This window comes from Paramormyrops kingsleyae, chromosome 13, assembly GCF_048594095.1.
Source record: "Paramormyrops kingsleyae isolate MSU_618 chromosome 13, PKINGS_0.4, whole genome shotgun sequence".
In the NCBI taxonomy this organism is placed as follows: Eukaryota; Metazoa; Chordata; class Actinopteri; order Osteoglossiformes; family Mormyridae; genus Paramormyrops; species Paramormyrops kingsleyae.
The window spans coordinates 16,794,667-16,937,103 of NC_132809.1; the positions used below are offsets into that span (position 1 = coordinate 16,794,667).

Genomic DNA, 142,437 nt, shown 5'->3' on the forward strand with positions numbered 1-142,437 from the left:
TTTCTGATGTGTGCCATTTGGGATCACTGGGACCTCATACTGGAGAAGTGGTTGATGGATGGATGGATGGATATGAAGAGAATGAATGCCTACCCCAGTCAGAGGTGCTATTTGGATGAACCAGGTTTTCCCAGCTGAGATGCTGTCATTTTACTTACTCCACTGGACTATATTTTGAAATCACTCTTTATTTGTTATTATTTTTAATTTCCTTAGTATATATTTCTTTATCTATCAAAATGGGTGTTCAAGTAACATACTGAATTTTAATGAAATCATTGATGTTAATATTAACTGTTAGCAGAACTGAGTTAGCGACGGTGATTAAATCGTTACCAGAACTCCAAAGGCATGATCCAGGTCATTTATTAATCATTTAATTTTCAAGAGATGGTCTGGTGTGGCACCTGGTTTTAGGTTGAGGGACAGATTTCACATCACATATAACAAGCCTGGCTTTCTTATGATTGAGAAGTGCCATGTTTGTGACTGACAGTGGACTGGTGGTGAACTTTCTTGTTCCTTTGGACACAACATGCAAACAGCCAGTGGGAGAGAGCAAACTCAGCATGCTTACCTACTATAGCAGTGTTTCCCAATCCGGTCCTTGGGGACCCGCAGACAGTCCACGTTTTGGAGCAAAAATGTGAACTGTCTGGCAGGAAGCTGGGAGTGAGCAAAAACATGGACCCTGCCAACCAGCTTGTGAACTGTGCACTCTAGTGTAAATTTTGTCTCTGGATAAATATATAGTAAGATTCAACCTTGGATGGCTTCCAGACCTGGGGAGTCACAAATGAACAGAAGACTTCAAATCTGAACATGCTGTGTGGATGATCATAATTCCTGTTTGGTGATGCAAATGTCCACAGCATTGAATTCATCTTTCACACACAATCTCCATCAGCTCAGCCTCTCCAGATCCCACCGTCTCCCTTTTTGATTTTGAGAACCAGTTCCAAAGACACTGCATGCTGGCCATTACCTCTTGTGTAGTGAAGAAATGGAACAAAACGCCTCATTTTAGGAATCATCAACCGATGTCATTCCCTCTGCTTGAAAGGTCAAGAAAGGTCAGTCTCCTTAATCTTGTTTGACACACTCATTATTGCCTGCTCCCACGTGATCTTCATGAATATGTAAACGCATACCTGCGTTAGGCTCGTTAGATGTTGCCTTTGTACTAAAGCATTAGGCATTCCGCCGTTTACCCAGCAGAATTGTTTGCTTGAAAGGAAGACAAATTGATGTGACCGCGCTGAAAGGCCAGGCTGTTCCAAAATATGAATAACCACACACATCAAGGAAATACCCACTAATGAATTTGATTCCCTCAAAGTTCCCTTCAGATGCAAACATGAGCAATGACGTTAATTTCACACATTTGTTGTTGCCACGTCTCTGCAATGGGCAGAAGCATTTTTTCATCTGGTTGTGGCATTTTGAAGATGCGCAAGTTATTAAACGAAAGACAAATAGTTGCTTGTGGCATCCAGGCTCATTGGGGGCTAACTTGCCCGGGCTGCAGTGTCGACCTGCTTTATCTCCTTATGCATGCAGGCATCCCAGTGCCCATGGAAATCCTTCCCGGGGAGCAGACACATCCGCAAATGGGATGAGCTTCCAGGGGAATAGGAATTGACAGGAGCGGAAGAGTCGCAGGATCAATGTTTTTTAAAATCTGCTGATAGCATTTATCAGTTGCTCTAAACTGTCTGTCCCCTGACACGGGGGATTTTCCTCTGCAGCATGGTTGGCCCGTAGGGCCTCGTCCAGGCAGATGGCTGTCAGGTCCGTCCCGTAAAGGTAATGACATCTGTCTTCGCTTGTCTCAGGAGGCACCTACTCAGATGATGTCAGCAAAATGCGAGGAGAGGAGGACATGAGTCCTGACAGCACCTAAGGTCCGACAGGGCTGGAAGGTTCACTGTTTTCTACATGAGCCTCATTCCCACTGAGAGCCTGGCGATCAGAATCAAACTCATTTCTAACCATGTCCCTGATGGAACCTTTGTCCACAAGCAGTGAATGTGGTGGTAGACAAAGACTGGGCGTTTGATTAAAGTGAGGCTGTTACATTGGAAGAGCCAGGAGGACAAGCCCCTTTCAGATGTTCAGGCCTGCACTTCACACCACACCATGAAACATCCATCTTGGTATCCTTTGCTTTGTACTAATTTCACACCACTTTCAGTAAAATACATTTCCAGAGAAGTCCCTTCTTCCAGTCCCTGTATTCTGAGAATCTTTCTGATCTTTTGATAGACATAAACCTTGCCCAGGTTCAGGAGGACATCTTACTGTAGATGTCCACAGCTCCTCCTTGTCATCCTGAGAAGTTGCATCATGGTTGTTTTATTTAGGTGCCTCTTTGCTCCAGAATCCCTCTATTAACAGAGTGAATTAAGGAGGAGCTAAATTTAAAACAGAGTCAGTCTCATTTTAAGATGTTTCAGGCCCATGAATAATTGAATGAGCTGCTGTCCTTGACATCAGTTATTTATGAGACAAAATGACTCACTTCATCTGGTTCTTGGCTTGCAGAGTTCTGCATGTGACCAGAAAGCAAGACACCAACATGATTTATCAGAAGTCTGGTGTCTACCTGACGTCTCAGAGAGATTACAGCAGAACAGCCACAGTGTGTTTAAAGTCACCTTCCACAGGACACTGTACCCCAATGACACTGAGTGTCCTTAGGCTTTGTCTGCTTGTCACATGCTGATATTTTAATTTACTTTTGTATCAGCAGTCTCCAAACACTGAAGACTCAGTGGACATCTGAGGGGCACTATCTGAAGAATTATCTGTCACTTTCTGTCAAGGAGGATGACGCTAGTGTTTCTCTCAGGGGCTGCCAGAGGAAGCCCAACCCTAATCAGACCCAAAGGGGGAGCCTGTCCTCCAGGGGGCAGTAGAGGAAGACCAAACCCTAACCAGACTCAAAGGGGGAGCCCGTCCTCCAGGGGGCAGTAGAGGAAGACCAAACCCTAACCAGACTCAAAGGGGGATCTCATCCTCCAGGGGGCAGCAGAGGAAGAACAAAATAGCAAAATCCCAGGTAATGAAGTAAAATTGTGGTTAGTCCAGGTATAAATGCAGAAGGTCCAGCTGAGGTCAGGATGGAGGGGGGGTGCAGTCCAGCAGCAGGCAGGTGAGGACGGCAGATGTGTAGTCAGGCTGGGTGGGCAGGCAGGGAACTGCCCAACATCAGGATGCCTTCCTAAGTACCACTGATAAACAGGCATCCAGGCAAAATGCTTCTCGTGGTTTGAGTTTCAAAGTGAGTTCTAATCTCAGCATACTGACTAACTAGAGTCCTGTAGTTGACCAAGGTCACCATTATGACCTTGGAAGACCTCATTGAGCCTGAATTCCCATTTCCTGCTCACTGCCAGCAGCCCTAGTGGCAGCTAAACCAGTCCAGCTGTTCATATGCCACCATTTGATCCCTGTTGACAATTCTACCACAGATCCAGGCCTGTTTTTTCGGGTCTCTGCTGAGTAAGGGATGGGGGATTCTGGGAAACAGGAAACGGTTGTGGGTCGCCAAGCAGTATGGGGGCGAACCCACAACTGGACTGTGCCATAATTGGGGTTGCTGTTTTTTCAGAAGAATTTCTAGGGCGTTGTCAACCTCATGGGATATGTGAGTGAAATATGGCCTTTGTCACGCCGGAGCCTCTTAGAGTGCCTTGCCAAAGCCGAATGTGTCACCTCCCACCCTAAAGCAGAATGAGTGGCCTCTGCCTTTCATACCTGAAAAGGCCTCGGTGGTCTGGCAGAAGATGGTTTGAGGTTTTCCTTTGTGGGAGCTAAAAGGAACACTAATACTATGATATACTACGTATTTGTAAAACTAGCTTTGTTGAAAGAGATTTTGTGATTTTATGAAGGAAAGAGACTGGAGTGGAATGTCAAAAGTAATAAGAAATGCCAAGTTACTTTGGCACCCTCTAGCGGCCATGCAGAGTTATGCACTGAGTGTATACTTGCTGCAGTTCAGGTTAGAGCTGGGCTTAGAAATTTGCTATGGGGGAGGAGAAAGCATTGTGCAGCAAAACTGCATAAAAAACAATTTAAAAAAGTGAGTAGGAAAGCTAATAAGTATAATTGGCATGGCCCCCATGTGAGGTGTATGGTGAGGGTACTTGTATCCCACTTTTCATGTTATGTAAATGATTAAATTTTGCGATTAATGGGGTTAGTGTTGACATTATTATTATGGTTAAGGTTATGGAGCACGTTTTGGGTAGGGGCAGTGTTAGGGTTTGAGTTAGCGTCAGGTGTATGGTGGACGTGAGGGTTAGGGTCATGGTTCTATTAGCATTACAGTTGTATTGCTGCGGAACCTGTGGTTTTGTCTGTAGGACGTTTTACATTCATCCCTATGAGACACATGCACGGCTGAGCAGAGACTTTTTAAGGGCCAGGTGCTTGACCTGTAAAATTTGCCAACGGGGGGGTGGGGGGGAGGTGCCGCCGGTGATTGAAAACAGGCGGTCGGTAAAATTTGCCAAATGTAGGGGGGTGTTCCCTTGGTAAAACCGATAAGAGGCACTCAGGACTCATAAGGAAGGCACTGTTAATCGTTTATGCAAAAGTGGCAGGTGCTCAGACCCCCCTTCGCCCCCACCCGACCCCCCAGCACGTTCCTGGACACACTCAGCATGCTCACGTAGATACACACGTTTTTGCACATTGCCATGCAGTCACTTTCACATGATCACTGGGCTAAACACACTAACAGAGTCAGTCGCACGCTGACTTGCACACTCACTCTCTCACTCACTCACACACACACACACACACACACACGCTCATTTCATCCCTATCCTTTGGTATCCCTGGAGCAGCTGAAGACCACTGCAGACACCCCTGGTTTCCATGTGAATGGAGGCATTACTGCTAATTATTTGCCGCTCTAAAGACCTTTTCATTTCCCACTTGGACTGCCTCATTTACTGCCAGTCAGAATAGCAGCACATCTTGGACAAAGACCCTCTAAGATCAAGGAAGGAATGGATTGTGTGCCTGTCGAGATTGTGAGCACTCTCTGGGATTCGCTAATTACTCGATTCACTCAGTGCACTATTTAATGTATTCTCAGTCCGACCCAAATTTGTCAGATGGCACATGCAGTGGGTTCAGCATCCAGAAGCAGCCTCTATGTTATAAAAGTTTCCTTGCCAAAGACGTACGTGTGACGCCGCGCAATTTACTGCTAATGTTGTCCCTGAACGCAGCAACTGGTTGCTACATCTTTCTTCTAACATATAATCCGCCTTGAAATGTCCACTCCTCTGAACTTCACTAGATTTACTGATGTTTATAGATCAAGCAGCTTTTATTTAAAGCAAATTTGAGTCCATTTTAAAGATGCGATTCTTTGCTTTGTAATGGGTGACAGTGGAGGGGAATTAACACCAGAGCAGTGTTAGACACATTGAAATCCATGCTCACTGCGAAGTAAATGAGTGAGTGAAGCCCTCCTCCAACCAGCTGAAGCACAGGAAGGACATGAATATGGGGGGGGGGGTCACCAGGTACACTTTGTCCTGTGCAAAGACCCTTTAAAAAACCCATTACATTCTTTCCACTCAAGAAACACTTCATCCCACCATTATACTGTATAGTGTTGTTTAAGGAAAGGGTCACTGGGCAAATATCAAACGGTCATTCACCCAATGCATTTGAAGAAAAGGTCCGTGGCAGTACAATTAATACACAAGAAATGTAACATGGAAATGCACACGTGTGTAATGGAGAGTGAAAGCCATGAATCCATATCGTTCATTTGCAACCTCGTTCATGGTCGTCTTGTCCAGATCTCATTAAATTGTTACAAGGCTCTATGCCTAAATTGGTCCAATTAGCAAAATAATTAGTTCAGTCAAATGCTTAAGTACTTCTGTAGACTGAAAAGCCTACATTCTCTTAGGTTTGACACTAGCAGGACTGCACAATAAGGGCATACTTTGGACCTGGGGTCCCTGGGTGTCGTATCTGCTGCTACCACACGGTGGGGCCACTGTGCTTCTCATTCTCTTGCTTTTTACCCCCCTATCATGAAGTGTTGTATAGTATAAGCAGCTAGTTTTCCATGGTTGTCCTATTGTGCAATGGTGCTGCTGCGCATGGAAATAAAAATAAAGATGAATATGCCGACAAGTTTTTAAGTTTTTGTTATGTAGGTTATAGTCAGTTTTTATATTGTAAGTTGAAGTACAGAGTCATTTAGGATCATTCTAATTTAATGTAATTTAATTCAGTTTTCAATTTTTTATTTTTCACAAAACATTATACTATAATACCTAATTCCTGAACTTGCAACTGGTGGACTCCTACCCCCCCCCCCCCCCCCCCCCATGATTGAAATAAAAACTTACTAAAGGTGCCTTCTGTACTGGCAAAAATGCTGCTATTGGCTGCCCTTCATGTGACAAAAAATGCTTGAGTGCCCTTAAGGTGCCCCCTTCATGTTAGATAGTATGATGATGATAAAGTGTCTTAATGAGTGCCCTTTAGTGGAGAAAATGCGATGCAGTCCCCTATAAGGTGCCCGGCACATCCATTGACAGTTTCACTATTTAAAGTTCTTTCAGATCTGAACAGAACATATAAACATGACGTTTGACAAAACATTGAAAATTATCTTTACTGGGTGCTCCAATTCCTAAGCGGTGAGAAAACATGATGAAATGCCCAAATAGGTGCCCTTCCAATGCATCAAATGCGATGCAGCACCATATAGGATGTCCTTCCAAGTGTGAGAATGTGGGTAATTGTCCTAAAGGATGGAGAAAATGTGATGTAGTGTCATATAAAGTGCCCTTACACATGGATACTTGAAGTGCTTTATGGGTGAATTTCCTGTGGGATAAACTAATGAAGTGCCCTTTGGGATACCCATACCAAGTGAGCAAGCATGATGAAGTGCCTTTTGGTGTGCCCTTCCAAGTGAGCAAGCATGATGAAGTGCCCTTTGGTGTGCCCTTCCAAGTGAGCAAGCACGATGAAGTGCCTTTTGGTGTACCCTTCCAAGTGAGCAAGCATGATGAAGTGCCCTTTGGTGTACCCTTCCAAGTGAGCAAGCATGATGAAGTGCCTTTTGGTGTGCCCTTCCAAGTGAGCAAACATGATGAAGTGCCTTTTGGTGTGCCCTTCCAAGTGAGCAAACATGATGAAGTGCCTTTTGGTGTGCCCTTCCAAGTGAGCAAGCATGATGAAGTGCCTTTTGGTGTGCCCTTCCAAGTGAGCAAGCATGATGAAGTGCCCTTTGGTGTGCCCTTCCAAGTGAGCAAGCATGATGAAATTGAAAAATATCTCTGATAGGTGGCCATCCTGTGAAGAAAATGACGTACATTGCCCCACTGAGAGGTGCAGTTTCCCTTGCATTTCTAGACTATTTCACCATGCGACTAGTGGCTGGGGGGCACGTCATGCAATAGGTGCCGTTTTTTTACTCTTTTGCCCCTGGCCTTCAGACCGCCCAAGTTTGTCAGTAATTGATATTGGCAAGAACTTGATGCCAAAACTGAAAAAAAGGTAATAAACCGCCCCCCCCCAAGCCTCAAGCATGTGACCGCTACATAATCTGTCACTCCTAACTCAGTGCATCATTGGATGCCTGTCATCCCACATTCAGTTCACACTGCCTGAAATTTGCTGACTAATAGGTTATTTTTATTTTCTTCAATTTATTTTTATGTAGAATGAAAGTAAACTCTTGAGTTCGATTACAGTATTACAGTATTACTTTTAATATCTTCCAAGAGGGAACAATAGATGTGGATGATGATGACGATGATAATGATATCAACGACGATGATGATGATGGCAACGACGATGATGATGATGACGATGATAATGATAACGACGATGATGATGATGGCAACGACGACGATGATGATAACGATGATAATGATAACAACGATGATGATGATGATGATGATAATGATATCAATGGCGATGATGATGATGGCAACGACGATGATGATGACAACGATGATAATGATAACAACGACGATGATGATGATGGCAACGACGATGATGATGATAATGATGATAATGATAACGACGACGATGATGATGGCAACGACGATGATGATGATAACGATGATAATGATAACAACGACGACGATGATGATGGCAACGACGATGATGATGATAATGATGATAATGATAACGACGACGATGATGATGGTAACGACGATGATGATGATAACGATGATAATGATAACAACGACGACGATGATGATGGCAACAATGATTATGATTACTATGATGATGATGATGATAAATAATTATGATGGACAACTTTTGGTACCTCACCCCCTTACGCCTCATAAACCACAGGTCACTGAATTACCTCACTTTGGGAGGGGGCAGCGGGCAGACTGTGCAATTAGCTCAGAGATGCAGGCCAGGCGAACTATAAGAGCCCTCAGGGTGGGTGTGTTAGCTTGTGAACCTTCCCTCTGCCCCAAGCCTTGTGGTTGCATTAGCTGCAGGCGTCTGTTGTCCCACAGGCATCGGAGCAGTGTGTGTGGCAGGTCACATGACAGAGATGCTCACCTGGCAGTCTACATCACTGCAGGTAGATTAGAGACACACCAGAAGGTCTTAGTGAATACATTCCAGATTCGTTACAGTATGCAGTCATCTATGTAGTCAGTGCTTTTGTATAAAGAAGCTATATCTTTCAGATTTATCCATTTGTAGTGTCACTGTTCAGATTAAGTACCTCTTATAATCACACTGCTACATCAGTCCTGATGATTAAAAAGGCAATCTTTTCTTCACGAGTCAAGTTTCTTAAGCACTACATCATCCATAGCGCAAAGTCCCAGTCCAGGCTGCAAGACAATACGGAATCTGAACTTCTGTGTTCCTGCCGAAAGTGAAAAGTGTTGATTTTGGCTTCACTCTTATCCCCTGAATCAATGTGTGCAGCACCGTCCAGATCCATTCATTCAAAAAGAATAACATGATGCAGGGAAGGGAAGAAGAAAACCGACGTACGAATATTTACTGCCAGTTCAGCTCGTACATTCATAGGTCAGCCTGAATATAGATGAGAAATTTTCTTTCAAAGGTGGAAGGGGAGCGTGGAGGCCGGCACCCCAGCAGCAAAGGCACGGAGCAGCCCCACCGCTGGACACTGCCCACCTCGACATGCCCCAGGGGCTCCGTGGAAGAGCTCTGCTTTCTCTCCACTCTTTGATTCTCTGTTGAGTCCCTGGCTCCTCAAACCATTTCACGCTGTTGACCAAAAATCTGTGTTTTCTGTGGCTAATCTGAGCGAGTAAAGTGTTATGATGGCTTCTTGGCCAGAGCAGGACCATAAAACACAGAAAAAGAATAAAATTGCATCAGGTTTCATTGATGATAAGCAATTATTCAAGTGCATGGAGAAACAAATGCAGGTGCAGTTGATCATTTTTTGGCAGACTAAGGCCATGCTTTCCTGTGTGTTTATTGTGCATGATTTAGGAAATTCCAGCTTTTGTCGCCAGTAAAAGTCATTATGAGAGAGAGGAGGGGCGCAGTTATCTTGGGAGGTAACTAAGGCTTGCTTTGGCTCATGGGAGTTTTACTTGCACAAGAATGTTCTGAGGGCAGAACAAAAATGATTGGTTCAGAGAGATAACCAATCAGATTACAGAGGAGATGGATCCAAGCAGCTAGAGGAGGCTGGTCCAACCAATCAGATGTCTTAGTCCCGCCTCCTCTATTTGCTTGTAGCCATTTCCTCTACAATCTCATTGGTTATCTCTCTGAACTAATTTTTTGTTCTACCCTCAGACATTTTTGTGTAACGTAAAACTCCCACAAGCCTTGCTTTGGCATGACGATTAATTTCACGTGTTCCACTGTTAAGTGGTGTGTTCCAATTTATAGCCCATAGTAAAACTTAGTCAGCCAACCTATCAAAAGGGCAATTTTATATTCATGTTTAATTATTTTGTACTCTCCAGCTTATCACTACCAACCCCATTTCTCCTGAAAAGGGCGTAGAAATCCTATTCTCTGCACAGCCTGCAGTCACATGCTTCCATTTACCATTCTGACCACAGACTGTTTCACAGCCCTGACTACAGTGAGACAAAGCGTGAGGCAAAAGTCATATCTCTGCCATAAACTTGCAAAATGAGATCTTTCACACAAAAGACTCTGAGTTGCCTCAGAAAATGATCTGGAAATAAAGTTGGCTATAAGTTGTGTAAATTGCCTTGAGTAAAAATACCTGCAAAGCAATCAGAGCTATTCATGTAATAGCCTGCATTTCTTTCATAAAATATTTGCCTGAATAAATAGCAAACAGACTAAAATAAAATGCTGGCCCAGTTGCTCTGAGCCTCGTGGCGGTCTGACCCCAGCTACCCAGCTACTAAGTTCAACATGTTATTTACAGGCATTAGGCAATGAGTAACCTAGGAGTAAGAATTGCTGGAACGTGAAATTCATACCTTTGTTTTCTTCTCCGCAGGGAGTAATGGCAAGAAAGTTATGGAGGATCAAAGTGACAATCTGTCATGGTAGCCCAGAGAGACGTTTGTTTATTAATGTGATAATTAGATTTTACATCAGCTAACGAGTCATTGTTTGTAAGACCACAGAAGCCACTATCTCCCCATCGCATCTCGTCTGCCTATGGATTTAATAAATATCTGGTGGATGACGTGGTCTGGCTCAAATGTGTCCATTGTCTGGAACTGTGGGTGCGATTTGTGTCAGCTGGAAGAAGCCAGCCTTCTTTGTCATATGTTTTCTTTTTTCCCATAAAACGGGGTATGGTGGATTTAACGTTTTAAAAGGATATAAGCTTTTGTTTTGACAAAGCAAGTCTGCATGTGCTTAGAGACCATGGTGTTTATATGATTTTGTGAATGAGAATCAATAATCACCCACCGGCTTTGAACTGGCAGACCTTCAGAACAGCCAAACATAAGCTTTGCTCTGTTTTTCTAGGGTAGAATACATGCAGGAAAACCTGGCAGGCAGAGGCTTTTCCAGCAGCCCCTGGAGGATGAGGTGCTGTCTGTATCTGTGCGAACTGTGCATGTTACAGCTTCACCAAGCATGCATGTGGCGGACGTCTCTCTGAGCACGGAGAGGGATCCTCACCCCTTTGCTCCTGCACCTGAGGGCAGGTATGTTCCGCGTCCTGATTCCTGATACCCAAACCCAACAATGCCACGGAGTGTCCCATGCTTCCATTTCCAGCCCACTCCACACTGGGGACATGTGCGGAGGTGAGGGGGCGGGGGTGCGTTGAGCGATTGAAAGGGCTGAGGGATGATGTAACAGGGAAGCTGCTGGTGCAGCTTGTCTCGTGATGCTGGGGAATCTGACGGGTTAAGAGCTGAGCTGCGGCTCCAGCATTGTGTCTCGCATAATTGCAATTAGCACTTGCACAACACTCTAAGGAAATAACCTGCTTCTCTCTGAGCATTCGAAGCACCGTCACGGAAACCCTATGGGCAGGGAATCTGGAAAAATGTGTAATAATCAGGGCCTATTGAGCAGGATGCTAAGAAAAGAGGCTTTCTTCCACTTCTTATGTGGAGAGTGTGAACACTGCATTAGACAATGTGGATGTTCTCCACAGGCAGCAGACCAATTAGGGACGTGAATGAGTGTCTGCCTTTGTCACGGGAGCTGGGAGAGAGGTCCTGGCGGCAGGGAGATGCGAGGTGAGAGATCATGGGTCTCGTTTCTGGCTTGTCATTCAGCCAGGTCAGGCAGACAAGGGACAGACACCCTAATCAAAATATCAGAAGGAACAGCCATGGACTGGTTTTGCCACATATATTGGGATTTTTTAAATATGAAAAAGCTGTGGGTCTAAGCACTGCAGACTATTAAGAAATGTACTGGCCACCTGCTCTACTGTAATAAAGTTTGACACATATGTTAAATATATCATGTATGTTTGTAGAATAGGACCGCTAATGTCCTAATGTCCGGCCACACTCTGACCCTGGTCCCACTGGCTTCCAAAAAAATTCTGATGCTCTCAGCCACAAACTACTCGCAGTTTGTTCAGGTACATAATCTTCCATTTGGATAAAGAATAAAGAATAAAGAGACTTCGAAGTCGGAGCACAAAAGCTAAAGTGGGATTTGATTTAGGGCTGGTTAGTACTGGGAAAAGAAGGTCCCTGCCTTCTGAACATATGCTCTTGATTGCCAGCGAATGGTTTTTCATGCTATACAAGCAATTTAGTGGTGGTACAACCAATTTTGGTCAAGAAAACTGACGGTTTGGCAGCTTCATTGTTGCTGCATAGGCCTATTTAATTGCAAGGGCAATCATGTATTTTAAACTAATAAGTATACTCGAGATAATTTATTCTCTGAGGTCAGGCGCTGATTCTGATCCACTTAAATCATCTGATCGCCCCCCAAACCTCATCTGCATAATGGAGCAGTTCCCAGAACTCATTTCACATATAATAAGTGACCACATGAGCCATGCTGTACAAAATGTGTTTCGAGACTGTAACCGAGGCCTAAAATAAAATGCAAAATTTAATAAGCAGTCCTAAAAAATTGCAGTCAAAATGTTTTCAGACATTTTGTTTAATGTTTAATATTCCATATCGCCGTTTTGGCCAAGTCTCTTTGGATTTAGCGCCATCTTGTGGAAATCAAAAGAATTCCTCGTAGGCGCATAAGCATTCTGTATTCCTGTAATGTACTACTAGCCGCATAATGTCAATAAACGACAAAAAAAAAAACAAATAAATTGTTTGTGTCTAAATAGAATACTTTTGATTAAATTTTCCTGAATGTCTCCCATGACAGCTGTGTACTTTGAGTAAGCGAAACGTATAACAATTTGGTGGATTTAGGTGCCCTGTTGTATCAGCAAGGTGATTGGTCATGTAATGTCACGCAGCTGTCTCTGATTGGCTAATTACTGAGTTATGGCGACACATCACCTTAGTGGGCGTTACTGCATTGCTTCGCTTTGCTTTACGTACAGTATGAGTAAGGGCTTTTTAAATTTGGGTCTCTTTTAAAGTTTAGTTATTTTATCTTCTTGACATGTGCCGCCTTTTCTTTTAGGTTCTGGTTTTGAATGCTGTAATATCACAGAAAATTTCTTTCTTACAGATGGATGGTGAAAATGAGTGTTTGACATTAATAGGCATCTGAAAATTTGCTCAGGTCAAACTTTTTTTTTTAACCTGTAGGCTCATGTGTCGAGAGTGATTATATACAGAAATATACATTTAAAATTTAAGGCAAGTATGTCTAAATGAAACTGACTATACAATATTTGCAATGAAGGCAGTCATTCTCCAGTAATCTGGTTACTGCCTGGATATATGGGTGAACTGGAAAAAAAGAGTTTTTCCCATATAGATGAATAGAGACCCCACAAAGATATGAATACAAATGTGTGTGTGTGCATGCGTGTGAGCCTGCCTATCTGTGTGTGTGTACATGCGTGTGAGCCTGCCTATCTATGTGTGTGTGCATGCATGTGAGCCTGCCTATCTGTGTGTGTGTGTGTGTGTGTGTGTGTGTGCGTGTGAGTGTTTGTGTTACTGTATATAATTGTTGTAGATGAGAAACCTCAGGCCTTATGACTATGGAACAGAATGTTCCCATATGAATGGGATTCCTCTGTGAGCAGCAAATTGACTCCCTCCTCCACAGTTACAGCTAGTGAAGGGTGCCCCAGCTCTCCCCCCAAAATGGTTCTGGCCCTGTTTTTTGAAACAGAAGCTCTTTCAGGATCCCTTTCAGCTTTGGTTGTGCCCTGATAAAATTATTCCAATCACCTCCTGTTAAATTACCGTGCGGAAGGCATTATCTATTTTTATGGCAAAAAAATTCTCCAGTTGAATTCCTCATGTACATTTCTGAATAATAAACACTAACGCTTCACTGGTTCCACAACACTCTGTTTTGGCAAGTATCAGATCTGTTAATGAGATTATGATAATATCATATCATGATAAAATGTTGCTTTGGATTGAAGCGTCTACTAAATAAATGGCATGTAAAGAATATTGTAATATGCTTCCCTATGAAAAGGCATTTGCTAATAAGAAACTTTTTATTTGAAGTAAAACTTTGGCCTAGAAACTTTTTGTGCAGCAACATTTTTCTGAGAAGGAGCCCACACTATCAGCAGTTTGCCATTCAGGTTTGAGTATTTGGACTAAAATTTGTACTTCATTTATGGGTAACCTGTGTATTTCCACTGTACTTTGAAAGTGCTTCCCAATGACGCTCTTAATTTGCATTTGTATTCAGATCATGACCTGCTTTGTCAGTGAGGCTGAAATGACTAGTTGCGAGTCATAAGGTCTAATATCTGCATGTGGAGAACCTCGTATGTTGTATTCAGTATGCTAAGGCAGTGTTTCCCAAGCCAGTCCTTGGGCACCCACAGATGGTCCCTCCCTGCTCCCTGACGAACAGTCCACATTTCTGGAAAAACGAGAACCGGAGAGCTTAAGGTGTAAAGCTCAGAAGCTCAGAAGGTCCTCAGGGGCCAAAATAGCATGATGCCCCAATGACTGAACATGCAGTTTAATCCATCTGCAACAGAACAGACACACTTTAGTTCCTTATGATCAGTAATGTTGAGTGTTATTGGGGGGGATTTGTTACGGAGGTGCTGAAAATGTCCTCACGTTAAACTAGTGGTGGGCACTGCAAACATGGTTCATCTCCAGGTGAGTGAGTCCTGTGATATCTGTGCTTGTAGGGTTGTGTTGGGTGGCATTGTGTTGGGTGGGGTTGCGTTGGGTGGCATTGCGTTGGGTGGGGTTGCGTTGGGTGGGGTTGCGTTGGGTGGGGTTGCGTTGGGTGGCATTGCGTCAGGTGGGGTTGCGTTGGGTGGCATTGCGTTGGGTGGGGTTGCGTTGGGTGGGGTTGCGTTGGGTGGCATTGCGTTGGGTGGGGTTGTGTAGAGTGGCATTGCGTTGGGTGGGGTTGTGTAGAGTGGCATTGTGTTGGGTGGGGTTGCATTGGGTGGGGTTTTGCATTGGGTGAAACTTTGTCTCTGGAAGTGAGAGCTGAAAATGAGGAACCTATTAGGCTCTAGCTCCAGCTGAGGCTTTCAGTCATAATTTCTATGGGTTTGACTTCATGTCCTGCTCAACACATAATGGTCAATATGGAACATAGAACATGTTCTATTTATGTGTCATGGGCACCCAAATATGTCTAGATGAGCATTACGAGTAATTAATGACAAAGTTAAGACTATGCTGAAATTTTTGTGTAATGATGAACAAATATGGAGACAGTACTAAAAATTTGAATGTGGTGTATTCTGCAATGACTCTTTTTAACAATAAGTTAGTATTGCCGTAAGATTACTGCTGAGATTAATGTTAGGATTGGTGTTAGCGGTGTGAAGTTAAGGTTAGTTTTAGAGTTTGGGTTGCCATCAGGGTTAGGATTAGCATTAAGGCTGTCTTGAGGGTTAAGGTTAGGCTTAGGGGTTTGGGTCAGAGCTAGGGTTAGGGTTACCTTACAGTTTACATCATGCAATATGCTTAACTGAAGTCACTCCATTTTTCCTGTATAAATGGCTGTATTGTATCCTTTAACCATTGCTGCCAACAGACTTACATTGTCTGTTAACAGTAATATATGTATTCTGTTTATTATATTTTTCATATTCTTTATTACAGTAATGTAACGGGCAAATATTTCACATATAAACTTGGCCAGAAAGTTATTATAGGAAACTAAGCAAAAGATTCTGGCCCTGAAAGAGCAGGTTTCCCGCAGAGCTGGGCTCACGGGATCATGGAATGCTAGCCTAAACCTCGGTGATAGTGTGTTACGTAAGCGCCAGCTTTACGCTCCCCCCCCGCACGCAGTCACAACAGCAGATACCACCCAGAAGAAGCAGCCCAGGGCACCTGCCGCTGCAGGCTGGGGGAATTATCATCCCCCCTTAGCTTAAGGCACTGGTGTAGACGGCCTCCCATGGGTCACATGACTGGTCAGGTGCAAGCTAGACAGCAGAAGCAAGTGCAAGAACTGGTTCCCCTTATTCAGAATCAGAATCAGAAAACTTCATTAATCCCAGAGGAAACTGCTCCTCTACTTGCGAATGAGATACGTTGAGAACGGCCGTTCGTAACTTGAAATGTTCGTAAGTCGTTATTCAACATCATTTTAAGGGTATACGCAAGTACAAAGAGCTAGGATGCTGGGAGTACGCACGTTACGCTGCTGCGCGGTGGGAGTAGCGGCCAGAAGCCGCACTAGGCGGGACTGGCACGCAGAAAAAAAAAAATTGATGTTGTGGACAGGAAACGGGAGCCCAAGGAACACAATTTGGACTGAAGATCTGGCGTGCATTCGTCTGACCATACTGTATACGTATGATCACTTACCAGATGCACAGCTTATGCGCTAAGAGTTTGAAGCAAGATGAGTCTGAACCAAATCCGGGCTGAATGTTGTTCAGAAATCGCTACAGATCCGTAAACTGGATCTGGCCTGTATCTGCACCACATTCACAGGTTAAGATTCAGATATTGCCCAAATGGGGCAGTGAGAGGCTCAGTGACGTGAAGTGAAGTGTCTGTGCTTATGACCTGAAGGTTGCTGGTTTGAACCCTGCCCTCAGTAATGGGCACTGCCTGTTAGCTGGCCCTGCACTGTGACCTGCTCCCCCCCCCCCTCCCCAAGCTATGGAGAGTGAGATGGGGTCAATAAAAGGGAAGCATTCTAATGTATGTGTCCTTGTGCAAATAAAACATTTTTGTTTGTTAAATGTGGCTCCAACTCAGTTTTTTCTAGACTGACTGCCGGCTAGTTCTGCCCCAGGATCCTCCCTTAACATATGTGGGTGGTGAGTGGCTCAGCGTGCTCAGTCTCTGTGCTTGTGAGCAGAGGGTCGCTGGTTAGAGCCCCAGCCCTGGTGGACTGGTCACATGTCTGCGGGCCCTTGAACAAGGCCTTTAACCCCCATCTCTGGGGATATGTCCTGACCTCCAAGCTGTGTAGTTTGTGAAGCAGATGCATTCAAGTGTAGCTGGAGGGGAGAAATAAATAAAACTTTTTTTATTAAAGAGTGTATACCAGGACCCTAACTCAGGGTCCTGGAGTAGACCTTAAGCTTTTATTTGCACAGTTATATTCCTCTTCACCCTCCCCATGTTGTTCCCCATAGCTTGGCATTCAGACAGCATGCAGCATCCCCAGAGATGGGGGTTAAAGGCCTTGCTCAAGGGCCCACAGATATGCAAGCAACCTACGAGGGCCAGGACTCGAACCAGCAACCCTCTGCTCACAAGCACATAGACTGAGCACACTCAGCCACTCAGTGCCCACATGTGTCAAGGTAGGATTCTGGGGCAGAACTAGTCGGCAGTCAGTCTGGGAAAAAATTAGTTGGAGCCACACTTCATACAAGTACATTGGGATGCTTCCCTTCACTGACCCCATCTTACTCCCCATAGCTTGGGGAGGTCACGGTGCAGGGCTAGCTAACATGTGGAGTCCTCTGTTGAGGCTTGAACCAGCAACCTTCTGATCACAGGCAGAGAGACTTAGCCCACCTAGCCACTCGCTGCTTCTGTTGGAGCCTGATCTGAATTTAACTTTTGACTCTGGTGCAAATGCAGTCCAGATTTGGTAACATTGAATGTAAATCTGACCCATATATGGCCCTGTTTCCAATCCAGAAAGCGGATTTGTACCAGTATTGGTCCATTGTCCAAAATAACACTGGGCCAGATCCGGTTTACACATCTGCAGCATTTCCTGAACAACATTTGGCCCAGATCTGGTTCAGATTCATCTTGCCATTTGGGAGTAACAGAGCTGGTCGCTGAGTGCTGAGGCGCATAGTATGTAAAACTCACCAACGCTCAGCTGACTCAGTAACTGCTGATTTCCAAACTTCCTCTTGCATGAACTCCAGCATAAAAACTGTGTGCTGGGACCTTCATGGAAAGGGCTTCCATGGCTGAGCAGCTGCATGCAAGCCTCACATCACCAAGCACAATGCAAAGCGTCAGATGGAGTGGTGTAAAGCACACTGCCACTGGACTCTGGAGCAGTAGGAACATATTCTGTGGAGTGATGAATCATGCATCTCTGTCTAGCGGTCTGATGGACGGATCTGGGTTCAGCGGATGCTGGGAGAACGTTACCTGCCTGACTGCATTGTGCCAACTGTAAAGTTTGGTGGTGGAGGGATAATGGTATGGGGCTGTTTTTAAGGGGTTAGGCTAAGCAGCGAAGGGAACTCTTAATGCTTCAGCATGCCAAGACATTTTGGACAATTCTATGCTTCCATCTTTGTGGTAATAGTTTGGGGAAGGCCCTTTTCTGTTCCAGCATGACTGTGCCCCAGTGCATAAAGCAAGGTCCATAAAGATATGGTTGATCACCTTTGATATGAACTAGAATGGAGATTGTGAGCCAGGCCTTCACATCCAACATCAGTATCTGATCTCACAAATGCTCTTCTGGATGAATGGGCAAAAATTCCCACAGACACATTCCACAATCTTGTGGAAAGCCTCCCCAGAAGAGTGGCAGCTGTTATAGCTGCAGAGGGGGGACCAACCCTGTACTGATGCCTATGGATTTATAATGGGACGTCATAAAAGTTCCTGTAGGTGTAATGGGCAGGTGCCCCAATACTTTTGTCCATATAGTGTATGTACAGTACTGCAGTAAGTCAGATTTTCTACAGCGAAATGTTGGATGTTACATCGGATTTTCAACAATTTTTGATTTTCAAATTTGAATCCTGCAAGTTAATTTTAGGTAGTACTTTCATGTCACAGATATGTAAAATATTGCAGCATTGCCGCTAAGATCCTTATTATAGGATTTAATTTTTATCGTAATAATACAAACAATATTTCCTCGACAAAACACACTCCAGTCTCTTTCCATGATGATTACCAAGGCCTTTCTTTTTATATGTAAGATAACGGTAAGAAAACCAAAAGATAATTCATGGTACTAAAGTTGTCCCAAGGAGCATTACTACGTCACATTAGGATGTAATGTGTCTGAAGAACAGGAGATAAACTGTGATTTTGAGCACCACCAGCCAAAGCTATAGGAATGCACTGTTCAGCACTGGTCTGGAGAGCCGTCATGCCCAAGATGGATGTTTATGTTAGGATGAAGTGTCCTATGATAAAGATTAAAGTAATTAGAAGATCAGTGATGGGTGCAGGTCTGAAAGCCTCCAGAGTATTTGCTAACACTGTCTATGTTCCTGGATAAGCTGTGAAAGTCTTAGGTTGTCAAATAAAATGTTTATATTTTTATATTGGAATATATGCAAATGAACAGTAACAATAAAAAATTAACAGGGATTTCTTCTGTTCGCCAAACAGTTACCGATATCTTGTTGGACGGCTAGATGAACACCGCTTCAGTTCTCAATCCTCTCCTCAGGGGCACCTCAGCCATTCCATGCATTTGTTACATTTCACCAATAGTTCACTTAATAAATAAATTTAATTAAATAACTTTATGAGGTATCGATTGGCGTAACATGGTGTGCTAGCGGTCGAGTCAACAAATTCATGGGTGTATCGGATGGTCGCTGCAAATACAAGGTTGCCTTTGGGAGAGGTTTTGGAATGGCTAAGCTAACACATTTTGACAGACATAAAATCACAGTTTTACACCAACTTGAAGATCATTTAAACACAATTCCCTTGACTTTGGCACAGTATTGTTTGTTGGGGAAAAGCAGAATGAGGGTCATGAGGGAACAAGGCATTCAGACAAGAGGTACCCCCCCCCCCCCGAAAATCTTGGGTCCAACTGTCAGAGTTGTTCTGGTGCTAATGCTGGGGAAATGTTCCCAGTCAGGATGAATGTGTGCGTCCCTTGTTTAGAGAACAGTCAATGAAGGGTGTATAATTCGGTCTATGGACAATTTAACATTGTTAACTGCCTTGTGTTTAGACTGATCGTGTTACGAATGTCCCACCAATCTGTCTCAGAGGCTCCCCAGTTTTTATCTGCTCGTATTTCTTTCCCATATTTTTGACTAAAATTGTACTTTAATAAACGTTTTACCAAAAAAAAAAAAAAAAAAACTTTTTTCTGGTTCAAACTAACATTTGGCAGGGATGCTTTTCGAGGGAAATGATAAAATGAAATACATTTACTCAAATTGTGTGAGAGTACTGACTGATTTCACTGGTCTGAGAAAAAATGCACTTGGTACACTCTCACGTAGCCACTGTCCCAAACATACAGATGCCGATTCTTCGGACTGTAGGACATCATAGCCAGGACGCCGCTCGATGATCTGAATTCAAGGCTCACATTTACCGGCTTCCCTTTCAGCAAATCAAAGGCGAAGATGACCTTGGTGTCCTTAGCATCTGTGATGTAGAGAACACCACAAGCTACGAATGCATTACCAGCCTTGGCCCTGGGGTAGGACGTGTTCACAGACATACTGACAGAGAAGCTCTTCTCATCCAGTTGGGCCACCACTATGTTTTCATCAGTACTTGAAGCAAATATAAGCCACAGTCCATTTTCATCAACTGCCAGCTTGAAGTAGGTCTTAGAGTTGGAAAGGAGATAGGTTAGGCTGTGGTAGAGGGCATTCTCTATGGTTAGGGTGTGTAATATCTTGGTTTGAATGTGAAACCTGTTAAAAAATGCAGAGTGAAGAAATAAGCTCTAAATATGTTCAAGATTATATGATATGCACGATATTTAGTTTAGAAATTTAATTTGTAAACTCAAAAAGCCCAGTTCTCAGGATACATTATTCCACACGCAGCTCCGGCACTTACTTGGCGATTTTGGAGGTCCCAGCAACATGGTAGTAGATAGAACCATTGTGTAAGACGTGGCCACAGCCCTGGAAATACTTCTTGAGATCTACAGGGTTGCTGGTGTTGTTCTGGAGAGCTGCTATGCTCTTGTACTCCTTTACCATCCGACCTGACGTGAACCAAGCAACAAGCCACAACACACAGGAGGTACCGCACATGGTTTGACATACATGCAAACATCATGGAGAGAACATTAATGAGTGTAGAAATGTACCTGAGAAATGCTCTGCAACCCAGATGTGCTCATCATCTTGCAGTGCTGTGTCCTGCATCCATGTCCCGAAGGTGTTTGCCATTTTGGTGATGTTTCTGGGGTTGCTTATGGATTTAATGATGCATTCTATCAGGTGAAAACAGAGCTTTCAGAAAGAAGGCCAGTGCATAACTGTGACTGAAACCACACTTAAAATAATGGACATTTTACCTGCTTTCCTGAAAGCTGCCTCTGTAAGACTTTGAGCCACTTTTCCAGAGAGGGTATCGTCATTTGGGGCAGAGTGAGACAAACCTGAGGCCATAACATTGCTGTAATCTCAGTCATTGTGGCTTTAGATGGCTTAAAAGAACAGTGGGGAGCCCTGGTCCATTGATGCTCATAGAGTGTGGTGGTTTTTGTTCTATCTGAGAGCATTTCTATAAGCTTTGTTCTAAGCTCTTGATTGCATAGTGAAGGTATTATTAAATTAGAATCAAGGTTCACCTTTCAACTCCAGCTTTAAATCAGTAACTAAGAGCAACATAGCAAAAAAACAAGGCAGGTATTGTACTATTCCATGAAACAGAGCTTGCCAGCCCTAGTGCAAAGCCTTTGCATTAATATTCCTCTCTACATCGCTGAGTTCAAAAGAGAAAGAAACTTATTTATCTTATTTCTTATTGAGACCTGCCTCAGTCATACAGCAGTATTGTTAGTTTTACTCTTGTTCAGCTATCAGTTTCAGAAACAGTTGTTGTCTTGCTCATCAGAGCTCAATACCCTGTTGCAACTTGTGCCTGCTGCTCCGGATTCGGGGTTGGCCAGGTGGGCCGGGGGGTCCTGGGGGACCGATAGGACCGGGAGCTCCAGGTGGACCGACCGGACCTGGGAGGCCTTTCGGGGGGCAAGCAGAGGTTAGTTGATTACACAGCATTGCTCCTCATTCTAGCTTAGCGATTTCATGCCGCATGCTCTTTTTGACCTGACCTTCTATGATGACATCGTTTGAGATCTCTCCCTTTGCTCCTGGAGGCCCACGATCACCCAAGTCTCCCTTTTCTCCTGGGTCTCCCTTCTCACCCACAGGCCCTGAAGAAGAAGGTACCATCCAATAGATCTGTGCATGGGGCCATGTACATTTATGACATTCTGATAATGAAGATCCTAATCAGACCCACTGGTTTGATCTTGCTTCTGTTACCATGGACCGTTTGCACCCCATATTTAGAAAACGGCAGGGGTGTTTGTCAATATGCATACTTGACTGTACTTGTGTTCTTGCATACCCGTTTTACATCATCTTCCATTGCCAAAGACCAGTTCCAAAACTCAAAAACAAAAGTACAGAGGATGGTAAAAATGCTTGGATGTCATTCTTGCCCCGTCCCAAATATCAAGGATACATCAGTTGCATCCTCGCCAAATGAGACCAATCCCATGATTCATTGCACCCCACATTCTTGGAAGGCAAGTTAGCAAGACTGGTCTTGCCAGGTCCTTAAGTGCCATCTTTGCGTTCTTGGTATCGAGGAACAGTCATTGTAATTCTCACTACCATTATGGACAATGCAACATAAAGCTGGAAGGCTTTTGAGAAGAAACTGGTCAGAAAGTGCAGCCATGAAAGATGTAATAGACAAAAAGCAAAATTTTATTTGTAAGTCTACCCCAACGCTGTCACTCTTCTGAAAACTAGTCCATAACTTCAATAAGAAACATGATCATTTGATGGTTAAACAACTAAGTTCAGGCTCAATCTTGTCAAAGTGCTTTCTTTAATGGTCTACCATGCCTTCAGAGGTCCCATTCTTTTCACCGTTCTTTTGCTAATGAATCGAATGCGCCAACCTCCTGAAGAATGTGCGTGGGCTGTTGGGTGCTGAGGTCATCGACAGAGGAATGTCCACTCATGCACTCGTGAGCGGTTCTCCTGCCGAGCGACGCCTGCCAGCAATCTACCATCACACAGCAGCCCACGTCTGGCAGAATGTAGACGGAACGTGGGGTGAGGGCCAGAAGGGCCTGGGAACATCACAGCTCGCCACCTTCTCATCAGCTCTGCGAGTCACCAGGCAAAGAGCACAGCCTGACTTATCCTGCGTAAATGCTTTGCTGGAGCCATCTGGACAATAATGGCACCCAGTTACACCCTGTACATCCAGGAAAAGTTTGTTTATCTTTTCTGAGTATTCAAGATAAACATAGGGCACTCATCCTACCATACCTGGTGGGTGACCCAGGCCAGCTTCATTTTGGCATTGTTGTCCAATGTCTTTGTTATTGCTAGGCTCAGCGAGCGGGGTGGCCAGGAAAGAGCCCAGTTGGGAGAAATTAATGCATGCATTATGGGTTATTACCGATTAATGCATGGGGTATGGATTAGTAAGAATTATAAAATTTGGCACCCCGCCTCCAGCGTACTTCACCACCGGCACCCTGCCCCCTTTCATACTTCACCACCGGCACCCTGCCCCCTTCATACTTCACCACTGGCACCCCGCCCCCTTTCATACTTCACCACCGGCACCCCGCCCCCTTTCATACTTCACCACCGGCACCCGCCCCTTTCATACTTCACCACCGGCACCCCGCCCCCTTTCATACTTCACCACCGGCACCCCGCCCCCTTCATACTTCACCACCGGCACCCTGCCCCTTTCATACTTCACCACCAGCACCCTGCCCCCTTCATACTTCACCACCAGCACTCTGCCCCTTTCATACTTCACCACCAGCACCCTGCCCCCTACATACTTCACCACCAGCACCCTGCCCCTTTCATACTTCACCACCGGCACCCCGCCCCCTTTCATACTTCACCACCGGCACCCTGCCCCCTTTCGTACTTCACCACCGGCACCCTGCCCCCTTCATACTTCACCACCGGCACCCTGCCCCTTCATACTTCACCAGCAGCACCCTGCCCCCTACATACTTCACCACCGGCACCCCACCCCCAGCGTACTTCACCAGCAGCACCCTGCATACTACTAACTTAGTTATTCCGCCTGGCTGTGCATCATCTGGTCCCAGTTCAGGGATTATGCACAGTGGTTATTGCTGCTATGGCTTGAATAGCCACCTTATCTACCTGGTTAATGGCATTTACTGAAGCAGTGAGTGGATGAATGAGCCCGTAAAGCCAGATGCTGCTCCATAACCCACCTCTCCGCCCACGTCTGCCCTCAGCTCCAGGTTCCCCTTTTGGACCTGGTGGCCCCAGGTGTCCAGGCAATCCATCAGCTCCACGAGGTCCTGCAGTCCACACACACATACATACAACCACAGCTATGGCACACACTTTGGGGGTGAAAAACAAACACACACCCCCACACCAAAGTATGACTTTCTGAATGTGGGGCAGCATGTGAGCCCCACCCTCTCATCCAACACTCTCTATATTTGTTAGTGACAGTTGAGGTTCTCTTTTCCAAATATATCACTTACCTATTGATCCAGGGGGGCCTGAAACGGAGGAGAATAATGTCAGAAAAGGACTTGTATTTCTATCCGTGAAGGCATCCACACTCACCATCCACCTTCCTTTCTTTTAAGTCAAATATTTTAACACTAATTAAGAGTAATTATTGAGAAGAAAGGGGTAAAACTTCACTTGACGGGGCACAAGTAACTTAGCGACTCAGTCACTACTCAAATACAAATTAACAAATATAGTAACTGTAGGAAAAACATGAACAATTATGATTAATTAATGATGAACAAATGTGGGATCAGTACTTAACTAACATTTAGTTTCTGGTTAATTAATACATTTAGTAATAGTGTACTACTACATTATTTGTGCACCCTCAATAAGTGTAAACAAGAAAGGGAACAAATGCTGTACCTGTCAGACAGATTCCATGTGTACTGTTACACAGATCCACCAGCACTTTGACCTACAAGAAGGGCAGTGAGGGGTAAGTCTGTAATGCACTCATCTGAGTAATCAAACATCTGTATTAACCTTCTGTTATTTGCATAGATGGGTATTAAGGTGAGGGGTGGCACAGCGGTTAGCACTGTTGCCTCACACCTCTGGGACCAGGCTCCGTGTGTGGAGTTTGCATGTTCTCCCTATGTCATTGTGGGGTTCCCCTGGGTATTCTGGTTCCCATACACACAGTCTATAAACATGCAGAGGTGAACTGCAGTTTCCAAATTGTCTGTAGGTGTGTGAGTGAGCCCTGCATTGGGTTGGTGCCCCAACTTGGGCTGTTCTCTGCCTTGTGCCTGTAGGCTGTGGACCACCTAGAGGACAAATGGATGGATGGGAATCAAATTTGGTGTGTATTTACTCATTAATTTGTGTACTTTTAGCATGGCATGATTCACAAGCATCCAAGTCGTCGCTAGGATCCTTACATTAGCTAGCGGAAGCGTGTTAAAAGTCTGCTCAACAACTGAGCACAGTCACTGTTACAGGATCAGCTCCCAGTGCAGCAGATCGGATCTCCTTCACTGCTGCACCCGTGACCTCTGGGTTCACAAGTGGACATACGGCTACTGAGATATATGCCAGACTCGCCCGATCCTTCTGCAGTGCCAACTAAGACCACCTCTTATCTTGTTTATCCAAAGCCGCGGGGTGCAATGCGACAGTATTTCCCGGTACACTGACTGATTTTGCCAGCCTGTGTTAACGCCAGATGCTGATCACAAAAACTAAGATAAGTCTGCGCCTGTGTTAATATCACAGCTTCATAACACTGTTGGCCTGTGATCTCTTTGATGTCAAACAAACAAATGTAATACAGGTTAAAAGGTTCTTATATATATATCCTTCAAATTCATATATCCAACATACAACCGTAGAACACTTCAACTTTCTTGAATTCCGACACCCCCCCCAAAAAAAATATAAAAATAAAAAAAATCTGATGAGGTAGTCTTGTATCAAGATAAGAGACAACTGATTAAAGCCAGCGAATAGGTAATCTCCATATAATACACGCTAAATATACGGTACATATAAAAACGCGTTTGCATGAATTTACCGGAACCATGGAGTAAGTCATCATCATCATCATGTCCTGATTCTCCGTCCTGTGAAGTCCGCTCGAACTGCGCCGCTCGTGGCTCCGTTTGTCACGGGAGTACTGGTGTCGCTCTGCCTGCTGGTCGGTGTGGTGGCGGGTCACCTCCGTGCGGAACTCCACCACCGCCCTCTCCAAGAGCTCCTGCATCCGCGCGTCCAGCTGGGAGACTTCGGCGGAGAACCGCGTGTTCCGGTGGAGCACGAAAAGCAGCCCAGCGGTGTGAGCCGCTATCAGGACACACATCGCGAGCAGCAGGGCTCGTAACTTCCATGACAGTCCACTATTACTTTTGTCATCTTTACTGCCCAGCAGCATTTTATCGCTCGTTCACCTAAGCAAATAAATAAAACTTTTAATATAAGCTTATATTAACCGAAATATCTACTTTAAACAAGGCAGATTTTTATTTAAAAGGTAAATCAAAGTTTATTTTGTGGTTATATGGTTTCTAATCGAATGGAAAGGCACTTTCAGGCTTGCTGTCGTCTGATTTATATGCGGTGGTGCCCATTTTCCAGAGTGAGATGTGGGCTGTTTTTGCATAATGCACATTCATATAACGAGCGGTGAAGGGGAAGAGGTTGAATAGGACACGGTCTTGGGGCAAAATTCGAAATTACTTCCAGAACAATGGTTTTGTTATGGTATTTTAAAATTAGTGAATTGATGTAACGTTTAATGATCAGGTCTTTTTAAGGTTACCGTAATAAGAAAGCAAGCACATCGCAGCATTAAATCCTGAATAATTCACAAATAAAATATTTGAAATACAGCGCACTCGTATCCAATAATAAAGCTTTCACGTACTTAATTCAAATATTTTCTAATTGAAACGCTGGCTTGTGAAATATTTACTTATTAGGAACAAACCGGTGGGCTTGATTTAATCTATAGTTGCCCATGAAACAAAATCGGGCACATAAATATTATGCAATTCATTTAATTTTACATCATGGCTTCACAAGAGTGTTTTGAATTAATAATCAGGAAAAGAACTGTGTTAATTTGAAAGATAATATAATAATATAACTATAGCACTTTATGTAAAAGACCTATAAAAGACCTATTTTATTTTTTAAATATAATACGATAATGATAATATCTCGTTTCGGTATTTTGAGCATATTCATTTTTGTGTTTATACATTTTTCCTGGTGTACTGCCAACTAAAATATTATCACAAACTCTTGAAATGGACTTTAATCATAATGGTAGGAACAGTGACGAATAATCATAGAAATCAAACTCCCTCGGTTTTTTCCCACCTATACTTTACCCGAATATGTGCATAAAAAACATGCATGCATTGCTGTTTTTCCCCCAAATAATATATAGCCCTATAGAATTCCATACTGTAAAATTACTGTAGATGTAGGGTGTAGTTTTAACAGATTTGTAATTCGTGGTAACAAGCCATTAACATCTAAAGAAAAGTGAATGTATTAATGTCAAGGCGTAATTCTGCTTTGTTTTAGTAGTCTATACGTGCATACGCCTTGTTTTCGCAGCAGCACATCCCCAAACGCAACCTCTAACAATAAAGGTCAGATGAAATAGACCGTTTTATATCTGCGCGTTCTTCCCCTCGACACTGTCCGGGTCGCGCGGTAATTCCGGACCTGATCTCCCGAATCATTTTGACACGGCTCCGCTCGAATTAGCGCTTTGCGCGGACGTGTGTCGGAAAGCGAGACCCTGGTAGGCAACCTGCCCCGAGGATGTAGGTCATTAGCACTCAATGCATCGGCAAACGTCTGAATTTTCATTTAATGAGGGATGGCTGGATTAGCACATACTGTGCCGTCCTTCCAGCGCTGTATGTCAAGGAATGACGCTTATGTGCCTTAGTACTTTATGCACGTGTGGAGGATAACACATACCATGAGCCCCAGTAAAATCTCACATTAAGCTTTCAAAAATCATATTGGTAATGGGGGGTGGGGGGCCTGTGCCCCAGTACAGCTGTATGTCCAGCAACACGCCTGGAACAGACAAAAGTATGAAATGGGCAAATTCACGATATCATTGTCTATAGATGAAATACACTTTTGCCTAAGGAACTTTTTAACATTAAACGTCCCTTATAAATGATGAATAAAGTGTAGAATTCTATGGTAACTTGGATCTGAGAATGTATTTAGTAAAGCGAGGGTGAGGGAGTGCTACAATATCTACTTGTCCGATGAAAACACAGACAGAATTGAGAGGGAATGAATCCTGAAAGTGATGAAATGGCAGGAAAGTGCCTCAGTGCACATGCTCAGATAGCACAGGCCCAGGCCGCCAGACGCACTGAGAGCCTGAAAGGGAGCCCTGCTTCCACTGTTTACTCACGTCAGCAGCCATACAGTGAACAGGTGCCACTGAACACCGACCTTAATGAACAAAGGCAATTTAACTCCGTCTGTAACATTAAACTCATCTGTAAAAAGGAAATCGCGGTGATACCTCCATCTGTCAATGTTTTGGTATATTCCAAGAGAAAAAAAAGAAACATGAGTTTAGTCCAAGTTCACTCCTTGTATTGTCTATGACGTGTGACAAAAGGAACCAAACTGAAAGAACACACAGACTCACCCTTATCTTTATCAGAGCCCAGTGGCTGCTTGGGGGGGAATACAGCACAGTCTCGGAAAAAAACACATGGGGGTTAAAGTAAGAATGAGTTGATAAGTAACTAAGCAGCAATCCGACACTGAGCAGTTAGCGGGTGTGGCAGTGGGTACTGCAGTGCTTAGGGATGGTTCACTGCTCATGTGGCAGCAGTAATGCCTAATCCCCACAGAGACAGGTGTAGGGTGAGAAGAGGGGAAACATCATTTGCACAAAGTTTTGTAATAAAATGTGGATTTGAGCTGCTGGGGCAGTGGACATACACTAAACTCCATGAAAATCATAATTTGAAAGTTCAATTTAAAATGTAATTCAAATTTATTTATACAGTCCATTTTCACAACATTACATCGTCTCAAAGTGCTTTACAGTATCCCTGCCCAAAACTCCCAGAGGGCAAGCCAGAGGGGACAGTGGCAAGGAAAAACTCCCTAGAAGGAAGAAACCTTGGGAGGAACCAAACTCAAAGGGGGAACCCATTCTCCTGGGGCTGGCAGAGGAAGCCCAAACCCTAACCAGACCAAAAGGGGGAGCCCATCCTCCAGGGGGCAGCAGAGGAAGCCCAAACCCTAACCAGACCCAAAGGGGGAGCCCATCCTCCAGGGGGCAGCAGAGGAAGCCCAAACCCTAACCAGACCAAAAGGGGGAGCCCGTCCTTCAGGGGGCAGCAGAGGAAGCCCAAACCCTAACCAGACCCAAAGGGGGAGCCCGTCCTCCAGGGGGCAGTAGAGGAAGCCCAAACCCTAACCAGACCAAAAGGGGGAGCCCATCCTCCAGGGGGCAGCAGAGGAAGCCCAAACCCTAACCAGACCCAAAGGGGGAGCCCATCCTCCAGGGGGCAGCAGAGGAAGCCCAACCCATAACCAGACCCAAAGAGGAAGCCCTAACCCTAACCAGACCCAAAGGGGGAGCCCGTCCTCCAGGGGGCAGTAGAGGAAGCCCAAACCCTAACCAGACCAAAAGGGGGAGCCCGTCCTCCAGGGGGCAGCAGAGGAAGCCCAAACCCTAACCAGACCCAAAGGGGGAGCCCATCCTCCAGGGGGCAGCAGAGGAAGCCCAAACCCTAACCAGACCCAAAGGGGGAGCCCATCCTCCAGGGGGCAGCAGAGGAAGCCCAAACCCTAACCGGACCAAAAGGGGGAGCCTGTCCTTCAGGGGGCAGCAGAGGAAGCCCTAACCCTAACCAGACCCAAAGGGGGAGCCCGTCCTCCAGGGGGCAGCAGAGGAAGCCCTAACCCTAACCAGACCCAAAGGGGGAGCCCATCCTCCAGGGGGCAGCAGAGGAAGCCCAACCCATAACCAGACCCAAAGAGGAAGCCCTAACCCTAACCAGAGCCAAAGGGGGAGCCCATCCTCCAGGGGGCAGTAGAGGAAGCCCAAACCCTAACCAGACCAAAAGGGGGAACCCGTCCTCCAGGGGGCAGCAGAGGAAGCCCAAACCCTAACTAGACCAAAAGGGGGATCCCATCCTCCGGGGGCAGCAGAGGAAAGTGAGTGTTCAGTGTTTATTTTTCAATATTAAGATGACTTATGGTGATTTTACTTATGTCCTCAGTTCATTACAAAGGATCACACCTTATACAGTATAAATAGCTGAGACCAAAGAGGGTCATACAATTTAGGAAGAGATCTAAGTACCCGGTATCAGAACTAAAAAACTCATCTAACATAATCTATTCAGCCAGCTTATGTTGAATTATTATAAAGTTGATATTACTAAAGTTAACATGAAGCGTGTCCTATTGTTAGTGTTAAGTTAATTGCAAACAATTAACAGCATTAATGTACTCAGTGCAGCGCCCCAGGGAATCGCTCGGCATCACATTTATGTCAGCCAGTCGTGTGGCGCTGCATTTATGTCAGCCAATCGTGTGGCGCTGCATTTATGTCAGCCAATCGTGTGGCGCTGCATTTATGTCAGCCAGTCACGGACAGTGGAACAAAAGAAAAAGACCACCTCGGGGACCTTGCGCAGGTGGTGTGCCGGAATGGTGATCACTGTGGTGACTACAGCTCATATTACATCCAATTTCTATGACATCAGTTCTGATGATTCTGTTTGAAGGCTTCAGATTTTGTGCTACTTGTTAGCACAAGGAGATTTGGGATGAGCAACAAATGTTATTTTAATCCTACAGTACCAGTCAAAAGTTTGGACACACCCACCGATAAAAAGGTATATTGGTACTCTACATTTTAGAATAATTATAAAGACATCAATATTATAAAATAACATATATGGAATCATTCACTGACTAAAAAAGTCTTAAACAAAAAAAAGTAATAATTTGTTGGGGGGGCAGCTCTGTAGGTTGGGAAGGTTGCTGGTTCAAATCCCATGGTCGGCAGAATGATCCCAGCATTGGGGCCTTGAGCAAGGCCCTTAACCCCAATCACTGGCTGACCGTACTGTCTCCTCTACGCCAGTTTCGTGAGGTGGCCTCCTGGGATGCTTTTCCAGCCCTCCTGAAGAAGGTCCCACATATATGCTGAGCTATCATTGGCCGCTTTTCCTTCGCCTTCTGGCCAAAACCATTCCTACGGTGTTTATGTCAGGTGGCCAGGTCATATGATGTGGTACTCAATCACTCTCTTTCACAGGGAGAAACATGGGCCTCTGTGGGGAAGGCCTCTATGCCAGGGATCAAAAGGTTGCTGGTTCAAATCCCATAGAAGCCAGAATGGTCCCATCACTGAACCGTAACCCGATTACTCCAAGGACTGGCTGGCCCTGCTCTCTTGATTTGATGTTGCTTTGAATAAAAGTGTCAGCCAAAATAAATAAATACCATGTTAGACTCGGGGACTGTACTTGATAATGTAATGGCTTCCGTCAACAATGATTGTTTCTGAATTAAACTTCTGAACCGAAATGCCCACATCGCCTAAGGCAAAGCCTGGTAGTTAAAGCCACTAAAGGTTCCCAATGCAAATCAAACGAAAGGGACACGTTAGGTAGAACAGAGCTAGATAAGATTTTAACAACTCTGAGCTATTAGTTAAGTTCTCCCCAAGCGAGCTCGATGGGCCGAATGGCCTCCTCTCGTTTGTATAGTTCTTATGTTCTTAACATAAAGGAGCACTAGGGGTTCCCCTGGTGAAAGGTTCCCTTCAGAAAAGTGTTGTCGGAACAAAGAATAACAATATAAATGCAAGTTGAATTGATGACTTAAAAAACTGAACGAGTACGGCAATAGCAGCTGTTCTGTACGTGACAGCGTAATGCCTAACCCTTGCGGTGCTGAGTTGTGTGATTTTCAGATGAAAGGGTCTTCACAAGCATAACAATTTTGTGGTTCTAGGGGAAGGACAAGATGGGAGGCCCGTTCCAGTTCCATTACAGAATGTTTGGGATCAAAAAAAAAAAGTTCCAGAACAAAACAAATCTTTAATTCATTGCCTTCTTTGCATTGTGCCTACAAAGCTGTGTGAATTGGATCATTGTGTGCTGCTCCGTCTGTTTTTGTACAGTTACTGTTATGCAACTAATTTTCCAGCATGACGGAAGTAAAGAAACACTAAATGAAATACAGAATGATGATTTGTCACAGCATAGAATCGTTCAGTGACGCTAGAGATGGTCGTCCCTGCAGTGAATGGAGCGCCATTATATCCAAAACACATGGATTCTTCATCCCTTCTTTACACTTCCTGTATCATCTTCATGTAATGACAGGAACATTCAGATTAACTGGCAGAAAAGAGTAACTCTCGACATGCATCACATTTAATTAAGTGAACGATTTCACATAGTAAAAACAATAAACGTAAAAACTAAAAGAAACAGAAGCTGCTTATTTCCAAATTATCCAACGCAAGTTAGGTCATCTCCGTCATGCTAGCTGCAGTACAACACAGCAGCACAATGGTATGTAAAAGTCAAATGTAACTACAGCACCGCTACATCTATAGCGTTTACAAATTAAGCACAACACAGATACAAACGATGCTCTGTATAGCACAGCTAAACATAGATTGCTTTAAATAGTGGAATTGGCTTAGTGTTTTTCTTTTGAGCATCTGTTACCCTTATGTAACTAGTTACTTGCTACAGGTGCATGACGCTGAACATGGTCCTTTGAATGGCAGGCTGCTATTGCTACAGAGACTCAGTGTCATTATCAATATGGTTAGCCAGACAACCCAAAAGAGGCTACATTAATGCACATTAGCTGACGGCAAACATGACAGCTAGACAGGATAGAGCACTCAAGGCCCGTGATGGGTGCATGTCTTACTGCTCGTTCATACACACGACGTCTGGGCCACACCAGCCGTTATCAGGGTCACGGTTTGCGCACGGATGCCCGCTTGAGCCCTCTGGATTCCTTCCCCGGGCGTGTGGGCGTCGAGTGAATTTGCAAGTTCTTTTACTCTGATAAAATAAAACAAAGGTCTTATGGTCAGACAAAAGACTTCTGTGGCAGACAGTTTTAATACATGAAACCAATAAGAATAATGTTACAGTATGACGGCTATATTAATGTGGTGAAATGTATGAGGGATAAACAAGCTCGTGCTGTCCACCAGGCGACTTATGTGAGCGCGACGATTCACATTTCACAGCACTGCTTTAAAATGTGCCTTTTGTTAAAGAATCATTCAGAATGAAGTTTCTCAATGAATTCCACTTATGTTCACTCAACAACTGTTTCTTGCTGGGGGAATGAAAGCAAGTCAAAGTGAGTCAGAAGGTTTGAAAATTAACCCTGAACATTAAACTCGAGGTTTCCTCATTTCCTCTATTTTTGAAAGGAACACTTAATATAAAACATAAACTTGTAACCATGCAGTGGAGACCAAGCGAGAAATGCGGCTGATGTAATTAAAGTCTTCAGTACTGAAACTATAAAACATTAATTTATATACTTAAGTTAATGATATTTGTGTCCTTTTGTTAGCTGGGTCTCCTTTGCCCTGATAACAGTGATTGACACTCTGGCCTCAACTGTGACACTTTTATCTCCTTCTCCCTCTTTTGATCATCATTATAAAATCTAGAGCATCGTCACTGTGGCAGCCCTATTAGCACCCGGCCAGTGTGATTTGGGGGGAGCCATGACCCATAGAGGCCACCCACTACTGGGTCTCTCACTGGTGGACTGGATCTTTGCCGACTTGGCAAATAGGGGGCGCTGTGTTTGTGCAATTCTTCCACAAGTTTAAATGTAATTTACGCAACACACACCCCTCGCTCCCCCAGGAGATAGAGAGGCAGGTCAGCAGAGGGATACATCCAACACAACACTTTTATGTGTTTTATGCTGTTGGCTGCAGCTGCTGTGTGGCAGTATGGTCTGGTTCTTTATTCTTAAGAAGACGCCATTCATGATTACTTGGGTCAAACTGACCCAGGCGTATTGTACGCTTCACAGAGCCCTGTTCAGCCAGCAAACATAATGGGGAGGTACCCCCCCCCCAAAAAAAAAAACGAAGGAAGCACTGCTTTTACGCTCCCGAAGATTTGGCTGGGTACAAGTCGGCTGGCAGGGTAGCGCTTTATTCTGGGGGTGTTTGCTTGTTAGACTGCCCCTCCCACAGAAGGAGTCCTGCATTATTGTCCCATTGTCTTGCCTGGGGAGGCCATGATGAAAAAAGATTAGGACATTTGATGGTACTTGAAACCTAAACTGTAGGTGTTTCCTAGCAACCGCTAAATTAACATCTTACAGCAGTTGTTTTTTTTTTTTTTTGTGTAATCCAGAACTAGAAGAATGCCGATTCACAAGGGGGAACAGCCCTGATGTCTCACATTGAAGACCAAGACTTAAATATTCAGAAGGCAGATTTGTTTTTTAGTTCTTGGTAGCCCCCAGCTCTGAGTGACAGCAGACAACTACAGGGTAAGAACCTTAACTTCCATAAATACATCCATCCATCCTCCAGCTGATTATCCAAAACTGGGTCATGAAAAACACCTTAACTTGATCATCATTGTTTTGCAACAATGTTTTACAGAGATCATAAAATGTGCCTCATTTCTGTAACTTGTTTTTCAAAATATATATTTCAGGGTGCTGGTTAAATTTTATAACCTTCTTTAGTAGCCTATATTGTTACAGCTGAGCACATAAATGAGGCATGCATTAAACATACTCAGGCTTCTAACCGAGTAGGTTTAAGTTGGAGTCCCAGATGTGGAGAAGGACAACATCTGAACCGAATGTGGTATGGTGGTTATTTATAACCGAATACAGGGGCCAAGTGTTGTATCTTCCAGATAAACGCGCGGAAAATTGACTTTCACATTCTTTGAAGAATAAATTAAAAGCGCCGTTTGACAGATGAAGACGCGCCAAGTCAGGGGTCAAACTGAAAAACTTTTAATGCAAGCGTGTTTTGGTTACACATGTCACAATATGTCCTAACTTTATTTTACTGTAGTATTTTCAAGGACAGCGTTTGTTGGAAGGTTCTTCATAAATCAAGGTTACTTCGGGTTTGTTTAAAACTCCGCTTTTTGTTTTGACTTTTGAATTACCCTGACCCGTCTATTAACCAAACTTGGCTGGATATAAGACTGCGATGCTAGCGAACCGGACAGGTGACACGGCTAAATCGGAAGACGCGACATACACTGTCAGTATGGTAGCGAATGTGCCCTCGCCGCATGTTGGACCTTTGAATCAGATACACCTGAGAGAGGCGACGATGGAGCTTCTGGTCCCGCTTCCACGCAACGCTACTCACGCAACTGCGGAGGTCATGACCGGAGCCACCGCCACGCTGCTAGTCCTGCTGTGCCTGCTGCTTGCCGCTCGGAATCGTGCACACAAATCCTCTGTGCCAGGCGAGTGATACGGATCACAACTGTTCAAGCTCATTGCTGGACGACAGAAGTGCAATAGTTTCACGCACCCATTCATCTGCATTTTATTTGCTATTTTCTTATTGCAGTATTAATATTTGGTTATTTTCTGTCACGCAGAACCGCTAAAATCACGTTTACACAGGTGTATCTCTCTTTGTATGCTTTCATAAATGGGAAGACATTTTATTACAAAGTGCTTCCACTTCTCAAAATTGTTTCACCGCTTCGCATTTCTGCTCTTCATATATTTCTTTTAAATCCTTCAATTTCAAGTTCCCGTCGAGAAGGTGAAAATCCTAATCTGAAATCTGCAGTCATTTAGGCTATGACCTACATTAGGCACCGCAGATAAATGTTTCTGAGGTCCGAAAAAGATGATGCACTAACTAGACTGACCCGCATTTCGTCCCGGCGTCTCTGTAGGTCCTTCCTTCTGCATGGGGATCGGCCCCCTTCTTACCTATTGCAGGTTCATTTGGACTGGAATAGGCACCGCTTGCAACTACTACAACGAAAAGTATGGAGATATTGTTAGGGTCTGGATAAACGGCGAAGAGACGCTTATTATAAGCAGGCAAGTACATATACATTTTTTCCACCTGCATCTCATGTAGCCTAATTAAATATTGCAACTTAATACAAATGCGAAGAATTACCATGAATCGGGGAAATCACAAAACCGAAAAAAAATGTTAACAAGCAAATATGGAACAATCTACTAAATACTCAGTAACTGAAGTCAAATTTGTCTTGCATTTAATTCTACGTGAAATCAATATATTACGGCAAGTCGCGGCAGATGAATATTGCGAATAGATAGGACGGGTAAGGTTAATGTAGGTGCGCATTTATTTGCGCAGGTCCTCGGCTGTGTATCAGGTTTTGAGGAGCGCCCAGTACACCTCCAGATTCGCCAGTAAACAGGGTCTGCAGTGTATTGGCATGGACGAAAGAGGCATCATCTTTAACTGCAACGTTACTCACTGGAAAAAATGTCGTGCATACTTTGCCAAAGGTACTTTTCCATTTTTCCTTAAATAAGTAGTGTTACAAAGTAACTAGGAGGACGAGGATGAAGAGAACCTGAACTTCCTTTTTATACGTTCTACTTAATTCACACCCCCATTCTTCGGTAGCCACTGTTAAACGCGGTCTCCGTGTAACAGCCTTGACAGGTCCCGGACTGCAGCAAACCACGGACATCTGTGTCGCGGCTACAAACAGGCATCTGGACCAGCTGCAGGATTTCACCGATGCGCAGGGTCAGGTGGACACTCTGCACCTGCTGCGCTGCATCGTGGTGGACATCTCCAACAACCTCTTCCTGAGGGTTCCGCTCGACGGTGAGCAAATTGATATCCACCCGTTAATTATGCGGTATATTTACAGAAAACTTTACCTGTTGCGAATTCATCCTTCAGGATTCCATAGGATGAAACTGTAAAAAAATTTGACAGAACTCTGATTAAATTAATTTTCTGACATTTACGCTTCAGTGGTACGTCAGTCGCTTGTCCTTATCTATTAAGTTCTACATTTAACTACTGCAGCATTGTGTAAACAACCCACACATTTGTACATTAGGATTTAAGAAATATTGTTGCTATGCAATTCCTAGTTATTAATATCTACTGAAGGGCTGACCCAGGGTCAAACTGAGGTAATAATCCAGATTTTCTGAACCCCATTGCCAGTGTAATCATTCCCGTATTGTATCGACTGCAGGGTTGCCAACTCTCATGCATCTGGCCATGGGCATAAATTACAGGGGGTTGGGGTTGTAACCCCCCCCCCCCCAATAATCGAAACCGGCTGAAACAAGCCTCCCCCTAAATGTTCAAACAAAAGTTACACCCTTGATCTGGCGTAACACTCACGCTTTCAGACTCTCACGCTCGTGCAAGAAATCTTCCAGCAAATGTATATTATTCCACTATAAATCTAAAGTTGGCTACATCAAAAGCGTTGGGGTAGTTTGCAAACCCTATGAACTATTTACAAGGTAATAAAACTGTTACATACGTATAAATGCATGTGCATATGTGTGCAGACTTGTCTCAAATTGAAAATCTCACGCCAGCCAGCTGATTGAAGTTGGCGATGCTGCTCGGACTGCAGATGTTGCTCACATCTATGCTGGATCCAACCAGGAAGTTCTGCTTTGTGCTTCCTTTGCTCTCAGGAAAGGAGCTGCTGTTGAAGATTCAGAAATACTTTGACACCTGGCAGACTGTGCTGATTAAGCCTGCCATTTTCTTCAAGTTTGAGTGGATCTATAAAAAATATAAGAACTCAGCGTAAGTTGCCCAATGTTCTCATTTTTCATTTCGGCAAGTGCTGTAATTCCTGTTTAATTTAGTGGTGCAACACTCTCCCAAAAACGCTCTAGCGCGGGATGATGATGAGGTCTGTTTCCAATGAATTTTTCTCGTCTTGTGTAACTGAATTTTGCTTTTCTTTTAATCACAGACAGGAGCTCCAGGATGCCATGGAGATCCTCATCGAGAAGAAGCGCACGGCTCTCCTCCAGGCAGAGAAACTGGACGAACTGGATTTCGCGGCTGACTTGATATTTGCACAGGTCAGTTGGTGTCCCCCGGCTCGGGCGTCCGCTGTACGATGCAGCCCGAGCTAATGTGGCGCCGTGCGTCCGGCACAGGGTCACGGCGAGCTGTCGGCGGACGACGTCAGACAGTGTATCCTGGAGATGGTCATTGCAGCCCCTGACACCTTGTCAATCAGCCTGTTCTTCATGTTAATGCTGCTGAAGCAGAACCCTGCCGAGGAGCAGAAGGTGCTGGAGGAGGTAGATAAAGTCGTGGGTAAGAGTCTTCATTCAACACGCCCGTCAGAGTAACATTAATGTTTACATGACAACAGTCAAATATGCTGTCAGATGGTTTGGGAGAAATGGGGCTTCAGTACTCAGGGTGGGCAGGAACATTGCTGAGTTATTAACTAGTTTAATCCATTTCTCATTGGTTACTTTAGCAGTGAGGTAATGTAAGACAGGTTTCCTGACCTCACTGACCTTACAGTCCTCATTACAGACTGACTAACCTGAGCTTTTCTGGGTAACCTGACCTCATGAGCCACATTCCTCTGAGCCAAAATGGAAAACCCACCCAGAGACGGTGCAGCTCCTCAGTGTTTCGAGTGTGATCCCTCTTGTCGTTAATCAACAGGAGAAAAGGCCTTGGAGAATGCGGACCTGCAAAGGTTGACAGTGCTGGAGAGCTGCATCAACGAATCGCTGCGCTTCCATCCCGTCGTGGACTTCACGATGCGCAGAGCTCTGACAGACGACATCATCGAGGGCTACAAGGTGGCCAAGGGAACCAACATCGTCCTCAACGTCGGCCGCATGCACAAGACGGAGTTCTTCCCCAAACCAAATGAATTCAGCTTGGAAAACTTTGAGAAAACTGTAAGTGGCATCCACAGGACTCCCACAAAAATCCAGAAAACAGTATAGAACCTTATTACTGTTCCACAGTAAAGCAGTATAATTATAAGACTTTGGAACAAGGTTTTAAAGTGTATCACTCATTATTCCATTTGTTCATCTTCCAACCACTTGGTTAGGGTCCCGGTAGGGGGGCTGGTCTGGAGCCTATCCCAGGCAGCACAGGGCAGGGGTAAACTCAGGCTTCCACAGCACATACAGGCTAACTTTCTATGGGTATTTTAGAGATGCCAGAAAGCCTAACTGCATGTCTTTGGGGTGGAGGAGTCCGCTATGACACGGGACTCAAATACAGCAGAGAGGCGAATGGAACCCCAGTCGCCATGAATATAATGGACATGGATAAAGGCATTAAACTGACTGCCTGAGCTGTTCTGTCTTTACCACACCTGGCCCTAAAGCATTGCACCCGCGTCACCCCCCAGGTGCCCAAGCGCTTCTTCCAACCCTTCGGCTCAGGGCCGCGCTCCTGTGTGGGGAAGCACATTGCCATGGTGATGATGAAGGCCATCCTGGGGACGCTGCTGGCGCGATACACGGTGTGTCCGCGTACAGGCTGCACGCTCAGCAGCATCCGGCAGACCAACAACATCTCCCAGCAGCCCGTGGAGGAGGAGCACGACGACAGCCTCAGCATGCGCTTCGTACCGCGCACCAAGTAGCGTCCCCGCGTCCCCGCTTTCAGTGTAAGGCTTCCTCTCAGCCCCTGCTTGGACTTTTATTCACCTTTTATATTGTACAGTGAGTTTTTTAAACATGTTTTGTAAAAATTATCATGTATTTTTTTCTGTTTTATTGGACATATCTCAGAACGACTTTCATAGGAGCAGAATCACGTGTAGAAGCATAAATACACAGCCAGCCCTCTGTACAGATGTTACAATGCTTCTCATTTTTACTTTAAAATCCACTGTTTTAGTACTTTGCCCTCTTTTCTACTTCACTAAATCAATGCACAATAAAGATAAGAATCCTGACATTTTTTTCTTTCAACCTTGTTTCTAACTTCTTTCACTGTATACGCCAGATGTAGTAATGTGTAGTTCATAGATTCACCAGCAGGTGGTAGTCTAACATGAGGCACGTTACGGCAGGAGCCTCAAATAAAATGAGACGGCTAAGCTAAATGCAGCATTTTTAAAACTGAATAACTTTTTTTTTTAATCAACACAGATAATGTGAATGAGCATGCCATGTGGTGAATACTAGCAAAGTATGAAAGACTTGTTACCCTGGAAATTTCAGCATCAGCATAGACATAAGGGGCCAGGAAGTAATGATTTTAATCTATTTGTGCACTTAAACAGTTCCACTCTCCTGCTAGCTGCTGGTAGGGTGGTCCCATGACTTCCTTCCATGCTGTTGGCATGAGGGAAAAGATTTGTTTGGAACAGACGAATCGTGAACTAAAAGGTAACGTGGAAACCTACATTAACAAATACTCTGCATAATGTTAGCAAATGGTCCAGACACTGATTAACAAATAAACTATTCTACTTGCATTGAGATCTGTCAGTTTTTAATGTGTTGTTTATTGTTTCTATTGTAGAATGTCTAGCTAACCATAAATGCATATATTGAATATATATATACCATTCAAGGTATGGTGATGCAATGGTTAGCACTGTTGTCTCATACCTCTGGGACCTGGGTTCGAGTTTCCACCTGCGTTCCATGTGTGTGGAGTTTGCATGTATTTCTCATGTTGTCGTGGGTTTTCCTCTGGGTGCTCTGGTTTCCCTCCAACAGTCCAAAAACATGGAGTTACCTATGCATCCATTAATTTTCAACAGTGTTAAATATGGTATTTAAGTGACAGAAATTTGGCTATGATTATATCTATGATCAGTACCCAACAAACAGGTTCCTTGCCAATTATTATCACTGCTTCATGACTCCCTTTAGCCAGTGCCTAAAGTTTCCTGCTAGCACACTGCCCGACACCTACAGGTTGGAAGGAATCACTGCATCTCACTGTCATTTGCACGCCTTGGCACTGTACTGTTAGGCACACTATGTACATATAAGCCAGCTGACATACACAGTTAACATCAAATATATCCTTATCAAAAAATCCAGTTGATGAGAACACCAATTTCACAATTTTGCATAAATATAAAGGTATTTAAGTCAATGAAGTGGGAATGTGTGATTTCCAGCATTAAACAAGTTGAATGATAAGCAGTTTGAGATCTATATGCGTTATTAAATGTGTCTCATTTAAAGGGTTCTGATGTTTTTGACTGAAATTAAACCATCTAATTGTTTTGCAAATGCAAGGCATATTCTGAAATTTCAAGACTGTCATGCTGCTTCAGGGCCAGTTTGGAGACATACTGTAAGGAGGTGGTACTAAAAATACAGCCATATTTCCTAAGAAACTGGAAAACTACCATCTATTTTCTTGCCTCTCAATGACCCAGTTGTATGGGTCCTAAATATACTGAAGGCATGTTAATTACTTTAACTGACAGACTAACTTCAATGCTGACGTTCAGCAGAAGCGTGCTACTGAACACCACTGTTCTGCATCTGTGAAGTCCAGTGCGGAGCCTAACATCAGCCATTGGTGACCTTCAGCTGACCCAAAGCCAGAGTCATTAACAGGCATTATGATCAGCATGAGCTGAAGCCCAGCCGCTCCAGGCAGGCTGACACCGCAGCGGAGGAAAGCCGTCCACAGGCGACCCAGCGATCACGGTTCCACACACCAGTCAGGGTCACACTTTTGATCCATTGTGTGATTTGCCAATCCTGAGCATCTTGACATCTTCTGTAAAAATGTCTAGCTTAAAAAAGAATAAAAGAACTCCTGTATGTGACTCAGAGAACAGCATTGTGTGCTGAAGCAAATGCATATTAAAATAATAACTCTTGTCCTCTTTATTTTCATATTTCTTGCCTGCCCCAGCTCTGCTCAGAGCTGGTCACAGAAAATATGTGCATTTATTTTCAAATTCCCACCTGGATACCAGGATGAATGTAATTGAATAATGTGGCACTGATACTGGTTCCAAACAGACTATCCAAAGATATAACAGAAGACTGTGTTTAAAGGTGTGAATTGTGATCCTTCTAAATTAAAAAAAAAAAATCTTTTCTTTCTGCCTAAAATGCAGCAAAGCTTTTTCGTGAGAAAAGGTCACTTTCAAATTAAAAATAAGCCCTACAAATGAGTCTCACCTTATAAATGAGGCACCCGCATGCTACCTGCTCTCCGCTCTCCTCCACAGCCATTGACCTGAACCACAAACTTGATCAAACTGTTTTCCATAAAACACACTTTGGTAAAACAGCCATATGCTGCACTAAAATTATTTATTTAGCAGATGCTTTCATTCAAAGCAATAGAGAATGAAGCAGCTGTGCTGAAGGGCCTCGCTCAAGGGCCTCATGGTGACATCACTCTGCCAACCAGAGGATTCAAACCAGCAACCTTCCAGCTGTGGGCACAAAGTGCAAACCTGCACAGCCACACCCCGCCCCATCTAAAGTCACTCAGTTGTAAATTGTGTATTAAAAAATGTACTGTGTGAACATACACTACCAGTCAAAAATGTTTGCACACACTGAGATTTTCTACATTTGCATGTCACTCACTTAACATTTAGTAAAAATATATTCAATATTGTTTAACAAATAAATGTACAATATGTTCACTATTTGAGTACCTCTATTAGCAAGAAAATGTCATACCTTTGATTCAAAGTAAGCTCCTCTAACAGTTATAACAGCAGAAAAATTGGAGGCATTCATTGTAAAAGGGATATTAAATACTGCTCCGTTTCATGGGATGAAAGTTAAATAGTGCATTTAAAGTTAAAGGACAGCCTAGAATTTGACTCTGCCATCACCACACAACCAGTTAATAGAATGTCAGACATGCACTGTTACATACTCCTTCCATGTTATAAAGGAAACGTTTTATTTGACTTAAATTTTCATTTATAATTGTTCACCCAACTTTCCAGTGCTTAACAGGAATAAAAAATCTGCAGTTATGAAATAAACATAAAAGTGGTAAAAACCTGTGGTGTACAAAGACTTTTGACTGGTATTGTATCTCTGCTTAGCTTGAGAGAAATATACATGCAAATACACACTGCCCATGCAAATACACACTGCCCGTGCAAATACACACTGCCCATGCAAATACACACTGCCCGTGCAAAAAAAAAGTTGCTATTTTAATTTTTCGTGGGGCCTCCTTTAGCTTTGATTATGGTGCACATTTGTCATGACATTGTTTCCACAAGCTTCTGCAACATCTCATCCTTTATTTTCATCCAGATTTGCATTCATTTCTCACCAAGATCCTGTATTGACAAATGAGTTGAACCTCCATAAAGCCTCCTTCATCACATCCCAAAGACCTTCAATGAGGTCAAGGTCGCAACTCTGTGGTGACCAAGTCATGCGTGAAAATGATTCCTCATGCTTCCTGAACCACTCTTTGACAGTTCAAACCCATTGAATCTTGGCATTCTTGTCCTGGAATATGCCCATGCCAACAGGGAAGAAAAAATCCATTTATGATGGATGGAGGTGTAACCTGGCCATTCAGTAGATTCAGGTACTCAGCTGACTTCACTTTATTGCTGCATAACGTTGCAGGATTGTAATAATGATCTAGTCATTGGCTTTTAAGTATTTGCTGATATAAATTCAAATGGCGACTTTTTTTTTGGACAGGCAGTGTATATATGGATCTAATAGGCACAGGACAGAGCAGAAGCTAACCTGACCTTCATTTGCAGGGATGTGCTGCTAACTCTGCCATCTTACCTCATCATCATCCCACACCACAGCGTTTTTGTTAGAGTGCTGCAAATCCCCAATTATCACCTGTATGTATTTAAAATCTTGTCTTCTTCTGTTAGATCTGTAAGTCTAATTATCATATCCTTCTGCCTGAAACCATCAACAGAAAAAAAATTGGTAATGTTTTCTTTAATTTAACAAGGAACATAATTATCACACATAGAGATTGTTACCAGGAGAGCTGCTTGACCTGCAGGGAGGAATAACAGCGTTCATAAATCCAAACACGCTCACTTGAGTGGCAGATGCTCTGAATGGGCGCTTTCGTTGGGGGAGCATTGCACCCCCAAAAACATAATGAAAACCCCGGAATTAGGAATGCTGGTGAAATGGTAGCTGCTGCATAGCAACATGTTACAAAAAAAGGACAGCATTTCCCATAATGCACTGAACACGGAGCCTACCCTTCATTAAGGTGAAGCTGTTGCTTTATTATTACTATTCACCCCACTTATCTTACCACCATGGCCATGGAATCAAAAGCTGATTCAAAGGTTTTAGTTAAATACATCATAGTTTATATCAAAACTTTTACTTAAAAAAAAAAGAAATACATTTGCCAGTTAAATATCATTGCTGCCATTTTGTTTTTTAGATTCAACAGACCCAAAGCAATTCAAGGATCTCATATATTTGATAAATGTATATAGAATATTACAAAATGCTAAAATACACTCACCTAAAGGATTATTAGGAACACCATATGTCCTGTGGGAGAAAATGCCTTGTTGATGCTAGAGGTCAGAGGAGAATGGGCCGACTGATTCAAGCTGATAGAAGAGCAACGTTGACTGAAATAACCACTCGTTACAACCGAGGTATGCAGCAAAGCATTTGTGAAGCCACAACACGCACAACCTTGAGGCGGATGGGCTACAACAGCAGAAGACCCCACCAGGTACCACTCATCTCCACTACAAATAGGAAAAAGAGGCTACAATTTGCACAAGCTCACCAAAATTGGACAGTTGAAGACTGGAAAAATGTTGCCTGGTCTGATGAGTCTCGATTTCTGTTGAGACATTCAAATGGTAGAGTCAGAATTTGGCGTAAACAGAATGAGAACATGGATCCATCATGCCTTGTTACCACTGTGCAGGCTGGTGGTGGTGGTGTAATGGTGTGGGGGATGTTTTCTTGGCACACTTTAGGCCCCTTAGTGCCAATTAGGCATCGTTTAAATGCCACGGCCTAACTGAGCATTGTTTCTGACCATGTCCATCCCTTTATGACCACCATGTACCCATCCTCTGATGGCTACTTCCAGCAGGATAATGCACCATGTCACAAAGCTCGAATCATTTCAAATTGGTTTCTTGAACATGACAATGAGTTCACTGTACTAAAATGGCCTCCACAGTCACCAGATCTCAACCCAATAGAGCATCTTTGGGATGTGGTGGAACGGGAGCTTCGTGCCCTGGATGTGCATCCCACAAATCTCCATCAACTGCAAGATGCTATCCTATCAATATGGGCCAACATTTCTAAAGAATGCTTTCAGCACCTTGTTGAATCAATGGCACGTAGAATTAAGGCAGTTCTGAAGGCGAAAGGGGGTCAAACACCGTATTAGTATGGTGTTCCTAATAATCCTTTAGTGAGTGTATATAGAAAATGTATTGTATAATATAAATATATTTATATTTATGTATAAAACTATGGATTATTCTTTATTATTATGTATAATAATAATAATTATTATTATTATTATCATTTATAATAATAATAATAATAATAATAATAATTATTATTATTATTCTTATTATTAATTTCCTTTTGGGATACATAAAGTATATATATTTGAATTGAACTGGGATTTTAGTTCCTTCACCTTTCTATTTCTCAGCTTGCTTTTCGGGGGGAAGTTAATGTCGTAGTTTTTATGAACAGTCTGAAAATGCCGCTCCACATTTCCCTTCTTCGGAATAGCAACGGTAGACTGTCAGATAAGGCAAACGTACTTCGAATATGACATGGTGAAAAAAAGTCCTCCTCCCATTCCGTATGGAAGTGACAGGTTTTTGGCTTCTTACTTGGTCCAGCTCCCCCATTCATTTTTATACCCTTTCTTAAGTTTAGTAGAAATAAATTGGAGGTTAACTAGGGGACTCGGTAGCTTGCAGCAGCTGGCGCGGTTGAACGCGTCATCCATCCTCTATGTTTTATGCCATATGATCTACCCAGACTACCTTTGCAATCGACCAGTAGATTGCGATCGACGTATTGGGCACCCCTGCCTTAGGAGATCCAAGATAACTACCAATACCAACAGTCGCTCCTCCATGGAGGATAAGAGAGCAGAAAAAGACAATCTAAGACAAGCAATTAGGAGATGCAGTTATTTTTCACTTTGCCTGTCACGCCATGGTCACGCCCGCCTGAACTTTGAGCAGGACACTCATCTGCGTGACAGACCCCTCTGCAGGCCCCACCACTGAGCTATCACCGTTGGCCTATCACCACTGAGCTATCACCGTTGGCCTATCACCACTGAGCTATCACCGTTGGCCTATCACCACTGAGCTATCACCGTTGGCCTATCACCACTGAGCTATCTCCGTTGGCCTATCACCACTGAGCTATCGCCGTTGGCCTATCACCACTGAGCTATCGCCGTTGGCCTATCACCACTGAGCTATCGCCGTTGGCCTATCACCACTGAGCTATCGCCGTTGGCCTATCACCACTGAGCTATCGCCGTTGGTCTATCACCACTGAGCTATCACCACTGGCCTATCACCACTGAACTACCACCAGTGGCCTAACACTGTTGGTCAACAGCACTGTTACACAGAGCTTGGCTTGTGGCACCGAACTGGGACGATGAGAGCACAGGGGAATTTACATTACATTTATCATAATGAAGACCCTAATTTTAAAGACTTATTTTCAGCCTGATATCATTTTTAGATCCCTGAGCTCTTTCCCTACATAACAAACATCCTTCTTAAGTATTTAGAATGTTCTGTCATGATTAAAATAATTTTTCCCTTAAGTTCCCCTTTTCCAAAAAAAAAACCATCAGTCATTTCTCCTCCAGGACTACAGACTACATTTTTATTACATTTATTATTGTACCTATAAAACTGAAACAAAACAGTTATGAAAATAACAACAGTAGTATAACCACTACTTTTACAACAACAACAAAGATTAAATCTGTCAATACATTTCTGTCTTGAAGATGAAAAAAGCTGTAAAATGAGCCTGTCTCTCTGTAAGTGTGTGTCTGTGTGTGTGTGTGTGTGTCTGTGTGTGTGTTTAACTCCAGACATTCAAAGCAGACTGTTTCAGTGGGTTTCAGCTAAAGATCATGACAAATAGCTGAGCAAGCATTTACCTTCCACTAAGCTGTGATTGGGACATTCGCTCCAGCCAAGCAAAAGGAGGGGAGGGAAAGTGTGCTTGTGGTCGAGTTAAAAAATACATGGGTGCTGCAATTACTGGGGTGATTTTGGGAGAAGTTTGGAATTGGCTAAGCAAACACAATTCGACAGACATAATATCATACTTTTACACCAATAAGAAGATCATTTAAACATCATTTCTTAGGCTGCCTAAGACTTTTTCACAGTATTGTATGCAAGTGCACATAGAGCTCCAGCATTTTCCATTTTACATGGACGCAGCACACATCAGTGGCAAACAGGCATGCACCTTAAGCTCTTACTGTTCTCAGGTGCCTCCTCCTTGAGAGTGAAGTCCATGCTGACCTGAGGCACTGCTTCATGATACTGCTCAGGTGACAGGCAGGACGCTTCTGCCTTCACTTCAGGATATCTGCAGCACAAGCTGCCTCAGGAAGGCTGCTAACATCATTATGGACTCCAGTCACCCTGCACACTCATATTTTACTCTGTATCCCTCCCACCAGACAATACAGAAACATCAGCACTCAAACCATGAGGTTATTACAGAATTTCTACCCACAAGAAATTCTTACTTAACAGCTGCTGTTTATAATATATAAAGCCAGTATAGCTTACTTGCCGGCTGTTTTTGTTACGATTCTTGTTTTATTTACTGTACAGTGTTATTGTTACTTATTGTTTGTTATGGTTCCTGTCCTCATTGCCGTTTCATGCTACTACTTACTGTTGACTAACCATTAAGTGTTTTCCCTGTATTTTCGTATACATTTCACCCCCCCCCCCAACTGGGCATTTTATCATGGGGGACCCAGGTTGACTAACATCTTGCTTGAAAACAGACAACTGATTGTAGTCGGTACATATGGAAATGAGCTACATTTACAGAATGTCAAACCTACCAGTATGTAAAACCAGTACAAAGCTGTTGCCAGGTGCATCGATATTTACATTACTGTGAGCTAGAGGAGCCAACAGCCTCCATGGAGAAGTGAACCTGGTACTACCTTCTATAAAACACTCGGACCACCTCAGTTATCAGCGATTAATAACGTCCCAAAGGCTGCTCCATAGTTTCTCAATGGTATTCAAATGAGAAAACTACTTTCTCAAATAACTTAAGCAGAACTGAAAACTTTATTACATAAGGCTTCTAAACAGCTGGACACCAGCTGTGTCTGAATATTTAAACAGACCAGGGACAAAAATAGCACATACTGTAGCTAAAACTTTACTGCTAGGTTAACCCTGAGTAGCTTGGCGATTGTTTGGTGGCTGTTTCCTGGAGCCAGAGACACTCAATACCACTACCCCCCCCCCCCCCCCCCCCTCCCCGGCAATATTCAGAACAGGCTGGGTGAAGTCAAAGGAGAAAGAGAGAGAGAGAGAGAGAAAGAGAGGTGGGGAACTCAAAAATGAAGGAGTCGTAGAACAGGAGCCCAGAGAGAGAGAGTGAGAGAGAGAGACAGAGAGAGAAGAGAGAGAGCGAGGGGGGAGGAAGGGGGATACTCTGAAAGACAGGGAAAGAGAGAGAGCAGAGGAAGCCTTCTGAACAGCAGACAGCCACAGTCTGAGTCTTTTATAAAAAAAACCAAAAAGGACAAAAAAAAAAAAAAACTTCACATCGTGGCTGAAGAGGATCTCTCTGGAAAGCAAAGCACTTGGAACAATGGATTCAGACTCAGGAGAACTCAGCGAGGGAGAGCTCTTTCCAGGTAAGAGGGTTTTCATTATGAGGAAACTTATGGAACCTGGGCCTTTACCTTTCTGTGCTTTTGCTGCTGATCTGATCTGGGGGGGAGGTCTTATCTGTGAGCTCTGGCATGTTCCGGCAGGTTCTGATGTATGTCATATTTTGCCCTTAAGCATGGCACCCAGTTATCTAACAGCAACCCCTGGCTTACTGTCACACACGTTCAGTTCCAGACACACGCGGTTACCAAGCCAGAACACCAGAAAGGAAATATTTATAATCACGATAATAAAAGCACATAGTGTGATCAAGATTGGCACATCTGCATCAGAAGTTCAAGATACCGTAGATCCTGATGTATTTTAACAATGTGCACAGGGTGTTACAGAATGGTGACAAAGGGGTCACTTAAAAATGGCACAGCTGTTAGACCAATACAGGATATACCTGCAAAGAATTTGCTAAATGTGTGCAGAACAAATCCCTCCCCGCGGTTTGATTCATGGGGTTATGAGTTGGAGATATAAATATCACTCAGGACTGTGAATTTACCCATAAGATTTGTGCCCAATAGCAAAATGTGCAGTGTTTCCAACAACCAACGAGTGTTTTTGTCGAGAGGTTCATTGTAGTGACCTTGTGTGAATCATGACATCACAATGCTGAACCTCAGATAAAGAAATATATACAGGCTGTTAGTCCTACATTTTGGTGTTGAGTTGTTGCCAAAATAATAAAGGGGATGGATAAGCAGTCAGCCTGCTGGCTCCAGGCTCAAAGATGATTGCCTAGTCCACAGATGGGTTTGTCATCAGTTCAAAGCGATTGTGCAGGACCAAGATCAACACACTCTTTTGTTTATGAGAGATGTAGAGCGGCAAAGCAGAACTGCTGCAATTTCTCAAGGAAGAAATGGGATTGATTGTGGGGGGCAGGGGGGGGGGGAGTAAAATCAGTGGCAGGGACCTCAGCAGTGAGCTGTGTCCCTCCTGCAGGCAGGCTAAGATTGAGATTCAACTTTATTGTCATTACACGACACAAGTTAAAGTATAATGAAATGCGGTTTTGCATCTAACCAGAAGTGCAAATAGCAATATGAGGTGCTTATATTTACAAGAGTGGATATAAATACACGAGTAAGTAAATAAGGTTACATAAATGTGAAATACATACAGACTGGCTGGCATGACAACATTTACAAACAATTATAATGCAAAATAGAAAAAAATGTTGCTGCGCCAATATGTAGGAGTGTATAGGGTGATATCCGGTTTTTTGTAACGTGAAGTATGTACAGAGAATAAAAAATATTTACTGTTCAGCACTACTTACAGGATAAAGGGTGAAAGACTAAGGCATGCATGAGTTAAATGCAGTTGGATTGCTCCTTGCAGTGTGTGCATGGTCTTTGTCGCAATGTGATGCGCAGCCATTGGCTTGCGATTGAGTCATCAGGATGCACATTCACTGCCCATATGGTGCTGGAGAAGCAGGTACGAGCCAACACTTCCAGCAACAAAACAGAAAATGCTATTTGAATGCTACTTGACCTAAATGGTTTGTTTGGGCATTTGCCTTAAGCCAAGCAAATCCTCCAAATGAAACCAAAACAGAACCGGTTTCAGCAGCAAAACATTATGAATACTGCAAGAGACAGGCCAGAAGGCTTAGTCACCCTCAGGAATAAGGATGTTTGCAAAACATCCATAAAACCTTTCCAGTTGACTTTAGCACTGGTGATTTAAATAGGTTTATATAGGTTAATATATTCATATTAACAATGAAATTATGCACTTGGCTATTAATACTACATAGACTGTGAAAGTTCTCTAGTGTAAATGGTTGGAATATCTTTTCAGGAAACCCTTAGCCGGTGAAAAATGTAGTCTATATTTAGTCTAGGTGGTGTGTCTGCCTGCACTGATACTCTTGCACTCATCTTTTCATTTAAAAAAAATGACTGTTTTGCTGGAAGCATACAAAGGAAATTGTGCATCCAAAACTGTCCCTTTAGCATCCGTTACCTCACGGCTCCAGCAAAGCGACCCGCTTTGTCCCTCTTCTATACGCGTGTGCTACAGTTCTCAAGGAAAAGGTATACTGTATTTTTAGCAAGATGTGGCCATTTTTCCCAAGGCTGACAGAATGCGATTAAAGGGACCCTCGATCACATCCACTGAGGGTATTGAATGATTCTGTTATTACATATTTTCCTTTGTTCTGCATCAATGTGCCTCCCAGCCCTTCATAGGTATGTCTGATGGACAAAAACTGAGAATACTGAAGAATTTATTCTTATAATATTTTCAAGAACATTACGGACACTATGGACGCCTCGTTGTAATTAATCCTAATGACACGTCATACAAGTCTAGCTAAAATCCATGACAGTTCCCCCTATTGCATTTAAGACGTGTGGTGTGGTGCATATCCTGAAATGGATCTTCCAAACATCCATTTGACATGATGGAGAACACCAAAATCCTACGTTAAACATATCAATGAATAAAAAATCACGAGAAGACAGTTGAGAGTCATTTTGTTGTTGTTGTCCTGGCTAATACCTGAAGAATGAGGGTTTGATAAGTCAGATGCACCATAAACTCCCCCCCCCTAGTTTTATTCTGGTCTGCAGATGTATACTTGCGTTCTGGTGACTGGGTTAGACGCCAACACTCAAGACTGGAAAATCTGTCAAACTCCGAAAGGGAATGGGGGCATCTTTCACTGGAAAAGTTGATGCAGGGGGATGAAGAAGGTTCATTTATTTAGCCACAGTGGAATTCGGCGTTATGTTCTGCCCATAAAGCCCAGCATGGTCCTCCTTGAGAAACTCAGCAGTGTGCAGGCTCCGTTTGGCAGCCCGTAGCCGTGGCATCAGTGCCCTCCTGGCATCCACAGAGGCTTGTTGGAGGAACAGAAGAACATTGCTTGCAGCTTAAAGAGACACTCTATGTGTGACGGAGGCAGAGCTGTTTTTCCGGAGGGGACGGCGAGCCAGATTTCATCTGAGTGGAGTCGGGAAACACAGACCCCAGCCTCAGCACTAACACAGGCTGTAATCAACTCAGTATTTTGTTGAGCCTATTTTGGGCTAAGTGTTCAGAAACCACAGTTATTTCCCCCAGAATGTGGACAAGCATGAAGGGTGAAATATGGTAATTCCCAAAAAGAGACAATTGGACATTAAGTTGGCATTGTCCAGCACTACAGGACAGAGCAAAGGAGAACTTTGATGAACAACTATCCGCCTTTTCTGAGGTACAGCGCTAAACAGAGGCACAGTAAACTCTATACTTTCCATGTGAGTATTTAAGATGCAGTAAAGGTATTATCAACAGAGGCTACTTGGCTCGGAGGTTCAGTTGCCGTGGTAACAGCAGTCACTTCGCCCCTATGGATGGTAGGGGTCAATATCCCAGAATCCCAAATGCTACTCTGCAAAAGAACTATTTTTTTCTTTCTGCTTTGAATGGGAGGACAGCCCAGCGAGATGGTCGTACACCACATGCTGAAAAGCAAGGTGCAGGAAGTGATTCCTCCATGCAGTTGGCCAAACCCCCTCACCACTCCCACTGTGGCTGTACAGCGGGGATTCCCTCCGGGGTCTCCGGCCACTCACACTGGCTGACGGCCCATCCTTCATCGGTCACTCATCGGCATCACAGGGAAAATAACCAAGCCGCAATCGGACCAGCAAGCACGGGAGGTGCTCCTGGGCTGTTAACCCTCTACCGCTGTTTGCCAGCACTCAGCTGATCATTATTATATTATTCCTCCTTAGGAGCCACTTTTTCCAGTAACTTTGCAAACGATGTAAAACAGGGTGGCCAAGGACTTTGTTCATTTTCAAAGCCAGATGAAGAATCTCTAAAACAGTGTTTTTCCCAATCTGGTCCTCAGGGACCCATGGACAATCCCAAGAACCGGGCTGAGAAACACTGCTCTAAAGGCTTGTTGGATTTTTCCATTCGGATTCCCAGAGAATTCCTGGTGGGGGTTGTGGCCAGACAGAAGCCTGCAGGATATGTCAGCAGCCCATTGTGAGTCAGAAAGCAAAGTGGAAGCCCCCACACTGCAGCCCCACCACGTGCTTCCACTAGTGAAGCCACTGGCTCCCCCCCCCCCCCCACAGCAGAGCCTCCCTGTCAGATTCTGTCAGCTATTTACGGATTCTCGGCAAATAGGATGCCACCCTTAGCTTTTCAGAGAGGATAAACACCCAGACTGTATAAAAGGGGAGCTTTTCTGTTTTTTTTCCCATTTTTCTGTTTTCGTTACATGGTGGCCCCTGGAGGGGAACAATTCATGCCCATCAGCCTGTTCTCGGACTCAGGAGGCTGTACCTTCCAAAACTCGGCCCAAAGGCAGTCACATGACGGGCATCAGGTGATTAGCAGCCCCCAGGTGGGTGCGAAGGACTCCCCCCAAATTGCTCACAGACGCTGACAGCCAGGCAGAGGGAAGGTTGTTATTCCTGGAACGGCAGAGGTTGGCCCCAGCGAGTCTAATTCTCTTACACGAGTGTCTCCTGGGAAGCCACGTCAGCCGCATACTCATGAGGACTACGGGCAAACCCTCACAGAATGATCACCGGCCCAGTTAGAGCCCAGTTAGAGCACAGCACACTTACAGAGCGGCGCCATGTCCCATCGAGGCACACTTAGATGGGCATCACAGCCACGGGAGCACGCTGGCCAGGCTGTGGCCTAGTTCCTCTCAGCTGGTACACTGCGTCTCCTTTGATAACTAAGGTGGCTCCCATAACAGACCACCTGGCCTGTGTGTGCCATGTCCTTCCCGCCGTGTCCATCTGCCAGGCCCAGTTTCCACGGAGGGGGTAGCACACGATGGCTTGGCACAGGGTGACAGGACAATACCACCTTGGAGTCCAGCTCCCAGCGGAAACCCACTGATGATGCACGAAAAAGAGAAGAAAAAAATCAGTAGGGAGGTAAAGAAACAGGAAGTAATAGTGTAACAGTGTAACCATAGCACCTCTTGTGTACTAACTATCTCAGCCATGAAATGACATTACTGATTAAAAATGGGTGTTTGTTACAGCCCAGCCTTAAGGAGGCTGCATACTTCAAACTAAATCAATGGAATCGACATCCTTTTGGCAATGGATGTCGTATGATGCATAATCGCCGCGGTCATCCCTGTTCAGGCACGCTGCTGACTGACATCAATGTGACGCCACAAGGCTGGTCAGCAGGAGTAATTATGCCCTTACCAGCATGATTTGCACACAGTTTAAATAGTGAAAATTAATATGTATATTCATGTATTTCTGTAAAGAGTAAATATACCAGTATCGTGTTTGCCATGGAATGCATATGTTTTGTTAGCATGTCCCGGTGAGTGTGGTGTAAATTGCTGGCTTCCCTGTCTTTGCCGTTGCTAGTTCTAAACCGATGGTGGTGGTTAATAAAGACAGTAACTTTCATTTTAAAAGAGTTGTCATCACCTTTATTAAAATGACTCACTCTCCGGGATACGTTTAAATGTATTCTGTATATGGGTCTGCTGCTTCAAAAACATTCTGCACCCTCTAGGGCATTTGCCAATGCAGTCCTGCGGACCCACAGGCAGGGAGCTGGGAGGGAGCAAAAACATGGACCGTCTGTGGGTCCCCAAGGACTGGATTGGGAAGCACTAATGTAGGGGTGTGGTGTGACACAATACGAACAAAGCGTTTGAAGTACGCAACAGATTGTTCTCACCAACGTGTTCGGTTTCATTTAGCCCAGATGCCATTTGAAGTGTGCGGCCACCATTAGACAGCCTGACCTTTTGACACAAGCTTCTTTAATGTGACTGGGGTGAGCAGTATCCCCATGGCGAGGGGGCTGGGTGTGGTGAGAGGCCACTGGGCAGGGCCTTGTTAGGCCAGGGGCAGCAGGCCGGTCACAGAGGGAAGGCTTTACTAGACATAAACTCACAGAAAGGTCTTCCCTGAGCAAGGCTCCAGGGACTGGCTGACTCTGCTTTCTCAACTTTATGTTGCCTTGGACAAAAGAGAGATCCAAAAAAATTTAAATGCCATATGAATCTGCATATTTCTGTGAAAGGTATTTGCATATTTTTTGGGCCGCTTTGCATCATGCTGTTTTCTCACTGCTGCTTGTGTTTCCGAGAATAACAAGCAGTCATAAAAGAAAATGACACCTAAAACAGTTTTAGTTTCTTGAATTACAGACTGAAATCACATGTAAGCTCATTACTAGCTTGAAACAGTCACGACCCATGAGATATAAGTAATGACAAAAAGCTAAGTAATGACAACAAGGCTTTGAAACCTCACAGCAGGGGAAATTACTGTGCACTTACTGTCCACCCATGTTTACACTGTTGGCTCCCCCTGGGTCACAGGAGCAATCAACAGTGCCAGTCACCCTAGTCACAGTGGATTTCAAAGCCTCATTTTTCCAATTAAAGGACACAAACACCTATGGCAGGGGTAGGCAGCCCGGATCCTGCCGGTATAGTTTGAAAGGTGAACTGGGGGAAAGTGTAAATTTAATATAAGTTTTCATTGACTGCTGCTAGTTATTACCATAGTGTAGGAGTAGGGAGCCCTGATCCTGGAGTGCCAGTGTCCTGCAGGTTCTCCATCCTACCTGGTCTTTGATGAACCTCAGCTGATCTCAGGCAGATAGGAATCCTCAGGTAGGATAGAAAACGTATTCGGTATCCGGCCGGGTTCAAACTATACAGGGAAAAATATCTGAAGTATTGTAAAATTCTGTCAGTACAGTTAAAAGTCAATATGGTGAGTTACCAGATATTTTGAAACATCCTGAAGAAAACAGGGCAAGGCATTCTCAGCACTAACGGACCTGCACATGGTGAGGTTCCTAAGGTATATTCCATATGTTACTTCTGGAAAGCCCACATCATCGGGACAGGCTCCCACCAAAGCCATAAGGCAGAAGCTTCCAGCCTAGCAGAGGCTGCAAGGAGACCCACTGGGACCGCTAGCTCCTTTGTGCTACGCTAAGCTATTAAACGGAAAAATGTATCTATGGGCTATCTGCTGACCTGGAACCGAGGAACAAGAAGTTCCTCATCTCAGCACATGTTCCTAACCCATTGAGTAAAAGAAGCATGAGAAAGCTTCCAATAAATCTTTGGAAATAGTCTATAGCTGTATCAATAGGATTATATAACCCCATTATCACATCAGATAATGTCCCCTGAGGTATAACATAAACTTTTTCTTACCACACTGGAAACTTCCTTAAGGGTACAGAATGACCCTTCCCAGTACATTAAATTCAGCTCAGCGGAGATGTAAGCCACAAGCTCTCTTTAATTGCTCGACAGAGACACCAGTGATGGGGATTTAATGCAACAGCTGTACCTGGTTGCATATGCATCCTTGCATAAGTTTACACTCATGCCCATAGTGACATACAGTTGTGGCAGACAGTGCATTACATGCATATGGCTGTCAAGGATTCCAGTGAAGTTTCCACTGAGTTTCACCCCACAGAGAGCTGCTTTTCAGTGCAGAGGAGAACACTACACATCATCATACATCCATGTTTCAGATTATGGAAACAGGCCCTCAGAAGGCTAGAAAGTTCCTTGATGGGGTTCAGCTTTGTAACATATCAGAAAAGGGATTCTAAAAAGGGCATGCCTGAATTAACCTAAGCAGCATCAGTTCATATCTTATTGTAAACCAGTTAAGAGCTGTAAAACACTCTGAATTACCCTGCTGGCTGAGCGATTATGTCACATACATGATGACGCTGTCAAAAATGCGTTTAAGAAATTATTTACAAATAAAAATTATTATCACTTAAAAAGTTAAAGTAGTTCTGATACTTGCATTGCACCATATTTGGGACTTGGACCAGCGGACGAATCTGGGCATAGCTCAGTATAGTTATAGGGGAGCGAAGTATTAAGTAACAGAGTGAATTTCCACTTGTGGGGACTGAAAAAATGGTCCCCAGAACATCAAAATAACAGGATTTTATCACACTGGTGGACATTTAGTCCCCAAGATGTAATATAGATAAAACCCACACACACATGCACACACTCACATGCGCAAACACATGCACACACACCACAGGCTGTATCAGCCATAAGCTGTTTGAGTCGCTCTATGGCTTCACGTGCCAAGAGCTCAGTAATACTTCAGTGTGCGCCTATTCCATCCAGCTGGATAAAGGCCCATTTTGAGGTGATAACATTGGCATATAAAGCGACAGACCGTGTTGCTTTGGCCCTCTCATCTGACATAGATAAGACACCTATACTGCCTTCACTGTTTTAAACACGTTTGTCTCCTTGACCGATCTAAAATTATCACCAAAAGCAACATTATCTGTATGCAAAAACTCGTTTCTTGTGTAGTGCAACAGGAAACAGAAGCACTGTATAAATTAGCACAGGGGCAAAAAAAAAACAAATAATTGTTGTTTGTTATCAGGAGAGCAGTGTCACCTGGCATTCCAGTTTGCCTAATAAAATTGGAGAGGGTGATGAAGGCCGCCCCACCCCCAGCCAGCCAGGTTTCATGGCTCTAAGGCAGCCTACCTAAGGTTGCTGTAAACAGGCAGCTTGTTGGCCTTTCCTGTATTTACAGGGACAATATCCTGGAAGGCAAATGAACAAGCAATGGGAGATGGACGGCCAACCTCGCAGCCGAGGGGGCGGACCTTCCGTGCGGAGGCTGATTATTTGCTGATGGAGACACAGGCAGACCACTTCCCCTCCTCTCCTCACACTCAGCAGGTGAAAGCGATCTAAAGTGACCTTCACCATGTCGGATAACACAGGGGGCTGACAGCCCCCTCTATTTGGGCTGACCTCTGGGAAAGTCTTGTGCCCACGGTAAATGCACCTGGCGGCAATGAGCTCGCAGGTGATGCTCACTTAACAGCTGCCGGGGGGCTCTCGGTTGGCCGGGCAGATGTCTGCCTACGGTCGGCCTTCAGACAGCTGAGGGAGAACAATCTCTGATGGCAGCAGGCTCGGCAAGGACGGTGAACACGTGCCGAGGACAAGAAAGCAAATGTTCACTTATTACGACTCTCTGGCTGACATTAAATGATATTCACACTGCATGCAATATCCCAAATGAACGAAACTGATTATAACTCTGGAAAAGGATCATTAGCATCTTGCAATATTACAGAATTATAGTATTAAGAGTAACATAGTAAGTTAATAAGCAGTAAGCATCTGATAATGCTTAATACAATTAATTACCCTGGTTCAAAAACGCAAATACATTCAATAAATTGTAAGAATTCTATACGTGACAGTATTCTTAGCTTTCTTTATTGCTGAATGTTTCCTTCCAGCCCAACGATAACAACTGTCAAAGCACTGATATACTAATGACCCAAAGATGTGGGCTATTTTTGTGGACCAGCATCGGTGAAGATGGCATCTAATTAAATAGGAGCATAAGACATTTCAAGCACCATTAAATAAGTTGTCAGACTCGCAAACCCACAGTGACTGGTACACTTATGGGGAGGGGGGGAATGCAGCCACCATCACTGCTGCTTTGAATGGACCAAAACAAACATCCTGACAAGGCATTTAATACTAAACTTACTAAATAGTGGGGCAGCTAATCTTGTGCTAATGACCTCAAATTTCAGTTACTCTGGAGGATCTCCAAGGCAACATCTCCTCCTGGATGGAACAACTTACTAAAATTGGTCAGTCCATCCATGCTATAAAAATCATAGAAAATTCATCCAAGAGATTCACTCTAAATAACAACAAAAGTTTCATCCAAGATTCAATGTTTCTGCTTTTTGTCCAGGAAAAAACAATGGAATACTATTAGAAACTAAGCCCTTTTCATAACCATTTACCCTCTCTCAGGAAGCACATGGCACAAGGCAGGGGACATCCTGAATGGGATCTTAGCCCATCACAGCAGATTAGGTTACACCCATTGATCTTCCAGCTCGTTTGTCTGGTCAGGGTCACGTGGGAAGATGGAGTTTATCCCAAGCAGCACAGGACACAAGGCTGGGATGCCAATACATCGCCGCTGATTAAGCCATATGTTCATTCATTATCCATCCATGTATCTTTCAACTGCTTATCCTGTATAGGGTCTCACATTTTATCATTTTTAATAAAAGGACACAAATACTTAGTAGTAACACAGTTATTACTGAAGTACAAAATCATGAACAAATATAGTACCTACTTGAGATAAAAAGATGTGTCATGATTCGTTAATGATGAACAAACATGAGATCAGTATATTTCACTTGGGTTATTCATGACTTGTTCCTTCAGTAGTTCATAAAGATTTACAGAAATTGACAGATTAAGCAACAAATATGATAACTGCCTGTGATAAAAGATACATCACAATTCATTAGTGATGAACAAACATGAGATCAGTATATTTCACTTGGGTTATTCATGACTTGTTCCTTCAGTAGTTCATAAAGATTTACAGAAATTGACAGATTAAGCAACAAATATGATAACTGCTTGTGATAGAAGATACATCACAATTCATTATTGATGAACAAACATGAGATCACTATTTCACTTGTGTTATTCATTACTGGTTCCTTCAGGAGTTCAAAGGTTTACAGAATATAGTAACAAATATAATAACTGCTTGGGATGAAATATGCATCATGATGAACAAACATGAGATCAGTATTTTACTTGTATTATTCATGACTTTTTCCTTCAGTAGTTCCTTCAGTAGTTCACAAAGGTTTACAAAACTGAGTAACAAATGCAATTACTGCATTACAAATATAGAAACTGCTTCAGATAAAACATATGTCACAATTTATGAGTGATGAACAAACATGAGATCAGTATGTAACTATGATTTAGTTTGTGGTTAATTAATACGTAAGTAATAGTATAATACAATAGTATAATACAATATTATTTTTAAGTGTTACCAAAACATATAATAAATTACACACACATTTTCTGTCTATTTGTAGTTAATGTTAAAAATAACATGTTTTCCCCAATATACCCTGAAGGGACAGTTCTGTAAAGTGAAAGTTCTTTGTCTTCTGAAAGTACAAAAGCAGGGTTTTGCAAAATACACCTACGTATTTTTGCCAGTAATACAGTCATTCGCACTGAGGATCCTGCAGACGTAATGGTGATTTTCACAGCTATGATTCAGGAATTTTAGATGTTTTTTCTCCTGCAGTCTTAAGACAACTGTGTAAGCACTGTATGAAATGGTCACTCTCCCATCCATTCATTTTCCATAACTGCTTGTCCTATTAAGGGTCGCGGAGGTCTGGAGCCTATCCTGAAGGCTACAGACGCAAGGCGGGCTACAACCCAAGATGGGATGCTAACCCTTTGCAGGGCACACTCACACACCATTTTCTCACACACCTATGGACAATGTGGCAACTCCAATTAGCCTCAGCATGCTTTTGGACTCTGGGGGGAAACTGGAGTACCCGGAGGAAACAACAACACAGGGAGAACATGCAAACTCTACTGTCTGGCAGGGAGCTGGGAGGGAGCAAAAATGTGAACTGTCTGGCAGGGAGCTGGGAGGGAGCAAAAATGTGAACTGTCTGGCAGGGAGCTGGGAGGGAGCAAAAATGTGAACTGTCTGGCAGGGAGCTGGGAGGGAGCAAAAATGTGAACTGTCTGGCAGGGAGCTGGGAGGGAGCAAAAATGTGAACTGTCTGGCAGGGAGCTGGGAGGGAGCAAAAATGTGAACTGTCTGGCAGGGAGCTGGGACAACATGGACCGACTGTGGGTCTCTGAGGACCACGTGGGGAAACACTGCCTTAGAGTATTATTCCAACGCTGCTGATGGTGCGTTCCTGCAGCATCTATGGGGCATCTATGGGGCATCTATCCATGGTTGACAGCGTCAAGATTGGCAGGGATTTGCCATCAGCGCTGTCTGGGCCCCCTTCCATCTCCATTAACAGACCCTCTCAATTAATGGCAAACAGTGTGACTGACAGCCTGTGTCACACCCAGGATGCTGTGGCAGCAGGAACAGCTTCAGCACCACATGGCATCAATGTGTCTAAACCAGCTGATTAAGGGTGTCACAGATATAGCAGGGAAGGGGGGGGGGGACAAGCCTTTTTTTTGAGGCTTTTGCAGTTTTTTTTTTTTAGAAAGAAAACACATCCATGCAGCATTGGGTCCCTACATAACATTGCTGCACTGACAGCAAAAGGAGAACAACTAGTTACACACACCTAACCTAAAGGCTGGTCCACACTCCTCCACAGAAGCACAACAGTCGCATATCCACTCTGTGCAAACACAGAAACGTTCCTACTTGTCCGGTCAAGCCTCGTACTTTACACGTGTTGTATTTACATTTTTAAATTATTATAATTATTAATAACAATAATAATTATTGAAATTATTATTCTGATATTCCCTGCACACGTACTACAGCAGTGAGGTTTGTGCCAGTTTCTCTATGTTTTACAAATTCAGAGGCAGTTCACAGGGTCGCCAATTTTGGTCAGCTGGCTGGCGTGAGATTTTCATTTCAAGACAAGTCTGCACTCGCACACACACACATTTACATGTATGTAACTGTTTTATTACCTTGTAAATAGTCTGTAGGGTTTGCAACCTACCCTAATGCTCGTCAAAAGCATCCATGTTGGTATTTAAAGTGGACACTAGCGAATCGATCATGCTTATTGTGTCCAGAGTGGCGCAGACACTGCTCCACAGACACAGATTTGGTGTGTAGCAGGCGTCCATCTGCAGAGGCGCACAATGACGTCAAACATGTTATAGACATTCAAGCGGACACGTCCAGGACAGGGTGCCAACCCATCGCAGGACACACTCACACACCATTCACTCAAACATGCACACCTATGGACAACTTGGTAACTCCAATTAACCTCAGCATGTTTGTGGACCATCCTCATCTTGTAGTACCCAGAGGGAACCCCACAATGACACAGGGAGAACATGCAAATTCCACACACATCGAGCCATGGCATAGACGCCAACCCTAGCCCAAGCGATGCGAGGTAACAGTGCTAACCACTGTGCCACCAAACCCAAAAGATGCATTCATAAATATTTATTTTAAATTAACCTGAAGCAAGTGATGACTTTGTTGGCCAGCAGCTGACTTCACCAAAATGGTTCCAGTTTGAGGAGAATTTTGCTACGGCAATTTTGAGAAAGGTACTTTAAAAAAAAATATCTTTATGATGAACACACTATGATAAGGAATACCGCCTCGTCTTTCCTCTTGCCTATTTAAACAAAACCAAGGTCCAGAAGAAAAGATGATTAATGGAAAACGTGCCCTGAGATGATTGCCTGTTTACAACACAATTGCCCCATTAACTGGAAATAAGCTTTTTTTTTCCCAGAGACAGCTGATATATGACCACTAGACACAAGAGAAATCAGAGATTCCTCTGGTCACAGCAAGTGTGCCAGAAAACAGCAACACATGGCTTTCAAACCATTATAAAGCAAATCCTCAATTTGTTCTTCTCGTAAAATCAAGTAGAATAACTTATTAGAATGCTGCGGTCACTGCATTCAGACCTTTCTAAATACATTTCATTACTAAAACTCAGAGTCCCATTTATAGTTATGAACACACATGGACCACACTTGGTCACATCAGGATCTCACTCAGTCTCGGCTCATCCTGCCAGCCAAGCCATGTCTAAAACAGCCAATCACCTTTGATGAAGACCTCAGTAAACTCATGCCCGGCGCTCATTAGCTCCTCTGTTTATATCCCTACCACAGTTCTTTTCACAGAAGGACAAACACTGCAAATGCTACTTGGCTTTATGCAGCCTCAGAGAAGCCAATGGCCAGAGGCCGCACCCAGAACATGCCAAAAGGTCTTTGATCCCCAGAAACTGTCGCTAACACTCCACCCTTTTGCGATATCAGACGGTTAACTAGCAGTACGCCGACTTTCAGTAGCACTCCTTTCATCTCTTAAATGTTCAAGAAACCACCATCAACCACGGCCTACTACACAGCTGGAAGACTGTCTCATCTAACCACGATCTTAAGCAGCAATCCAGAACTCTTTCAGATGTTCTGCTTTGGGGTGGGACTTTAGATTTGTGACATTAGATTTGTATTTTTTGTGGCTCAGAGATAAATCAAAAGGATCTCAATTAGATACAGCAGACAAACCCTAGGGGAGCTACTCAGGGACAACATATATGGCTTGGAGAATCACAGGCGATATTGTAAACGATGATGGAAGGTTAACAGAAAGAAGAGACACCTCAAAACAGCAGCCACATGGCCAACTTGCCCTCACAGAGCAAGCACTTGAAAGCAGCCTTTATTGTACTCTTGAGGCAAAAGGGATCAAGCTGTACATATTTAAAGATTTTAATGACTTCCATAGCCATTCCAACAGAAACAAGGGCATGATTAAGAGCATCACTGCAGGCTGGGGAGGATTCATTTCTGCCAGCGTGTCTCTGCTACAAGCCAATTTGGAGGCCCACCCAGAGGCACCCAAGCCTCATGGCGGCAGCTCATTTGTCGCCATAAGTCCATGTGCTTTTCCTGCAAAGATACCAGTTTGTGTAAGTAGTTATGAGCTTGAGAAAGCCTGTGAAATTCCACAGTCTCAGCAACTGTGGGTCTGGATGCTAGTAATCAGAAAAAGGCTTCAGTTACTCAGGACTATCAAATTGGGATAAGTAGCATGAGTTTAGGCCTCACTGAGCCCCCGACAAATGGAGTCCTGGTGCCTAGCCATCTCTGTGAGCTATCAGACTGACTGTACCTCTCTGTTTCATGTGCCAGTGTCCCCTACAGCAACTGTATGTATTTAAAGCATATTACGTAAAACCACCCTGTGCCATCTCAAAATGGCTCACAAATGCGGCACTAAGGAAAATGAAAGTGAAAGAACAACCCTTGTTTTACCGCAAAGAGCAAACACGAGAACCCAGCATTTAATCTTCTGCATTATTCTTATGTCAATTACACGCCAATTAAAAACTCTACTCATCACAATTCCCTGGGCATCTATAAGCCCAAAACACAGTTGGCCAAACAGCAGAAAGCCTTTGGCAAACTGGTTTAAATAACACAATTTATGTAAGAATGACTGCCAGGCCTTTAGAAATGTCCTGGATTAACTCGTCCTCTTTTTACTGTAGAATGTACACGTCAAAGAGCCAAAGGAGAAGAGACTACAATGGAGCTGACAGACCAAACAGAGCTGAATGATAACAAGCGATGGGCTTGTTGTTTGACCTATGCTTCGATGTTGCTTGCTAGAACCCCCACCTACTTAGTTTGGGGGGGGGGGGGGCATTATTGCCATTTACCCACCCCTCCAAAGACTCAAACTGAGGGTTATGACAAATGCCAGGCTTCTACAAAAGTTAGTTCTTTTCATTGCACCCCTCCCACCAACACCAAACGGGCTAATTGTTATTGCCATGGTTCATGTTCTAGTCGGCTAGCACGTGCTCTCATCCAGAGCAGCACTCGATGATTAGCTACAAAATCAAAATGTCACTTCAAAGCCCCAGAATTCAAAGGTAAACCTGGACAGAATTCCACGCAGAATTTTTAAATGGAGTCACAATTAACATGCAATGAATTTAAAACAGAATGGAATAATGGGTGCCAAGGGAACACACTGTGGGTTATTAGGGAGATGAAAGCAGCAAGTAATTTAAAAGCATTAAACGAGACCTAGAGTAGATCTGGCAGATTGAAGTAGCAGGTATTGTTTAAAAAAAATACACTCAGGTTCATTATGTTTCTGTAGCTGTGGGGGGGAAGAGGTTCAGATTTTTTCCCCCCAGAAACTGTACTGTCAATTTTACTCTCATAATGTGTTTCTCTGTTTACAAACTATCATACTCAGCCTGGCACTTCTGGCCTGTGTTTACAGTGTGGGTTTATTATTATTATCATTTTAACAGTTTTACCTCCAGCTGTCTCCACACAGTCATCATACAAATTAAGACATTCTTACCTTTCCTACTTGGCAGGTTTGGGTGACCATGTTGTTGCACAGATCCAAAGGGGCTGACTCATCTCTGTCTTTCACCCTCAGGTCCTGAGAGCTTCAACTCCAGGAATTTGACTCTGCAAGCCCAGAAGAAAATCCTGAGCAAAATGGCCACTATGGTGGTGGCCAACTTACTGACAGATGACACCAGCAGCGAGATCCTGGACGAGCTGTACAAGGCAACCCGCGAGTACACCCAGAGTAAGAAGGAGGCGCACAAGATCATCAAGGATGTCATCAAGATTGCTCTGAAGGTCGGCATCCTCTACCGCAACAACCAGTTCAGCCCAGATGAGATGGAGACGGCGGAGCGATTCAAGAAGAAGATGAATCAGGCGGCCATGACGGCGGTCAGCTTCTATGAGGTGGACTACACCTTTGACCGGAACATTCTCTCAGAGCTGCTGCTGGAGTGCCGGGACCTTCTGCATGAGCTGGTGGAGACCCACCTGACAGCTCGCTCCCATAGTCGCATTGACCACGTCTTCAACCACTTTGCAGACGTGGAGTTCCTGTCTGTGCTTTATGGCTCCTCCGAGGAGTACGGACTTTGCTTGAAGAACATCTGCCAGGGGATTAACAAACTTCTCGAGGAGGGTGTGCTTTAACTCATGAGCTTCTCTCATACATTTGCCTCTATTTTCTTTCCCGTTGCCTTGTGTGTTATAAATTTTGACTGGATGGAGATGTCTTCATGGATTTATTATATATACATATATTTTCCCTGGTTTCTCTGGTGTAAGTCTTCTTATTGTTGTATATTTCAGAGTTAGAAAAGCCTTACTAATTATGATTATGAATATTTTATAGACATTGCGCCGGTCATGCCCTGCTCCATTTTTAACAGCACATTAGAAAAACATGCAGCACCGTTCCACATTTATTGCTGTGGTTCCAGTCACACCTACGCCCACTTAAAAATACCTACCCACTGCAGCTTTTTTTAATCCAACCGCTTAACTCGGGATGGAATGCGATGTGTCACCTTTCCTACATGGATCACAAGCGACCGTTGACAGCCTCCGCTTCACTTTCTGCAAATCTTTTATTTATATATTTATTATCTTTTTTAAACAGGGCAGCTCTCCAGGGTCAGAGATTCGAATAGCACCCCTACTCTGCGCTTCAACATCGCCTGCCCTCCCTGTGTCATGCAGATCTCCTCCCATTGTCCAAAGATGTCCAGTTGGGCTAATTAGTGTCTCTAAATTGCCTGTAGTGTGGATGTGTATGTGTGGTCCGGGGTGTAGCCCCAGCATGCCTGGGATAGGCTCCAGGTCCTTCTGCGACCATGACAAAGATAAACAGTGAGAAGATCTTTGTAAGCATAACACACTACATCTCCTTGCTGACTGCCTGGTGACTCCAAATTAGCTAAACAGTCCTGATTCTCCAGAAGCCATGTGAATGTGTGGATGCAGTTATTTCATACTCCCTCCTTGGTAAAGAGTATAATATAAGAAAACGTCTTTTATTAAAGGTTACTTATGAAATTAACCTGGAATATTGCCATCTTTTTTCTTTATTTGCTTTGATTTCCTAACAGAAGCATCAAACAAAGTGATGAAAGTTCTGTCATATGCAGTATCAAGTCCCATTGTAATATCTGTCTCTCTGTGACAGAGACTTTGAGTTGTGTTAAGAAGAGGTGCAGTATTCTCAGTGCGGGCAAAACTATCCAGAGTCACCTCATCTGAATGCCACTCTGAGGCCCCACCAGCCTGAGGGCTTCTGCTCAAGCATGCTTCTTTTTTTGGTCTCTGGGGAGCGGGGACTGTTTCTGGCCAAAGTTCTGATTGTTCGTATCCTAGTTTTTTTTCCCCCGGATAGAAGACAAAGAATCAGCCAGTGCTTGTTAGGTGTAGTGAAAACCCAGTCAACGACACAGAAAATGGACCATGCGTGAAAAAAAAGGCAGCGTTACGTTAAGGCAACAGACACAAAACTCAGCAGGGTGAGTATAAGACAGAAGGAGGTGTCATCACACCCTAGGGGAACAATCTGGAGTGGACACAAGGGTAAAAGCCTAAACCTAATGAGCAGGACATCAAGCTAAATGTCTTCTTCCCTTCTAGGACTGGGTAATACATTCTGAGAATAATGACCACAACAGCAAAGACATGGCAGATGTCTGAAAAGTCAATTACAAGGAGTTGTGGGCTCACGCTCCCCATACAGTTTGCTGAAGGATGCATTTTAGTGAGAATTTTCAATGAAACGCTGCACTGACTCACATCTGCCCCATCACAGTAGGCCTCCCGGTCCCTCTGCTTCAGGTTTTTAAGGGGACCTCAAAAGGGCAAAACATACCCAGGGGCACAACCCCTCCAAAGACCAGATAAACCTCTGCGCATGTACACAACCAGACTTTTTCCCATGGTGCTGTAACAGCAGGCTAACTGCACTGTTTTGTGTGTATCGTCGGTTACCAAGCTCTTGATGATCTCCACCCACTAATGGTTATTACCAGGAACAATTCTAGGATTTTAAAATTAGGGGGACTCAGCTTCCTGAAAAAATATAACATTGTAATTATATTTTGCAGTGGGTTCATTTAGATAAATATTAATGGAAAAAAATAGTTTTTTATAATTTACAATGACAAAGTAACGCAGTTCAGCCAAATTCGATTTTTACCAGCAACGAAAAGACGCGCGACGAACTACAGCTCGCCAGTCGCACTTTTAAAGCAGGTGAAAAAGGCGGGAAGCAGTCTGAGGTAAAATTCAACGGTAAAATTCTCAACTTTTGGTTTTAAAACTACAGGGAAATGTTCTTAAAAGGTATATATTTATTAAATTGTTTTGTTCAATTCGAAATAAGTGTTTAGAGAGATACAAAACCTTCCATTAAATTAGCTGCTGAAATTAGTAAATACATCCTTTCAGTCTTGCACAGATATAATGATTGTTATTATGATTATAATGATTTAGGTTATTTCGGTAAAATTTGGATTATGTTTCAGTGTCATTTTTCAAAAGATATTTTTAGACATCCTGAGGTAGCTAATATAAGCTATTATTGGCCATACGTATTCAGTATAATGTTACTGCATTAGCTACTTAAAAATATAGTTTTCTTTTTCATATTACCAAGTTTTGTAAAACTTTATAGATGTCCCACTTTGGCTAAAACGTTATCTCGACATATACATTCGTTCTCCTTTTACGCTCATCTTCAGAAGTCCCGCCCGCTGCCACGTGTGCCGAACCCACACCGTCTGGGAACCAACTGAAATACCGGTTTAGTGCATCCTGCCCCCTAAACATAGCCGGCAACGTGAATTCGGAGAAGCTTTGTTACATTTGGATTGATTATCGTACATGCTGTTTACGATACTATTACAGAAAATACCAAAGGCTATTCAGGACTTAAGCCAATAAATACACCTACACAATGAGCTCCTGGTTATTACGATTAGTTTGTTACCATTTTATATGCTCAATGACAAATTGATAGATGTTCAATTCATTAATCCGTTACAATGCACCCTTTTTTTGGAACGCCAAATGCTGAATCAAGAATTGCGTTCTTAAATGAATCAGTAAAAAATGAACTTATCTGCTGTCCTTCCTCCACATTTTAAACGACTTGGGTACAAAATGGCACCGATTCCAGCCGGAGTGGCAGTAGAGATGATTTCTAAGTAGACGTTTTAAAGAACCTCACCAGAAAAACAAGCTGGTAAGGCCTAGAGAGCCAACAGACATGGGGTGTGGCACTGGAAATGACCTTTCCGTATTTCCAAGGAAGATCCCAGGATCTCACACAGCATAAGCGAGGCAGGTTCCAAGCCACATGTAAGGGTTCAAACCCTCATTCACATTTGTACAGTTGTAGTAGAAAACACTAGCGCCCCCTTGTGGATTGGAAACCAATTAAAATGGTCAATTCCACACACAAACCTATAAGTTGACAAATTATAAATACTAATTACAAGGCAGACAAAAACAGTGTGTGTGTGGGGGCGGGGGTAGGGGGAATTAAAAAGATACAAATGCTCATGATTACCGTGTGAGGGTTGGGAGACAAGTTAGCAACAGAGTGTGAGACAGCAGAAAGATCGAGCAGAACAGTGACAGGGACATTTAATCAAAGCTGTGTGACAGGAAGCAAAGTACCAGTGACCCTAATGAACACACCGCCTGAGTGTGTTAGACATAAGGCATTCGGTCACCTTTATTCCCATCTGTGCACGCAACCCAGGCTGTTACAGAAATAAGGTACAGGGACCAGCGACATCCACACAAAACCTGAGCAAACACCCCAAAACTTCTGCTTTGACCACAGTTTAAGACACACACCAGTGAAAAAGGCAAATAATCATTAAGATGAGGAGAGGTGTTGGGGGACATTGTGGCCGTCTTTAGTAGCATGCATGTATGTTTTTTCCCCCCAGCAGATACAACTGGTTTCAGTGACCACACAAAGCCGAATTTGGGGACAGGTGACCAGGGTGATAAATAAGCTGATAATTCAAACAATGTCCCCCCATGCACTGAATTAAGAGCCAAAGGAAGAGGTGAAACCCACTGGAAACATACAGTAACTGCTGTACCCAAGTCTTTACCTAAGAACTGCCCATCTGGATAATCGCACACACACTTCACCCCAAACTTCTTTAAATAAAGAAAATCAGACAAGTCACTATTAGTATACTTTGAAACACGTTAACTAGCTTTAGTAATCACTAGTTAACTGATAATTTCATGAAATGAGAATCCATTGAGATACCTGGACTGGAGATGCCTGGTCAGGTCCAGACATCGGTGCTACATGGAGTTAGAAAATATGCGCATGACTGCAGTACAGTAGTTTGAAGTGACATGACATGCAACCACAGAGCAACAGATAGACACATACAGTATGATGACGACACTCAGCCAATGAAATCCTGCTGCCCTCTTGTGGTCGAAAATGGAAACCATCGTTAAGAGCCTGTGGGTGTAGGACCAGCATGTCTCATACTGCAACTGCACGTCACATACCATATCAAACCCAGACTGCGAGATTAGTTGAGAGTTTTGACTGCTAACAGCACCTTAAACCTGGGTATATTTAAGGTTAGATAGTAACACTAACCCTAACCCCCTCCATCGCCCCCCCCCCCCTTGGTGGATGACACCAGTTTAATGCTGTAACCAGGCAACATGGGGGATCAAGCACAGCTGCTCATACTCCCACAGTCAGCAGCTGAAGTGAAACGGAACACGGCAGGAGCTACTGAAGGACCATGGGAGGCAGGAAGGCTGCGCTAACGGGGGACTAATTAGTGTCAGCTTTCATTCAGAAGGAAGCCACCGTGGAAGCAAAAGACTGCGGGGGGCAGCCTGGGGACATCCAGAGGCAGTATGACCAGCAACAGACGGAGCTTGGCTATTCTCCAGTGTACCAGTTCTTTCGGAAGATATCACACTTGCGCTGCTAGATCTGATGCATCTCCTTTGATCTTTTCTGGAGCTTTACTCTACAAAACTGGATCCTGGGAGACTTCATAGGAACACATTCATCACTCACGTGAAAAAATAATTCATCTTTGGCATCACTATAGTAGTCAGGAGGCTAGATTAGTGTTAATGGGTTATACTGCAATTCCTTTTAGCACGGCCCCACACACGCTCACACCCCTGCTGCTAATCGAGAGACCGCTGGGGCAGCGATCGACCCTGACATCACCCTAGAGCTTCATTCCCGGGCTGGAAATAATGGTCGTCCAATGTGGGGGGGTGGCGGTCTGAGCGGGACAATTTGGCAGACGGGGCAAGTAACTGAAAGGGCATCTCCTTCTGTGCCTTGGGGTCACAGGTATTAATACAATAACATTTTCACCCCCCCCCACCCCTACAAAACAAGAACACCTAAAAAAAAAAAAAAAAAACTCATAAAAAAACTGTCCAACAGTAAAAACAATAAATACAGCTTTTAAAATAAGTGAGAATTGCAGGGTGGATGAGGCCTTGTAGTCTCATAAGGAGTGAATGCTGAGCAGCACGTTTGAGAAGGCTGTTCTGAAGCGTGTACACACACACACACACACACACACACACACACGTACGCGCGCACACTCAGGCATACACACTGGTACACACACACACGCACACACACAGCTGCTAACCAGCAGCCCCACATTTCAGCATTGGCCCCGCCTCCCAGGGACTCTCCACACCGCAACCCAAGTCCATCCCCTCCTCACAGCCTGTCCCTCCTTCTCCGGCCAGCCCTCCCACTCAGCTTTCCTCAATGGCCTTCTGGCAGTGGTAGAGCAGGCAGTCCGGGAGGGTGGGCAGGGGCGAGCGCAGCCAGGCCGTCAGCGTGCCGCCATGGGCATGGCAGTGAAGCAGACACGGCTGCCCTGGGACCAGCTGGCACGCCACGATGCCCTCAGCACCTGCAGGGGGGCAGGGTGCCCGTGTTCAGCACACACCACCATCAGATAAACTGGGCACTATGCCGGCACCATCCTGTCGCACTTACCTATGATGTCCACTATGTGGAGCCGCAGTTTGTCCTTCAGAGCGGCCAGTGTGGCCGCAAGCGGGTCCTCGCTGTCTGCCAGCAGCCTCAGGTTCTGCTTCACATCGTTGGAGAAGGAGAGCCACAACCTGCCGTACTCCTCCGTGGACACAGGCAGGGGCCTGTGGGCATCAGCAGACTGCTTGTAACGGGCACTGGAGGCTGGCTTACACTCCCCTGCTCGGCTATGGCCTTGGCGGTGTACAGGGCCAGCGGGGGTCGCCTGCACCACCCAAGCCACGATGCAGTCCGGCGCCGTACCTGATGAAGTCAGCCAGAGAGAGGCTCAGGGAGACGGCCTGCTGTGTGGGCGCCCCAGCCCCGGGCCGGTACGACACTCTGACCGCCACTACGGCCTGGCTGCTGGGAAGCTCCATCACCAGATGGTGGAGCACCACTGCCACGCCACGGCCGGCCAGGAGGGAGATGGAGGCTGCGGTGGTGTATCCGTCTGTGACCTAAAGGAGGAGAGCGAGCGAGATCAGACGGCGAGTCACGCAGGCGCCATCCCGGCTCAGAGAGAAGTACGCGCACGGCACCTTCGCTTCCTCTGAGGTCACGTCACATGACAGCTCTTCCAGGGGCAAATCGCAGGCATTGGACAGGAAGAGGGCGAGAAGCAGGGCATCTCGCTGGTAGACTTTGCAGGCGCAGACAGAGAGGGTCCCGTCCGAGCAGAGCGCCTCCATGTCCGAGCGCGGCAATGCCAACAGCGCCGGCGGCAAAAGGGAGCCGGGCGCGTCGCCAGGGCTCAGCGCGAGCGCCGGTTCCATGCCAGCATCCAGAGACCCCCCCGCCGCTTCACCTCCACCGTCCAAGCAGCTCTGGGGAACAGAGGGTCCATCCAGTGAATACAGCAGAGCGGAATCAGGGACGGCGTCGTCGAAGAGGCCGTCCAGTGTATCGTCCACGGAGGAAACGGGCGGCCGGCTCCCGCCGTCAAGGGCCTCCTGGTCAGGCCTCTGCCGGCGCCAGATACGCTTGGGTGCTGCGTCCGGCTTCCCCATCTGTAGGACAAGAGGACATCTGCACAATCAGAGCTGAGGAGGGGGGGTCACTGCTTGGACACCTGCTGTCTTCCTTCATAGATCGTCCCCATACTCAGCGAGCCCAACACACATGCCTGCTTAAGACCAACACCTGCCACTGGTGGTAAGTTACTCCATGTCCCGTTACTCTGAGTCACATGATCAAAGTTCTGGCGTAGCGATGAGGACCCCGCCCAGCTAAGCACACAATCCCCCATGAATATAAACACCCCAGGTGCTCATGGGATACGCGGGGCAGCTAAATCCAGTGTCCATTCAGGGCCATACAGATGCCTGCCTTATATTGACCATCACCCAAAGAGGAGATGGGGAGAGCAGTGGCTGGCATGCATCAGCAGGAGGCGCTGTACACTGGTGAGGTGAATTAGTCACAGTAAACAGTATGGAGTGCTTACAGTGGCACCAGAAATACTGCAGACATTTAGGGATAGATGTACAAGAAACCATCACTTAGTGGTACAAAAACAGCTTTATGGAATTATATCTGTACACGTTCTATGGCTACAGAAACCACCTGCACATACACAGGCATCCAGTAGCACCTCGGAGTTAGATAGCGGGTGGAACCACAAAAACATACATCTTACCAGACACAATGAATTCTGGGACCCCAGACCCACAAAGAGTGTGGCAGCCAGCTGCCGCTTCTCCTGTTCTTCTTCCCCAGCAGATGAGACAGCCAGCTGAGTGTGCTCAGCGCCGCCCTGCTGGCAGGAGGGAGTCGGGGCACTGGAGGCTACTGGGGGAGGAGCTTCTTCTGTGGCTTCCTTCTGGGGAAGGTAACCCTCTTTCCCCCACACCTTCTTCACTCCGTCCAGCTTCAGTGTATTAGAGCTTCAAGGCAAAGCGAGCAAGAGGAATTATGGGACTGTGGAGGGGCATCGGATCGCAGCATTCACAAAAGAACAAACCATATAGACAGGTGCCTGCAGTGATGAAGCTTCTAGAAACTCCGGTGTAGTGCTGGGTGGCCTGACCCACCTGGCCTTCTGCATCTGTTCAGTGCTGTTTCCCGAGATCCCAGAGCTGAGGGACATGGCGGTGGGGGACTGCCGGTCGGTGAGGCTGCAGGCGGACAGGCTAGCAGGCAGCGACGGGCCGTACGGCTCGAAGTTCAGTGCTGCGGGGGGCGAGAAGCTTAGCGAGGCGACCGCACAAATTGAGACCCACAGGGCGATCTTCAAAGCCATCTAGAGCCACCTTAACATTATACAGTATTTCTCTGTTTCCCAGCAAAATCGATAACAGCAACCCCTCTTGGCAGTAACTAGCCGGAGCGCATCCAGAATGCACCTGGCCCAGCCCCCACCTTTGTGCTGGGAGAGCTCCTCCTGTCTCTGGTGAGGAGGTTTGTATGGAGCCGCTCCCAGCGCCAAGGCCTCCGACACAAAGCCATCCAGGAAGGACAAGGAGGAGTCGACCTGCGGACACAAGGGCCACAGTCACTAGAGCCTTGAGTCAGACGCACGGCAGCTTGGGAGGGGACATCTCCCTAGATCTCTGCAACACAAGTCACCAGATCTCTGATACAGTCTCTGGTGGATAAAGTCACACTACAAAAATCAATTACTAATATAATATGAAACTTTTTAAAAATCAGGGCTTCGTATATAAATATGTATAGGTTGCTTCCTTTGCTGTGAGCATCATGGGCTCGAGAGAGAGCAGCAATTAGCATCAGGGGATATCAGCAGTGGTCTTTAGGCTCCCCTGCCCCAATTTTAGTCCATTTTTGTCTAAAGTTAAACCGACAGGCACACTGGTACCTCCAGGTCCTCACAGCTGGCATCATGTGGCAGGACCCTGTGCCTCAGCGGGGCATCCTGGCCCAGCAGCTCCAGCTCCATCGCCTGCTGCCTCAGTGCTGTGTCCAGGCAGGCGCTGTATTGGTGCGCCACCTCCCTCGCCCTCCGGAGGGCGCCGTCTGTGGTGCACAGTTTGCCCATGGCTGCCAGGACCCAGCACCGTGTCTCCGTGGTGATGTCATGCCGCTCCAGGAGCGCCCCCAGTCGTGCCAGAACATCTGTGGGGTCCTGACCCACTTTTAGGTAGGAGTACTCCCCTAAGACCTGGGGGGGGGGGTTAGGAGGGGCACACTCACTGCTGAAGCATGTGCATCACACAGAAGGTTACATTCCCATCATTACAGGCTGCACTTCAGCACATGCTATTTCCGCCCAGCAGGGGGCAGCACGCAGCTTCCTCACCCAGCTGATGATCTGCAGGAAAGGCTGGGGCAGGCTGGCTGCCTCCCCCCCCAGCAAGGACAGGTACGAGTCCACAGCCAGGAGCCTCAGCTGCCTGTCCTCCTCCGCGTTGTCGAAACCTGGAAAGAGATGTCAGTCTGGCCTATGAACAAGCCCGTCAGCAGAGAGAGCGAGAAAAGCAGAAACATTCTTCTTATGTCAGGGACCAGTTAATCTGTTACCCTGCGGGTTAAAACCAGGAAACTCACCTTCCGCCAAAAGCCGGAGGAAATTATTAGTGATGTCCGGCTGCATGGCGTCGCCCCCCAGGGAGAAAACGGCATTCATGGTCTGAACGAACCAGCTGTTGTCTGGGGCATATGTATGGCGGCTTATAGGAAAAAAACATTACTGCAAGTTTGTAAAAAAAAAAAAAAAACACAAAGGGCAGAGTGCAGCAAGCGCCTGGATCAGATGCAGGATATTTTTCAGCCAGCTCAGCCACTTTCCCCACGAGGCCAATCACTGTGTACTCGTCCCTGCTGTGCCGGAGGAAATCCAGCATCTTCTCCACAATGACCGTGACGTTCTGAGCATTGGTGATGCGATACAGCAGCTCCAGGGTCTGCGGGGAAATTGGTTTGATGCCGGGCAGTCCCAGGGTTAGGCAGCCATCAGTGGTGAAGGGAGCCTTACCCAAGCTAATCAGATTTTTACAGGGCAGAGCTAATTATTTACCAATTACAGGGATTCCTAAGAGTGACAATGATCCCCTGTCTCACGGCTAGAGAAACACCCAATCCAGATTACAACCAATCAAGGCCGAATAACCCACAGATGCCCAGATTTGAGCTGGTTGATCTAGTGCTTATTTCAGGCCTTACTGACAAGCCACACCTCTCTCTTGATGATGGGGTCAGGATGATCCAGGCACTCAATGATGGTCATCTGATGCTGAAGGGCCAAGTTGGGATCCTGCTGGACCACATAGGTCAGTGCTTTCAACCCTGAAACAGCACATGGAGAACGGGTCACCACCCGGCCAAAACTTCACCATCTCTTTAACTTTCCAGCTGTAAAAACCTGCAGCCACCACAGGAAGGAGTTACATGAGCATCTTACCAAGGTATTTGAGGTTGATCTTAGGAGACAAAACAAACTTCCCAATGCACTTTGCCGCTTTCTCCAGCAGCTCTGACTTTGGGTGGATAGTGTAGACAGTTTTCACACACTCATATAATATGGCTAAGAGAAAGTGAGGAGATTCATTAGCGAATGGGGACCTTAATGCATAGTTCACAAAAAACTGAAGTGATGCAATCGTGGCATATAATACCGTAGGTGATGTTGTGATTTATTTCAGCTCTTCGTAAAGATTCATCCAAAACTTCATACATGATCTCACTTGTTCTGCAATTAAAACATGTATCTTTATGTACATACTTAATTTTTATTGGCATTTATAGAAAAAGAATCCTTAGAAAAGAGATCCTTAACATGAAATGTAATGTTAAAAATACAGGCTACTGATTAGATGTCTTTATTAAATAAAGCTGAAAATGCAGGACAGTATTAATGAGACAGGCAAAATAATATTATGGGATGCCTCTGGTCCCATAAAAAGAGCTTCTTCCCGGCCCGGCTCAGTGGAGTCAGACCTCTGTGAGATGGAGACCCACCTCTGGTCCTCCTTTCCAAGAAGCGCCAAGATGCGGAGCAGCTGCATCTGCAGCCAGGGAGCAGGGACGCTGTGATAGCTGAAGTCGGCTGGCAGCTTCCCACTGACCACCTGCTTCAGGATGACTACGAAGCTGCCAGCCAGCTCCTTGTAGTTCTCAGGGCTCTCCTGCAAACAGGCAGCACAGGTGCTCAGGAACAGGCAGGGCTCAAAGACAAGGAAATGAACTACAGGAAAAACACGCCCACATCAGATATCAGGGTAATTTTTTATGCAAAAGCCTTCCAGAGCTACAAAGATGAGTTAATGCAGATCCCTTTCATAAGAAGGGAACTTTTACTTTGGGAATATTTATCATTTTTCAACACTACAGCTGTTATTTACATGCTGTAATTGACCCAGCTGTCACCGAGTCTGGGCTACTGAGTTCGGCAGAGAAAACAGCTGCGGTTTTTGCAAAGCGACTTTTCATGAAATGCACCTTGATCATCTGCAAGTAAATATGCAGGGAGGCAGTCATGACCCCTGGGTCCTTGTCACACAGCGCCCTGCGGAACTTATCGTGGATGTGCTGCACCTGATTGGGCGCCATCAGGTAAAACTTGTACAGTGCCAGGACGGCCTTCCTCCGAATGATTTCCCTGGAAACAAGTTCAAAAACAATTCAACCCATATGAATGTTAAGTAATAAGAATGCCCTTAACCAGATGATTTATCAATGTAACAATCATATATAATTAATCAATATGGAAATAACATGCATAGGGAATAACATACATAATAATGTATATATCCAATAACTACTTTGTGTCAGGTACACAGAACAAATTGCAAAAAGAGTGAAAAGCACGGATGCTTAAATGAGACCAACAGTATCTTAACAGACATTTGGGTAAATGCCCTAAACAGTTCAAAAGAGTGCTCTGCTTTAAAACACCACTGCATCTAAAACACAGCATCTGTACCATGTTCTTTTTGAAAATATTTATAATATCCTGACAAAGTAATTCACACACTGTGTCACACTCAAAGACATTTCTGCACATAACAGCACAGAGCACCTTCAGCATAATAACTTACTTGGAGTGTGTCAGCTTGTCCTCCACCAGAGGCAGCACAGCAGGAATCATATCCTTGGGGAAGATCTGGCTTACCACGGTGAGGGCCATGCACACCTCAATGAGGTTTGTACTCTGCAGGTCCTGGAAACAGAAAAAGAGCAACACCCATACACTTCTTGGGCCTCTGTGCTGAATGCTTGGTGACGTTCCATTCTGTGGATTTGTGTGCACACATACCTTCAGCACGGTGTTAACAAGCAGCAGCAGCAGGTCATGACCTTCACGCAGGAACAGCGAAACCGCAAGGTAGCCTGGCAGCACGGAAAGTTCACAGTGCAAAGCAGCACACTATATATTGTGGACAGACCTCTCAAAAGCATTCACACTTTCTGCTGGGAAGTCGGCACTGGAATTAACCTACAGCAGCAGTGGGAGCACTTAAACATGCTAAGAGACCGCGTCAGAACACAAACCGATATAACCTACCGACTCTTTTCTCAAACATGCTTCCTTGCTGTGCCAGTTTGATAGCGTGTATGTAGCAGAAGGATGCCTCAAATCCCAGCATCTCACAGTAAATCGCCCTCACCATGATCTCCTTCATCTGTCTCTGAATGTACCAGATGAAAAAGTTCACTATAATTAAACATTGCAGGAACGGCACAAATTAAGAAATTAAATAACTTCATTAATCATTTAAATTATCATTTCTTTCACAAGGCAAAAGTTTGGTTTTCCAGCAAACAGCATAAAAATTCAGACACAATAGTAAGTGGAGGTACTTGCCAGCGTGGTGTTGGGAGATGACACATGCTCTTTTATAGCAGCTAGCTCTTTTTTAATAAGCTTTTCTTCTTCCTTCGAAGAAAAGAAAAAACAGCGGTTAACCGTAAGGGAATTTGCTCCGGCATGCCTTCAGCTAATCACGGTTCCCTTGTGCCTGCAGAAGACGTGCCAGGTTTTACTCACATGTTTGGACGTCAGCTCAGTGATGCCTCTGATCAGGCTCCCCAGTTTGGAAGTGACAGAAAGTTTACCGGCTCCCGGCTGCGAGTCCAGCGACAGAAGGCTTGGCAGAGCCGTCAGAGTTTTCTCAACCACATCACTCATTGCAGATACTTTGCTAAGACATTGACTTGGAAAACTATATGGAATTAGTCCTTGATATTAACGTAACGAACGAAACAAATATAATAAGTTCTGGACGTGTAATTGCCAGGGACCAGCGGACACTACTGTACAATTACGCTACTTCCTGTTATTTTGAAGCCCAAACTTTATTCGCTCCTTCACGCGACATAAATACGTTATGCATATTTACTTTCAGACACTAGAGGGCAATACTGAGTCATGGTTTACAAATTGGATGGAGAACGCTTGCTTGTATATTGATTAATCGTGGACATTAGAAAAAGGCGTATTTTGTTTTAATGTCGCTACTATCCTATAAAAGAAATACAAACAGTTTTCAGTTATTTACATTACCATATAAAACTCTCAAACTAATCAGTACACGCATTTAAAGTCTTCAAAATTGTATTCCAGCAAATTAGTACATGATAAATACACATGCGTACACCGAGAGTAACATGATACTTTTTCCAAGACATAATTCGTTTCATAATTTGTTTTAGCAGTATTTGTTCCGTTAACGCAATCACTCTATTAAACCAACTTCAAAAGCATATATAGTCAAACACGTTGCCAGTATCACAAATAAGGTTTAAAGTCCTTTGATTTGTACCTACATTTTTGTTCTGTATTCATCTTCACATTAATTTATATTACATCAAACACCTTAATCTGCTTCTGCTACTTATAAAGCAAACAAATTGCTTAGGTGGTGAAACGTTGCCCTCTTAGCTATTAAGACATAGATCAATTTATTTGTTACTCCAATACAGAGGTTCCCATCGCCGTATGGAAACCAGCGCATTTCGGGGATGGAGTGACGCAGGTTGCGTAACAGCTGACGCACATGGGCGGATTTCACGCGCTCTCGCGCCTCTTCTGCTGGCCGTATGAGAGCCGGATCCTGCAGCCCGGAGCGGCAGAGCCGTAAGGCGAGGCTTGGAGTAGATAATCCAGAGAGGAGAACCGGTTTCAGCACCGCGATCATTCAACAGCTCCCAAGCGCTGCATGCAAGCCCATTGAGCGGAACAGCGTTGAAAACAGAATAAGCACAAATTAATGAATTCTTAGTTTTTTATATTCAGAAATTCTTTTAAGCGGAAACTCATAAAGGCGTAAACTATTCGCATTAATTTTTTAGAATGGCGTCTAAGTGCATAACATTCTTCTTCCTCCAGATTTTCGCTATAAGCGTGTGTCAGATCTGTACCTTTCCCACACCTAACGTGCCTGACGGTAAGTTGAAAATAACTAATTTATATTGACTTATTCTTTTCTCCCATGTATTATTCATTGTAAATTATCGCTCTATTTTGACAAAGACAACATAAAATGAACATTGAACGGCGGGATCGTCCCACAACATCGGCATATGAATTTCAGAAACTTGATAAAGAATATGAGGATGATTGTGTGTCTTCTCACACTTCGCTAATTCAATCGTGTTCCATTTCCATGGGGGCTTAATCTTTGGATTGCAGATCCGATTAAATTATCCATGTGCTGGTTTAACTATAAAATGTATCCGCAAATCAAAGAGCCGCAAAGTCGTAACTAAATTGTTTGTGGAAATAACTAATGTCCCGTTTGATGTTTTTTTTATATAGGCCTATATATGCTACTTTATTTAATATAGGCCTACTTTTATATTACGTATTCAAATAATATGTCTTCAGACTTATCACTAGTTTGTTTTTCTTGAATCTAGATAAAACAATCTACAACCGAGAACTGAATGAGGAGAGACCTTTGCAAGAACAGGTATCCAGTCTCAGTCATTTATATATTACTTTCTAGTCGGAAACCTGCTGTCCTATAGAAGTCGGCTTTGAACATAAATCACAGTTTGATGCTGAAAAGCTTTTGATCTGTGGATTGAGTGTTTTGATTGTGGATACAGGCGGAAATACTGGCGATATTATAAAGGCTGTAGGTAAGAGAAACAGATGGATTTTTCAACTCAGTAGACAGAGCGCAAGTTGAAAGAAAGAAGGCACATTGTCTTTCAAAGCGGGTTAGAATCGGAGTGAGAAATGGTCCTTTGTTTGTATACATGACAGATCGCAGAAGTGGACCGTGTCAGCGAGAGTAAACCTGTAGGTGAGTCAGATGTTTGCACCGCTAATGAAGTTATTACTTTCCGATATCGCAGTGGCACGTTTTGAGTTCGCTTGTCTTTCGTCTTACTTTCAGATAACAAGCGGCAGACTGAGCCAAGGGCGCCGCACACTGACCTGGAGAAGGATGAATTCAGGATGTCAAAATCTTTGGTGGACAAGTCAAAGGTGTCCGACACTGAAGCCCCTGCGGATGAAACTGTCGGCAAAAACTACTTTCCTGACGAATCAGACTCAACAAAAAACAGAAGGCTGGCGGAAAACTATGACTCTACCAAAAGTGACGTGGCGTTCAAGTACGAAGGTGCGCAGGCGTAAAAAATTGTTTGACCGCTTGACTTAGGCCTATTCAAAAACTTAAGTAACCATACAAAGTAATAATATAAGCAGGTTTTCATAATGTGAAAATGAACTAAACTACACAAATGTGGTATAGGGTTTATCCAGACTTTTTAAAAATTAGTTTTAACTAAATTTTCACAAATTCTTTTTGACAGACTCATGTACAGGAAGACTTTTTAATTGAAATTATCTCAGTAACAAGCTTCCTGGGTATGTCAGTAATTCCATTCCACTGAAATATGCAAGCTGTTGCTTATGAGGCTAAGTGGACCTACTGACCCTGATTGGGCCTACTGCTCTGATATCCATACCCTTCCCGACTCATCCTGTCATCACTCTGCAAACCAGCTGGGTGACCCCCTTAGTCAGAGCTGCTGAAAGGGAACCAAGGCGGCCCTTTGAACTTTCCTGCTGGAGAGAGAAGCCCTGCACCTTTAGTTCAGTGGGAGGGCATTTTGTTTAAAGGGGAAAAAGACCGAGATTATCTGTAAGCCGTCTGTCAGTGGGAGCTGCTTTGTGCTGCGCTGGCCACCGCATAATACACGCGGCACACGGCACGACAGCCGGCTCTCCTTCATCCTTTTGGCAAAGCTGACATGTGTTTGTGGAGTGTTTGCATCTAAGCTGGTTTATATATTACTAACATTTTATCATGATACATACCTCAGAAAAGGACAGGAGAGTCACGACCAGGTAAACGACAGTTACCAAAAAGACACGCTCAGTGTAATTTAACGATTTCATCGACAGGCATTATTATTGTTATCGTTTTCAACAAAATAGTGCAGTGTGGGTGAGGTGTGCTCCCCTGTCCTTGTACCGGCTCCTGCAATGAGTGGGAGTTCGGAATGCAGCACATCGCCTGTCCGCCTCCTGCTGATCGCTGCTGTTCCCCTGTGCAGTCGGCTTTGGCTGCTCCCAACGTAACCCTCGATTCTGTCCACGTTCAGCACTTCAGACGGGAGCGTGTGCCCTCCTGCTGGCCGATACTGCAGCCCCTTTCCGAGAGCTCAGGCCATATAATCGCAATCTTCACTGCGGCATACAGTTATGGCTGCAGATATGGTTTCATGACTAAACTGAGGGATAGAATGGTTCCACAGAAGTATCACTTAAGCTGGAGCTAAAACAATCTCAGCAACAAAGAGGTGGTTCTAGCACAAGATTTTCAGCACTGCTTCTAGCAGACTGGCTTATTTTCAGGCTTGCTATGCTTGATCACACGCGTGTGCGATTTATTTAGATTTCTCCGTACCAACATTGTTAGCAGTTGAAGAGAACTTGCAGATCTGCAGAGACACTAGCTATCTTGAGTCTGCTGCAGGCACACGTGCATCCACAGATTAAGGTGCCCTCAGTGTGGCAGAGGAACAGAGGAAAACCAATCAATGGATGGGATTAGGACCAGGCCATGCTTGAACTTTACCAGTCTGAGTCAAGGGTGAGCCTTTCTGACAGACTGGGTTCTATTTCCAGATGACCCAGACAGTTTCCGTACAATTGATGGCACCCCACTGACAGCCAAGGACATTGTGCAGAAGATCGCAGCCAAAATATATGAGGAAGATGACAGGGGGGTGTTCGACAGGATTGTGTCCAAACTCCTGAAACTGGGACTGGTAGGAAATATTTTGTAGAGCATTTTTTCCTTATAAGACAGTATGGCTAAGAAGATTGGCTAAGATACTAGAATCAGTGAATATTAATACTGTTGTTTTTAAAAAAGGGTGGTGGGGCTTTTGGAAAGACTTTGAAACAGCGATCAAAGCAGGACATCTTGAAAGGGATTTAGCCTGTCATTGGTAATTCACTCACTGCAGGCGTGATGAAACAGCCTTCTAGTGCCTAATGGTCTTCCCCCTCCCAGATCACAGAGAGCCAAGCAGAAACTCTGGAATACGAGGTGGCAGAAGTCCTGCAGGATCTCATTTCCAAGAACGCCAAGGAGAATGAGGTGGAGGACCGCAGCATGGACTACCCCGTCGCCAGGGACGAAGAAGAGGAAGACGAAGTGGAGGAAGACCCTGAGGTGAGCGGTCGCGAGTCCCTGGACTTGGCTCATCTCCATGTCCAAAGCTAAGCTAATGCTAATGATAGCCTGTTGCTATGAGGTTATCTGTCATGAGCATTTTAGTGTGAAACACAGATTGGTTTATCACCGCGAGTCAGGTGGAAACCAGTAGTGTGTCTGCAAACAGCACCAGCATTGGTTTGGAAAGTGTCACTACTGAATGCATTTATATCTCTCTGTGGTCACTGATGCAAGGCTTTGACAAACGTGTAATTGTGCTTGGTTATTTTTGCCTTTCAGCATCAGCGTTTAAAGGGCTTCATGTGTTAGGATAAACCTACAATGATGACAGCATTTGAAAAAATTTCTTCCAGGAAGTTGTGGAAAATTCCGACAGGAAGTATGAGGAAGTACCGGACATGGAGGATGGTGAGGATGCTGAGGAAGAGGCATGGAAGCTTCCCACCGAACTGGAGCGCAGGAGTCAGCTGGCGGCCGACAATGGGCTTGAGGACCTGCAGTACTTCCCCAATTTCTACAACCTCCTCAAGAGCCTCGATTCAGGTAGGAGGGCTGGCGTGCGCACTGCTTTGAGAACCAGCCATCCAATGAGGAACAAGCACAGGTGCCCCAGATCCACGGGCCGGTACATTTTTAGGACGTGCTATTTAAAGAAGTGAGTCTATGCAGAGGAGTGTTGGGCCATAGCACAGAGCCCAGGCTGGACAGGAGGCCTGCCCGCAGCAGATCCACAGGGAAATCTCTGTGCCAGATGAACAACAGAAAAACAATCGGGCCGGCAAGGCAGTTTCAGTGAGCCGCTGCCGTGAGAACGGTGGCTTTGGCCTAGTTTAATCCCTTACTGTTTTAAACAGAGGAGGATGCAGAAGAGAGAGAAACGCTCATCACCATCATGAAGACCCTGATTGACTTTGTGAAGATGATGGTCAAGTACGGTACTATCACACCCGAAGAAGGAGTGTCGTACCTGGGTAAGAGCCCACTTCCCGTCCCGCTGAACAGCAGGTGAATTATTACTGCTGTGGAGCAGCAGGTGTCCTCGTAGAAGGGGGAGCGGATTTGGATCCCAAACCTCACTGCTGGTTCACATCCCGGGGTGGGGGGGGGTTTCTGTGGTACTCTCCAGCACCCCATTTCAACTGAAAAAGCCTAGTAAAATGTCTGGATGAATTAAAGGTCTTTGGATAACTGCATCGGAAAAGTAACTGAAGGTAATTTAGATCTTTAATTTAGATCAAACTCAGCCCCTCCACAAGGGGATACCGAACAGCTGCACAGCTCCGCATGGCGCGGAGGCGTCGCTCTGCCTCCCGTCACCCATGAAGCGCAGCTGCTTGTTTGCCGTTGATGAGGAACCTGAAACCTGCAGTGAATGATTCTTTAGTCTCATCAGCGCATCGGCGCACAGCTGCCTGCTGGCTTCGCCGTGGTGGGAGACGCGCTGCTACACCGCAGCAGGGCCTGCAAATGCCGTCCAGGAGCGTCCATTTTAAGCTCAGACTGCCCTGTCAAGCAACTCTATATAAAACCGTCCCCCCCATGTGACTAGCGTAGCCATCTTAACTCAGTTTGCAAACTTTACTGTAAGACGTGTTCCCGCCCCAAGGCCGAGCTTCTGGGAGGCGTCGCTGGTGCGTGGCCGTCTCAGAAAGCACGAGTGCCGCCGGGGAGGGCTAATCAGCCAGCCAATAGGCAGCCTTCTTTATCTCCCGCAGGGACATGTACGGGAAGTCGAGGGCGACACATTTATTTTCTCAGGGTTTTTTCCTGCTGAGACATTTTTGTGAGAAAAATAAATTGATGTGCTTTGCTGGACTAATAATTATGAGTAAAGCACAAAGCAATGAATGTCCTCTTATAGATGCACGAATAGTAACTGGAAAGTACTGTATGTATTATTGTGATCTAGCAGGGGTGAAGCAGTGGGTAGCTGTGAAGCCTCAACTCCAAGTTTGGGGGTTCAGTCCCTCCCCTTCGTGGAGTTTGCATATACTTTCTTAATTGCGTGCTCCAGTTTCCTAGCTTGATGGACCACTTCCCCCACCCAGGGTGTATCCCTGCCCTGTGCCCTCGGCTACCTGGAGTAGGTGGTTAGCTGGCAGACAGATGGATGGGTGAATTTTACAGACATTGTTTGACATCCTGGTGAACTAAATACGTGAGGTCAGACCATGCTTCTGAAAACTGACCCCAATTGCTTGTTTTTTCCATGGAGCCACGTCATGCTCTGACGAGGGGATGGTGATACCTGGTGCCTGCATTGGTGCTCTCGATCCAATGTGAAAATAACATGGCCAGTTGCCATTTGCACAAGTGTGATAAGCAATCGCAGCTGTTGTGCAGATCGAGGCGACCACGAATAAGAAAAAGAATCAGTAAAGCCCAAATGGTCAAATATTTGGACACAGTAAAAAATGATGTAGATGAATAAGGAACTCCAACGAGATGAAACACCATAACTAGCATCACAGGACTATGGTTCTATGGCGACCAGAGCACAAAATGATTGGTTGCCTGGTAACGGCTCAATGCTTGCTCCCTTTGTTTTATGAGGTTGTGTATTCCGTGGATGACTCACCTGCTGCTTGTCCTTAATCTGCTTAATGGGGATGATGTCCAGCTGCAGGAGATAGGACAATAATACAGGCGGAATGTAATTATATGGCAGCGATATGGACGAGCGGCATTCAAATGGCACGTTTCAGCGTCTGCGTCAGCGGCCCGTGCCACAGGCTGGGCCTGTCATGTGTCAGATGGGTGATGATCCCAGACCTCTGTGTAATTGTGTCCCTGGGAAAACCTGGATAAGACCTCAGCTCATTACCTCAACAATGAGGCACAAACGCAAACAGCATCTTTTTTTTAAACGATGGCCTGTTTACACTGGAAGATGAGATGGTGCCCTGTAAAGAGATAAGCCTCGTTCAGCCTCCGATGTTCACTGCAGAAAACCTGGACACCATGATCGCTGTCCAGACGAAGAGCAAACTGGGGAAGTCACTGGTCACCCCTGACATCCAGGCACCCACTGGTAAGCTGAGGAGGGGGGGCATCGCTGAGTTGGGATGGAGTTGGTAATTCCACCCTGGCCTCCCCAGCACCTAACGTTGTTCCTGATTTTCAAGTGAAACCCAACAGCGTGGTGGACAGCACGAAGGAGACGACCTCCAAGGTACTGAAGGTATATGAACCTCTGAGAGACACAGGCAAGGACAAGCAGATGCTGGCTGAGACAGGTCAGTGTCTGGGGCTTCTGGATCTCCGGCCGTTTGACACGCTTCCTAAATTCTCACTCAAGCATGAAGGGCTGCAGCTTCCTTCTCACCTCCTTCACTGAGTTCTTCATTCTCCTTCAAAGTGAAGTACTCATTATAAGTGTAACAGGACCTAACGGAGTTCTGCTTGTTGGCTTCAGGGTTGCTGGATGACAGTGGTACTGGCCCCCTGGCCATAACACCAACCAGAACATTTAGCGCCCATTAACATACTGGGTTATTCCCTGCCTTGTGCCCATAGCTTCCAGGATAGGCTCTGGGCCCCTGTCAGGACAAGCAGTTACAGAACATGGATGGATGGATGGATGGATGGATGGATGCTCCATGTTCTTCACAGTGCTGGTCTGGGTTTGTTTTAGTAATACGTGAATGAAGGGCAGCTTAGAACAGTTATCGCTGGTGTATTTTTCCTTTGAAGGACATTATGAGAAAACTTCCTACGTCACCCCAAGAAATCAGAGTTACGGAAAGTACAGAAGAGGTCCCACCCCCATGATAATGACCATTAATATGGTAATAAGGTCTATATAAATGGGCCTGAAAAAAATGAAGAATTGAAGAGACTATTTTACATAGAAATGGAAGAACACTAACTGAGGCAGAAATATTAGAGGCACAGTCACAGTTAGGGTTACTTCGCTTGATGGTGCTGGATTCATTCGCTGGCGACACACTCTTGGGTGGTAACTTTGCCAGGATCTGGGATGAATCAATGATTGCCATATTAATTTTCCAAACTCAGAGAAGCGCAGGGATGATTGACAGAGGGTACACCCCAGCATAATCTCACTCTCTCCCTGCCCACAGATAACTCTGGCAGGTCAGAATCCTACCTCGAAGCCATCAGAAAGAACATTGCCTGGCTCAAAAAACACGATAAAGAAGGAAACAAGGAAGGTAAGAGACATACACTTGGGAACAGAAGAAAATCCTTTCATTATGGAGTCTGGACCAGCTATTAAATACCCAAAACACTTTGTTAAATGTTTGGTAGCGTGTCTGACAGAGGTTCTGCTGAGTCCGCAACCCTGTTCCAGAGTTAAACACTTTATCCATTTCACCGTTCATGAGATGATACGTGGCATCTGCATATTTACCACTTGACTACCGGTCAAGCTGCCGAGATTGAGAGCGCCGGCCTGCATCAGTCAGGATGCGGCGCCTTGCAGGGCACACGCACTTCTCAGAATAAGCGCCAAGCAACCCCAGCATCCCTGAGCTGTGCTGAAGGGTAAATAGACTAATATCCTGTATGCAGAAAGAAACAGGCAATCTGGTGATCAGGTGAATAACAGCTCAATTACAGCCTCTTTTGTTTTGTCTGCCCACAATTTGCAACGGTGATAATCTCAGGGAGTGAGTGGGAATGGTTAGATCACCCAGGAGTCAGTGTGAATATTTATCATCTTGTCCTAATTACATCAGCTCCGTTGTGGTGTTTTGTTAACCCGCATGATGTTGATTGTAGTGCTGCCTACGGACATCTATCGACAAGCGTTATTGTCACTGCTACAATGCGTTAACAGAGAGTGTTTCTCAGTACTAAGAACGCAAAGACTGTACTTGTGGTCTTGACAAGAACAGTCTTGCTAACTTGCCTCCCAAGAACAAACTTGGGTCACAATGAATCATGCAAACAACGTCGTCTGGGGATTTTAAGTATACTTTGTACTTCTGTTCTTGAGCATTGGAATTGGTCCTTGGCATTAAAAGATGATGTAAAACAGGTACATGAGAACACAGGTACAGTGAAGTATGCGTATTGAGAAAGACCCAGAGTGTCTCATCAGACAGTAATGCGTAATCACATGGTACCGTAGGGGGTTTTAAAATAAGAAGAGCGAATCTGAGTAATTCTGGAGTATAAACGTTCAGCAGCACTAAAATCCAGTGGGATGGTACTTTTGTTGCGTCACTGATCAAACTGCAATCAGTAGACATTTGTGTACGGAGGTTTCACTGCGCTTTCTGTTGATGAGACGTCAGTGGCATATTTGCTGCATGGTTGTTGTGTGATTGTTACATGAATGTCGCTGGTAGTTCCATTGTAAGACAGACATTTCTCTTCACCTGTTCCAGATTATGACCTGCCCAAACTGAGGGACTTCATGGACAGGCAGGTGGACTCCTACATCAACAAGGGCATCCTGGGGAAGGATGATGGTGAGGTCATCAAGAGGATTTACAGCAGCCTGTAGACTCGACCAACCTGTACCCAGGCACGGAGGCAAAAAAAAACATTAAGTCATGTATGTGGTGAGAATAAATGTAGGCAAAAAATATTTAATCAAAGAAACTAAGTCACCATTTCCAGTGGCTTTCCCTTACATTTTTAAAACCGTCATTTAAACTTCGAAGAACATTGCAATAGCATTAAGGCTTCTATCAAAGGCATTTTCAGTGTGAGAGCCACTACTACTACTTACAAATGGATCAGACCAGCTGATTGCTGTAACTGTTACAACACAGGGCGTGACTGAACTGTCTCCTTCACCCTTTATAACAACTGGAATTGTAACAAGTTGCACACTGCTTGTCTAGAGAATTCTCCCAACGGTTGCTTCTGCATTACATATGTTTTCATACGAAACATCTGATCATCAAAGTGTTTACCGGTTGTAATTTGTCTTCTGTTCTAGGATTTATCATTTCATGTTTATTTTTGTTTTAATTGTACTATGGGTGTTGATTATGTTATAAAAAAAAAAAACAAAAAAAAAAAACAACTTTCATTCAAACTGACCTTTATTTTGTTTCCATGGAGCAGTCCTGCAAGATTATGTGATGCACTTTCCTCCCTGCATGGGATTCCAGTCTTTCTCTCATTGCTTTTACACATTTTTTGCGCACCTTTATATCATGAGTTTAATAGATTCACAAAAGGGAAGTTATTTTGATTATAAACGTCTGTTTTTAATAGAAAAGGTATTTAGAAAGTAAACTTTAATGATTCCACAAAGAAAAGCAAAGTGTCGAATTGCACTCCCTTAACTCTCCATGTTACATCAGAACTGTTACCAATGAAGTGATTAAATTGATGTGGGGGTCAGTTATTAACCGAGCCCTGTATACTCCAATGCAACATCTCATTGTCTGTAATGTCCTACTGCTGCTGTCTATGGTGAGTCTGGAAAAAATAACGGCAATTATATGGATGGATGGGGCAGCATGGTGGTGCAGTGGTTAGTACTGTTGCCTCACACCTCTGGGACCAGGGTTCAAGTCTCTGCCTGGGTTACATGTGTGTGGAGTGTGTGGACATGTTGTTGAGGTTAATTGGAGTTACTAAATTGTGCATGTGTGAGTGAGCCCTGCAATGGGCTGGTCCCCCGTCCTGGGTTGTTCCCCACCTCGTACCCGTAGCTACTGGGATAGGCTGCGGACCCCCCAGGACCCAGAAGGATAAGCGGTTTGGAAAATTAATATAATATATATTCATTACGCAATACAGGCCATTTATGCAAGATGCCACAATTCACTAATAGGCTCTTAATATGCAATTGCACACCTTTTTTTTAAATCCATCCATCCTATAACTACTTGTTCCGGTCAGGGTCATACATTGATTAACTGAAAGAAAATACTGTATTGGATCAGTGAATGTATTTAAAAGCAAAATATGCATTCAGAGATTAACCTAAATAGGCACAATCTGGTAACACCTTGGGCATGGTGCAGTGGTGCTCTCTCACATCTCAAAGCGTCAGATGTTCCACTCGCAGCCACGCTCCATGTGTATGAGGTCAGCATGTTCTCCCCATGTTGCGTGACGTTCTTCAGTCCAAAGAAATGGGCTCTTTCATTTCTGATTTTTGTAGTAATCTGTAGATCAAGGGTAGGGAACCCTGATCCTGCCTGGTCCATCAAACCTGGTCCCTGATGAACCTCAGCTGATCTCAGGCAGATAGTAACTCCTCAGGTAGGACAGAAAACCTGCTGGGTTCCGGCGCTCCAGAATCCGGGCTGCCTACCCCTGCCTACCCCTCCAGGATGAGCTCCACCTCACCACCCCCTATGACCTTGGATAGATGGAAAGTAATAGTTTTGTTTGCAAAAACCACACATGCAGCATTCACTCCCTCCCATGTGCCGTACAGACACGAGAGACATATAACACAAATGGGGGGTGGAGGCCACAGCACAGCAGTCTGATTTCTACAGAAAGGGGGGGCAGGGGGGTGTCTGCTGCTGTGAGGACACTGACAGCAGGGAAGAGGCACGCGGAGGACGGTCGAACACCATTGGTGTGCTAATAATAATCAGTGCTTTGTTAAGGCTAATATGGCCACAGCTGTACACGTGGGGGAACAAATTCTCAACACAGACCAAAAGCCTTTATGGTACAAACAGAATGTGTGTACGCACTACGCTGACAGGGACGCCTCTTCAAACAGGGCAACATCAAAGGCATCTAAGAGAAGGATGACTGGTCAGTACACAGGCTTCCAACAATCATGAGAAGCTCGTTCTTTTGGTCACATTTTGTGGTGAAGGATATTGTGGGTAGAGTGCCTTCTGCAGCCTCTGGAAGGACTCAGGAACTCAAAATTAAACACAATTTCATAGTATGCCGTTTTTTGCACTTGTTAAGCCTGTCATCAGCACACTTTTCTCATTGTAATCTCCTTCTCCTCCTTGAGGTTGCCCCCCTTTTTGATCCTCCCATGCATCACGTAATCCAGCCAGTCGAGATGCCGCACCCCCCCCCCCCCAAATGGCTGCTATCCAGCGTCCGACACCCACTCTGTAATCTGCTACTCAGCACTCCAGTGAAACTGCTAGCTGCCCAAAGTCACATGCTCCCCATGCAGAATGCATTATTAAAATCTAGATCAAAATAGCAGTGGAGGACTATACGGGCTCGGTGCTCTATCTGTATCTCATGGAACGCTGGGTCTGGGTCACTGGTTCCGTTTCTTGCGCAGCCTGGCAGCATGTGGCTGGTTCTGCAGAACTGAGGCCTCTCCTCTGGTCCATAAGCCGCCCACCAGATGCCTGCTGCTCTGACGCATCACGCTTCATTGTTCAGGGTCAGGCAGCAGATCGCTCAGCCAGCAACGTGGCAATGTCACTCTCATTGACTCCAGTGCGCATTCATTTGACTTTGACTCGGTGAGACTGCAGCCCATACAGCATTAAAAGCAAAGCGACTTGTATGTGGAAACTGAACATGATTTTAGGATAGAGGCAGCTAACACTTCTTATATTTTAAAGCATCCGAGCATAATTTGGATTCCCACTGTGCAGGTATTAAAGAAGATGCTGCAGGTCCCTCAAGGTCATGTATGTCCACTCAACCTTTCCAGAAAGTTCTGCCACCACTGCTCAGGCAATTCGATCCACTGTGCTTCTCAGAAATCACTGGGAGGTCGCAGTGCACAGCCACTGCTTCTGAGCTTGTTATTTGTTCTTAGAAATACACAAAAAAAATAAGAAAGCACAATTTTTGCCATTGGTAAATATGAAAACATTTGCGAGCCTTGGAAGAAACTCCGAACAATACAGAGAAGGTGTGATTTATGCCAATTCCAGATAGATACACAGCACAGTGCTGCTCCATCCCCACAATCAGGGATAACAGGACGGCAGAAGCCTGAGAAATGTGACTAGCTTTACATCACGAGTCTCGGTGGTGACCGTAGCTACGCACGTCCAGGCCAGAATTCCAGCCAGTCTTCCAGACAATCCCTTCTCAGGTTTAGGGACAGTCTGTGGTCTGACTTATCTAAATCATTCTTCTTCATCCTGTGATCTTAGTACCAGAGCGAGCTCACGTAACGATTATCCCTTTCAAAAACAAAGTGGGTGGCCTTGAACGGCACACTGGAAAGATCTGTGACACTGATGGGCCTTTCTGTCCCACCTACTAACCCCTTCCGGTTTCAAGGTCCAGACAGGAGTCGTATTATCTGTGTTTGAATTTCTTAAAAGGCCATAAAACAGAGAAATGTCCATTCGCACTCATTTGACTGAGAGACACAAAAAAACTATGGCTAAGATACTGGATCTCTGTAAGCAGTTAGAAGATGCTTGGATGGATGGATGGACATCTTATAACAGCGGTACAATTGCACAAATCAGTAACTGGCACATTGGTGATTTTCCCAAAGTGTTGATTCTATAGACAGTGTATTTTTAGAAAGATATATCACTCAACACGTCTCAAACAAGCTTACAGGCTATTATTAAGGCATTGTAATGAGGTAGCAGGCAGGTAAACACCACTGGACAGCTGCGGACAACTAACCGTGCTGCTAAGGCTGTGAGCCTCCTGTGTTGACTGTGTGGGGTCTTAACACAAAGGGGATGCATAGGGAAGCATAGCGTCCTGACAGAAAGCGTGTGAAACGCACAGTTGGTGCAGCAGCGCAGAGAGAGGGCTGCGTCCCTACACATGGAAAAGCGGTCAATATATATAGGGGCGGGGCCACAGGATCACTGGCCCCAGCTGAAAGCTGATTGGCTCCCAGAGTGCCCTTCCTCTGTCATTTACGATTCAAAATGAATCATTGGCTAATGATTAGACTTCATACAGAGGGGCCAAGCTTATCAAACCTAAATTTATCAAATGCACAACAGTACATCAAATGAAGATGCAGGCAATGAAATGTGCTCCCCTAAGGGCTCCCTATACCAAGAAAAAGGTAATAAAATAATTAATAAAATAAATATGAATAGTGTGTATGTATGCGTGTGTGTATATATGATATACACATATACATAGATATATACACACATATATATGAACGCTCCACAGAACACGTTTCCACTGCTCCAGAGTCCAGTGGCAGTGTGCTTTACACCACTCCATCTGACGCTTTGCATTGCGCTTGGTGATGTGAGGCTTGCATGCAGCTGCTCGGCCATGGAAGCCCTTTCCATGAAGGTCCTGGCACACAGTTTTTATGCTGGAGTTCATGCCAGAGGAAGTTTGGAAATCAGCAGTTACTGAGTCAGCTGAGCGTTGGTGATTTTACACACTATGCGCCTCAGCACTCAGCGACCAGCTCTGTTAGTTTACATGATCTGCCGCTTCATGGCTGAGTTTCTGTTCCTAAATGCTTCCACTTTGCAATAATATCATTTACAGTTGACCCTGGAATACCTAGCAAGGAAGAAATTACATGAACAGGTTTTTACAAAGGTGGCACAGTCAAATTCACTGAACTCTTCAGAATGACCCATTCTTCCACAAATGTTTGTAAGCCTGACTGCATGGCTATGTGTTTAATTTTATACACCTGTGGCAAAGGGTCTGAATGAAATACCTGATTCAATGATTTCTTATTGTGACTGGTGTGTCCCAGTATGTTTGACCATATAGTGTGTACACACACACACACACACACACACACACACACACACACACACACACACACACACACACAATCACTATTTATTTGTTTGTTTGTTTGATGTTTGTATGAATTGTTAGCCTCTCTTATGACCCTGACCTTTAATAGTACTAGAACCGCTCCTGTTCTGTTGCCTGGCAGGTAAGTCAGCGCCACACAGTCAGATTCCTTTGCAGACGATAAGCATCCCTGAGTCACACAAAAGAAAAGCAGCCGGATATTAAAGGAAAGTGTTATCTGTCACGATGGCACAAAGCAGTTTTTCTGTAATGCCATTGGTTGGTCATAACCGGGACAGAGGTGATGGGCTTTTGCCGGCCGTGGAGATTAAATTAATTGAACTTTAAATATGCTTCTACATAACAATAATGCTAAACTGTAAACACACGAGAAAACCAGCATACAGTAAACAGCACCCAGTCCGTTAATGAATAGCAGCTTCTTGTAGTAAAAGTCCACTAAAGTGTCAGACGTAATGTGCCATTCATTCTGTTATGTGATGCAATACAGTGAACTTCTGTCATATCGCACCAATGAGGATAGAGGACTACATTGGGCGAAGTAAAAGCTTTTTCTTTCCCCCCACTTTTAGTTTTTCATCAGATCATAGTGGGCACTGTCACACAGTTGAGAAACAAGGTAGCATTCATCCATTCAACTCCTCTCCTTCCATAACTGTTTCCAGTATAAAACTGGGATGACTTCGGAGCCAAACGCAGGCAGCACAGGGCACAGTACCTACCCTTAATTACTCAAGCATGAACTGTAAAAGACACTCAGGTGAGCTATTAAGCTCAGTTCCCATATTTACAATTACAGCAGAGCAGGGGGAAGAGGAGACGTGGAGATGCAGTAATGATCTGCGTGGTGAGAATCATCCGCTGTGCTGCTTGGTCATTCAGATTATGCCGGTACAGTCTGAGTGAGTGGACAACTGGACATGCAGCATCTGCCCCTAACTCAGGCTGTACCAGGTTAAGGCCGATTTTGAATTAGAATTAACACACTTACTGTGCAAGGGCTGTAAAGCATTTGTATGCAAAAGCCACCTATTTAACTTTCATGCAAACCCAGATGAAATTAAGTGCTGAGAAGCTCCGTCTGGAAGGAAAACACCTCAACTAAAATTAGCATTACATAAGAGCCTGGGAACAGATTAATTAGGCAAGAGCACAGAGATCCGATATCCACTTCAATTAGGACAAGATTATGTCAGATGTACAATCACAAGAGTGGAGCAAAATGCAATTCATGAAAAAAGCAGGGAATCTTTAATAACCAAGTGTCACCTGGAAGAGCTCTGTTAGCTCGCTGAACACAGATGGTTTCTTGTAAAAATTCAGTGAGTCATTATTACCGTACTTAAAGATCAACCACAAAAGGTCATTAGTGTAAGCCGCAAGCCCTGTCTGGAGAGAGGGCCCTCACGACAGTCTCAGGGAAAGCATTAATAAATCATTAAAGAGCACAAACACAGAGGTAACACCAGCAAGAAGAGAAGTATGACAAGAAAAGTAATTTATGAGTTTCTCATAATATCACATCAACAGCTTTTCATGGGGTATTGCAAGCTCAGTAAGCAGTGGCTGATATTGCGGTGATAAAATCCTTAATAACACAAAAATAGCCACCGTGCCTGAAGAGTGATGGATTATGCCAGAGCATGGGAGCATACGAGGTGGCTAAAGGAAATGGCGTTCTTTCAGAGTACTTGACCCCGAGCACAGCAGCTGCTAACCTTTGGCTGAGCAATCAAATTACCTCTATAAATTCAGAGACACTACTAAGGCAGTGTAACCTACGGATGTCATCTCAGATCGCAGATGCCCACGTCACCCATTTGTGGGGGGGCTGCTGTATTTTATAGGCGTATGATCATATCGTGACATCTACATTTTTTCAACGCAACAAATGCTCACAATGACAATTTCTGCACAAAGCACAGTTATGTCCATAATACTTCTAAGTAGAATATTACAGTTGGCAGCTGAAGTCTTCGAGCAAGGTAGGGCTCAGCTTAATTCAACTTAAGCAGATTACAAATGCCTTGCATCCTTTCCACCTGGTCACCATAGTGAAGCAAACAGGAAGCATGCCTGGCCTGTCAGCTCATCCATATTCACACACCCTCATGTTCAGGGTGAGATTACATTTCTCCCTCCTAATTTCATTAAAGAATAATATAAAAACCAGCATGTTTACCAAGTAGAGTTGCATCTGGTGATAAGCAGTGTGACGCAATAATGATGAAGGTAAACAAGCAGAGCAGATTTCTAAGCTTAAAATCACATCAAACTAAGCAGATATCAAATGGTCTTTTCTCCAAGGCCCATCCTGGAGGTCAGGTTATTACCAAGGTTTAGAGGAGAGCGGCTGGTTGTTATGACGATGCAATAAACCGCCGTTTGTGTTCCTTGTCCTCCGGCTCCGTTTGCCCTTATATCTGTTAGTGTCTTATATAAAACAGGGGCTGCTTGGCCCTGATAACCTTTTCCAAGTTCGTGAAGCAGGTAAAGTAACTCAATCCCTGATTCAAGCTGACAGCCTAACCACAAGCCCCAGGTCAGGCTGACCTCCATGGCAGAAGCCAGAGCTAAGCCCCTGAGCGTTTACCTTAGTTTTTATATATATAAATATAATTTCACGGCCGCCTTCTGCGAGTCCCTGTAACGTGGCTGGATGATGCTCCGGGGGTCAGACGGCTTTGCCTGTGGAGCGCCGTCATGACAACAGAGAGATCAGAAGGTTCTTAGCGCTTTGGCCACATATCAAAGAACACAGAAAATCAAAGACTTTTTTCTGACAACCACCACTGTCCAATAGTACTGGAAGTGTGACATGTTCTACCAAAAAACAAGATAATTACACTTCATCATTTTACTCCAATCCATTCCTTTTTTCTAACCCAACTTCCTCATCAGCACATTAACTTTAAGTTACAAGGCAACAAAACGAACTGAAAGTCGTTACCACACGTCAGATTTTACGGATTTTAAGTTACCCTTCACGATAACAAGAACACGCCGATATTCTAAGTAAATGCGGGCTATTGCGCCCCCTGCTTGTACAATCTGCTCAATGCATGTTTTTCATTTTATTGACGTACGGTGTCAGTTTTGAGACAGAAACCAAGCTGCAAATTATAAATGAGAAAAACCACGTACCCATTAACTGAGTTACTGTAAGAAAATGCCAGAGATTACAGCTGTAAGAGTTTTGGACACCCCTGCCCGATGTATACCTGCTGTTATCCATAACCAGGGGCACAATTTTTCATCCAAGGAGAACATATTATTAATGAAAGAATATCTCGGCCAGGGCTAAGAAGCTTTATAAGATCTTGAGCCAAAGGGAAAACAACGTTCCTCGAGTCATTGGTCAGAACATTCCGTAGAAGACAGCACGGCACTGAACAGGAGCGAAACAGGACGACTTTGGCAGATGGATACAGACAAATAAGCCCCACTAGCCCGTCTCACAGTGCATCTAGAAGTTTGACGGTTACGAGCGATTTCTCACTGCAAACCTGCAGCGGCAGTGTCTGCAGACAGGGCGGGGCGCGCACAACAGTCGCTAGTTGTCGTCATGGGAAACGCGATGGCGAATTGGCGATGGCTGCTGATCGGGCTCCGGTCGCACTGAGGTAACCCCCGGACAAATTCACTGAAAACACGCAGCCGTACAGGGTGACATAGTTCTACAAGATTAACAACAGCGTATTATAGGGAAGGAGCTCAGGGTAAGGATCTTACTCACACTATGGCGTGATCCTTCCTGGACTCGAACCAACAACCTTGTGATTTGAAACCCCTGTCCCGAACCAGCACATCACCAGCTGCCTCGTATAGCATGGCACACAAACGCTAATGGAGGTTTGCCCAGGGACAGAGTGTTTCTGACTGTTTGCACTCTCTTTACTTGCTGAAATGAGCCGTACTCTTTCTGCTGATATCTGTATCAACACACCTAATCCAAATTGCAGTTTTCTTAGTAACACTTAATATTAACTGCATAATGCCTTTATAATGCATTCGTAGAACATTCATAATCAGCAAGTATACCTTAACAGCTTTAATATACATTAATAACAAACATAATTTGATTATACAATTATAATGTGCGTTATATGTTTGTTAATATATACTAAAGCTGTTAAGGCATGTTAGGATGTTAAGGTATACTTGCATGCTGTTTATGAATGTTCTACGAATGCATTATGAAGGGTAACTGCAGATGTATTATAAATGCATTATGAAGGGTAACTGCAGATGTATTATAAATGCATTATGAAGGGTAACTGCAGATGTATTATAAATGCATTATGAAGGGTAACTGCAGATGTATTATAAATGCATTATGAAATGTTAATGTAAAGCGTTGCTGTTTTTTCTTTTCTTTTTTTAAGTCAATAGCATTTTAATATTTTCATGTGGGCAGTTCAGTGATTGCATGGTTACCTTGCACCTTCCCTCATGGGAGTTTGCGTGGCGCCTCCAGGTTCTGTCTGTGTTTTGCACAGCAACTCAAACATAGGGTTTTAATTCCTGAGCATTTAGCCAAGCTGTCGCACACTTACTGAAGACGGAACTCACCGGAGAAGCGCCAGATCATTTCCAAAGGTGCTTCAGATGGCCAGGGAGGCTGGGCACACGTGGGCACGCAGTCGGTAAAACACGGAGCTCCAGGCTGTCCACGCTGACATCAGAAGAGGAAAAGCAGTCCAGCATCCTCACATAAGCACACGCTGCACCACCATGGCAGTAGGAGAAACCATTACATCACAAGGACGATGTTGGTCCGTCTAATCATGCACTAACATCCATCGTGTAGGTAGGTGCCATTTAACTTGTATGACATTTGGGTGTGTGTCTGCTAGCCAGTTTAGCAGAAAACTAGCCAAGGACACCAGGTTTATCTTTACTAGTGCAATATGCTGTGGGATTTTTTTATTTTTTTGGATGAGGTTCTCAAATGAAATGCATGTTCTCCATCTTCCTTCGCATAAGTCCAGATGGTGCTCAATGTGGGCACCATCTGAGCTGGAGTCCTGGGTCAGTCCATTGGAGGGGTGACATCATGGATGTAACTTACGAACAGTGACATCGTGGGCGAGGCCCTCAATCCGCCACCCTACACAGGCCGGTGACATCATGGGCGAGGCCCTCAATCCGCCACCCTGCACAGGTCGGCCTGGAGTACTGACTCATTGATGGACTTTGGCTTGACCTTAATCACAACATACACATACTTTCAGTCCACCCTTTTCTTTTTCCTTTAATGTTAGCATGACGGGGGGGGGGGGGGGGGGGCGGTGGTTTGTTGGGCAGCCAGCTGACCTTGGACCCCCAGAAGTTTTTTTTCTCCCTACATGGGAGTTTTTGGTTCCTCTCCTCCCTCGCTGTTATGATTTCTTTGCCATTTCTTTATTATTCTGTTTTAATGATGTTAATGTATCATAACAAACCCATGTAAAGCACCTCAGGACGACTCTGCTTTGAAAGGTGCTATATAAAAATGAATTGAAGTAGAAACAGGTCATTTTTCCCCTTGTAAAAATGAAACTGTTTTTTCCCCAAAACAGCAGCACACAGAGCAGCGGAGAGCCTGGCACTGTGATGTCACCCTGCAGGCGCATGCATCGACAGGAGGGGGCGCCCTAGTGACACGCAGCCCAGACGTCCTGCAAAGAAGCTGAGGGATTCCTTCACACACTAATCTGACCAAACAGCAGCACACCCCAGACAGACGACGAGGTCCATTTGTCCCCAAGCCACAAACTGACGCCCAAATTTCCTCATCACCACACTGCTGGAAACAGCCACTAACATGCATTTCTCGCTAGGATGCTGACTTAATATGAATAAGGAAGCTGTGTGTTTTTAATTAGTGTGTTAATGTACCACTAAATATTCTCTTTACCCTCAAAAAGTGTGTGTGTGTGTATGGCCGTCCAATGCAATCTTTCTCTACCCGGTCCTCCGGCCCCCCCAGACAGTCCACGTTTTTGCTCCCTCCCAGCCCAGGCTGAGAAGCACTGCTTTAAGCTGATACATCATCATGTGAGCATCACACCACTAGTGTCGCTATCCCAGGTGGGTCTGAAAGACATGTGAGAGGAGGGGACACCCCGCCGCCTGACTGTCACAGGGGACACCCCGCCGCCTGACTGTCACAGGGGACACCCCGCCGCCTGACTGTCACAGGGGACACCCCGCCGCCTGACTGTCACAGGGGACACTCCGCCGCCTGACTGTCACAGGGGACACCCCGCCGCCTGACTGTCACAGGGGACACCCCGCCGCCTGACTGTCACAGGGGACACTCCGCCGCCTGACTGTCACAGGGGACACTCCGCCGCCTGACTGTCACAGGGGACACCCCGCCTCCTGAGGGTCACAGGGGACACCCCGCCGCCTGACTGTCACAGGGGACACCCCGCCGCCTGACTGTCACAGGGGACACCCCGCCGCCTGACTGTCACAGGGGACACCCCGCCGCCTGACTGTCACAGGGGACACCCCGCCGCCTGACTGTCACAGGGGACACCCCGCCGCCTGACTGTCACAGGGGACACCCCGCCTCCTGAGGGTCACAGGGGACACCCCGCCTCCTGAGGGTCACAGGGGACACCCCGCCTCCTGACTGTCTCGGAGCCGCACGCTTTACCGAAGGTGCTCCACGAAACACAGAACACACCTTTCAGCGAGTCCACATCACACATGCATGGTTTGAGAGAAAGATGGTTTATTAACAAAACTATAAAACATCTTAAAAGAACATTTTACAATTCACGAAAAGGTCTGGGAATTGGTTAAAAAAAATAAAAATAAAAACAGGTCAGAGGTACGCAGAAGCCATTTCCACACCAGTGTTTTACGGACATTGGAGGCAGCAGCTTGGGGCAATGTCTGACGGTCTGGGTTTGACGGTCTGGGTTTTCACATTTAGGGCACATAAACACCCCCATGCATCCTTACAGCACGCCGATGCGAAGCCACCACATGAGTGGAACCGTTCAGAATATGCCCGCATTTATTTTGCTTCAAAATTTACATTCTGTAGACCAGCGTTTCCCAATTTGGTCCTCGGGGACCCACAGTCAGTCCATCTTCCTGCTCCCATCAGACAGTCCAGCTGGGAGGGAGCTGGCTGGCAGGCTGTGGGCCCCCAAGGACCACACTGGGAAACACCACTCTAGAGAAACAGCAGCTTGGAGGATTTTTTATTTCTTTTTGTGTGTAGCAGGTTTCGGAGCTCTCGCCTTGCACAGGCTTGGTGAGAAAACACCCACACAGACAGGGGAGGAACACTCACTGCATGCAAGATACTCAGCACGTTAAAGAGACAGAGGCAATGACGAGCATCCTTGGAATGGTCATCTATAGCATAGAACTAGATAGTTGGATGGTCTGACACTTCTTCCTTTTAAATTAATACTCATGCTACTTGGTCCATAAGCTTTTTGGCTGCCCGCATGGTGCCCTATGAACGTGTCTGAGGGTCGCCTTGAGCGGTGCCGCTGCACCAGAGAACCAGAACCAAGCAGATTAATGTCTGCAGAAGCTCAAGCTACCACGCTACAGAATCCAAAGGCCTGTGCTTGCAGGCTTGGTGAACACATGGCTTCCAAGGTCCCGGGGCCCGCAGGCAGGGTGAACACATGGCTTCGTAGGTCCCGGGGCCCGCAGGCGGGGTGAACACACGGCTTCCAAGGTCCCGGGGCCCGGCAGGGGGGGTGAACACATGGCTTCGTAGGTCCCGGGACCCGCAGGTGGGGTCATTTAACAGCCGTTGCAGAGATCAGTTCCATATGATTTTCACAATTAATTCAATAAAATGCCCAACCAGCAGAAGCACAGGCAAACACACAGCTACAGTCAAAGAGCACAGTCAGGCAGATGGAAAAGTTGCAGAAGGAGATTAGTGTCCCAAGTATAATGAGTAAGTTGATGGAATGACATCAGTTCTCTCTCACACAGAACACACATACACACACAGGCACGCACACATACACTCCTTGGGTTCATAACCTGGCCTTTTGTTGGGCCTCAGCTTCACAATATTAAAAACTATTTCAAAGAAATAAAATGACAGAACTGCCCTCCAGATGAAGTCCCTCCCCCAGGTCCTGCCCTACAAGCAGCTCCCCCTGCAGATGGCCGCAGGTGATACACGCATGGGCAAGAGAAAGAGAGACGAAACTACAGGAGTGAACTATAATGACAGGAGGAGCGAGAATGAAAGAGGGCGGATTCCAGTCAGTCCCCTTGTTCCTGGGTTAAGGAGGTCACGCCTTGAAGTTTGGCACATGACTGCAGGATAGTGGGAGGTGGCGGAGTCCACAGCCGGGCGGGACACGGATGAGCCGCCCGAAGATCTACGCGTCGCCTTCCACCCGCTTTCGGCGAACTGTGTGAAAAGGGGGAACGCAACAGAGTTCGCAAAACACGAGGGACACACCCTCCCTGTACACCCGGTTCATGATGGAGTAACCGTGCAACGCCACAGCCTACAGTGAAACAGCGTTTCTAAAAAGTGACGATGATTATTTCACACGCTGAGCAGACCCCCAAGTGCTCTACTAGGGGCATGCTGCTAGATGGTACACCATCCACAAATCCATGAACATGGTGGAAACACACCAACAGAGGAAGGGGAGAGGATTGGGGAGAAGGAGGACGACAGCTGATGGCACGGGAAACAAGTGTGGGAACAGCAGCACAGCAAGCCTCAAACAGGGAGGCGTCAGGGCGGGAGAGACACGGTGACACTCATTTGGAAGGTACAAGGCTGGAGAGACCAGAAGCAGAGGGAGAGGAGGATGGCCGTGGGCCTCCTACCTAGATCATTGTTCTTCGTGACAGCAGCCGCTGCCCGCGCCCTTGGGCCCTGCTGGGTGAAATGGTAGCCGAACTTGGTGATGCTATGGTTGCTCTCCAGCATCTTGGCAATTTCCATCTCCACCTTGGTCCCCAACTGCTGTCGCTAAGGATTAGGGACAAAAGGAAATCGATGGATTTGGGCGGCCGGGTGCCACCGGCCCAGATGGCCTGTCACTGCAGCAGGCTCACGCAGCCCCTACCTGATTGTCGATCTTGATTTCTGTCAGCGTGTCGTTATCCCGCAGCGCCTCCACCAGGGCCTGAACACCAGCACTGGTGATGAAGTTGGACTCCAGGTTCAGACTCTTCAGGGTCTTGTTGCTCCTCAACATGTCAGCAAAGGCCTGCAGAGAAGCTGCCTCAGTCGCACTCAGGCACGCCACCCCCAGGGCGCCCAACACGGTCACCATCTGAGAGGCCTCACCACAGCAATGGGATCGTTGCTCCGAGTTGCCGCAAGGCTGAACTTCTTCACGTGAGTGTTCTTTTCCATGGCTTTGGCAAAGTCCTTCAGTGTCGGGATGGGAATGTTCTGGAGGACAGAAGCACAGTAGTCAGACTCCACTACAACTCAAACGTGAGCAGGTGCCATGGTGACAGTCTTGGTTCCGGCCTAGTACAACAGGGAGGTGCACCTTGAGGTTGTTCAAGTTGACCTCCTTCAGAGTTGGGTCGTTGGCCTTGATCCTCTGCAGGGTCTCCTCCACGTTGGTGGGGTTGGGCGGCTCGTCGAAGACCGGCTTCACCGTCTCCCCCTTGATGACATCTGCAAAGCCCCGACAGGCAGGAAGGGGAGTCCATGATTGCAGCTGAGCCACAGGGATACCATTAGGCGTGACACAGCAGCAAGCCCCTGAGACAGCTGTACTCACTGCTGTAGCCTCCTTTACTGCAGGTGCCATCGTAGCTCTGTGCATTAGTCACCAGGGTATGTACTCCAAGAATAGCTGGAGAGAGGGGACAATGTGCCTCTGACTTTAAGAACCTTAAGATTTTTAAATGAGGTGGTGAGAAGTGGAACTTCAGACAACAGTACATAGATAAACGGTGAAATTGCACTAACACACACTGGGAAACAAAGATCCAGCAACTCAAGCATCCACCTAAATTACCCAGCATCTGCCTGCCTATTATTATTCAATAATTAAATCTAAAGTGTAACAGTAAACGCAGTCAAGAGCCCAAGCATCCGCTCAACTGTGTGTCATAGGAAAGGGAGCAGGCGGTTGCGGCTGGGCTGGATTACAGAGGCGGCAGGCGGTGTCCTGAAGGTCGCTGCCCCCACTCACCCGCCAGGTCGCACAGCTCCGTGTTTGTGGCCCCCGAAAGGGCTTCTTCCAGTTCTGGGTCCAGTGTGGTTGTGTCCTCCTGGTGAGCTTCAACTGGCTTCTGCTTCGGCACCCAAACTTTGCCTGGAAAGAGAACACAACAGACCTCGAGGCGTTTACAGCAAGCTGCAGCGTTCAGGGACAACCAGAGCACATTTACACACCTAAAAAGGGGACAGTGGTTATAAACAACAAAAACATCCCTCCATTCATATAAATCCACATCCACTAAATGGAACCCACTGTGATATAGGTGGGTATTCGCTCGCACGCACATGTTAGAAAATGGTCTGAAATTAGAAAACCCAATCACAGGTAATAAATCACTACCACCTAGTACCAGCCAGACCAGGCTACAGTAATCATCATGGTCAGGGGACAGAATGTTTTTTGTTTTGACATGAAATATACCAGCCAATGTGCACAAATAATAATGATAATGATACTTTTATTAATCCCCATGGGGAAATTGTCTTTACGCCTCCCTCAACTTGCTCTTTGTAGAGTAACCTATCTATGAAGGGCAGCCACCCGTAGCGGCGACCAAGGAGCTGGGGGTTAAGGGCCTTGCTCAAGGACCCACAGACGTGCTGAGGCCGGGTTTGAACCAGTCACATGGCAGCAGCGCCTGGGGACGACGACTCAGAGAGCTGGGGGCATTTGGTGTCAGTGCACTGAGCTCACACCCAGCACCCACATGCACGTGGATAAGCGTGAGCTGCAGGATTACACACTCTCACAGCGCAAGTGTGTTAGTGCAATGAGGGGGGGGAGGGGGGGGGGCAAGATGGAGGTGGACTGGAGGGCCCATGTCTCAGGGGGACAGAAAACAAGCCTTAACTATAACGAGGACAGTAAATATGCAGGCTGCATTTACCGCTGCAGTATTTACCTTTATATCCCACAAAACGTTTTTAAAACTCAGTAAAACTATTTACAGTTCAATGCTTCTTTGTTTCCTTGTCAAAACAAAGCAGAAAAATGTCTCGCAAACACACACACCCACACTTCCTGTAATTCAGTTAGTCTCCCCATAAACAGCACTGTTCCACTCTAACAGACGCTATCACTGGTAATACTATCAACACTGAGCATTAAACAGGAAGAGTCCAGGGACCACCCCACTGTTACTGAAGGATAAGGGGGCCAATAGCATGGGCATGATGGATGAGGGAACCTGGAGATCCTTTATGTTTATGTTCTCAACACACCCATGACCTTTGCCCATCAGCTCTATGGCGCCACCTCTTGGAGAACCTTTAGCCACTGGTACATTCCACCATAATGTACTAAGGAGTGATTCTGGGGATCCCCTCCTGTCCGCTGTCAGCAGGCAGTACACTGCCTCACACCCCCCACCCCACCCCAATGCACCGCACCTACAGCACACAGCAGGACAGCATTCAGAAATCAGGCCACCCTGCACGTAAATAACCCAGGTCACAGATCTCAGTAGGCCAGGGAAAAATACAAAAAGCATGGACCCCAACAGCCATGACCCCTACACAGCTGTGTACAACTACACACACATTATATGCATATTTCCCTTTGATATTTTGCACAAATCCCTTATTTGTGCACTATGTGTACTGTCTTCACACTTGAGCATCACCATATGTTTGTATCTGTGCACTTCATGCTCCTTTGCTGCAGTATGCAGACTTATGCAGGCACCTGTGGCACTTCAGTCTCCACCAGGGACTATGGGTCTCCCTCCCAGAGGGAAAGTTCACACAAATGGAAAAAGAGTATCTGTGCTGAGAGCAAGAATGCAGGTTTATAATGCATATAAAAGCATTTGTAGAAAAGGTTCACATCCATACCCACTTCTCCAGGTCACTGTCCATTTGAAGGGCAGATGAGTGGTGTATTCAGAGAAGTCATTCTGTACTCCACTCTCCTTCCTGTTAGCTTTAACGAGTCCGGTCAGTCTCCTCTGACCTCTCTCTCATAAACAAAGTATTTTCACCCACAGAACTATAAGAATGAAGCACAAACTCCACACACACAGAGCAGAGGCTGAAACCCCCAGCCATGTGTTTGTGTGGAAGCAGTGCCAGTGTCACTGCGTCACTAAGTCACTGCATCACACGTATAGGATTATATAATTATCTTCGCCTTGCCATTTACAATGTTGACATCTAGGATTTAATCATTTCAGCTTCAAGTCCCCAGATTAACGTCTACATCTGTTGTCGAAATATGATGTGTAGATTAGGGCTGTGCGATATAACGATATATGTCAGATGAAATAAAAATGTCTATCGTTTCATATTATGCATATTAAAAGACAATCCACAAATATGTATTATTTTACTTGTGTTGTGTAAAATCATATCCACAAAAAGAGAGGAGCATGTTTTGCACATTTGTGGATCACGTCCTGTCTATTTGTGGATCGCTGTATATTTGACTTCCCTCCTATTGATTTCTCCAGATCATACAGAGCCCATAAGAGGTTTGGGTGGGAAAAAACTACTTTGAAATGGTTGTGTTCACTCGCTATCCCACTCCACTTGCCGATTTGCTATTTGCATTATACACCATGTAACTTTAATATTATGTGTTTTATACTTGTTTATTAATAATTGCACTGTGTCCGTTCAGCGCCAGTGACTTTAAGCAAGACAGCTGGGCTATTGAACGTGAAGTGCACATACAAAAAACTGAAACATATCACAAACATGGAAAGATTACAGCCCGAAAACAGAATATAAAGCTAACTTTACCGCGGTTTTGGACTCTACACTGCCTTCTGGAATGTTTCAGTACAGACGTCTTAGGGGCTCTGTATACTGCACCTGATCTGTAGAAAAAAAAACTATCAAATACAGTGGTACCTCAGAACTCGAATTTCATCCGTTCAGAACTCCGGATTGAAACCTAAAAAGTTCGAGTTGTGATCGAATTTTCCCCATAAGAAATAATGGAAAACCAATTAATTGGTTCCCGGCCCCAAAAAATTACACCTAAATGTTTTTTTTTTTTTTTTTTTAGCATTTAAACACAAAATGAACTGGATAAAACAAGAAGAGCATATACTGTACTAAACACATCTAAGCATATTTATCAAAACAGTAATTTGTAAAGTAAGAAAAATGTATCCAAACAATGTGTAAAGTTAAAAAAAATAATGTGTCCTGCCCCGATAGTCTGCTCCTTCCGTGTGCCCCGCCCCCTCGTTAACCCCATGTGTAATCCAACAACATAAAATGCATTTTTAAATGTATTTTATTATATAATAATAATTACTGTTACTGTCTATCATTGTCTAAATGTATTTTTACTGTCTAAATATATGTATTCAGCTAGTGTAAACATGCACGATGCTATCACAGCGAATGCGAGGCTGAGACTGAAGTGTTACCCTTTGTTTCCGCTGAGAGACGTGCCGTGTGACTCATTTCCCCGCGCGTACAAGTTATCCTAGGTCGGTGTTCACGGTTTGACTTCTGAGATTCATAGAGTAATTTTTTTTCGAACTGGTTGGTTCGACTTTTAAGAAATTCGAGTTCTAATGAGTCCGAGAACCGAGTTACCACTGTACATCCACAAATATGTGTTGTGTAAAATCTTATTCACAAATATACACTTGTACACGTGAAAAGGGTTTTTGTGGATCGCGTTACATTTGTCACCTCACTCCTTTTTATTTGCAGATTTTTGTCCAATTCCTACCGCAGCTGATATGTAGAAAAAAAAAAATCATAAATACGAGGTGCAGCCGTGTTATATAGCATTATCAGGATAAGGGATGACTTTTATCGGGAAGTAAGGTTTTGGTCATATCGCACAGCCCAAGTATAGATGCTGAGCAAACAGACCCAAACACAATTACACAACAAGCACAATTTCCGCTCTGTCAAGACCAAACGGCAATAACAATGCAGGGTGGACTTTCCTAGGGACGAGAAACAATTGTTGACATGAAAGCCTGAAGCAGCCAATACCAATGCATCCAAGACTTTGAAAGGATATGTTTGAACACACCACAAATTGCAGCTTTAATGACTGCATTAACACCACAAGTCTTTTAATCTTACACCAGAAACTTCCTGAAAGAGGATTTCCAAATTCAAATCAACTGATTTCTAAATAGCGCCTTTTCCGAATAAAGGATTCTCCTTAATGAATCAAACAGTGGGACTTACTGACCAGAGGTTGAGAATTCAGGTCCAGAGAGTAAAAGTCCAGACCGATATTTGTTTCGACCAACCAGTTGTGTACTCTGTGGCTGTCACTCTTTATACTCAAATGGGTTGGTTACTCTCTGAACCTGAACTACTGACATACCACAGTTCGGGGTGACAACAGTGTAAATGAATAGTTAAGAAAAGCCAGACGATGACAGCAGTGAGGAAGCAAAACTCCACAATTTGATACAAGGGAAAAAAAGTCAGCTGACTCCAGATCATTTGGAATTGCCAAGGAGATGCGGATGTGGAAGAACCACCCAGGAAAGGGAGTTTGCACAAGAAACTTGGGATTTATTCAATTCTACAGACAGAGGGAACCAGACCAGGCTGAAATAATCCAGGCCCCAGATCACAGCAGGCTAGTCATGCAGAAACTCAACACATGTGCCCTGAATAGTGCAGCTTTTGATTTTAAATAAATAAGTCATGATGCAAGAAATATGACACTGCACTCCATGCCTCAACAGAAACCTGCAGGCCTGTATTTGTCCTCTGCACACACACACACACACACACACAGAGGCCCTCATGGCTCTGAATCGCAGCACAAGGACTCGAAAAGCATCCTGCAGGGTGGACGTGGGCGGTCTCCATGGCGATAGCTGCCCATCCAAGCCAACCTGCTGTTCTCTACACTTCCTCCATTCCCCTGCAGTGCCGCGGCAACACAAACACTCAGCATGGCCGTCCTCCAAGTCCTTCAGCGGCCCCCAGGAAGTGAGGCGGAGAACCCAACATCGCAGCAAAGCGAGGGCACTGTGACACTCATTAAAACTTTTAGGTTTTTCTTTTTTTGCTGTTCCATCAGAGGCCCAACCTTCTACACCTTAGAAACTAGTTGCGTAAAATGTAATAAAGGTACGCAGTAGCACACACAGATTTTTTTTTTTTTTTTTTGATTTTAGGAAGTTATACATTTACTCCATCCACATAATGCTGAGAGCTCTGTACAGAGATGAAGCTGAGATTAGCACATGATAATCAGAACCAGGACGTACACAACAGATCACCTACACCTCCAAAGGATAGAAAACAAGGCCCTTGGTGACAATGGAAAGACGTTGAAAGAGACTTAAAACCTGCCCATATGAAATTATACCATTTACACCACATACAAACCAATGTAACAAGATGCCTTACAAAATGTCTTCTGCTGGGTGCAGCGACACACAAGGCACCCAGGATAGTCGATCTAAAAAGGCTAACATCTAGCAGAATTATACACCTTCCACACAAGTGTATGCACATAAACGTAATAATTCACTCTGTGTTTATGTTCTCAACACACCCATGACCAAACGGCTCCCCCAAGCAGTGGGAACAGGGCAACTGCAGGATCCCCAGCAAACACCACCCCAGAGGTGACACCTTGTCCTCTTCAACGCTGATCACCACCATCAACCCAGGTCCTGCTCCATAAACATGTTGAACTGAGGAACCCAAATCAGGAGAAGGGAGGCTAACTGAAGCAAGCTCATACACACCTTTCTTCTCGCCCTTAAACGGAACTACGTCTTCCCGGTCCTGGTGCTCCATCGCCTCCTTCTCCAGGAAGCTCAGCAGGCGTTCCCTGTCCAAGGGGCCGGTGGCAGCCTTGCTGGTCTGGCTCTTCTGACGCATGCCTGCTGGCAGCAGTGCATTCTGGGTAATGACAGAAATGGAAGTTAAACAAAAGACAAGAGTGCAACAGTTGCAAAAAACTTTAGACACAATGTACATGCAGGTCAGGTTATGTTTACCGAGATCACACACCAGGCAGACACAATGATTTAGCACTGCAAAGAAAGAATGACCTCTCTTACCTGGTGGGTGTAAAAACAAAAAGTACCCCCCCCCCCCCCCCACTCACACAGCAATTCTGAACCTGACCTTAGCAGGGATGTCAGCACCTTAACTCATCTGCTCACCCACCTCTGGGTCCAGTTCCTCCAGAGCACATTCCAGCTGCTTAAGCTCCTCTTCAGTCAGCTTGTTCAGGAGCTCATCCTCGTTGACGTCCTTGTACTTCTCCAGGTCTTTCGAGAAGGGCAGCGCCATGCTAACGAGTCCTGAGGCGTCGCACAGTTTCCTGGGGACCAGCGCCTGTTAGTGCAGTGCAACCTAAAACCCTGGGTTCCTCTAAATCAGAGCTAGATAATATTTGAACAACTCTGAGCTATTAGTTGAGTTCTCCCCAAACAGGTTTGATGGGCCGAGTGGCCTCCTCTTGTTTGTAAACTTCTTATGTTCTTATGACAAGGTGGGGTTCCCAATGAGACAAGAGCAAAGGCTCACACTTGTGTATATCGATCGCCAACAGGGTTTAGAAAACTCAGAATACTGGGGCCCTCCCCCTGTTCCAAAAATACTGCATTAAAAACCATCGCCAACTAGATGCCAAAATCACAAGGCTGGTTTTTGTGTGTTTGATTTGAAGGAAAACTCAAAACTGAAGGGGAAAAAAAACAACTTCCGATAACATTTTCCAAATGAAAAGAAAAGACCTGCAGGAGTTTCTACAAAAACAAGAGGCACATTCACTGGTAATATATCAGCTCTCTGTAAATGACAGAGCCATGAATGATGCTTGGAGAAACCCTCCAAGTGCTGTGTATTTCTGAAGACATCATGTCCTGATTGGGACGGTTAAATGCACCAGGACCAGTACAGTCCACTGAATGTAAGGTTTTCAGTGCAGACTGCTGCTGGCGGTGTAGGTTTGATCTCCATACGTCAGTGTGGTCCATAACACATGACACGTCCTACTGTGAAGAATGGTTCACCAGGCAGACGACCCCTCAGCTTGCTAGCCCAGGGCTCCCCAAATGCAGGAAATGGGCAACATTCTTGGATTACGATAACGCCCCCTCCCCTCTTACTTCACCATAGTTTCATTAAATGCTTGGACACTGACACTACACACCCACCACCGGCCCATTTTGTTTGCCTGTTTGTTATGCTTTAGCTCAGTTTTGCTTTCTCCTTTGGAGTGATGATACCCAACTGCTGCAGAGCATGAGCCCATTCGTTACTGCTCATGATGCTCATACCTCATATGTCTGTGTGTAGGTCACATCTCCATTTCCGTTTGCATACACATCTCTCCGAAAAATCAATGAAATACTAGTTATACTGTAAGTAGAAGTCCAGGGTTCCCCGATTCCGGTCCTGGAGGGCCAGAATTCAGCACAGTTTGCAGGTTTTCCTTCTCAAACACATCTTAAATCAGCTAATTACCAGGTGTGTTTGAACAGGGAGATCAAACTAGACAATGACAAATTAAGAAACTTAATGAAAATCTGTCATTCGATATGAACTTCCTTTATTGATTCAATGTAGAACTGTCACGATTATTCGATTAAACTTAATTACTTGATTATTTACAAGAATCGATAAAGTCTCCTTCATGATTACTTGCCAATATGGCGGAAGGAAGATCGCTTTTTGGCAGACTATCCGGTTTCCATCTATTGTCCGAAAATATGTAACTTAAATGAATCAGCAAGCCTAAATTGACCGTGTGTGTGACCGAGTGTGCACCCAGCAATGGTTGGTTGGTTCCTGCCTCACGCTAATGGCAATCTTTATTTTATATTATACTATATCGATATGTAAACAATGAATCATCACATTAAATCAGTAGAATACTTGATTGTTGATATAATCGATTATGACAGCCCTAATTCAATGTCTTCTGCCCGACCCATTGACAACACACCTAAAATACCTAAAATATATTACATTTGTTGATTGGCTATTTGTTCAGCTGCATTCCTCCTTTGCTAAATAAGCAAAACCCTCCTGCCCTCCCTTAAAGCAGAGCCTCCATTTAACAAAGATATCTAGATGTTTCATAACAGAACTTTATGCAAGTTAAAGGCAGGTGACAGGATTCACTGCAGCTCCAATGTAAGGCAAGCAGACAGGAGCACCAAGGAGAAAACCATATACAACATGAGAATTAAAAAGGCATTTCCCCAATCCCTCACTCATATGACTCCCTAATGCAGAGAATTAACGCTAGGCCAGATAACCAAGACCCACAAATGGTGAGGGACAATACCAAGAACTACAGAATGTTCTGTGCTTCCAGAACCAGCACAGGGAACTTTGTACATAAAGCGCAGCCATTTCCTAGAAATTAGACCTGAAGAAACTTTTGTATTATTTAGGAGAGCCATATTAAAAAAAGAGGTTATCAAAGGCAGTGAATGATAATGCAGCAAGTCGGTGTGGACACCAGTAGGAATGGATATAGGGTATGAGCCATTTATACCCAATTATAGATCTACCATGATTAATAACACTTTTCTAGTACACCTTCACTAAAAATTCCAAGGGGTGAGACCCCCCCCCCCCCCAATGCAAAAGGCAAAAAACCTGAACATATGGTTTACCAGTGATTTTAAAAACGGTAATCAGCATTTTGAAGCCATGGAAAGGTACCGTTCCTCCAACGAGAGCCAAAACAGCCTGCCCAGTGCCCAGTCTCATACCTGCAGCCAAATTCACACAGTAGCTACATGTATTTTCCTAGTATGGGGAGGTTTTTAAAGCACAATATCCTGGCAGCATGGCCACTAATGAAGAAATTAGCTGGGGCTATAAAATGCTCAGGAAGTAGAAGCTCGCAGACTGGCTGACTGCAGAAAGAGATTCATCTACCCTATTAAGTGCACTTAGTGGTCTCAGGCGTTGCCCATGACAACATGTGCTATTCTGTAATAACGTGAAAAGGATTTTTACTTAAACATTAATGTGGTGAGAAAGCCCTCCGCTGTCAGGTCATTCAGCTGTGCAGTCAGTTAGCATGTGGAAGGTGTGGGGAGTTAGCACAGCAGGTATCCGGTTAGCACAGCAGGTATCCAGGAAGCACAGCCCGATGCGGGGTAAAGATTAGCCTGAGCACAGCAGAATATAGTTCATGATTATTAATGTCCTTATTTTGTGGGTTATTTGGAGTCATTTTAGGTGTGATGACTCACAGCACTCATTTCACCAAATACCTCCTTGCTTGTGTTGCATCCAATTGTTCCAGGATGCTTGTCAGCCCAAATTTCCAGCAAACACTACATCTCTACCATAGACCAAAGCCACCCATTTTTCACAGCGTTTGACAAACTCACCTTGAGGCGTGTAGTAGGGATTTTTTTATATAGATGGTGATTGACACACATTGATAGCATTACTCACACAATTTAACACCCCCTCAAAATACTGTGCTGATGAGGATGAGTGTATATGCCCACCAAGATATGCAAAACTAAATGCATTATTTTGTTACAAGAATCAATCCATGAACAAGACACTTGAAGCTAATATTCAGCAAATACTTCACACCTGTTCAGAAACTGCTTTCATCTTTTCACAAGAGACCCAGCCCAATCCTAATTCACAATGAAGACACAGGAAGAGGCAATTAAATCGACATAAAGATGAGAATACAGAAAAACAACATGGCTTCTGTTACATTTTGTAAACTTAATGACATTCCATGTTCTCCTTGCGTCAACCCAAGATTCCACAGTTTCCGTAATCCAAAAACATGCTGTTGGGTGAGCTGGCACCTCTAAATCGCCATTACTACATGCTGTATATGTGAGTTTTATGAATGTTGTCCCATTCAGGATATCACCTGTCTACATGGTGAAGATTCTGATAGGTCATAAGCTTCACAATCCAATTACAGCACAGTACCAGGGTCAATACCAGCACCATCTCAGGAACCCAAATAAAGGACCCTAAGGAATGAAGCAATCAGTCTGCATATCCTACTGGAGTTCTATCCGCAGTGCGGGAAGAATGATGCTCCTTCACTACAAAGATATGACACACCCACTTTACAGGTGATTGATCAGGCTACTCTTGTCAGCCATTCAGTAGAAACCATTGAGTTTTCCCCCCAAACATTCGGGGTAGAAGAAAGCAGACATTGCACAAAGCACTGGGACTTTAATATATTGGTATACTTGCACATTTTTTTCACAAAGGTTACATTTGGGAAGCCCTGGAGAGACACTTTTGAAGTCTAACTTCCACTTAAGTCAAAGACATCAAAGATGGAATGACTGCTGAATACAGGGGTAAGACTGACATCACAGAGGAAGGGGGGGAGGGGACAAAATTAGTGGCCAGGATTATCTGGGTAGAACCCCTCCCAGGACATCTCCCAAAACAGGCCATTTGCAAACCACACTTTCCTGAATTAAACAAAAACTTGCCGTCCCAGAAGAGCTGATGAGAGTTCCAGACGCGCACAGAAACCACTGCTTGGCTGAACAGCAGCCATGGAAAAAGGAGGGCAGCTTTTAATCAGCCCCGAATTTTCTGCTATGTCGCTTAGGCCGTGAAGTGAAGGTTCACTCTGACAGCTAGAAGCTCTCTGATCACAGCGCCATCACCACTGCAGGCCATCACCACAAACTTGAGATAAGTTCCTTTTTTTCTCGTTATAAAATACCCTGTATTATATTTCAAAATGGCAATGGCTGCAGCAGCAGTTCGAACCACTGGCAGAAGACATTTTTATCCAGGTCATTTTTGTCTGAAAGACTATCCCCGGTTGGCCACAGTGGTAAAATCTATCTGAACGTGGCCTTTTACAGCACCATGCTCTTCCTGAATCAGTCTGATAGTGAGTGAGCCTGGTGGTGTTGCAGCATCTGCAGAGCGGCTGTTTGTGTCATGGAGATGGAATTTAAGGAGTGTCCGGATGGATCTCACCATGCCAGGAGCAGAGCAACTCTTTCAGTGTGAGCAAGCTCTGAGAGACCATGCTCAATTTCATAAAACCAATGCATTTTTGATCTTATCTTTAATATATATTTATGATATATTAACCTGATTAAATTGAAGACGTGGTGTATGCAACATTTGAAGAGGTACACAGAAACAAAGTGCACGTCTTCCTGAATGATTACTGCTGCTATACACTCCCCCCCCCCCCCATTTATCATATTCTCTGTATTTCATTCTTGACCATGGTATAAGAATTAACGGACGCGATAGCTGAACTTCGTTAAAATACTTGTCTGCATTCTCCTAGGTAACAGAAGGCATGTATTTATGCATAATCGCACAATGCCGTGAAAAGCGAACTCATTCGGTTTTCCTAGACAACCAGCATCAAGTGGGCGCATAATGAAGCCATGCCAAAAGGCGAAATACTCATGCAGCCCTAAATTCACGGAAGTCAGCATGAAGCATGTCATTAACAGCCGCAAAGCCCACTAGTCACACTTAACACATTTTCTGTGAGCTAAACCAGTAAAAATGCCGCTCATTTGGAGCGAGTACCTCTGGTTCACGAACAGGTATTTCTGCGTCTAGATCGTGCACTCAGCGCATTACACTGATTAATTTTCGCAATGCAGACGCCGGTATATCAGGAGAGATAGAAAGCTTAACGAAACAAACCGGGTAAGTGAATAACTAAAGCGCGAGAGCGTTTTATTGGTCAATCAACTGCTTCGACACCGTCTACTTTAGTCAGCCATAACGCCACCTTAGCAGACAGCTAGCTTAGTAATAACTAATAACCAAATAAACACACACCTAGTTGGCATACCTAAAGCTCCCTGCAGTTCAACTAGAGTAACATTCATCTAATAACTAACCAATATTTGAAGGACCAACGGCAGTTAACGTTTGAGAAAAAATACAGAGTCTAACACAGTTAACATTATACCTTATACTTACCAAGCTCGTTCTTAACTTTAAAGAAAACCACCTCGACTCTTACGCTACTCCCATACTACGGCTAGTATCTGCCCATTTTATTAATTCGAGGGTGGTAACACAGGAAAGCAAGATCTGGGCGTTCCTATGTGGTAGTAAACGAACATGCTGACAGCATTGTCAGCGAATTGTGCATAAGGTACCCGCCTCTGCCTGCCTCTACACCAATCCGATTGTAGTATAGCAGGACGCAAGGTTGTAGGAGAGCATTCTGGGATTAGTAGTACACAAGAAAACCTTCAACGTTGAGGTAGGATGATAGCATTTACAGTATTCAGGCACTGGAGGATTTTTATTTTTTACATGTAAGGTAATCAGATATCTTGGTTCCGCCTCCTCTAGTTGCTTGGACCCGGTTCCTTTACAATCTTAACGGTTATCTCTCTGAACCAATAATTTTTCCTTCTGCCCTCAGATCATTTTTGTGTAAGTAAATCTCCTACAAGCTAACTTGAAGTGGAAGTGGTCAACTCCGCTATAATAAAAATAGTAATAGAGATAAAATCATAACAATGTAATAAATATGTAATAAATAAGGAACGTTATAATGGATGAAAAGGAAAAAAAATAAAACCAGAATTGAAAACCAGAAATGTGCAACATACCCCCAATAAAGTGAGCGCTACTTGGTGGAGAAGGTGTGTTTTTTTTATGACGCTTTGGAACAATTTTCTTATGAGGTGTAAAATTTCACAAAGAACAATTTAGTAAATTCCTGTAATTTCCTGAAATGGAAAAATATGACAATAGCGTAAGTTTTGTATACTGAGGGATGTGCTGTTTTTCAGAATCTTTCCCAGAATCTCTGTAAAACGTCTCTCAGTATTTTGCAGGAAGAAACTAAAGGTATAAATAACAGATCCCTTTTCGAGGCTGAACAATGGAGCCAAGTGGATTGCCCAGTACCCCAGAGTGGACAACAGGCCTGTAAAAGGCCACTTGTTTGGTTACATCACTGACTGGTGATTCAGAGACAATCACAAATGAATCAGTGTACTAATCGTTAGATCAGGGCTTCAACATCATTTCCCTGGGAACACAAGGATGCAGCTCTTTTTTCTGTTGGAAAAAGTTTTTTTCAGTTACAAAAAAATATGGTATAGCTGCTTCAGAGGTCTCTGGAATAACAACTAAAGGAAACAGCTCTGCATGACACCATCTGCGCTATCATTCCGATATCTGAAAACTAATTTGTGGCTCAATGGAAGCACTGTACAGTCAAAGAAATGTGACTTTCTCACTTTTGCCTGCCAAAAATCAAAGCTTGGTGAGTATCTTTGCAGGCCTCATTGTGTGGGAAGTCTCCAAAAAAAAGTTCCTCAGTGACATGTTGGAAAGCCGCTTGGCTCCACCTAGTCCCATTTACAATAACGCTTTGAAAAATGAGCCCTGTTCCCTGCTAGGCCCTGTGATGTGCAGTTAGCGGCCGCCTTTGAGAGCTGAAAGCACACTGCAGACTCAGCGTGGCTCTCCCACGGGATCACCCACAGCAAAACCACGCAGCCACACCTCGTGGTGGAAGCGCTCCACCTCAGATTAAAACATATTTTCTAGCCTACATCTGTGGAGTTTACGATAACTAAATATAATTCAGTCTGAATTTCTATGACACACGTGGACTCACATATACCCACTACTCTGGAACCCAAACATACAGATACTTGCCCATAATGCCACGGCACCGTTACGTGGGCAGGCTCTCCCACAGGGATTATGTCTTTCTTCTAAGGGTGCCAATAGATGCCTGTGTGTTCTAAGGCATTCTTCTTTAGAAACTGCACCGGTCTGTATCACAGCAGCGTTGTTAGAAGCAATTTGCCTCTCACATCTGACTTACATTATCACAGAGCATCACCCCTACATCATTGACGATTTTATACCATCATAACTGACTATGAACCCCGTATGAGGGTGATAAAAGCCGCGATCATGTAAGTGATACGTTAACATTTCTCTATCTCCACCCTGAGGATATTTTCAGAATTGCAATATAAAAGTACATTTATCCATGGTGTTTTGCCCATCTGGCCAATAATACATACATGCCAGTTTAATAGTTCCTCTTTATGACCCTTGTAACATATAATGGTTTAATGATGACTCAGTTTTGATGCAATCTGTGTTTTACCCCAAATAACAGGTTCTGATTTTAATTAGAATTTTTTGTGATGACTTCATTGTTATGGAGGGTGTGGTCTGATAGTGTGACTTTATAGGTGCTGTGGGTGGAAGGTTTTACTTGTGGGTTGCAGGGCCCATTCAGCTGACAGCAATTCCCCTGAAACGGATGAACCAATAATAATGTCAGCGTGATGAAGTAAACATAATAGCTGTTTCATAAGAAACCCTCAAAATTAAATACAAATACAGCATTAACTCACATGGATGAATAAACATATGTGGCTAATCATGCTTCCAGGTTATGTTTTATTAAATGAAATTAAGCTCATTTCCCCTAAAGTTTAAGAAAAACAGATCTTCATTCAAAACTTGAGAAATGATTCTTCTGTGATTTTGATTTAGTTTAGATTTAATCAGTTTCTAGACTGATCTGTTTTTAAAAAACTCTCCTTTCTCTCTTTTGTTCTTTCTTATTTCACTTCTTTGCGAAAAGGAAAGCCAGCCCTTATATTTAAAGGTTCTTTCCACCAGGAGGGTGCTCCACCAGTATCTCTGGAAAACCGTAGATGGGCTATTAGCTGCTGAAGAACAGGAATGGTAGCATGTGCTAAATGAATCTGACAGCTTGGCTAACGTGGCATGCTGTCTTATTGCTGACCACACCGGTGACTTGTGGCTTGTAGGTGACAGACTGCCATTCCAAGGATGGGTTCTATAATAAGGAAGCATATGACATGCCTCCCGCCCCCACCCCCACCCTCACCCTCACCCTGGCCCCCACCTCCATCTCCATCCTACACTGCTGCATATATTTACACACATGTCCACATCCACCTGCCCAGAGCTGCAGTGCCTCACCTTGTCTGAGAGCCACTGGGTGCGGGTGGAAAAGACAGAAATGTCCGTCATCCCGGCTTCGTTAAAGGCAGATGAGAACGTGGGGAACCAGCCGGGGGGAGGGGGGTAACCAGGCTCCTTCCTGTGAGGTCATCACAGCCGCGGCCACAGCTGGCAGGCTGCCCCTTTGTTTCCTGGGATTCCTTCTGGCACATCATCACTAAACGAGCTGGAGTGAGTTTAACAGGACGATGGCTGAGTAGAGGGAGCTCACCTCCTCCAGTTAAAGCTAATTGATTAGCCCGTGTTGCTGATGCTGGGCTCCCCGGCTAGTTTCCAGTCTGCCTGCAGGTGACAGTAAGAGATACTGGACGGACAATGTTATATTGCCTTTTCTTCTTATTCATGCAAGTCATACAATAGGTTGTGGTCTATTTACAGGGGTATTCAAATTTGGATTCACAGTTAGGCTACATATTATTTACTCTGATATTCCGATTCAACACCTCAAAACACGCCTATGTTGTAAACCTTGGACAGAAATGTCAGCGTTATTTCTTAAAGAATAAGAGCCAGCTTTGAGAGATGCAGTACTGTGCAAAAGCCATAGGCAGTCAAAGTTTAAAGCTATTTATTTGAGTAGTAAGTGTATATTATATACTTACATGGAATGTGATCCTGAATGGCTTCAAGACTGACAGAAGGAAGTATGGGTGAAAAATGGTCAATGGCTTAGAAACCAGAACGAAACCAATCAAGGATGTGGTACAAACATGGGCCACAGCTCTAATGGAACACACAAGGATGTTTCTTGGCAACAAAACTGAGAGGCAAAAATGCTATCATGTTCTCAAATGGGCCTCCGGGGGGCGCTTTTGAGCTGTAATCCACACACCCAGCTGCAGAGCTATGCTGAGACTAACACGCATCCAGCATCAGCTCGCATAAGCCAGTTATGCCCAGTTAGGCTAAGACTCACAGCTGTACCTAACCCAGTACTTGGTTGAGAGTTACAGGGTATGAATATCCCAGCATAGCCTTGTTGAATAAAGACATGAGGTGTGCAGGGAGTATCGCACATCCCGGTGAGCTCTCAGGGAGGGGGGGAGCTTTATGCAGTCAGCAGTAGAAAGTCCGGTATCTCCACATCCCCTAGCTGTGTGGCCCTGGAAGGAAGTCCTGTTGATCTAGGCAGATGAGGAGGACACTAGTTACTGGTCTAGCCTGACTGCTCACAGTGATGCACAGTGAAGCACTGCTTCCCCACCTGTCACTCTCCCATCCAGGCAGCCACCAGACGGAGCAGCCCTCTCATCGCTTCGTCTAGCTGCCTCTCTGAAGGAAAAGCCACATTCTGGCATGACCTCTGGTCGCATAAAAACCTGGACCCACATGCCACTTCCTTCTCTTTCCGCATGTTTCTGTCATGTGATCCATCAGTTACCCAAACTAACATACCAAAGCTGTCTTACAATATCTACAGCTGATTATATCATTATAGCATCAGGCTCTAAGAAGGAAATTGGCAGAGTATAAAATTCTGTCACCATTCCCTCACCACCGGTAAGTCATGTGAAGTACAACCTAGAAACCCAAGGATATAAAAAAAAACAATGAGACAAGCTTTGTGCATCCATTCACTGGGCCTGTGTTACTCTTTACATGTGTTTCGACACTAGTAGATATTTCTGCTCATGCTGCTAAAGATGGCTACACTAATACCTTCCTTAGAACTGAACAAATGAGATTTCAGTCAGACAGAAGGACACCCTGCCTGGTGTCATACCGCGGCTCAATCAGCATGATTACTCGGAAACCCCAGAAGATTCTGGGACTGCCTCAAAGTCAGTGGCACTGAAATGATTGACAGGCTTTCATTCTGGAGTGTTTGATGCCAAATGTCCAGCCCCGACTGGACAGGAAATGTAACTGTCCCCTGTGGTCCCTAAGTCCTCCCATGACTTGAATGATTGGATGATAAGTGAAAAGGAATCGGTATCCTCTCATTTAGATTTAGTCCTCTGGCACACACATGGTGTCAGTAAATATCATCTGTGTCAGAAGGTCTGTACTTGGAGTGCAGGAGTGCATAGAGTCCGTCACAGCTTATGCTGAGCCGAGGGCCCGGGGCACCAGGCCACCGCCAGTGCCCTGGGGGGGAGCCTCCTCTGGTCACATCCAAGCTGGAATGTTGCCTCCAAAGAAGGATGTGTTTAACTTTTGACTAAATGCATGGATTGGGATTTCTGTGACAAGGTAAATATGCAGACGTGCTGGGGAGCATGGGAGTCTTTGCACAGTCACATGACCAGACGGACACCTCTCTATGGTCTTTACACCGGTGCCTAATAGAAAGCCGTGACTTTCAATAAAACTGAAACATGAAAAGCAATTTGGGTGACAAAACGTAAACTGATAATTCAATAAATCTCATATTTCTCACGTAGGACAATGAGATTATAGTAAGAATAGTCACTATGAAATGTGACGCATTCAACATCAGGCTCGGGAAATTTAGGCATTTCAGGCAAAACAGACACATTGCACTTGATTTATCCAGTGCTTTCAGTTGAATGGGTAGCACTTTGGTTTGATGTGAATTACACAGCCTTCGGTTTGGCACTGGCTTTGCTGGGAAGCAGAAACCAGGCTGCTGATCATTATGCTACAATGCAACACGTATAACAAGGAAAGGCAGGGATGGATTCTGAGCTTTTTGATACTATTCATAAATCATCACTCATCGGCACCCTTTGGATGTCACTCAGATGCTGTCACTTCAAAGGCATGTGTCCCCTCCGTGATGACGTCAGCGTGTTGGCTCGGGAGCGTGTGGCCCCATACCTGAGGGAAATTTCTCACAGTAAACACGCCACTGCAGACATGCGATACTCTGGGCGCTGCCGGGACTCTAGCCAGCCAGGCAGACTTCGTACCACAGGGCCGGGACCCAATCTAACCTGATACTTATGGAAAGCAGTCTGAGTCGGGTAACACAGCTCTCACCACGCCCCCCCCCCCCCCATCTCCAGTTAAAGAGGTTAAATAGTTGCATGTTTTGATCCAAACCGCTTCAATGCCCACAAGCAGCAGCGTGCTAGTTGGCCTCCCAGGATGTTTCCGGCAATGCGGCTAGGGTGTCTGCTAACTGATTCATCCTCTGGAGATCAAAACCTGTTAGCATCCCCCACCATTGCCACGACTTGCCCCTGCTGTTGCCATGTGGCTTATGAGCGCCTCTCTGTGCCTGCCCCATTCGCTTATCTCGCTGTTAAAAATACCCGCTGTCTGCTCAGGCTTCTTCTACTATGTACTGCCGTCCCAGTACCCAGGCTCAGACACCCAAAAAGGCGCTTCTTTAATAAAAGGAGCGGCATTCCTCTTAAACTGCACCTTCACTACTTCATTTTCCCTCTGAAACTCAGATTAACTAGCCGACATTTCCCAGCCTTCTGTGTATACGTTTGGATATTAAAGTAGATCAAGTTATATATCGTCATGTAAGTTACAACAGCTTGTCCCTATAGTGGGATTGACTTGGCCAGCTTCTTCTCAGCTACTGAATAGCTTACCTGCTGTTTCAGCCCTTGAACCGGTCCATCAGGGGGGCAGGTTCTGCCTGCAGTTGTGTCTGCCTCTCAGCAACATGGGAGGAACGCACTGGACAAGCCCAGGCATTTACACTGTGGGAGTGGGGGGCAGAAACAGCTGGATGGCACACCTGGGTGGTTAGAAAATTTGAATGGGGGGGGGGGGGCACACATGACAATTTCCCAGAATCTGAAAGCACGCAGAATCCCAGCCCTGTGAGTGCCTGTCAGCTCTAGTTTTTTACAGCTGGATGCATAACAACACCACTGCGAGACACTCTCATTCACTGCGAGACACTCTCATTCACTGTTTTTTTTTTTTTTGCAGAATTTCATGCCACACATCTCATAAATCAGTTCAGTCCTAAATGCATTTATATAACACTATAATTTTGGATTATTAACCAATGAAATACAAGCAAATACTACTCAAGCAGTTCAGTTCCTTTTTTATACTGCTTTTAAGCATAAACAATTAAGGCATACGTTTTGACACTTTGCACTGAGCCATCCCTCTAGGCTGTGATCTTAGCTACGTATTGCATAACCAATTCATGAATGCAGCCGGAATGTATCTGGAATTCTTGTGCAGCTCTCCCACACTATCCAAGAACACATTTCCAAGGATCAGATGAAAAGCATGGCTGGGACACCACTTAGCAGACCCCTCTCAGCTCCTCCCCCAGCACACACTCCCTGGACCCCTCCCATCTACACCTCCCTTCTGGTCAAACAGCCCTGGAACTCCAGGGGTGGCCCAAATAGGGCAGCGGTCACCAGAAGCCCACCAGCCCCTGTGAACAAACCCCACCCACTATTCCAGGCTCTCATGCATCTGGTGCGACACGCACACTTTGACTCCTACGCTCATGTAAGAAATTTTATGGCAAATCTGTATTATTCCATTATGAACCTATAATTAGCTACATGAAAAGCACTGGGGCCGTTTGCAAACCCTACAGACTATTTACAAGGTAAGAAAACTGTTACATACATGTAAATGCGTGTGCATGTGTGTGCAGACTACTGACCAAAAATTGGCAACCCTGCCAAGTCCACACTCTTGTAGGTAATAACTATTAACTGCAGAGACATTCCAGTGCTGTCTACAGTGGTTTATTCAGTGTGGCTGTACTTTGGTGGTTGTAGCATATTAAAAATTAACCAAAGTAACCATGGTGCTAAAAAGTCCTTACTCTGTCCAACTTGCCTGGCAGACAAAGACAGACCATGTTGTGCTTCTGGGCTTCAGTGCTGACCTGGCCCATTACAATGATGTAATACATGGCTTGTGTTGCTTAGGATTTGGGTTAAAGGTTGCCTTAATTCCATCTCCAGAGGATCCTTGTGCGTTAAGGTTAGCAGAGAGGCCAGTGAGAGGACCTGCATGTGTTGCCCAACAGAACAGTGGACGACGCGGACGATCGCTGGCTGCTGTTGAGGCCGCATTCTGCACCTGAACGAATGGAGAGAATGCAGTAAGAAAGGAGCAGAATGCCCATATTAACCCTAACCCTGCCCAGGGAGTGGGCTCTGCTGTTTTGGGTCCCCTTGTATCTATTTATAGCATTTGATTTGATTAAAATTTCTATACAGTTGTATAGAACACCGTAGTACACAGTGCAGCCACGGGAAGAGAAGGAGTATCCTTCTTACGAAAAGGTATGTATATGAAACAACATTCATCACATATTGATCAATGTCATGCAATAACACACACAGCAATCAGCGACCATTGCTGTAAATGAATAGCCACTTCATTTCTGGGGACATCAAACCGTCACTAAACCCACAGATAAACATACGGGTCTTGGCTCCCATACTGGAGAAGCAGTTGGAAAATGAACAGGATGAATAAATAGTCTGGTACATAATGTTTTAATTTTTTTCCAAGATACCTGTGTAGATAAAACCACACACAAACATGGAAAATACATGTTCGTACATGATTGTCCACATCCAAGCTTGTATGGTAAAAATAGTTTAGTCTGAACTAAATCTGACCTACTGTAAGACTTTTGACGTGCCAGGAAAGCTGGCTGGATTAAAATGGCTTCAGGAAGATTTGAGCACATTGATGAGCAGGAAGAACAAGGAAAGGGAAAGAGATGTTAACATTTTCTGAATAAAACCAACATTTTTAGTGAGCACATTCTTAGAGAGTGCCCTCAGTGTTCCCAATGGCTCCCAGCCGGAGGAGGCGTAGCCAGATGAGCATGCCCCACACCCCAAGCTGCTCGATCGTAGCACCCTTCATCTGAAGCCGCTACCAAAATCTCAGAAATGCTCTTGCTGCTCAAGAGCGCTGGTGCCAGTCTAAATCCCCCAGAATGCCTTTCAGTGCCCCGCTACATGTGACAGAGTAAGCACAGCCCCCCCTTGAGCAGGTGACGCACTGAGGTAGCTCCCTATATTGGGGGGGGGGGGGGGGCGGTTGTGCATGGGTGCTGGCAGCTCTAGGTACAGTCTTCAGGTTCCCCAGCAAATCGCACATGTCCGCAAGAGTTTGATTTCAAGCACAAAACCCAATCCAGTCCAGTTCCATCAAGGTAAACAAGACTCAAACCTCCTGTCCTCCCCACTGTGGGTGGCCCACGTCTGCTCTCTGCTCGTCGGAGCCTGTTTCCTATCTGAAACATAATCCACATTACAGTAAACATTTCAGGCGCATAACAGGACCAGTACTTCCTGCCCATGACGCCACCAACCACCAGTCTTCAAGAAGGTTTATGGTAGGAGCAGGATAATAATGTAGCCATTCCATCGGGAAGCCCTGGGAGTGGTTCATGTGCTGATGTGTCCTCAGTTATTCATTCTGACACTAACAGTACATAACTAACATGTGAGCAGACGGAGATGGACAAATGACAGCCTTGACTCGAATCACACTTCTAACACCCATGTTGGTGGGTGGGATATTATTCTATATCACCTGTTTGTCAGGTCTAGGTTGAGAGGAGTGTCCTATGGATCAAGCTGTAGGAAAGACCCCCAGAAATCGCCAAGACCCCCCCCGGCCCCCAGTACTGTCTTGAGACACAAAATCAAAAGATGTCCAATCTATTGACCCACTTTTCTAATAACAGCATTTTCTTTCTCATTGTGACTGAGAAGTTGCTGTCTTGTCGACTGAGAAGGATAATTATCACATTTGCGCCCTGCTTGTCTGTTTCACATCATTAGTCATACGGCACCACACAGCAGAGCTAAAATAAGGAAAACAGCACTTGGTTGAGTTCTTGAAATCTGGTGTAAAAAATTTGCCTTGCGGTATACAGTTTAACATGCTTTTTTTCTAATATAACTGTTGAACTGATGAAGTGCAAACAGAAAAATAATCAAATAGAACAGATGTTCTATAATCTCTCTAGAAAGCTGACTGACCCAAAACCATATAACCTGGCATTACTGCATGTCACCATTGCTGCTGTCTGCAGCTGTTTTCAGTCCTTGCTCTGCTTCCCCTGGGTGTTGCTTTTATTGTGGTTGGTGTTGTAGCCCACAGAACACACTCCGGCACCCACAATGCCCCAGGCCAGCAGTGTCATTCTGTCCCGGAGGGATACAGACCCAAATGAGTACAAACTGCCCACCATCTCCCTCTGTCCACTTAGCCAGGGCCACAGTCGCCTTGACGATCGCGCCTTTTCACCTCTAAATAATGAGCTGGCATGAGCCACGGTAATGAGCAGATCTGGAGATGCGGAAAATGCCGGTGGGAGCTGGGGGTGGTCTGATTATGCAGGACCCTTAAAGACTGGCAGACGTCTTGCGTTTGTTTGACGCTGTGGGAAAAAAGCTCAGGTCCCGGAGCACAGGACCTGAGTGTGGATGGCAGGCTCCAGTCTGGGAAGGATTCCCAAATCCCATTCGTAAGGATGTTTGCGACATCCTGGGAGGGAGCTACAGGTAGATGTTTCTAGAGAGTTCCAGCTCCTGTTTTCTCCCAGGCAGCATTTTATCACGACTCCCCCCCCCCCACAAAAAGCTATCATTTGGACATTACATCAAAGAAACCCCGACCATTTAACAGCCAAATGTACACAGACCTATTGCCAAATCCCTGCTGCCAGTTCTGTCACTCACTGAAAGTTCAAGCTGTCAATATCCATTTGTTTGCATGTGTCTGAATGCACATGCATGCACACACACACATGTACGCATTTTCAAATCTGCCCTGCCCAACAGCTCACATAAATGAGCAACCTCTGTCACTGATTCATTGGGGTATCCTGTCAGTCTGGTCTGGGCTTTTCCAAGAAAAAATGTCTTAGATGTTCAAGGCGCTACCTGAAAGGCCATTGTTTGTACACTACTTTAGTTAAGCTGTGCCATCATCATCAAAGGGTCTTGACAGTTGCCAAAGGCTGAGACACCTAAGCGGCATCTGTTTGTACCAGTCAAGACCAGGCAGCAGGGACAAGATTTGCTTTATAATTAATCACTGTTTTATTTTTGGCTTATATTTTATTGCCTCATCAAATATTTAAAATATACTTGATTGACCCCAAAAACAAAACCCTAAAATGCTAAGCAACTGATGCTGATTTTTGTCCATCTTCACCTTAAATGCCCTTTAAAAAAATATATTTTAAGATTTATTGTGGTTGCAACTGGCTCATACTAATTCCTACTTCTGGACCTATCTGGTCTGTTGCTGATACAATCCATTTGTGTGAGCCATTATTCAGCAGAGCTACTTTCCTTAGACAGCCATTACACTAGTCATTAGGCTGGAATAAGTTGTAACACAAAGGTAACGTCATTTGGAGCTCAGAACATGAAAACTAGACCGAGACCCTCCTGTTAACGTAACGTTATTATTTCAGAACCTTAGAGCAGCATACAAAGGAACTGGACTGAAACGTAGCTGAACCATGAGCATCTGATATCTTCATAAATAAACAATGATGGCAGTGCACCGTGCCAAGCTTGCACAAACTGTGTATTGTCACTTAACACACCAAGCTGACAAGTGACACGTCCAAACAAAACATTATAGAAGTGAGCCCAATGAACAGGCAGATATGTATCAGCACTGAGCTGCAGCCATAGGTTTCACTGAACTTCATTTGTGTTTCTTATTTAATTTATATATTTTCAAGACAGTCATTTTAAGTATTACAGGTAGCCGCTATCAAAAAATTGACAAAACCTAAGGCAAGTCTGAAAATGTGTCCTTGTCCGTTTACCTTTTTTTAAGTGTCTGTCCCAGTTATATTAGCTTCCATTTGTGTTATAGCCTTAGCTGTCCTTAATCTTGCCCTCCAAATTGCCTACCAGGTGTGATCCTTGTAGACACTGTGTACTAAAGCTTTCTGATCTCAGTACAGGTCAGACAGAGACTTGCGTGATGGTGGGCTCTGGGTGGCTGGGGGGGGGGGGGGTACAGTGAGAGGGGTGTGTAGGAAACGTACATGTGGCAGGCAATCAATACTCTGGAGGAATTAAGCGACTGGAGGACCTGAGAGCCAAGAGCTCGCATACGAAAGGTTCTTCCCATTTGCCCCCTAATTTAGGCTGCAGAGGACATTCAGTGCCAGCAGGTTTGGATTAGAAAAACAAGAATGACCATAGAAGGACAAGAGGTTAACGAGAAATTCAGATCTTTCAGGAACCAACCCAAAGGGAGGTCAAATGCGGTGAAGCACCACTGCGACACACCGCTGTCATCAGAAAGCATTCTGTGAAAAGCAGTGAAAGCACAGCACAATAATAACAATCATTATGAATGTGACACGCGGAACTACACCGTAAATAAAGCTTGTAAATCTAACAACAAATTTGAAGCTTGCTGGATCTAAGCACAGCTAAGTAAGATGGTAAAAAAAAAAGCTTGAACCACCAAAGAAACTTATCAACTCTTTTGGCAGAGGGTGATAAAGTTGTCTGTGAGATTCCAAGAAACTGTGTCTGGCTTGTAAGGTGGGGGTGTATGATATCGATTTCCCCTCTCAGGCAAGCGAACAAATACTTTCAGGTCAATGGGACTATCACTCTTTTGTGGGAAAAAGACGTCATATCACGCAAAGTTTTTTAAGAAAACAAAATCAGCTCCAACTCCAGTTTCATCATCCATTCCTATTCATTTTAATTTGCAGTTCTCTGGATTGCCCTCTTCTTTCGTTATGCCTCTCCAGGTGTCCAAGAATGCTTTAATAAACAAAATAAATATAAATAAACACAATGTATAAAGCATTAGATAGAATAGAATCATTAAACAGAATATGTATTTCAGCTATGAAACCTAAAACAGTGGACTCATGCTATGTAGTTTGTCACGTTTGACTTTGACAGTATATTGTGATGCAGGAGTAAGGAAGCAAGTGACTGCATGTTGCTCTTATTATGTGAATACCAAGTAATGGAGAAGAGATCCACCCTTAAGCTCCACGCTTGGAATTGCAAGGATCCTAATTGGATAAGCAGCTGCTGAAAATGAATAGATTTTCTATAGTTCTTTGAAATCCCAGAACATTGCTCAAACGTCAAACACCGGCTCATCTTAAACTCAGGTGCTAAAAAGGAGAGGTGTAATCGTGGCCACAAAGACTGCATTATCCAGTAATTGGCTCAGGACATTATTACCAGGGGATTATGAGGGGAACCTTATTTTTATTCCTGAACTCAGTGCAGTGGTCCTTCTTACTCAGCTCCTTAAAGCACTGAATGACCTGCCAAAACTCTTACGTATAGCTATTGGTATTTTGGGCAAATTCCTGTTCTTGGATAATGATCACTGATACTCGATAGTTAGGCCAGCATGGTACAGGAGTGACTGGGTTATAGGGACAATCACAGTCCTAGTCTCTACCCGTTTACTCAGCTTAGATTTTATTCTCATATTTGACTACTAGATATGTTTACTGAAGTTAGAGAGGTAAAGTAACAAGCTCAGGCACAAGGGGACCGTCTTCTGGTACTTCAACACATGGCCTCTTTCCTAACTATGGTCCACACTGTAATAACACATAGAGCCCATCCACTGCAGTGAAGCACAGAATTTTCCATCCGGGATTCCTGTTGTACTCCTTCTCCATAACCATGGGCATCACACACATACTTGCACTCTGTAACCGACATGGCACATGCACTCACATCGCGTTGCCCCTCGGCAACGACAGCTGAAACACTGTAGGGCCAGAGCTCACAGCTCTGTACTGCATAACACAGGGACAGAAAGAGCGAGCACCAGGGAAAGGGAGGGGCAGAGGGCTGCTGAGACTGGCCAGCCATAGGTCCAGAGCTGTGGCAGGAAATTCAAGCCACCATACAGAGAGTAATCTCCTCCCCTTTCCCCTAAGTACTCTATAGACTCTCCGTGTCTTCCTGTGGTGCGCAGTACAAGGTAGCCTGACCGACTCCCTTATTCCTCCTGCCTTTGCAGTCTCTTTGCGGCAAAGCTTTACTCAAAGACAGATAACTAGATAACTGCCGCTGGTGGGCTACTACATGCCGAGACCTCGCAGAAGCGCTTGGAGGATCCCGGCCATGGTCAGTGAAACTTTATGGAACTTTCCTGCTGCTGTGTGGTAAACATGCGGTATTGCGTCCGCTTGCCTTTTTTAACGGGATGGAAAGGTTCAGTTACATCACCTGTTATTAAGTCACCGGCATGTCTCATAATTCCTGATCGCTACGTGGAAAGCATGCGTTATGGAGCGCATCTGTCACTTACTTCAAAACAGCTTTTCAGTTTCGCTGTCCCTTCATCAGTATGGTTTTTATAGAGGCTGCAGAAAGCAATTACTGTAAGTAACGGGACAGCGCAAAAACATGAGTGAAGACCTACCTGCGATATACAGAATATCCATAGACTACTCGCACGCCTAAATGCTGCTATGGAACACTATACGTTGCTCTAAGAAACTCGCAATCAACACGGAGTGTGAAACGACAGAGTTCTCCGTGAGATCACGCTTTTACACGCTAAGGGACATTTCTGCAAAGTTCACCGTTTATTGTTGCGGCGTTTTATGTGACGGTACAACTATGTAACAACTAACAAGTGACCGCAATTATGACTGATAAAAAACGATATGTGGTCGTTGCTTTAGTTGTCACCAGACCTCAGTAACAGACAAATTAAGAGTATGAAAATACTAGCATGTTTTACATATTAATTCATTCTTAACTTTGACTTTATAGGCCTAGAAAACTTTACCTGTTCTGTTTATATGTGGTATCAGGATAAAAATTTTCATTTTAGAACTTTGTGTGTAGGTGTGCCTGAGTGTGGAGGGGTTGAGTAACACATCCTAAGTCACTTATTAGAAGAGCTGAGATTGTTGGAAGAAATTAGGCTTTGCAGAATGGGGGTCGCATATCTATAATACTACTTACCGCCATACCAGCGTTAACTGGAAAACTCTTGATCTCATGTTCCGTTGATCAGTAGTACATATTATAAAAACATAATAATACATACAGTTTAATGTACCCTATTATTTAAGGACAAGGAAGGAAAACGGCTACAGCGTTTCGCCGTCCTCATTATTCTTGTAAGCCTTTGCGCTAACTTAGGAATGACGTACAGTACGTTCAGAAGCATTTAGGACTATGTACTGACTCGGCATGCTGTTCACCTTTTACTTATGTGTAACTGTTTCCGCACCTCGATTCCGTAAAGTACCGCGCAAGTACATCGAATCGCAAGGTATGTATAACAAATTATCAAAAATACAAGATAAAAAACGAAATAACGGTACTGCCCAAAATGAAAAATGTATTTTAGTCAGTGCTTTTGGTAACGTATTGTTGGAGACAATGATGAGCCTATGACTAGAGCCAAGAAGCCTAATAGCGACAAAGCTATTAAGTTGCACAACAAATTTGATGGGAAATGAGATCCACTTCGATTTCTACGGACGCTTTTAATAAAGCACCAAGAAAACCCTCCATTGTGTTATAAAACATAACATCTAAAGTGCGTCGGTATCACAGCTATGGTGCTATTATTATTAAACAATACCGTCTTGTAATTTGAGCAGAATCTCCAACGAGGATTTAGTGAAGGATAGCGTTTCACTGGCATGAGGCCCAGCTACCGGCATTTAAACAGATGCTGAAACTACCGTACCGAGACGAGTGTTCCCGTCCCCTCTGTCCTTACAGAACCTTTTTCTGACGTGCGGGCTGCCACACAAACTAACAGGGTCCAAATGCCCTGGCCAGTTTTTATATCATTTACTGTCGGTGGGCCATATAACCTTTTGGTTCTTAAAAAATATTATTACAATAATAGTAATAGTTTCACTTAAATGATAACACTACTTGCTCCCACTGTGCTGAACCACATACATGTAACAGGATCACACATTTCTCAATCAGTACCTTGCAATAATTTGAAATCTTTTTTGTCAATGGCAGATTATTGCTGAATTCCACAGTAAAAATCATAAGTGTGGGATCTTTTTATTGTATGCATTTGCTTTAATTATCATACGCACGCTCACCACAGTGGGTGTGTTTATGTATGTCACCAAAGTACGCCACATCCTACTACCAGCTAGCCAAGTCACAGAAGCCTCTTTTTTTGTGGGATACCAGGATGGTACTGATGACTGAATCTATACCGAGAAACAGGGGCGCCATAAAGGGGGTTAGAAATAGCACGATTATAATACACAGCATGTGCTTTCATGGGGCCCATTTCAGGCACCCCTGCCTGGGAACCACCAGCTTTTGTGTACTGATCTGACTCATATTCTGGATGGACAGTTAACATTTCAACATTGCTTGGCCTCTCTCCGCTCTTGCACGTGTCTAAAGGGGGAAATAACGGAACTGTGGAGCCAAGCAAACAGCACATACGTCATACTTTGTCATTTTGACTAATCTCCTTGTTCGGACGGGTAGATAAAAATCGATCTTGTGTCATCGCTTTCAAACACACTATTGAAAGACAATCAAATAGTTTGGAGGATGTCCAAGCAATCCCCATTATCGATGTAGCCAATATAATACCTCCCGAGGAAATGACGGAGTTCAAAAGTATTTTCACCATATGGCTAAATTAAATTTTACAAACTTTGCCAGCATTTATTTCGAGAAATAACCATGCAGTAAATTAACATACACCGATTATCAGCAATGACCAGCCACTGACAACTTGTCCCGCGACGCGACGCCTTTAAGTGCAGCGCCACACGGCCCCCGCCGCCTCTGCCTCGCTCTGAGTGACTGACGCAATCGCCTCCTTGGGACGTTCAGTCACAGTCAATGGCGACTGCGGCAGAGTCGCAGGGCCAAGGGTGCGCAGCGCCGAACGAAGAAACCACCGCACGGAAAAAGTCACAAATGAGACGGATGCGAACTGTAAGTAATACGGGTCTGTGCGGGATGAGCCGTAGACCCCCAGCCCGGGGTTTCCCGTCGGAGCCTTTCGCACAGATGGCGGTCTTTTGTGTGATAGCATCGGACCCTTTGTCTCAACCTCGGGCCGTGAGGCACGGCCGTTGCTGCCGCAGTTTCGTACGCTGTAGCTGCCTACAGGCCTCTTTATGGTATCGTCCAGCGACTGTCCGGCTAAACTGGCACTGTAATTAACGTATTATCGCCGTGAATGGTAGTTATAAGAAAAAAAAAAACGTGCCCCTCGCCCACCTCGCCTTACGGTCGCTTGTCAGCCGGTCTGACCAGTTACGCCGCACGGAAGCTGAATATCAAAAAGCGGCCGGTACGATTCCTCTAATACATACACTCCGCTTTTATAGGGATTAAGTACTCGCGGCACAACGCTTGCTGTTTAATAAGCTATTATGCTCATTTGGGAAAATACCGGTCCGTTTCACACCCAATTCGCTTCCAAGTATTTACTCCGTACACGGAAAACTAGTCACCTAACGAGTTATTCTCGTTTGCTGATAGATAATCGACATTAATTCGCCAGGCTCGGTGACCTTTAACTAGCCAATTTCCTTTCATATCTGTGGTCGCTTCTCCGGTAAGTTGTATCGGGCGCGCGCTGTCTGTTGCGTAGGTACGTTTTTAATGGGCAGTTTGGGTAAATACCACTAGTGTGGTTAGTCGTGTCCGTAATCTGCGTACCTACGCACAGGCGCCGGTGTTGGTCATAGTTAGCAGCGGTATAGACGAGAAAAACGACTAACTTGGGCCGCTTTGCCGCTTCAGTTCCGCCAAATATGGTGAAGGAGTAACAGTGGCGCGTGGTGAGGCGGACACGTCACGCGCCGGCCCGGCGGCCGCTGCCGAGCGCGACTCACTTTTTTTTAATGGCTCTATTTGTCTTAGTATAAAAACGTCAACAGTTACCGGTTTATCCTACTGGATGGATTTATTCACTTCTAACCTGGTAAACGATGATGTGGTTATGACGGCGCTGCTCATTCAAATACCGATGACCGACAGATTTAACTCCGTTGCCCGTAAATTTACAGGGTGGTCGCAGCCTTAACTAGGTACTTGATTAGTTCAAAATGAAACTGTCCCTTCATCATCTTTTCGTGAAGCGTTCTGTTGCATGTATCAGCAGTTCAGGATTTGGACCTGTAATCTCACGTCTCCATATATATTCGCTTTCTAAGCACTCGGTTACTAACACATCAAGGCTAAGCTAACTGGCTCGTGAAACGACCGTTATCAGACCCGGTCTGTTCTCAGACATTTCTCAAAACAGGCCAAATACTTCACTTGCACTACAGGGCTTGTCTGTGCCACTGTATTCCCATCTGGACCTGATGCGCCAATAAAAAAAAGTTTATGCAATTTTTGATTTTATTTTAGGGGTATTTTTGAGATTAAACGTATAGGACTTGATATTCATTTTGGGGAGTGGAATTTGGCTACTGATATAATTTATCTACTACCTTAATATATTTAAAATAATCATTTTAAATGTACCTGAAGAATTTTTTCGATGAGGACTGATGCTTTGTACACTAAATAAAACTGCTTAGTGGTTTGCTTGAGATGCAACAAGCCATAGAGTATAACAGACAATAGTGTGAACAGTAACGTTTGTTTTTTCTCCTTTCTGTTTCAGGTTACCTCACTGTAAAATGGAGGATAGTTTTGATTGCGACTGTGGTGAGCTTGAGCCACCTGATCACTGAGGGGAGCAGTACTGTGCTAGGGACAGCTGAGACTCCAGAACCTTGACCACGTGGTCAAAACAGGAAGGAAAAGTGGGGAAAAAAACAAACAAATTCCAATACTGCTAATGGGCAGTGTAGAATGAAACGGCCTGAGATCAGTCACACACTGAATGTACCTGCACTGTGAAGATGGTATCCAACATTTTTATAGCGTGTCATATATTAAGATCTATTTAAACTGGCCTCAAAGTTCCTCCCACTGTAGTCTTTTCAACGTTCATTTGTGTTAAGATTTGGAAAGGAATCCGCTTTAGAAACTTGCAGTTTATATAAGAAATGACAAAATATCCTGGCCACATATCAGAGTGTTTTCTCAGACTGCATCGGGGGAAACTGTGAGAGCCAGACTAGTAGAGAAACCCTTGATTGTCTCACCCTCAAGAAATTAATCCCCTCTTGCCAGTGTTACTGGAGGGGGAAAAAAATTACAATTCAAGTGCATTGGGTCTCCCGAAAAACAACAAAAACACCACAACCTCAAGAAAATGGCTGAGAAGTTTGAAAGTCTCATGAACATTCATGGCTTTGATCTGGGCCCTCGTTACATGGACATGAAGCCCATGGGCTATGGCGGCAGTGGCCTGGTGTTCTCGGCAGTAGACAACGACTGTGACAAGCGTGTGGCGGTGAAGAAGATTGTGCTCACCGATCCCCAGAGCGTAAAGCACGCACTGCGCGAAATAAAGATCATCCGTCGGTTAGACCATGACAATATTGTGCGGGTTTTTGAGACGCTGGGCCCTGGCGGGCGGCAGCTGGTTGAGGACGTGGGCTCCCTGACGGAGGTCAGCTCGGTGTACATTGTGCAGGAGTACATGGAGACGGACCTGTGCCGGCTGCTGGAGCGAGGGCAGCTCTCTGAGGACCACGCCCGCCTCTTCATGTACCAGCTGTTGCGTGGCCTCAAGTACATCCACTCCGCTAACGTGCTACATCGCGATCTCAAGCCCGCCAACCTCTTCGTCAACACTGAGGACCTGGTGCTGAAGATCGGGGACTTTGGCCTGGCACGTATCCTGGACCCACACTACTCGCACAAGGTATTGCCGATTGCATGTAGTACAGTATCATTTTTGTAGAAAGAAAGGAAGGATTTATCAATTCGGTTATGCACACACCCATAACTATGCAGACTTTGTCAACACTGCATTTTGTGAGCTTACCTCAGTCTTCTGGTAGTGCATGCAAAATACCTCCTTCCATCAAACAAACAACTTTATTCAGATTAATTCCAGTGAATTTTCTTCCTGCCACTACTATTCAAACTTCACTGTCACTATCAACTCCTTACTACACAGCAAAGATATCAAAAGGAAGCAAGAATTTTGCTCTTCTTTAGTATTCTGCCACTAATACACTATACTTTACAGCGTAATATACTCTGTATAGCACAATGCAGGTTAAATACTCACTTGCCCTTCTTTACTTAAATACATTTTTTAATGATGACCTTATGCATTGAGTCATACATACATTTTTACTATAAGAAATGGCTGTGGGCCCAGCATAGGACAACCAAGTTGTTTTATTCTGGCATTAAATTTGCCAAATCAGAGGGTTCTTGTCTTTGGGGGCCCTGGGGTGTAGCAGTCAGATGCTACACATGTTTTAGATCAGCCCACATCCTATCCCTCCCCTGTTGCCTTTTCTCCTGTATAAGCTCATGTGGTCTCTCGTGTCTGCTGCTGATTACCACAGTGCATTCAGACATGGTTTTAGTTCTGTTTTTAGTTGAACTACATAGTTCTTTCACTGAATTGTTACCTCTATGAATCTGACATATTGCTGGGGATTTCTGTAGGTGCTTGAAAAGAAGTCCTCCACCCCAAACTTATGGTGCCGAACGTTTAAAACCATTAATAAGTGCTATACACTGGGTAATATTGATATGGGTTCTTTAGGAGGAATCTCTGAATCCTGGGGTAGACTGCTGACCTGCTTTTAAAAGGATTTAAAAGGATTCTGGACAAAATAAAAGAAACTGTGGTTTGACTTGGTAGGCTGTTGACTCCATGGCATTGATGCCTTAGCACTGGTAAATGAGTGCCCGTTGGTGGCTGGCTTTAGAGGACCCCAGATTTGTTCCAGGCAGATGATGTTCAACTGAAGCATCTGTCATGAAGTTAGTAATTCTCATTATTGCTGAATAATATCTTGAACAGACGGGTAGGGCATCCTTCTGTAGAAGGATCCTGTTTAGTTTTGGTTAAATTAATTTCTTACATTTGGTCATTCATAGTCAAGAAATCCCTGAATCATTTTGCAGGTTAGTGCTGCTGGTTATCCATCCCAGTCGACTTGTTGGTGAGGAGTCTAAAAACAGTGTTTGGTCTCACTGTACTTTTGCTTAGTGTGCAGTGTTTCCCCTACCATTATATTAGGGGGGCACCCCGCCCCCCCTTGACGGTCAAGTTAATTTTATTTTCTATATAGCGCCAGATCACAACAGAAGTCATTTAAGGGTACCTTTCTTATAGAACAGGTCTATACATTGTTCTTTCATTTAAACTAAATAGTCTTATGTTATTTATCTTATTTACACAACAGCTTGTCATTTTTGTCTTTACACAGTTGCGCGTTTACAATTCTCCTCTGCTCTCTGTATCGCGCATGGCGGAGTTCCGCCCCGATGCGCACGCACAGACACGTGCACACACACACAGGTGAGCACACTCCCACCAGCGGACAGAGAGCACGCTTCGGAAAATATGTTGCATCAACCACCTGAAAAGCAGACAAAAATGTTTGTTTTTTTTTTTACTGCTGTCATTAAAAGAAACACATGAACACCATGAATCCTGTCTGTGTACGTCTGCCCCCCCCCCCCCCAAAAAGCTGTAAACTTACGGAAAATACTGGTGTGAGTCAGGGAATGCTGTGGGGCTGAACATCGACCACTCATGACTCCCTTAAAAGGCATCTCAAAGGCAGCCACAGTGAGGCAGAACGACGCAGCCTAGTGTGCCTTTCATGTATTTGAACTTCTATTTTTACATGTTTTACGTATTGTTTACATGTATTTCTGTCCCAAAGCTATGTTTAGCTTTTTATCAAAAGTGTTATCATATAAAAGGCTAGTGCCAAACCTGGGTCCCAGGCTTCTCTCTGAGGGCTGTAATGAGAAGGCCTCCATATGCTGGTTCACACCTTCATGCTAGCGTGGGTGGAGTGCTCAGAGGGGCATTCTCCTTTTGGAGTCCGTGTTAAATGTGACGACTGACTGATGCTCACCTGTTGTGAATTTCTGGTCAAGGTTCCGATAGACAGCTTTGGACTCTTATGGTTTGAATGGTGGCTCTTTTGGTTTGGCACAGGCATTAAACAGCTTTGTTCTTTGAACATTACTCTACACTGCTTCCAGGGTGCCTTGTTCCAGACTAATTAATTTCATTCAACTAATCCACTTCTAATCGCTCCTGAGTACATTGCGTACTTGCTGTTTCGTTACTCTCACCATGTCACTATTGCTGGTCACTTCATTTTTTTTTCTTTTTTCTTTTTACTGAAAGGTTACTGTAAAGCTCTTGCAGTTCATTCTTGCACCAGATTATCAGTTTTCCTGGATAATTCTCTGAAAGAAGCTGTGGAAAGCGGATGGGTACAGGCCCCCCCCCACCGATGCCAAGGGGGAGAGTACAGGAACACCCTGTGTTTTTGTGCTTTCGACCACTGCTGTGCTGTTAGGACTTGTTCTCCATTTGTCACATGATTACATTGGCAGACACTAATCACAGGGTCATTTCACCTTGCCAAGGCCAGAACTTCCTGTTCAGACGTGTTTAGCTCAGAGGGTGTCCTTGGTGATGAAATCACCAGCTGACATCACACTCGTGTCTGCTTTCAAGGGCCATCTCTCTGAAGGACTCGTCACCAAGTGGTACCGGTCCCCCCGCCTCCTCCTCTCCCCAAATAACTACACCAAAGCCATCGACATGTGGGCGGCTGGCTGCATCTTCGCTGAGATGTTAACAGGGAAAACCCTCTTTGCAGGTCTGTTTCATAGCAACCTTCCCCAGTGACCCTGTTTAATTTTCCATGTCCCTCAAGACAGCTAAGTTTCCTGTAGAAGAAGCAGTAATAGAAATGTCAATTATCAGAATTTAATTCTGGACACACAAGCACCCTACCTTTTCTGTTGCTCTTAACAGAATGTGTTTGAGCTATTAAGCAGTAAACACAAAATAATGTCCAGAAATGCCAGTTTGCAAGAAAATGTAAGCATATTGTAGCTTTTAAAATCTGTTTTAATTTTAAGAATCTTAAAGTTGATGCAATCGCTTTAAACTGGACTTCGATACAGTTAATTTGACCTATTTTAGACTAGCAAACTTAGTTGGCTAGTTTTTTTTTTTCTTTTGTGACATAACCACTTCAGGGAAGTAGGTCACCTGCTATGCATCAATCTGTGCCCTTTCCACCTTACGTAGTTTCCACCCACAGCAGAGTTGAGTCAGGGGAAACCCCCCTCCCACTGTTTGTATGACAAGATGACATTTGCATGTTCTGCAGTGAACTTACTTTTGAAACACATGCACTGGCTCATGCGATTTCCTTCTTAACTAGGTGCCCACGAGCTGGAGCAGATGCAGCTGATCTTGGAATCCATCCCCGTGATCCACGAGGAGGACCGACAGGAGCTGCAGAGCATCATCCCTGTGTTTGTTAGGAAGGATATGTCTGAGCCCCAGGCCCCTCTGGCAAAGCTGCTCCCGGGGGTCAGCAAAGAGGGTTAGTAGTGTACGCCGACGGGCATCTGCCTCCAAAGCCCACGTTCAGCGCTGCCGCTTAATTTTCAGAGTACCATTAGAGAATTCTGTTGGTGGTCTGACAGGAATTCTGTGCCATCTCATTAAACAGCCCTTGATTTCCTGGAAAAAATCCTGACTTTCAACCCCATGGACCGCCTGACAGCAGAAGAAGCCTTAGCTCACCCCTACATGAACGACTATTCTTTTCCCCTGGATGAGCCCATCTCCAGTAACCCCTTCCACATCGAAGATGAAGTGGATGACATCCTGCTGATGGATGAGAGCCACAGCCAGGTGTACAACTGGGACAGGTAATGGAGCTCCATTTAGTAGTTGGTGGTAAGCCATATTCAAGCCATAATTAGGTGCTAAATCTGTTCTTGCTAACCTTTTAGATACCATGAGAGCCAGTTTTCAGATCAAGACTGGCAACCGCACAGCACTCACGAGGCAGAGGAAGTCCAGCGAGACCCCCGGGCCATGTCTGATGTAATGACTGAAGAAGAGGTGCAGGTGGACCCCCGCAAGTACTTGGATGGAGATTGCATAAAGTTCATGGACGATCAGGCCTTTGTCTCTCGCTTCCCCTCTGAACGCTCCTGGCACTATGAAGACCACCATGAGAACAAGTACTGTGACCTGGAGTGTAGCCACACTTGTAACTACAAGGCGGTCTCCTCACCATACCTGGATAATCTGGTGTGGCATGAGAGTGAAGTCAACCACTATTATGAGCCCAAGCTCATCATCAACCTCTCCAACTGGAAGGAGCAAAGCAAAGACAAGACGGACAAGAAGGGCAAGTCCAAGTGTGAGAAAAACGGGCTGGTCAAGGCCCAGATCGCTTTGCAGGAGGCCTCCCAAGACCCAACCGAGAAAGACAAGGAGCAGGAAAAGCACCAGGCCTTCGATTTTGATTCCTTCATAGCCGGCACTATCCAGCTCAGCCTGCAGCCAGAGCCAAGCCTGGAGGTGGGATTTCTCAATGAGCTGAATAGCTCAGTTTCCCAGCTGGAGCTCCGAAGCTCCATGTCGAAATCTGTTAGTCAGGAGAAGGAAGAAAAGTGCCTGGTGAACCTTGCTCAGCAGGAGGGACGCACACCCAGTCCTTGGGAGACGGAGCCAGAAGAGAATGGTTGGATCCACACGGCACACTGGGAATCCAGCAACGATGAAAAGGAGACCACCTACACAAGCTACCTGGATCGGCTCTTCTGCAAGAAAGAAGAGGTGGTAGAAGCTCTAGAGCCAGAGGTCCTGGAGATGAAGGAGGTGGATGAGGGCTTTCTCCCCAGAAACGGTGAGATTGTGTTCAATGTGCAGCTGGAGTCCTTGGCCCTGCCTGGATTCGAAGGCCCTGCTGATTCATCCCTTAAGTCCATACAGGCCACACTGACACCACCAACTGTCAGGTGCTCCCCTCAGATTGCCCACAAAACATACAGCAGCATTTTGAAACATCTAAATTAAAGATCAGTCACACTGCAAAGAATTATTTTTCATTGTAGTATTCATATTATTTTGTATGACTCATCTCATTTTTACGTATGGTTACTTTTAGTATTTTTCAAAATATAACACAGTGTTCAAACACTTGTGATGAGTGTCATTAGACGCTTTGAAAAGTTACGGGGATTTACAGGCTCACCTGTGTTTGAAAGCTGGTGTATCATTTGAACACAGTGTACTGTAGACTAAGGCTGCTCATCACTGGGATGTAGTTTGCAGCGTCTGTCAGGCTATAGAAGTTACCGAGGCACTATACCAACTTGCTTCATCCAGTCACTGTCCAGTCAGTCTGTTTCGGGGCACTTTCTCCAGCTGTGAAAACTTTCTGGATTGCTGTAACCCAGAGTTCAGTAACTTTGCTGTAGAATTGCAAATCTCGGAGAGGGAAGAGATCAGTCATGAAAAAATGCACTAAAATTTACGGGAGAACTTTTCACTGACACCTCAACACAGGCTGTATTTCAGCTTTTTTCCCCTCTTTCCTTTTCAAACCAACTTGAAGATTAATAAATTTCCCCCAAAGTTGATATCTATTACCATACTGTACCAAGTGTGTTGCCACATCAGCAACTGATAAATGTAGGACTTTGTAAACATGTTATCTACCTCAGGGTAACAGTGAAATGTTCAAAACTACACTAGTGCTTTACACACATTTGCCCCTGACAATATAGTGCAAATTCTGCTTTTTTTTCCCTCCACATTTGCCATAGTGAAGTATTATCATCATGGTTTATTTATTTTCAATTTAAGAAAGAGTTGTATTTATTTTTAAGGACATTATTTTTGTTTGAAGCAGGCATATTTCCATACTCATCGGTCTCTGCGCTATGGTGATGTGAAGTCATTACAATCAAATGCAAATGACTTGTTAGCTTTATTTATCACAGCCTGTTTCCTTATGGAAAGCTTTTATGTATAGGTGCATTTCATTCAGAGGGGAAAATGCTTTATGGGATTGAAAATGGACCTACTAGTCTTATTTTTTATTTTTTTATTTTTACATAATGTACTGTTCATTTGGTAAGACGAAACTAATGAAAGGTACAACACATTAGGACTTAAGCGAAATGCTAATTTTACATTCATTTTAATTGTTTTTATTTTTCTTTGAACAAGCATGATTGAATTAGGTTTAAGTGTAGTAAGTAGAAAATAGAACTTGTTTTGCCTATTAATAAATACTGGTACGTTTTCCCCGTTTGTTCCCCTGTTCTAAAGCAAAGTTGAAATTAAAATGGCGAGTAAACATAAAACCTGCTTCGTGGTTTTAAATAAGTCTGTGGTGATCATCTTTCTGTGCTTCTGCTGCTATGCTTGGAGTTAGATGCTAAATTTGAGATATTTACTTTTAGAAACAATTGCTCCACAAGCATCAGTTTCTGTGAGGAAGTCCATTTGTTGTGTGGTTTGTGTCTAAAATGTAAGCGGTTTTCAGCACAGATATATATTGCAGGTGCAAAGACATATTTTGGGGATTACACCCAATAATAAGTGTGCCCCCTGGAATGCCTGGATGGACTAGCATCACTCTGCTTACCATACTTACTCACACTTCATGCGTCAAGTTAGGAACACCAGAAAGAAGCTAAACGCTTTTTCTAGGGTCATAATTACTTGTTTTCTTGCTAGACTCCACAGTTCAATGTGCCCAAGGCCCTAGCTAACCTTTGAACCTCAGTGTTTCTGCACAGAATAGAAGATTAGGATCTAATATCATGCTTAACTGCCTGTATGCTTGCCTTCAGACTCTTGGACTTGGTCACGCCACCTCTGCCCATTTGTAATTTGTTGCCTCACCTCTGAAGTAGAT

The 142,437-nt window shown here is 44.7% G+C and overlaps 7 protein-coding genes and 2 long non-coding RNA genes across 20 annotated transcripts; 4 read left to right on the forward strand and 5 right to left on the reverse strand.

The window, feature by feature from the left end:
* Positions 1-19,254: 19,254 nt before the first annotated feature.
* Positions 19,255-27,027, reverse strand: LOC111846708 (gliomedin-like). Its single transcript, XM_023817182.2, has 10 exons — positions 26,019-27,027; positions 24,869-24,920; positions 24,469-24,486; positions 24,187-24,276; positions 22,009-22,110; positions 21,802-21,915; positions 21,250-21,333; positions 21,040-21,165; positions 20,784-20,934; positions 19,255-20,635 (listed from the first exon to the last, which is right to left on the reverse strand). Exons 1-10 carry the CDS (start codon positions 26,373-26,375, stop codon positions 20,170-20,172), a joined length of 1,560 nt encoding a protein of 519 aa, XP_023672950.2. The 5' UTR covers positions 26,376-27,027; the 3' UTR covers positions 19,255-20,169.
* A 7,178-nt stretch (positions 27,028-34,205) lies between these two features.
* LOC111846707 (aromatase) lies at positions 34,206-40,456 on the forward strand. 3 transcript variants are annotated; one of them, XM_023817179.2, is made up of 10 exons: positions 34,206-34,287; positions 34,378-35,463; positions 35,908-36,058; positions 36,345-36,499; positions 36,651-36,827; positions 37,667-37,781; positions 37,954-38,065; positions 38,144-38,306; positions 38,670-38,911; positions 39,376-40,456. In XM_023817179.2, exons 2-10 carry the CDS (start codon positions 35,199-35,201, stop codon positions 39,610-39,612), a joined length of 1,617 nt encoding a protein of 538 aa, XP_023672947.2. In that variant the 5' UTR covers positions 34,206-34,287; positions 34,378-35,198; the 3' UTR covers positions 39,613-40,456. The 3 variants fall into 3 exon arrangements, with proteins under 3 accessions (XP_023672947.2, XP_023672948.2, XP_023672946.2); XM_023817180.2 differs by having other exon boundaries at positions 34,253-34,516; positions 35,304-35,463; XM_023817178.2 differs by having other exon boundaries at positions 34,253-35,463.
* Positions 40,457-48,551: 8,095 nt separating this feature from the next.
* LOC111846715 (tumor necrosis factor alpha-induced protein 8-like protein 3) lies at positions 48,552-66,345 on the forward strand. Of its 2 annotated transcripts, XR_002838936.2 has the most exons (3): positions 48,552-48,857; positions 64,887-65,579; positions 65,919-66,345. XR_002838936.2 is itself a non-coding variant. In XM_023817196.2 (2 exons), exons 1-2 carry the CDS (start codon positions 48,812-48,814, stop codon positions 65,447-65,449), a joined length of 609 nt encoding a protein of 202 aa, XP_023672964.1. In that variant the 5' UTR covers positions 48,552-48,811; the 3' UTR covers positions 65,450-66,345. The 2 variants fall into 2 exon arrangements, 1 of the variants encoding a protein (XP_023672964.1); XM_023817196.2 differs by having other exon boundaries at positions 64,887-66,345.
* Positions 66,346-68,906: 2,561 nt separating this feature from the next.
* Positions 68,907-78,972, reverse strand: ap4e1 (adaptor related protein complex 4 subunit epsilon 1). The gene is made up of 21 exons (XM_072698302.1): positions 78,298-78,972; positions 78,115-78,186; positions 77,815-77,938; positions 77,566-77,639; positions 77,348-77,469; positions 76,749-76,908; positions 76,269-76,435; positions 75,926-75,999; positions 75,712-75,834; positions 75,487-75,596; positions 75,071-75,214; positions 74,859-74,967; positions 74,611-74,729; positions 74,170-74,472; positions 73,713-73,824; positions 73,385-73,523; positions 72,991-73,237; positions 71,894-72,361; positions 71,616-71,812; positions 71,316-71,476; positions 68,907-71,229 (listed from the first exon to the last, which is right to left on the reverse strand). The coding sequence occupies exons 1-21, from the start codon at positions 78,436-78,438 to the stop codon at positions 71,069-71,071; spliced, it is 3,327 nt and encodes a 1,108-aa protein (XP_072554403.1). The 5' UTR covers positions 78,439-78,972; the 3' UTR covers positions 68,907-71,068.
* A 368-nt stretch (positions 78,973-79,340) lies between these two features.
* LOC111846709 (secretogranin-3-like) lies at positions 79,341-88,964 on the forward strand. Its single transcript, XM_023817184.2, has 12 exons — positions 79,341-79,696; positions 80,169-80,221; positions 80,521-80,560; positions 80,654-80,881; positions 82,396-82,538; positions 82,787-82,948; positions 83,305-83,494; positions 83,806-83,922; positions 85,899-85,982; positions 86,077-86,187; positions 87,034-87,123; positions 88,306-88,964. The coding sequence occupies exons 1-12, from the start codon at positions 79,603-79,605 to the stop codon at positions 88,422-88,424; spliced, it is 1,431 nt and encodes a 476-aa protein (XP_023672952.2). The 5' UTR covers positions 79,341-79,602; the 3' UTR covers positions 88,425-88,964.
* Positions 88,965-100,305: 11,341 nt separating this feature from the next.
* On the reverse strand, positions 100,306-115,833 carry LOC111846712 (tropomodulin-2-like). Of its 2 annotated transcripts, none has more exons than XM_023817189.2 (10): positions 115,665-115,833; positions 109,899-110,069; positions 109,472-109,628; positions 103,753-103,875; positions 103,336-103,410; positions 103,099-103,229; positions 102,888-102,995; positions 102,664-102,807; positions 102,422-102,566; positions 100,306-101,990 (listed from the first exon to the last, which is right to left on the reverse strand). In XM_023817189.2, exons 2-10 carry the CDS (start codon positions 110,022-110,024, stop codon positions 101,959-101,961), a joined length of 1,041 nt encoding a protein of 346 aa, XP_023672957.1. In that variant the 5' UTR covers positions 110,025-110,069; positions 115,665-115,833; the 3' UTR covers positions 100,306-101,958. The 2 variants fall into 2 exon arrangements, with proteins under 2 accessions (XP_023672957.1, XP_023672956.1); XM_023817188.2 differs by having other exon boundaries at positions 109,899-110,055; positions 115,665-115,830.
* Positions 115,834-117,791: 1,958 nt separating this feature from the next.
* On the reverse strand, positions 117,792-122,379 carry LOC111846721 (uncharacterized). Of its 5 annotated transcripts, XR_002838941.2 has the most exons (5): positions 122,234-122,379; positions 121,412-121,505; positions 119,929-119,996; positions 118,683-119,848; positions 117,792-117,981 (listed from the first exon to the last, which is right to left on the reverse strand). It is a non-coding gene; the product is annotated as an uncharacterized lncRNA (long non-coding RNA). The 5 variants fall into 5 exon arrangements; XR_002838938.2 differs by having other exon boundaries at positions 119,929-121,505; XR_002838939.2 differs by lacking the exon at positions 122,234-122,379 and having other exon boundaries at positions 118,683-119,006; positions 119,327-119,848; positions 119,929-122,184.
* A 972-nt stretch (positions 122,380-123,351) lies between these two features.
* Positions 123,352-133,422, reverse strand: LOC140578188 (uncharacterized). The gene is made up of 2 exons (XR_011982245.1): positions 133,301-133,422; positions 123,352-123,707 (listed from the first exon to the last, which is right to left on the reverse strand). It is a non-coding gene; the product is annotated as an uncharacterized lncRNA (long non-coding RNA).
* LOC111846706 (mitogen-activated protein kinase 6-like) lies at positions 129,587-141,880 on the forward strand. Of its 4 annotated transcripts, none has more exons than XM_023817175.2 (6): positions 129,587-129,745; positions 134,256-135,407; positions 138,213-138,357; positions 138,931-139,095; positions 139,225-139,426; positions 139,511-141,880. In XM_023817175.2, exons 2-6 carry the CDS (start codon positions 134,853-134,855, stop codon positions 140,583-140,585), a joined length of 2,142 nt encoding a protein of 713 aa, XP_023672943.1. In that variant the 5' UTR covers positions 129,587-129,745; positions 134,256-134,852; the 3' UTR covers positions 140,586-141,880. The 4 variants fall into 4 exon arrangements, with proteins under 4 accessions (XP_023672943.1, XP_023672941.1, XP_023672945.1 ...); XM_023817173.2 differs by lacking the exon at positions 129,587-129,745 and adding an exon at positions 132,415-132,568; XM_023817177.2 differs by lacking the exon at positions 129,587-129,745 and adding an exon at positions 133,422-133,565.
* The last annotated feature ends 557 nt before the right edge of the window (positions 141,881-142,437 follow it).

What these genes read in the sequence shown, in the direction of transcription:
- LOC111846706 (XM_023817175.2), top strand. Translation starts at nt 134,853, where the DNA reads ATGGCTGAGAAGTTTGAAAGTCTCATGAACATTCATGGCTTTGATCTG. An exon ending in CCCGGGGGTCAGCAAAGAGG is followed by an intron (nt 139,096 to 139,224) that starts GTTAGTAGTGTA and finishes CTCATTAAACAG; the next exon opens with CCCTTGATTTCCTGGAAAAA. An exon ending in CAGGTGTACAACTGGGACAG is followed by an intron (nt 139,427 to 139,510) that starts GTAATGGAGCTC and finishes CTAACCTTTTAG; the next exon opens with ATACCATGAGAGCCAGTTTT.
- LOC111846709 (XM_023817184.2), top strand. Translation starts at nt 79,603, where the DNA reads ATGGCGTCTAAGTGCATAACATTCTTCTTCCTCCAGATTTTCGCTATA. An exon ending in AGAGACCTTTGCAAGAACAG is followed by an intron (nt 80,222 to 80,520) that starts GTATCCAGTCTC and finishes TATACATGACAG; the next exon opens with ATCGCAGAAGTGGACCGTGT. An exon ending in TGACATCCAGGCACCCACTG is followed by an intron (nt 85,983 to 86,076) that starts GTAAGCTGAGGA and finishes CTGATTTTCAAG; the next exon opens with TGAAACCCAACAGCGTGGTG.
- LOC111846712 (XM_023817189.2), bottom strand. Translation starts at nt 110,024, where the DNA reads ATGGCGCTGCCCTTCTCGAAAGACCTGGAGAAGTACAAGGACGTCAAC. An exon ending in GTTTAAGGGCGAGAAGAAAG is followed by an intron (nt 103,876 to 109,471) that starts GTGTGTATGAGC and finishes TTCTCTTTCCAG; the next exon opens with GCAAAGTTTGGGTGCCGAAG. An exon ending in GGAGCTGTGCGACCTGGCGG is followed by an intron (nt 103,411 to 103,752) that starts GTGAGTGGGGGC and finishes CCCTCTCTCCAG; the next exon opens with CTATTCTTGGAGTACATACC.
- LOC111846715 (XM_023817196.2), top strand. Translation starts at nt 48,812, where the DNA reads ATGGATTCAGACTCAGGAGAACTCAGCGAGGGAGAGCTCTTTCCAG. An exon ending in CGAGGGAGAGCTCTTTCCAG is followed by an intron (nt 48,858 to 64,886) that starts GTAAGAGGGTTT and finishes TTTCACCCTCAG; the next exon opens with GTCCTGAGAGCTTCAACTCC.
- ap4e1 (XM_072698302.1), bottom strand. Translation starts at nt 78,438, where the DNA reads ATGAGTGATGTGGTTGAGAAAACTCTGACGGCTCTGCCAAGCCTTCTG. An exon ending in AAATCACAACATCACCTACG is followed by an intron (nt 75,835 to 75,925) that starts GTATTATATGCC and finishes ACTTTCTCTTAG; the next exon opens with CCATATTATATGAGTGTGTG. An exon ending in TGACCTCAGAGGAAGCGAAG is followed by an intron (nt 71,813 to 71,893) that starts GTGCCGTGCGCG and finishes CTCCTCCTTTAG; the next exon opens with GTCACAGACGGATACACCAC.
- LOC111846707 (XM_023817179.2), top strand. Translation starts at nt 35,199, where the DNA reads ATGCTAGCGAACCGGACAGGTGACACGGCTAAATCGGAAGACGCGACA. An exon ending in TCGTGCATACTTTGCCAAAG is followed by an intron (nt 36,500 to 36,650) that starts GTACTTTTCCAT and finishes TCCGTGTAACAG; the next exon opens with CCTTGACAGGTCCCGGACTG. An exon ending in CTGACTTGATATTTGCACAG is followed by an intron (nt 38,066 to 38,143) that starts GTCAGTTGGTGT and finishes CGTCCGGCACAG; the next exon opens with GGTCACGGCGAGCTGTCGGC.
- LOC111846708 (XM_023817182.2), bottom strand. Translation starts at nt 26,375, where the DNA reads ATGCTGCTGGGCAGTAAAGATGACAAAAGTAATAGTGGACTGTCATGG. An exon ending in GGGCAGACGTGGGCGGAGAG is followed by an intron (nt 22,111 to 24,186) that starts GTGGGTTATGGA and finishes CTTCTTCTTCAG; the next exon opens with GGCCTGTGGGTGAGAAGGGA. An exon ending in AAACGATGTCATCATAGAAG is followed by an intron (nt 21,916 to 22,008) that starts GTCAGGTCAAAA and finishes GCCCCCCGAAAG; the next exon opens with GCCTCCCAGGTCCGGTCGGT.